At 43.3% G+C, this 144179-nt stretch overlaps 4 protein-coding genes across 8 annotated transcripts; all 4 read left to right on the top strand.

Moving 5' to 3' along the window:
• Positions 1-29156: 29156 nt before the first annotated feature.
• Positions 29157-36031, top strand: LOC306918831 (trans-1,2-dihydrobenzene-1,2-diol dehydrogenase-like; the record flags this gene model as incomplete). Its single annotated transcript, XM_079496109.1, has 7 exons — positions 29157-29246; positions 29402-29513; positions 29721-29884; positions 31304-31562; positions 34304-34428; positions 34694-34844; positions 35922-36031. 7 exons carry the CDS (start codon positions 29157-29159, stop codon positions 36029-36031), a joined length of 1011 nt encoding a protein of 336 aa, XP_079352235.1.
• A 4451-nt stretch (positions 36032-40482) lies between these two features.
• LOC306919760 (DNA-directed RNA polymerases I and III subunit RPAC2-like) lies at positions 40483-40830 on the top strand (the record flags this gene model as incomplete). Its single annotated transcript, XM_079496312.1, has 1 exon — positions 40483-40830. One exon carries the CDS (start codon positions 40483-40485, stop codon positions 40828-40830), a length of 348 nt encoding a protein of 115 aa, XP_079352438.1.
• Positions 40831-42200: 1370 nt separating this feature from the next.
• Positions 42201-49194, top strand: nod2 (nucleotide-binding oligomerization domain containing 2). The gene is made up of 10 exons (XM_079496096.1): positions 42201-42704; positions 43227-43353; positions 44105-45881; positions 46250-46333; positions 46575-46658; positions 46797-46880; positions 46990-47073; positions 47216-47299; positions 47424-47507; positions 48619-49194. The coding sequence occupies exons 1-10, from the start codon at positions 42207-42209 to the stop codon at positions 48689-48691; spliced, it is 2979 nt and encodes a 992-aa protein (XP_079352222.1). The 5' UTR covers positions 42201-42206; the 3' UTR covers positions 48692-49194.
• Positions 49195-52519: 3325 nt separating this feature from the next.
• cyld (cylindromatosis (turban tumor syndrome)) lies at positions 52520-92633 on the top strand. Of its 5 annotated transcripts, XM_079496099.1 has the most exons (19): positions 52520-52827; positions 54592-54852; positions 55842-56144; positions 60297-60617; positions 64312-64417; positions 69430-69531; positions 71793-71909; positions 73820-74220; positions 74637-74802; positions 78604-78626; positions 78673-78791; positions 81652-81774; positions 84716-84807; positions 86301-86367; positions 87037-87169; positions 87493-87601; positions 88076-88194; positions 88885-89101; positions 90868-92633. In XM_079496099.1, exons 2-19 carry the CDS (start codon positions 54661-54663, stop codon positions 91050-91052), a joined length of 2895 nt encoding a protein of 964 aa, XP_079352225.1. In that variant the 5' UTR covers positions 52520-52827; positions 54592-54660; the 3' UTR covers positions 91053-92633. The 5 variants fall into 5 exon arrangements, with proteins under 5 accessions (XP_079352225.1, XP_079352224.1, XP_079352223.1 ...); XM_079496098.1 differs by lacking the exon at positions 78604-78626 and having other exon boundaries at positions 52520-52819; positions 78650-78791; XM_079496097.1 differs by lacking the exon at positions 78604-78626 and having other exon boundaries at positions 78650-78791.
• Positions 92634-144179: the final 51546 nt, after the last annotated feature.

Genomic DNA, 144179 nt, shown 5'->3' with positions numbered 1-144179 from the left:
CCAGGGACCCCCAGGGGAGAGAGGTTTTTTATTCAAAATATAGCAGATGTAACTCATCCTTTTTGGAGCCTAACATAGCTACTTTTGCAGGGGTCCCCCTGGAACAATGACCCCTGGGGGTCCACGGACATCCACTTTGAGAACCAATGATTTAAATGGCTGTATGCATGCATGTGTGTCACAAAGTTTACTTGCCTTTTCATTTTCATTATTATTATTTTTCCTGTTAACCCTGCAACACCCGGATTATTTCTACTTGCAAAAAGGAGATTTCAACCTTACTACTACTTGCACTACTAGGACTTTGACTTTGTTTGGCTGTTACTACTGAAGCTGCCATCAAACTGAAGCCCATGATATGGCTTATGTAGGCTTATATATAGCTTGCACCTGGCATGAACAAATTAGTCTGAGGAGGAGGTTTGTGCTTGGAAACGAGAGATGTACAGTATGATTGGATATTAAATTAAATTAAGTTCTAACTTTATTTCAGACAAACCGTAGGGTCAATAGCCAACAACACAAACACTATAAAAGCCATGAAATACTAAAACAGAGACAAACAAACACAATAGATAATGGAAACTATATGGCTTTTGTGTTACTTTCACTGTTTATTGATGTCAATTAGTCTGTGTTATGAATGAGAATTACAAACCTGCAAATGGTGGTGCTGAGTGGAGAGAACCAAACACACCTGCTGGATCGATCGAGACTGGATCATGAGCTTTCTGCACCTCTGCTGGAACACTCCATCATCGCAGTTCCTGTTTATACTACATCACGCTGCCACTCAAGTGACTACTGGCCAATCACAGCGCATCTTTTCCGGGACTTATCAGACCCGAACATGCGCTCTGTAACGCACACTCATGCTTCCGCGGTGCTTGGCAAGGAATCTCAGGAATTTGTTGCCCTCCCTTGAGCACATATGCTCCCGAGCCGAAAGCGTCTATACCTTTATATGTTTATGGTGCCACGCCCCCTTGAGCTTCCTTATTTTTTTCCCTAGCCCAGTAGGATGCCGGCCGGTATACGGGTAATCAGTGTGTTGCCAGATTTTGCAACAGAAAAAATTAAGCGGGCAGGTCCATGAAGACGAGCAAAAAAATAAGCAACAGGCTGTCTTTTACCACTTCCCTTTACTTTGAAAATAGAAGATGTACAAGATCACAGCATGTCACATCGTGATATCACGTCATATTTGCATGCAGGTTAGAAATGCCTGTGTGACATTTCATTAATGTTCAAAAATGGTCGCCGTGTGAATATGGTGAATACTATGTATGCTCGTTTATACATAGGCTACTGTATATTATATAACATAGTGATACGGATTCAGACAACATATACTGTAAAACAACACATTTGAGACATATCTTCAGAGACACTCATAGAAGCTACAGCACATCCATAATAATGAGAGCTTATGCTGTAAAATCGTGCTGTCAAAGCCCTTTGACATGACAGCTTATTTGCAAATGCTGTCCAAATGTCAACTTTGCATACAGTAGCCTTATGCGCACGTGCGGTGTGTGTGTGCCCGCGCGTGTGTGTGCGTGCGTGCGTGCCCGCGCGTGTGTGTGCGTGCGTGCGTGCGTGCGTGCGTGTGTGCACACGTGCATGCGTGCACCGTACGTGCCTCTTGTGTTATTGTCATTCTTCCCCTTTACTCCCACTCCTGTACAAAATGTCTGTCCAGGTGCTGGTCAGCAAGGGGTCATTTTGTGCCCTATAAAGCAGGGAAAAGTACTGGCATGACTACTGGCCTACAGTATGTGGAGGTTAATCACAGGGACAGAGACATATTATAACTAAAATTAATCCATCTGTGTTTGTGCGGTCCCTTCCGGACTAATACTGAAGGTTAGACGTGTCATAATAATGTCTACCTCTATACTGTATATAAATGCGTGTGTGCATGCGTGTCTGTCTGAGCGTCTGCAGTTCACGCATCTCGACTGTTCTCGAGAACCGTCCGACCGACCTGGCGACTTCAAACTGATGACCTGCGAGGGACTACAGTCAGTGCCTGGCATTGAGATATTTGTATGGGTGGTTCTCCAGAACCACGGATTCCTGAGCCAACCGCTATGCCATAAATATCGTTCATCTCATACCATAATCATGTCATTTGTTAAGGTTTTCAGAAAAGAAGAAATTAATTATTACTATACGGCCTAAATCATCTTAGGCAATCATAAGGAAAAAGCACTATACAATATACACACATATATATATATATATATATATATATATATATATATATATATATATATATATATATATATACACTCCAACGGGCATGCACCACTCACACATGGACATGAAACGGGCACAGACAGATGGGTGTAACAGGTACTCTGACACGGGTACAACGGGTATTGCATAACCAGGTGGGGGGCATGGATCTCCAACTTCCATTGTTACCGACTGAATAGGAAGTGTGGAGGAAGTGAAGCACATATACAAGAAAGGCTAGATGACTCACCGCGCTGCTGGCCAATGGAGGGCGACGTCGTTACGTGGCGGCCATCTTACTGGGATGCAGCATAACATTGGGCCAGATTCACAACGGCGTTTACACTCATATCGTGAGCGTATGGACATTTACGAGCATTCCCCCGTTACGTTAAGTTATCATTTGAACTTGGCCGTGACGTTGACGGACGTTGGTCGTAAATTCCGCTCATTTCCGCGTCAGCTCAGAGGGTGGTGTACCAGTGATCAAGGCATGCATATATGTATTTAGAAGGCTTTTGTCTTCATGCTGAATCAATTAATAGTCCCAAACCTCAAATAAAATATAGGTGTCCCCAACATTGGTCAGCACATAAAAATATGATAGCCTATAGCCGAGTATCGCGCAGCTTGCGCTTGTACATACAGTATAGAACAGAACCATTCATATAGCCAACTTACCTCTGACGAAGACGATTATAGGCTACCCGCTGTATGGTTGAAATTTCAAATAGCTGTCCAGAACAAATCCATTCCCCATGGCATTCAGACAGACGGCAGTGATGATAGTTAGATAAAAGACGGACTTCTCCTCATTAATCAATGCAGCTCTGATAAAAAAAATATCGGATATATATATTTTTTTACCTCTACAAAGGTGTGAGCAATTTGTTCAATAGAAAAGGCTTTTATAAGTATAGCCTTGGTCCCGAGGTTGAACTGAAATGAATACATTAGAGTTGCATTAGCCTATAAGAGAGCTTCAAAATAAGCTCATGCATGCTTATTCACAAGTTAATGCTGTGCACCGTTGTAAGCTTGGGGATCTGTTCATTTTGCAGGCTGTAATATGACGTTTTTCACCCGAGGTAACATATTTCTTGTTGCCTTATATGGCATGAAATGGGTGTGGATGTTCAATTTCATCAGGCGACACCAGGCGAATCGCTTGGGAAAGAGGCGAAATGAGATACACCAGTGATCTGCACAAATGAAGCCATTACGCAAAATAACCTTGTGGTGAATGACACGTGAGATTGATCGTTCGGATTAATATGCTCTCATTACGCACTTCATTTACACCTGGTCGTAAATTTCCGTTGTGAATCTGGCCCATAGTGTCTATGGGGCATGTACTTTTTAAATAACCATAACTTGTTCAATTTTCAACCGATCTTCAAACGGATTGGTTTGTTATAAATGTCATGCGTATATGCTTTTATATGATGTTCATATAAAAAAAAACATTAAGCAGATAAGCATCCTGAATAGGCTGAATCATAGCCACGTTGATAACGTTTGTAATAAACCAACCCGTTTGTAAATCCATCAAGATTTGAGCGAGTATTTTTGTTTGAGCTGCCATAGAACATACTGTACTGTAGCACCTCAGCAAGATGGCCGCCGGGTGAACTACGTCAGAGACTCTGCCTTGAGCCATCTAGCCTTATATGTCCGGCAGCCGAGGTGGATGGGTGGGAAATTTGGTATATAGTCTTTTTTATTAGCCTAAAATATTGTCTATATACATACATTCATGAATCCACTTGCTGACCGGCTGAAAGTATTGGGCACATTTTTTATAGGGGTTTCTTGTGACCCTACCATTAACATCCTATGGCAGGCAAAAATGTCAAAAATGTCAAACTTTCCTTTTGCTTTAAGTAGCAAGTGGCTATTTGTTGCTTTTAGTCCAAGGAGTGTATTTTGTGCAAAACTAATGCTTGGAATGGATTCAGAATCATGAAAAACCCCTAGTTTGACATTTTTGCCTGCCATAGGATGTTAATGGTATAGGGTCACAAGAAACCCCTATAAAAGAAATTGCCCAATACTAACAGCCGGTCAGCAAGTCGATTCATGAATGTATGTACAGTATATAGACAATATTTTAGGCCAATAAAAAAGACTATACCAAATTTCCCGCTTTAAACAAAAGAAGAATGCCGGACTATATGGTGAAGCACACATTTACTTTGTGTGTTTTTCCGCTGCAGACAAACTTTAGTGCCACGAAGATGCAAAAAGCAGCTCGTGGCAGGCATCTCTTCCTGGTTTTTAGACAACTGGTGGATGGAAATGAAGCTCCACCCACACGGGGGCAAGCTTTTCCAAGAATCCGGCCGACGCGGCATTCTGCCGCATGGGTGGAGCTTCATTTCCATCCACCAGCTGTCTTAAAAACCCGGAAGAAACGCCTGCCACAATCGGCTTTTTGCCGCACCTTGACGCCCAAGTGTGCATACACCCAGAAAGCTCCTTGGGAAACAGGTGGATAGGACACGGCTGTCGCCAGGAGGCCTCTGCTGGGATTTACCTTTGATTATCACTCACATTTTTCCAGTCATTCCCAAGGCCTGTGTGTGTGTGTGTGTGTGTGTGTGTGTGTGTGTGTGTGTGTGTGTGTGTGTGTGTGTGTGTGCGTGTGCGTGTGCGTGTGGGTGTGCGTGTGCGTGCGTGCATCGCGTGCGTACTGTGTGTCGACGCTTAATTCATCAGAGCTTTCCGTAACCATAGCACTGTCTCATGGTCCATTACAGAAATGATGGGTTTCCTTGAGCTGCGCCCCCACCAAGATATGTCAACACACCAACGAGGAGCTCACATCATGTACCGTGCCATCTGCTAACAGCCATGACTACAAACTTCTCCTCAGCATGGCTGAGTCTTCCTCCAAGCTAATTCCACTGCTGGTAAGTCACTACTGTGAGTACATTATGAAGTGCTGAACTTGAGTACAATTTTCAGATTCTGTTACTTGAGTATAGGTCGATTTTTCATTACTTTATAAGTTTATATATACATCTACTCCGCTGCATCTCAGAGGCACAAATGTTTTTTTTACTTTTTTTACTCCACTGCAGTTAATTTGAAAACTTTAGTTACTTTGTAGATTTGTAACGTACATTGAAGGAGCTCTGCAATTTTATCTTCATATCTTTGCTCATTATACGATGGCATTATTTATTTTAACCCATTACAACCGGGAAATCTGTGTATACGTTTTTTGCGTTGATCTACAAACTCGTACATCTGCTATTTTGAACATTAAGCATTTGTAGAATGGTCCTCAGATCTTAGTGGGTTTGGTTCAAAAATGAAATGAGATATCAGCAATTTGTCGTTTGCTTGGATGTAGGCCCACATTAATGTTAGCTATACTTATCCGGCATGTGTAAAATAGCTATATCGTTGCTTCAATTATATTTATTTGATAATATACTGTAGTGATTTTGAATTAAATCCCTCAGTGGTTGTTCATAGCATTCATTGCTGGGCATACAGAGAGAGAGAGAGAGAGAGAGAGAGAGAGAGAGAGAGAGAGAGAGAGAGAGAGGGACTAATTCGAAGCATGGATTCTATTTTTATCATCTTCCATGACTGCCATCCTTATTCTCTACCCAGCCCACTGGGCTTCCCCACCCCACACACACGCACGCACGCACGCACGCACGCACGCACGCACTTCATAGCCTGTTCTGTGTTTATCATATTAGTCGTCGGTGCCCTTGAGCCTCTTTGCAACAAGGCTCATCCTTTGAACTGAGGACAGGAGAGGGAGGAACCTGGGCGGCCATGCCATAAATCATGTGGGTTTTAAATTTTGACAAACAGTAAATGGCCTTCCGCTTTTGCCATAGTCAGGCTTCAGGAAATGGATCGTCTTGATTGGTTGCGTTAGGACGTGTGTGTGTGTGTGTGTGTGTGTGTGTGTGTGTGTGTGTGTGTGTGTGTGTGTGTGTGTGTGTGTGTGTGTGTGTGTGTGTGTGTGTGTGTGTGTGTGTGTGTGTTTTTCTGGTACAGCTCTTCTTCCCTTGTCTTCTTGACAGAGATCAAACATTCAGGCACCCGATTCCATTTCTCAGTTTTAGTGGTCTAATGCAGGGGCTCTGAACCCGTTGGTTGTGTCCATGCATGATTTTGGAGGGGTCCCGACTCCTTAGATGACAGTGAAGTGACAATTTAAGAACCTTCAAGAAGAAAAAAACGTTGCAAGACCCTCGAATGGTGTGGTGGTGTTTACCTACAGAAACACACTGCCCTCTTGCTGTATTTTGGTGTTTTCACTGCGTTTCTTTTTAGACAGATGTTTTAGGGCTACTTAACTGTAAGACCCGGATACATTTCTACTTGCAAAAAATAGATTTCAACCTTACTACTACTTTGTACTACTAGGACTTATGTTAAAAAAATATGTTAAAAAAAAAAAAAAAAAAAGTTTAATGAACATTTTATGCAAATGTATAATAATTATTCAAATAATAATAATAAATTAATAATTTACATTCGGTGGATATCTTTCACAATAATACATGATACATGTTCTAGACATTCTAATGATCACACAAATATATGTATTACATGCATTTTAGTTACTTTTATCAGGGTTAAAGATTAAAGGTCATAGGTCAATTTTGATTAGAAATTGCACTCCAGAGATTTTGAAGTTGTGTAAATTTGTGCCTCTGTGGGGGGTATTTATATGCAAATATCATGACCAATGGCATTGCAAGACTAAACAATGAACATCAATGATGATGTTTAGGTGAAAAAAGAATAGAAAAAAAAAAAAAGAATTAAGTGATTAATTAAAATAAAAATGTTACCGAGAAGCATCGTTGGGTCTTACAGGGTGAATAGGGAGAAAGGGAAAAAGGTTAACTAACAGCTATCACAATGAAACTTCTACAGTTGATTACTTATATTAAAACTAAGATTTTTTGTATTACAAGTTTTCTGAAATTACATGTTTAAATATGCAAATTAGGCATTATATGCGCTAATTTGCATACATTTCAGGGCGATAAATCTGAAGATCGGATAAAGCCAGGTTCAAAATGATTGTTTCATTTTGTTGACATATTAGAGACAAAGAAAATTACAGAAGGGATTTTAGATATCTCTAATTATCACTCCACAAATCAGAAAATCAACAGGCATAAAAACCCCAATTTTCGGCATGTTTTTAGGTATAAAATGTGATGTAAATCAGGCTGTGAATGATATATCAACAAACCCATCTGTTAATATCTGCAGAATATAGTTATGAATAAGACTGGAAAGTTTGGTGCATGTGAGTGCAACTGAAGTGGAGATTCTTTGTCCCAGGTATGAGGAAAACTCATTTTGAGTAAACGGTCTTTAAAGAATTGTATTGTAAAATTCCAAAACGTTTTATTTGAAGCCACTATTTTGAGACAAAATATCTCATCCAAATCTTGGCAACAACATATAATGCCATATATCATTGGAAAGGTCTGGACCTCGAGCTGACTGTGGTTTGATCCAAATATGGTCACTTCCTTTGTACCAACAACCAATCATGAAAATTGAGAGGGTGGATTTTCACCCAGCAAAACGAGCTGTCATTGGCTAAAATAAACTACTAAAATAAACATCTAAATCTGTGTTTTGAATGTTTATTTGCAAAATAGCAAAACATTTTATTTTGGAAAAATCATGATTTGACTACCATGTCTCGCCTTAAATGTGTTGCCAAATGTGTTCAGAGTTAGGGTCGAACTGTCCTTGAGCAAGTCTCTGAACCCCTAATTGCTCCCGATGTGCAGGTTGGTGCCTTGCATGGTTTCCTCCGCCATCGGTGTGTGAATGTGCATGTGTGAATGGGTGAATGTAATGCTATGTAAAGCGCTTTGGATAAAAGCGCTATAAATGCACCATTTACCATTCATAGCCTATCATAGCACCACGCTGTTGATGTTTCTTTTCTCCGGAAGAAAATTTGTTTTTTTTCTTGGCAATATCGGTAGAGGGCGCAGTGAAGTACCGGTAACTAAAAGTATTTATTTTCCGGTGGAAAAGCAGTCCCTTTCTGGCCAAAAAGTGGCAGAGCCTTAATGCAACGGCAGCAAAGGGCATTAGGGCTATGGACCAGAGCTAATTTAGAGCTTGATAAAACATTAATTTGAGGTCGCACTTTGAAAAATAATAGTCTGAGCGGCAGATCATGGCCGTGAGCGAGCCTGGAGCCCAGATAGAGAGCAATCACTTCCGGATCGGCCGGATGAGGGCTCTTCTTCTTTGTTTATGTTGTGCATTTCACTGGCACTATCCTCACATTGCCGCCTATCGTAGCGGCATGGAATCGCTTAATATCAACAGCATTGTTGCTGTCGGGCTAGCCTGGAACTTTTTATGGCATAGGCAGCTCCCGGCGGATCTGCCGGGAGAAACCATGCGCAGCTGCTAGACATGAGACTAATTAATTAGAGTGACAGAGAGAGAGAGGAGTGTGTGTGTATATGTGTGCGTGTGTGTCAATTTAACAAAGGTGCAGACGATCAGAAATCAGCAGAGAGTGAGTGATGTTTGCGCTACTCTATGCCGAATTGAAGTGGACTTTTTTTTTCTTCCTGGAAATCTCTGGGTTCTCTCTGGGTTTCCGAGGCTACTGTCGGGCAGAAACCTTGTATCTCCATATTTCAACTTTTCATGCGACGCATTGTGAACTTGTAGATCAGATATTTTCACTATTTTGAAATGTTTTTAAAATAATAATTAAATTGGAATCGTTTTGGACATACGGCCGTTTCCGGGTTTCCACCCGACAGCCACTTAGATTATATCATTTCCGTTCCGTACTGTATTTCCAAAAGCTGGTTAGCAGGATTAAAATGTTAAAAAGTTAAAATATTTGGAGATAATAGGTTTCTACCCGACAGCAACAATATATATTCAATGTCTCTGTGCTGATCAGCACATATTGGAAGAGAATAAAAGGGTGCACAGTGCACACAATCATCACAATCAGCCAGGAGATGCTTTAGGCTTTATTTAGGAACGCAACACACATGTGAATGACAAGGGTCATCTCACGAGAGAGAGAGAGAGAGAGAGAGAGAGAGAGAGAGAGAGAGAGAGAGAGAGAGAGAGAGAAAGAGAAAGAGAGAGAGAGAACACATGGCATTGAAAGCTCACATTGGTATGCCACATTGTATGCTTGCACATGTCTATTATTTGCACACGTACTGTGTGTGTGTGTGTGTGTGTGTGTGTGTGTGTGTGTGTGTGTGTGTGTGTGTGTGTGTGTGTGTGTGTGTGTGTGTGTGTGTGTGTGTGTGTGTGTGTACGTATGTGCACGCGTGCGTGCCCCCGTGCGTGCGTGCGTGTACTTTAAATGCAGGAATGGATTGCACACATTGTACAGTATGTATGGTATTGTTGCCATTATGTAAGTCGGCTGTTAGAACAATTATGTAACAGATATCATGTGCAGAATGAACTAATTTAACGTTGGAATAAATCAGTTAGAATTCCTTAATAATTATAACATTGGTGACTTGAAAAAAAACTGCTTAAAATAACCTTTCCATTATTTGCATCTGCCTCCTTAAAGAGAGGCCTTTTATTTATTTTTTCTTTGTCTTTTTCAGTGAGAGCTGTTTCAGAGAGAGAGAGAGAGAGAGAGAGAGAGAGAGAGAGAGAGAGAGAGAGAAGGAGGAGGGGGGGGGGGGATTTCCCAGAATCAAATTATCACCCACCACGTGTATCTAGAAAGCCTTTAATTACACGTGTGCAGTGCAGGCCATTGTGCCGAACAATTAAGGTCATTTGAAGTGCCATCATTGACTCCCCGTAATTATAGTTCCACCGAAGGGCCGCTGTCTGCCTAGCAGCGTCTCTGCTGCCTGGAGGAGCAGGGGAAGGAGACACCCTCCTGGAGTCAGCCAACCATCCAGTGCACTGGATGATGTCTGTCTCACAGTACTAGGCTGCATGCAGTCTTCTTGACCCCCCAATGCTCAATGTCAGTCACAAACAAATATCTCACAGTCTTTCATCAGAAGAGGGAGTGCCAAAGAAAATAGGCAATTTATTCCGTAGATTCTCTCACCCTGTTGTGAATGTGATTGTGGGCTTTTTGAAAGTGCCATCCTAAAGGCGTCATTATACGCTAATTCTCCCGGGGGTCAGAGACATCCAATTAAGTCCTTAACCATTCATCTTATCAACAAAGCGCGGGTTGCATGAGTCCTCACCATCTCATTAAAGTTAAAGGTAAACTTTATTCCAGCACATCGTGTCGCCTTCACTCACCTGCCTTCAGCAAAGCTAAACCTTGCAGTTTTTTTCTTTAGAGTTTTTCAAATGTCTCCACTACATCTCAGAGGCAAATATTTGTTATACATTAACCACTTCAACCCTATATAATATACTTTGGCTATTTTAAAATAGCAGATCTACAAGCTCACAACAACACACTTCCTCTCTGACCGTCCTCAACAGGTCCGTGTTAATGATACTCTGTTCGACATCACTGTGCTTAACACTGGTGCCCCGCAGAGGACTATCTTATCCCCCTTACTTTTCTCCTTATACACAAATGAATTCCAGTGGACATACGAACATGTACGTAGGTGGAACCTGCCGTACCCTATAGAGCGTCGCAGTCCCGCCCCCTACCATGGCCCAGGAAATGAATCCCAATGCATTTTTCCCATAGACATTTCAAAAAGTATTTATTTAAAGACGGTTACGCCACGGACAAAGCCAACTCGAGTCGTGACAACTCATGACAACACAAACAATATTTTGGACCAAACAAATAATTACAAAGAAGAAAAACAACAAAAAAAGTGTTGTAACCTGCCGTTTTTTTCTTCTTTCTAATTATTTGTTCGGCCCAAAAAATTGTGTTTGTTGTCATGATTTGTCACGACTCGAGTTGGCTTTGTCCGCAGCGTAAACGTCTTTAAATAAATACTTTCTGAAATGTCTATGAGGAAAATGAACGGAGAATCATTTCTTGGGCCATAGTAGGGGGCGGGACTGCGACGCTCTATAGGGTATGATTATAATTATAGATACTGTAGCAGAGAAAGAATTAAGTAAAATGATTAGGTATTTTACTTTACTTGAGTATTTCCAATTTTCAGTAGGCTAGTTTTATCTCAGAGGCAAATATTGTACTTTTACTCCACTACATTTATTTGACAGCTTTAGTTACTAGTTACTTTGTAGATTTGGATTATTTTTTACAAAACATACATTACCCAGCCCTATACCGGACATTTAACTATTTAACTATTGAACTGTATATTTTTCATGATGATTGTGAGGCAACAATGCAATACATTGTTTGTTAACTTGCACCTTTTACGTCTCAATGCATTGTTGCTTTTTTTAACTCATCATGCAACCCGATTCTCTTTGTTGCATTCTGATGCCTGTTGCTTACCTTTTCTTTGAACTCAATTGGGGCTGCTTTCTTTTAACGTGCAATATTAATAGACCACATTGTCCTGTTTGAACTGAGGCTGCTTCACTGAGGCTATTTTCACTATTTTTGTATTAGGGCACAAGTGGTAAAACCGAAAAAGACTAAACAGAAAATCTAATCTTGAAGCGTAAAATATGAAGGCAAATGCATTGAATTTACTGCGGTCGAGGAGCTACAATCACAAATCCCAGTTATTGACATTATTATTATTTCCAATTGGCACGTTGTGCAATGTGCATGCTTCCTCTTTGGCAATATGTGCTGCTTTCCAAGCCAGTGTGACTAACTGTTAGGCCAGCGGCGAGGTAGTCAGTGAACATCTTCAATAATTCCCCCATCAAGCACAGCTTTGCACACTCGTCTCTCAATCCGACCCGGCGGGGGATCCAGCCGAGTCCTAATCCCCCCAATTGCCAAGAGCACCGTTTGGCAAAGATCTCCATTTGTTCCTGCATGGCTCCGTCTTGGTCATCAGTTCAGCAGGGCTTAAGCAGCATCATTTATACAGTTCTCGTGTAAGGAGTCCAAGGATCCCCAAATTGATTTGGCTGAAAACCCCCACCTCTTCAAAGACTTTGTGCCAAGGACCCCCGGAAGAGAAGATGTGTGCTTAAAAATGTGTTTCCAGACATTGCCTAAAAGGGAAGACATGGCATGTGGGCCATGGACCCAGCCATAACCATATAAGGAGTTCCTAATGCAGATATGCCAAAATATGGAGTGTGTTGCCTAACCTCAATGTGTCGTTATGGCATCAGTAGTTGAAGTTCGGATATCCCATTGTCCAAGACAGCCGATGGGGATGAAAGGGACGAATGCAACATGGGTCCTTGAAATGACAAGCGCTCTCTCTGTTGTCTCTCACCACCAGTAACACTTCTGTATTTAATCAGTCTCTCTGCTGACTCGTTGTACACTTAATAAAGATAACAGCTGGAGGGAAACCGTGTGCTGATCCTCACTAATATCATCATGGTGTGTGTGTGTGTGTGTGTGTGTGTGTGTGTGTGTGTGTGTGTGTGTGTGTGTGTGTGTGTGTGTGTGTGTGTGTGTGTGTGTGTGTGTGTGTGTGCGTGCGTGCGTGCGTGCGTGCGTGCGTGCGTGCGTGCGTGCGTGCGTGCGTGCGTGCGTGCGTGCGTGCGTGCGTGCGTGCGTGCGTGCGCGCGCGTGCGTGCGTGCGTGCGTGCATGCGTGCGTGCACGCTCGTCTCACATGTGAATGACAAGAGAGAGGGAGAGCACAAGGCTCTGAAAGCTCATGGTATGCCTCATTGTATGCTTGCACATGTCTATTATTTGCGCGTGTGTGTGTGTGTGTGTGTGTGTGTGTGTGTGTGTGTGTGTGTGTGTGTGTGTGTGTGTGTGTGTGTGTGTGTGTGTGTGTGTGTGTGTGTGTGTGTGATGAGTCCTGATGATGCTCTCTATTGTTGCACTGGACACTTCCAGGTTGAGTACTCTGTTGTCAATGTGAAGAAATGTGCTGGACCCTGTAACATTTTTTCCTTTTGTTTGGGTTTCAGTGTTGTTAAGGGTGGTTAAATGTCACAAAATGAGGTTCTGTCGCATAACTGATTTTGATACATGATCCTGTACTGTGGCTTGAACCTAAGAAATTGCATAAAAAAGGGGGAAAGCACTGGTCTATAGCACTATAAAAAGGAGACAAAGCCAGCCATATTCATTTGAGGTACAGTATGGATGTTCATGTACATTGCTATGGGTGAATGGTCTGTTGATATGGAGGTGCACAGAGGCCCGGGGTTTTCTCTCTCTTGTCAGGGGTGCACCAAGGCATGGCACGCACACACATAATTATGCAAATAGACAGAACCATGCCCACATACACATGCATTAGACTGGCAGGCACATTCAAAGACACAGGTGTGCACACACATAATCACATGCTAGTTCACAGTGCAGAAGAACAAAAATGTCTTAAAGATTGAGTGCCATAGTTATGTACATTTTCTGTTTTGTGTATGTGTCTATCGAGTTATTACTCTAATTGACCATGTGGTATAAGATGCAAATATGTCTTCCCTGTGTATTTTTGTTTTCTTCCTGAAAGCTGAAAGCCTTTGAGTCAAAAGGCCCAAATCGAAATACACCACTTTAGTGAAACACTAAAATCACCCTCCCCATTATCACACAAATACACCTGTGGGCGTAGCTTCAGTTCAGATGGGTGGTGCTAAGGTTAAAACAAGGTATACTTAAAGGGTAAGACCACTTTTTTAGAGGTTTGGGTTGTTTTCTTACCTTATTATGGGCAAACTAGTCCATTCCATGAGTTATTTCGCTCCGTTGTGTTGTTTATTAGAAATTTGAGAAATAAAAAAGTCGCTCATTGACTTCCATTGTAACGGGGAAACAGCTCTCAAAGTCAGTCTTTTAGCACATGAACCAACGCAACAAAAGCTGATTCTGACAGTTTATGACACCAGGAAAACTCATGCGGTTTTATTTTCGTCTTTTAAGATAGATTTATAAAGTTACTATTTTAGTTGGAGAAGTCTCCACGCTGTTTGAGATGCATCCAGCTGCAGCCTCGCATATGAGCAGTCCCAGACACAGACACTTTACACACTTCTTCTAAAGTGTCTTCTAAAGTGTCTCCCTCAAACACGTCCATTGTGTATGTTTTTAGTGACAAGCGGACGAGATCAAATCCATGTGTTTACATCCCCGTCATTTCCAATAAGGAAGTGGTGTACAGTTTTGGTCCAATCAGATCGTTTTTCACAGTGATTCGGTCGGCGTAGGCATACCTACCGGATCTTCTTTCTACACAAATTAGTCAAAACAAGACAAAGTTGAAATTTTTTATTAAAAATAAAACCGCATGAGTTTTCCTGATGTCATAAACTGTCAGAATCAGCTTTTGTTGCGTTCATTTATGTGCTAAAATAGTGACTTTGAGAGCTGTTAATCCGTTACAATGGAAGTCAATGGACCCTATTTTTTATTTCTTAAATTGCTAATAAACAACACAACGGAGCGAAATAACTCATGGAATGGAATAGTTTGCCCATAATAAGGTAAGAAGACAACCCAAACCTCTAAAAAAGTGGTCTTACCCTTTAAAGATGTAGGGCAACGGAAATGGTGGACATTTTATTTTGAAGTTTCAGCCTGAAACCTTGGCTCTGAAGTTTCTGAACCAATCAGAGCGTCTCATCCCTCCAGGCTATGGGGTCTCAAAGTCTGTGACTTCCTTGAATTTTGTTTGTAAACAAAGTGACAGGGAGACATATGGGGAAAAACCAGCGGATTATTTCTAACCTATACACAACCTATACATTATTTTAGTGTGATGATTAAGTTTAAAACAAGTAATACCCTGTCTGGATGTCATCTTGAATTGGATTAAAAACAGAGTAGTTCTTTAATCAAAACCAGCTGTGTAGAGGAGGAATCAGGAAGCATGGGAATCAAACTGGTGAGCTTCATTTTTATTGGCTTTTATCGATGTGTATCTCTACACGTCATCACGCAGCAAGTAATTAAAAAATATTTTTAAATATATTAAATATAAAAACACAGAAATGAGAATTTGCCAATTTTTTGGCATCCATTGTTAGGTATGCCCATATGATGACCACGGATATGGTCTAAAAGTGTGAAAAACATATTTTTAATTTCACTACGCCTTTAATGAACTCAATTCCCATTGACAATGAAGGAAAAATTTACGTCATATATGGACGAGCAAATCGGTATTTTTGACCTATACACAAACATTAAATTCCCATTGACAATGAATGGAGAATTGACGTTATACTGTATGTGGACGAGCAAATCGAAATGTTACGTCATGATGACATCTTACATCATGATGAGGGTGCGATTTTTCTTCCAATCCTAGTATAATCATAATACCTGATGATCATGTTTTGTTTTGTTTTGTTTTTTGCATTGACCACGCCTCCAGGTCTTAAGTTAAGTCATAAGACCTGGTACTTAAGACACACATAATACTGCCCTCTGTCTCTATAAACAATGTCAAAATCATTCTATTAAAAAAAAGCAGTATCAAAATGGATTAGGCGGTTAAACAGTTTGATGCTACATTAACTCATGTTCCATTTCCCCTTCACTGACCAGGGGTCGGTCCCCAGACACTACTTTGAGAACCAATGCGCTAATAACATAATCAGTTATATTACCGTATATAAATATATGCAGTATATATATATATATATATATGCATTGCATATGCATAATACTGTATTATAATTTCTCACACACAAAGGGGCACGTGTACACAAAAACAAGCATGCACACAGAGTAACTGTACACAGTAGCCTACACACTCATTTTCCATCTCGGCAGCCGCCTGCCACGGGACGCCAGATAAAGATATTACAGGCCCTATCAGGCACAGAAGGCAGGGGATGGCGGTGGAGTGCATGCTTTGCTTAATAGTGTTCTCCTCCGTCCTCCCCACTGAGGAGCTTGTGCGACTGGGAGATTGCGGCATGGGGGTAGGGGGGTTAGAGACTATACTAGTTTAACTGTTCATTGGTTTCAATGAACAGTGTTCCTGTCGTGTGACCTTAAAGCGTGCTCCAGACACCTTTTCCGACCCAGCAGGGAAACATTTCTTTGGGGGGGGCAACAGCAACACTGGCTCTGTGAATTGTTATAATTATGGACTCAGATTTAGCGATTACACAAAAAAAGACGAACATGGCTCTAAAAATACAGGATGATAATGTTCACAAAGCAAAGCGATTGGCTATTTTCAGCGAAGAGATTTCGTGTAGAGCCGAAAATAAACATGGCGAAGCAGCATTCGTTTTTATGCACCAGATATCTGGAACAAACTCTCAGAAAACTCATTACATTTAAAACACAACTAAAGGCTGCTTTCATCTGTTACGTTTTACTTAATTGTTTCATGCATCCTGTCATTCATTGTCTCCACCAGCTGAAGGCTGGGGAGAGTATGTTTTGCACTCCGTCCGTCCGTGTGTCTGTCGTCTGTCTGTCCGTCCGTCCGTCCGTCCGTCCGTCCGTCCGTCTGTTACCAGCTAATCTCCGGCACCGTTAACCTGGTCGATGCCAAACTTTACACACACACACACACACTCCCTGGATGGCAACGATGAACCTCTGCCCCACATTTTCCAGAACGGCCTGTTATAGCGCCACCATGAGGCAGCTTTTCACCTTTTTTACCTATAACGGCACCGATCTGCGTGAAACGCTCCATGCACACTCCCTAGAGGCCAAGGACAAACCTTTGACCTGCATTTTTCAGCGCCACCAGGAGGCCGACTTTTGTAAAACACATTTACCGGTACTCCTCCAGATTCTGTCCAAAAATCCCGCAAATCGTTACACAGTATCTTTATCGTCATGTGCTCAAGACGGATCTGTCCAATATTTCATATTACATCCTAATTGGCTAACATTGCAATGGCTTTCAAAGTTTGCAGGATTGGCCCGTTTTTCGCACTTTCTTACTAGGCTGAGGAATATATCCCACCCTTTTCACATTGGCCTGTTATAGCTCCACCAACAGGTGGATTTCTGCAAAACACATTTTTGGAACAAAATGCCTCAAATCATCCAATTGCCATCAAAGACGTAATAAAAAAAGGCACCCCTTTCACATTGGCCGATTATACACCTGGCCTGGTGGAGACCTGTGCCCCGAGGGGCACTTTTTCTAGTTGTTTATTTTGCTTGATGTTCTGTGTAAAGGGTTCTGTGTAAAGGGTTACACAAATTGCCGTGTTGTTGAAATGTGCTATATACAAAATAAAACTGCCTTGCCTAGAGGGGGAAAAAAGTATATAAGTTGTTTAAACAGGAGCAATGGTCGTTTTATGAATAAAATAGCAGCTAAGCTGAGTGTAACGTGGCTCTTACCATGCATCACTTCATTCCAGATACGCTGAGAGTGACACCTCTCCAAGTGTAGTGGAGCAGATCATTGTGTAGCCGTGTTGGACATGCTCTCCATAATGGATATTCCTCAAACGCAAATGAACATTGTGGGCTCTGGGCTGGCTGATAGAGGTTGGTATAGGTATCTGTCTTTATTATCGGCATCCGGTCTCACCTCAGCAGGGGGCTTCTGATGGAGTCGGTATCACACATAGAAAAGAATACCATGCAGCACTCATGTTTTTACGCTGAGGAAGGCCCCTGGGAAGAAACGTCCATTTGTTTGCTGCTGGGAGAAACCTTAAATAAAACAGCGGATTCGACCGTTTTCTCTGCATTGGATCGTTGAAATCATCCGTTATCAGCACCTTCGCATAGGGCCAGCCATACTGGCATACTCACATAGCCTGGTCAAGGACTCCCCCTGCTGAACGTGTCATTTCAAACTCTATTGTCGGCGCATGGAAACTAGGGGCTACTAATATATACTATTCTCTGCCTATCGGGACTAACTCGGACGGCGCTGAGTCGGGTCTGGTGGCCTTCGCAACGCTCGGCACGGCGACTCGCTCGGCTAGCGCCTCGCTCAGCGGTGCCTCACGTGGATCAAGGCCACCAGACACGGCGCGCCTCCGTTAGGACATCAGTGACATTATCACCCGTCACAATAGGTGATAATGACATACTGAAACAGTGAGTATGCCAGTATGGCCATACTGGCCCTATGCGAAGGTGCTGATAACGGATGATTTCGCCGATCCAATGCAGAGACACCGGTCGAATGGGGTGAATAAAACAAGAATCCTATTGGAATGGTCCATATTATTTTCTATGGACTGTTTGAACCGTGCACCCGATACATTATTACGTTGAATTACTCAACTGAGTGCTTGCTTGCTTCCTCTCTTCTCTTCAAGTATCACATATGCACCAGCAATGTACTGTATAAGTGGGCTGTGGGAGCCATGCTTATTTGTTGTACCAGCAGAGTGATGCCAGGAAATTGATATCACACGTGTTGGAGGTCTCCAGTTTCTTTGTAGAAAAAAAGTGTACCAAAAGTAAGAAAAAAGTATTATCTATAGGCTTGATATCAGTCACGGATAAAGAAATAGTGCAAATAAACAGGTTTAGAGTCACATTCAGGCGGAGCTGTAGCAAGGTATGTCTCACATCCTCGCTAGCCAACAGCGCCATTTCTATGCTAAATGCTAACATAATATGTATTGAGGGTGCATATACATGTATAGGCTTATGCAAAATTACATTGGGTGATTCTAGGAGTGGGGAATATTGTTATTGTTACCTGGGGAATGGTATGGGCTAACCAGGTAATGGGTACCCACCCTATAAAAGGCAGTCAGTTGTCTCTAGCCCAAGTGATGACAGGTTGCATTGAATATGACTGTCAAAGTGATTGAGGAAAAAATGGAAGAAATAAAGCCTTATTGAAGGTTGCCCTGGACTGGTCTCCACTCATTTATCGCCTTGGCCGCTCGGCACTCTTACACCCCAAACATCATTAAAATAAGATCTGGTTGCAAAAGGGGTGAAGTGTCCCTTTAATATGGTGCGAAGCGACATGTTTTGAACTTGTGGACCTGCTACCATTGATGCTTTTGTGTGACACTGTAGTCTGATCAAGTAGGGCATTACAGAACAAGTTTGGAGTTAAGAGTATTCTGCCCGGTTGCGGCAGCAACGAAATGTCACCTTCACACTTTTATTTGACACACCCAAAACTCTCTTTTTCTCTTTGCCAGAGTGTGATCCAGCTGCGGATATAACCGGAATATAAATGAAAAGAAATGTGTGTGTGTGAACACATTGGTTCTTGAACCTGACAATTCTTTAGGTCCCCACGACAGAAATTGATATTTTCATGGCTAAGAAAGATCTTTTGTTGTTGTTGTCATGCAAGTAAAAGATACAGATTTGGGTGGTCACAGTTAGGATTAAAGAAACACTTCACCACTTTTCAACTTATCTTCATGTAATTGGTCCTCACCAGTGTTGGGCATCGTTACTTCCGAAGTCGTTAGGTTACTGGATTACTGCCCATAAAAATAATCCTGTTACGTTACCAATTAACTTCTGAGTAAAGTAACTACCAGAAACCTAACCTCAGTAAAACCATAAAACTAAACTAGTGGCTGGGGGGCGTTTCCATGGACGCGGAAGGACGACGGAATCCACTGAAGATACCATGCGAGCCCTACCGTCATTGAGCCGCCTTATCACGGCCCATATTAATTAACTCTATGGTTAAAAACAAGAATGATATACTGTATACACCATACTGACAATAGAAAATATTCCCTTTACAGCTCTCTCTTTATTAACGAATATAATTCGCCACAATCGCCAGCCTCTGGACAGAAAATTTGAGTGCACAGAGTACAGACAATATACCATACTATGAGGCTGTTGCGTTCCAAACAGTCAGCGTGCATGATGCCATCTCCACAGCACGCCGCACATGAACAACTCTGTACAAATTCAATTTGCACAACTTGGCCTACAGACAGTGCACGGTGGACCACGACCACGACCCACGCACTGTATGAACTAGAAAGTTTATAAGAAATGGCACGGCGGCCATCTTTGCAGGCGAGTACACACCTATAATGACACTGCCATGGAGGATCTACCATGTTTAACGTAAATCCAAAGTGTGCACATTGTTTAAGTGGAAGATGCATGGTTCTTTGCATGGAACTTTGGCTAAAAGCATGTTGTGTTTAATCCACCACCACGGCACCACCTCCACCACCAGACCACCACTGCTTCTGTCAGTTGTTGTTGGCTACAACTGAAACAGACTTCCTCTTCAAAATAAAAGCTGCTTGTCAACACTAGTTTTATTTCTTAAGTGAACTTACAGGATGTAGTAGATGCAGGATGAATAGTATATGCGTTACGCGTTGGGACTTGGGAGGACATTCACACAGAAGGAAGGAGAAATAGACTCTGGGCAGTCGGGGCTTTATTCTTTTTTAATCTTGCCAACAAAATAAACAGGGACACATTATATTAACGGGATTACTTTTTTGGAAATGTAACTAAGTAACTAACTACATTGCAAAACTAACTCGTTAGGCTACTCCATTACCAATAAAAGTAGTCCCGTTACATAACGCCGTAATTAATAGCGCGTTTACACCCAACACTGGTCCTCACTAATGTTAAAGGTGTGGTGCAATGAAAAATACCGGCATTTTATTTTGAAGTTTCACCCTGAAAAGGCAAGCTCACTGATTTTGAACCAGTCAGAACGTCGCATCCCTCCAGGCTATGGGACGGAGCTCTGCTACGTGCATGACGCATGCACACACACATGCAGATCTGTTTGTAAACAAAGTCACAGAACGACAGGGAGCAAAGCTCATGGATTATTCACTATAATGTTTTCAGTTACATATTTTAGCGTGCTGCTAAACCGAGTAACACACTGTCTAGATGTCATCTTGAATGGGATTAAAAGGATTTCTGTAATCAGTAGCAGCTGTGTTTGGACGGACGCGCATATATGGGAATCAAACAGGTGAATTTAATCAACCTTCATGTGTACCTCTACACACGTCATCACACATTACGTTTTCGTTCACAGGAAGTAATTAAAATTAGATTATTTTATGGGCATTAAGGAATGAAGGAATGTAAACTCTTAAATTCAATTTCCCAGACATTACGTTTTTTTTTTTTTTTTTTTTTTTTATTTGGGGACCCCACAAAATAATTTGGCGACCCCCCGAGGGGTCGCGAACCACGGGTTGAGAACCCCTGGTGTAGGGTAGTGTAGTGTACTGTATTGCGGAGTGTGTGTGTGTGTGTGTGTGTGTGTGTGTGTGTGTGTGTGTGTGTGTGTGTGTGTGTGTGTGTGTGTGCGCGTGCGCGTGCGTGCGCAGTGAAAATGGGAGGGATTGGTCAATGTGGAAATTGTAATTTGCATCACAGCAAAATGTTGCGCAAATGCGCAATATAATAACAGTATGTCATACAAAAGCAATATTTGTACAGTAAATTAAAGCTGGCAGTTGCATGGATGCAATGTAGTGCAGGTGAATTCCTGTAGCACGCAGATTTTTTTGTGCATGGAGAGATGTGTGTTAACAGAGTGGTTTGGTAGGAGAAGGCGAAAGGATAAACGGGCACTTTCCATTTGGGTAGAAGGATATCTTGGTGTGGAAAAGCCATTGTATGTCTAATTTATGTGAAAATAGCTGATCCACAATCTCACAACCTGTCGCAGATGAGTCGCGTTGTGAACTTGTAAATCGGCTATTTTCTGTGAATAGCAAAGTTTAAATCTGGCTTAAGAGAGACATACATACAAACTCAGCAACAAAAGTTCGGAAACTTAACTTTGGTCCATTATATCTCCACTTTAATAATACCAATTGGTATTGTACTGTATTTGATATCATTTTAATCGGTGATTAGTCATCTTTACAACGAGGTATAGATTGTAAGGATCGGGCATTCGTGGAATGAGCAACACAGCTAAATGTGTGGGTAGCGCCTCCAAACATTTTGCCAAAATGGCAAGTGGTTGGTATTCATTCAACCCTTTGCTATGAGTTGCTTAGTGTATTGGATGATTGATATATGTATCCCTTTTCTCACTTGCACTGAAATGAGCAATATACATGTAGCTCCCCTCGGTTGCTGCATTCACCTAATGCAGACAGAGACAGTGCTTACACTGGTGCGACCAACACTGATTGTCTGACACTGTTCTGCACTCACACAGGAAGCTCACACAGGAAGCCACTACTTGGGGAAGAAAACTGCAGTTTTCTTTGAGAATTAAAATGTCACATAAATTAGGGCCCAGGTAGGGCCGGGCCTTAATTTTTCGTGCCTGTTGAGAAAATGAGGACTCTAGTTTTCGCCGGCTGCCCGGCGTGGCTGCGCTTATAACTTTGGGGCAGGCCCGTCTAGAGTTTGAATGGACAGGTATCAGTCAAAAGGGAGACATCGAAGAGAAGGATGGGTGGGGAAGGATCAACATATGGAATGTCAGAATAGGTCAGCTCCATATAATATATCAATATTATTGAGATCTGACCATGCCCCCCCAGCCCCCGCCCCGGTTTCTTGGTTTCCGAGATTACCACGCACGACACGTCGCAAGCATGCACAGATTGCACACACACACACACACACACACACACACACACGCACACACACACACACACACACTACACTTGTCACATGGGTACACCGGTACACATCTAAATGTGAACTCATAGGTTAAAATCCAGCTCACCATCTGTGTTGTATTTAAACCTCTCATCATGTAGCTCTAACATACAACTCTCTGATTAAACTTGTTAAACTGTTTGTTTTCCTTTTGAAGGTACATACAGAAGTGCTGCTTTAACACTGATGCACAGCTGTGCATGACGACTTCCTATCAATATCCCACAAACACGTTCTCTCTCTCTCTCTCTCTCTCTCTCTCTCTCTCTCTCTCTCTCTCTCTCTCTCTCTCTCTATCTTTCTCTCCCCCCCAGCAGTGAGTGTCAATAGCCCCACATCCGGTGGCTGTGGACACCGGCCACATCAGGAAGGCCAGATGCTGGCACAACTGTCCACTGACCACACAGCTAATGTGGATTTGACCGAGGGGGAAAACCATGGAAACCGGAGAAGAATGGACCCAGATGAGAGTGGTAATGGATTGTATTAGCTCTGTGTCCGGCTGTGCCGTACCCCTCTCTACTCCCCTCGCCTCTCCTCCTGTTCTCCTCACCCTCCCACTCCCACCATCACAACACACACACACGCTGGCCAGATGAAGAGCTTCTTAAGCCCACTGAACTCCGGGTCCAGCCCGCCTGCCTGCCGGCTTGTGTGCCCCGGCTCTGCCTCTCCCCCATGTGCTCGCTGTGGACAAAGATAGTGACTCTCAAAGGGCTGGCACAATGCTAGGGCTCAAAGGCTGCCATTACTGCCCGCTCCTCTCTCCATCACCACATTTCTCCAGTGGAAGAAAGCCCATGGGCCACACGTACGTTGGTAATACATCCTGTAGCATTGACAAAATGACTTATTACTCACCCAGTGCCACCCCCGCCCCTTCCTATACCTGTCAACCCCGAGTTAGTCCTCACTGACCTTGAGAGATAAGGAGGAGTGACGTTACACCCCCAGGCCAGCAATGGCGATACACTTCATTTTCGCTTTACCATCCCCCCTTATACTGTAACCCACAAATACCCCTGTTTAGTTGTAGATCTGCAAATTTAAGTTTAAACCTTAAATCCTCCTTTGGCAACCGGAGAAATCTCGTGTTTCTTTAATGTGATTTAATCCAGAATTAATAGTATTTTATTTATTGTCTGCTGTTTTTAGCATCCGTCGCTAGCCTCCGGTATAGCTCCCATGTTGTGACGTCATCAAATATCCAAAGTCTCCTTTGGATGATGAACGCACGCACGCACGCACACACGCACAGACAACAGTCTGTCTGTTGTTTATTTTAATTACTGATAATTCTGATACACTGACGCCACGCTATGCTACGCCTACTGACTGATACAGTAGGCATAGGCAGAGACAAAATGTTTTTATAATCGTCATGGGGGCCCGCCCAACCGGCATCGCTGTTGCCAGCCAGGGTGTTCTTGCTGGTGGTGGTTTCATATTGTGAACAAGTAGCCTAAGCAGAGTACAGTACTGTATGTATGCATACACATACCTGGCAGGTGAAAACAAGCACCCATATTAGCATTTCAATGCCTGATCTGCGTGTGTACAAGGGACAGGCAACGCAAATTGGTTCCAGAGTTGGGTTCTGTTACTCAAAAAATCACACCCGTGTGAAGTAGTGGTGCAACTCCAGGTGGGGGGACCCTGTGGGACCCCGGAACGTGCCCAGGGGGCAGGGCCGGTTCCGGCGAGCCGCCCCGCGTCCGAAACGGTTGAGAAATGACAGTTACCGTGTGGGGGTCCCCAGGGGGTCCCTGTACTGTACTGTACTGTACTGTACTGTACTGTACTGTACTGTACTGTACTGTACTGTACTGTACTGTACTGTACTGTACTGATACACCTGAAATCATCATATATACAGTTAATATGTATGTGTGTGTTAGGCTGCACAACAGTGACACTTGGTTTTGAAAACCAACCAAATGCTATGTTCGTGCTCAGACACAGCCAGCCAGCCAGCCAGCCAGCCAGGCACACACAAAGCTACTTAATTAAGTGGTTGCACCACTTAAAAAGTAATACACTACACATTACAAATTACTAATGCCTTACATTACTTGATTACTCCCTGGAGAAAGTAACTAGTTACACTACTCGTTCCATTACTTTTGTGTTACTCCATAAAATCGGCTGAGATGCATTGCCAATTTGCCACTTAACAAATCTTTATAATCCTAATAAGGAGGACATACACAAGATATGTCTTTAAGCTCTTTAATACAAGGTGGTTGTACAAGTGAAGGAATATAACAAAACGGTCTAGTGCAGTGGTTCTCTTGACCTTGTACCAGAGAACTGTACTGTCGTGAAACAAAACTTCTAATAAAATATTCAATCAATCAATCAATCAATCAATCAATCAATCAAACCACCAGAGGGGGCTCAAGTACCACCAGTGGTACATGTACCACAGGTTCTAGGCAAATATTAACTTTCCCATGTTACGACAGTAACGAAAAGTGTGCCTGTGGCTGTAAGGCTGTGTTGTCTTGTGTGTTGTTGCTGCTGCTGCCGACACCGGCTTGTAATGTGCGTAGTGCGTTGCCGGCGCACCTTTTCAGCTCACAGTAAGGTCACATACCTGTTCAACTCATCTCCTTAGTTGCGTGCATTATTCTTCAACGCAACACTGCTGAAAGCAGCAGCAGGACGCAAGTAACTAGTAACTTCCAAAGCGACCAGACCAGTAACTGTAATGTGATTAATCAATTTGGAGGAGTAGTGTGGTTATATTACTCATTACCGACCAAAGTAGTGTAGTTACAGTAACTACTTTGTTACTAGTTAGTAGTTACACCCAACTCTTCTAGCCTAGTGGTTCTTCAACATTTTAAGGACCCCCAAATGGTGCTCGCAGTGCAGGACAAAGTGACTGTACATATTGCTGTACATCTGCTATTTTTTAAAAATTGCTATTTGGAGGTCCTTGGCACGAAAAAGTTTGAGAACTACAGTACCACCCTAGGACACCTTGGCCAATGCTCTTGTGTCCTCAACTCTTCTCCCTCCTCACTCTCAAGCTGTGGAATGACCTCCCCCTCAGTGAGGAAGGACTGCAGACTCACTCCCCTTTTTTTCTCTGCAGTCTGAAAACTCTTCAGACTCCACCTCAGCACTCTTCATTCTTTGTATAACATTATACAATGCAGATGAATGTTGGTTACTTGTTCATGTTACGTTATGTATATTATTTTTCATAGACGTGTCAGTTTGCTTGTCCACAAAGGTTAAGGTCACATTTGTCCCAAGACGTATAGGCTGATTTACATAGAGAAGATACCAGCTTTTCATGTGACTACAGTGATGACAGTGAAGGACAGAGCTGACAGTGGGAGATGAAGTGGTGTGACAATGTGTGAAGCAAAAGTGTCTGCTGCGATCAAGCACTTTCACACGCCACAACACCCCCCCCAGCCGATCACGTGACAACGTGTCGATGTCCTGCTTGTGAGGGGACACGCACAGACCAGAGATATGATGATCCATAGAATTTTTAATCAAATAAAGAGCCGGCGAGAAGTGATGAGAACGGAAGCGGCGGCAATCGTCCTGGCGGGGCCTCGGTAGAATTAATGAGGCACCCAGCTTCCTTCCGCATGCCAAGTTCCTAAATGTCTCCACTTCATCAGCATTCACTTTCTCGAGCCCCCTCCCACCCACACAGTGGCACACACACACCTCCTCCTGGCATGGGATAGGCTCAGCGCTGCACCCAAAACTATGTTGCCCCCTCTTTGCCCTCACTCCTCGGTATATCTGAGTTTAGAAGCTTGTCCTCCACGCGACCTTGAGCTCCTGTAGAGGAGAGAGAGAGAGAGAGAGAGAGAGAGAGAGAGAGAGAGAGATTGATGTCCAAATGAGTTTCAGCAGATTGGTCTCTGTCTAAGGCTGCCATGGTGGAGGGGCAGTAAGGGGTCCCTGGCACCTTGGTTGTCTGTCAGGCGACCCCGTTCCGTTCAGAACACAATGTCCTCGCACCACCTGAGCCCCCCCACACGGGCCACACCTGATATATACTTGGTTGCACACCTCTGCTGCACACTGAAAATCTACAAGCCCACAGTACATTTGCGGGCACAGACACAGGTGCGCAAGCTAATTGTAAATCAGGCTTTGAGGGGTTCGATGCCTGTTAGTTCAGTGCGGACCGAATTGATCGTCCTGCTAGGCCTCTATCCAAAACTTAGCTGGGCTTGCCCTGTCAACTTGCCGTCACACCTGTCTTGTCTTGTCTTTTAGCAGCAGCAGTGACAGCACCATTTTCGCCTATACCACTGTATTACTTTTGCGCTCTTTGAAAAAGAAAAAAGAGAGAGAATGCCCATCTCCAAGACGGAGATGGGCATTCCCATGGTAACCAGGTCCGGTGGTATAGGCAGCGATATCAGGCCAAGCCCCGATGCCATTTGCATACAAATTGCCCAGCTGGTACCTTGTCGTTATGACAACAGCACACAGCTCCCAAGAATTCATTTGGAGGTGAAACACAAAGAGGAAGCAGCCCGGCAAAGCAGTCATTGATAAAAAATAAAAAAAGAGACAGAGAGAATTCCTTCTCTTTTTCAGCACGAGGATATTTTGCTGACAGCTCGTTCACACGCAAATCCAATTACCATGTACCTGCATGAAATAGGTTCAAAATGGAGAGACATCATTACATGCTCCAGAAATGTATGAATAACTGAATAAATGATTTTGATATTTGCCAGGTGTGAAAGTGCTGTTAAATAGGCCTATGATGATGATTCATATTATTTCATATACGGAAAAAATAAATTAATGAAAAAATTAAAAAAAAAAATCTGCAGGGGAAAGAAATATTAAAGAACTGCATATCTGAAAGTAACCATGTTCAGACAGACAGATTCCATATCATGCCAGCCCCTGTCGCTGCTTCACACTAACGTTAATTGCCACTTGTACATCAGCTATGTTCTGCACGCGACACGGCGCGCAAACCAAGCATAAATCAGGGCATGCATTGCAGTAATCCGTGGCAAATCCTCGGCATTGGAGCCCAGAGATTGATCTCTGCCTGCACACACAAAGCACAGTAGTGCCCTCTACTGTCCGCAGACGGGCATTGGTTGTGTTTACAACACAAGCATGTGCTGTCTTCTAGATAAATGGATAATATTTAGCTTCAAGGGCAACACTTTCCCATAGTCATCCTGGCTCAGCTTACTGGCCGGTTAAAATGACCTGCTGTGTGGGACCGGGCCTCCTGTATAACCATCCTGTGAACCTCTCTCCGCCTATATCTGTTTACCACAGCGAACCCACTGGGGAGTTCAGTTTAATCATTGCCCTCTGGTGTTGCTGCCAGCCAGGCCATCACACAGGGCTAATCAATGCCTCTCACAATGAGGGGGGGAGGGGGGGGGACAACAAAGCAGCCTTGACCTGCGCCTTGGCGCTGCTCTGAGGACAAGGTGAGTTCTTCCCACATCTCCCCCTCCATGTGTTAATGATGCGCCGAGGGCCCCGGGGGGCCCCCATTGACATCCATGATGTTTACAGATTGTCAGAGTCAGCTGGTTGCAAACCACTTCGGCCTGGAACTTGAAAAAAATGCTTGAATCAGCAACAGGATGCGTGTGTTAATATATTAATAAAGGGGAAAGTGTGTGTGTGTGTGTGTGTGTGTGTGTGTGTGTGTGTGTGTGCGTGTGCGTGTGTGTGCGCGCCCGCACGCACGTGTGTGTGTGTGTGTGTGCGCGCGCGTGTGTGTGTGTGTGACACTGTGACACTATACTTTGGAGGACCAAATGTCCCCCACACAGAAATAGACATTAGACGTTAAAACTGAATTTTAGAGATGCGTTTACAATTAGAAAAAGATCCAGGGGTTGGGGTTAGGTTTAGGATTATATGGTTTAGGGATTCGAGATTTAAGTTTACCCGATTTACACTTGTGTTGCAGGCTTGTGTTTTGTGCACCAAAATATAGCCGATGATCTGCTTTAGACTTATGGTTAAAATGCCCCACAATTGCAAAAATTGCATTCATGAAATCAATGTCCTAAAAGGTTGACAACCTCACAAATATAGTAATTCAAAGCTGTGCATGCGTGCGTGCGTGCGTGCGTGCGTGCGTGTGTGTGTGTCGTCCCCTTCTGCATGGGTGAGATGAGAGGAAAGGTGACATGCCTCTCCTCTCCCCAGCATATAAATGCTCTCTCTCCGCCTGGCGCTCCAGCACGTCTCCACTCAACCTCTGGTCGCTCTGACCTCTCCCCCCCCCAAGGTCACCACAACCGCTCGGGCAGCTCGGATCTCCCCTCTCTCTGCACCTGACCCGTCACCTATACTGTAACCATCCAGCTCTCAGGGCAGGCGCCATGGCAACCCGATGGGGACTGTGTGGTGCGGGGAAGATCAGTCATGATTTCAGCGTGGCCATGAAGACTCTCCCTCCAGGAGACCACCAGGTACTCAACCGCTCCAAACAAACACACTACATCTTCATTGCCACAGAGGGATGCCTGCCTCGACTGGGGATGACAAGGTTGGTCGCACCGCAGTAATGAAATTGTGCACATGTGTGTGCGCGTGTGTGTGTGTGTGTTGCTCGTGTTCTGAACAGATAGCAGCCATCGCAGCGAGGAGCCTGGAGGGGGCGCAGGAGTTTGCCAGGAAGCACGGCATTCCCAGAGCTTACGGGAGCTACGAGGAACTGGCCAGCGACCCTGATATTGGTGGGTTAACGACATTAACAACAGCCTGGTGAGAGTCCAGGCTCTGTGTGTGTGTGTGTGTGTGTGTGTGTGCGTGTGCGTGTGCGTGTGCGTGTGTGTGAGGGGCCTTTAGAAGATCGATGATGAGACGTTGGTTTTAATGACGTTAGCGTTTGAAGCTGATGTCTGGAGCGTCTCTCTCTCTGTCCTCTGTCCTGTGCACTGCAGACGTGGTGTACCTGGGCGTGTTGCACACGCAGCACTGGCGCGTGGGCCTGCTCTTCCTCAAGGCGGGCAAGAACGTGCTGTGCGAGAAACCCTTCGCCATGAACTCCGGCCAGGTGACGGACCTCATCGCCGCTTCAAGGACCAGTAGCAGCTTCCTGATGGAGGTACAGATGTGCCGTTCCAACACGTTCCAACACGTTTCCTGATCATGTCCTGAAGGTTTTCTGGAACTGATCAGCCTAATGATAATTCTACTGCTTTGCTACTGAAACGAAGTGTCCAGCAGAGGAATTTAACTGTATCTATTCGGGGAACCTGAATACAATTAACACATCCACATGATCCACTTCAGCCTTTTCAATTTGCTGTTAAAGATTCAGAGCAGATACTAATAGAATGCTGTTGCTGCAGGTTGTTTGGGTAAAAGGAAATCCTGTGTCATTCATAGTAATAAGGTACTGAATTGCCAATGGCAGGACATGTGAAGTTCTCGTACGGCACATCTGTAAGAGCTCTCTCCAAGGACATTCCCCTCCTCCATCGCAGGCAGCTACCTATGACCAATGATGAATGTACAAGTCAGTCCTGATCGTCTGTGGGCAGATGCTTTTATCTAAAGTGCCTTACAGAGCCACGAGTTGGATTTGCTGTGTGTGTGTGTGTGTGTGTGTGTGTGTGTGTGTGTGTGTGTGTGTGTGTGTGTGTGTGTGTGTGTGTGTGTGTGTGTGTGTGTGTGTGTGTGTGTGTGTGTAACAATACATAAAAATAACTAGAATAACTGTCTTACAGTGAAGTATATAGGGCTTAAGTGGTTAAGAAACTGCTACTGTTTTATTTTTGGAGCAAGCCGCTCCAACATTTGACCGTGTGTGTCTATTTTGCCTATATCAGCACGGTTTTGTTTGTCCATTTGTCCATATCAGAATGTCAACAACAGCTGCAGCCACCGAGCGGTGTTGTTGAGCAGCCTTGAATTTAATGGACAGTGATTTAACGTGGCCCCTGTAGCTTAATGAAATTAACTCATCAAAGCCACCGCTCACTTCGCACTGACAATCAAACCCTGATCATTCCTTTGTTGCGGAAATATGATGAATGATGAAGACAGACAGGCAGACCTTTATTGATCCCACAAGGGAAGTTCAGTTGTCATGGCATGTCATGCACGTCTGGGCAGATGCTTTTATCCAAAGTGCCTCACAGCGTCTTGGTGCGTATATACCTTTTCTCCTCAGAGGGAATTAAACCCCTGTTACTGCCATTCTCATGGACATGCAAAGGGCTGTGCTGCCGGCTATGACTTGATGCCCTGCTATGTGGCTGGTATCCAGTGGTGGAAAAAGTACTGAATGTTAAAAGTTCAGGTTTTTGGGGTGCAATTAAGCTCAGAAAACATAAACAAATATATAAGAAGAATTACAAAAACGAGTTTTAAAATGTCAAAATCCCTTTAAGTTTAAGGATATTCACGGAGAATTCCGGATTAACCATTGTTTTACCTTAATCTGATAGTACTGAACAGTTATAGTACATCCAATAAGGAGTGGTACAGGTGAAAAATTAACAACCGTGTCTCTTTGCAGGCCATCTGGTCCCGCTGCTTCCCCGTGCACGCCGAGGTACGCAGACTGCTCGCCGAGGAGGAGGAGGCGGTAGGGCAGGTGAAGCTGGTTGAGGCCTCCTTCGGCTCCCCGCAGCTCCACATCCCCCGCTCTGTGGAGAAGGAGCTGGGTGGAGGCGCCCTGCTGGACATCGGGGTGTACTGCTTGCAGTTTGTCCTCATGGTGTTCAACGGGGAGAGGCCGCAGTCCATCCAGGCCACAGGAGTCTTGCTCGACTCAGGTACTTATAGTAGCTATAAGCAATAACATGTCAACATTTTAATGAGCTTTTTTTTTTCATGTCAAGGACCCCAAAAACTATTATGTAATTGGCCGCCGACCCCCATCTGAAAATATGTTGTTCCAGAGACCCCCCAGAAGCAAAGATTCGAGTTACAAATGCGCTGAAAGAATATATATTCAAAGATTTGCGCCACATTTTCCAGATTTTTCAAAAAAATAACTAAAGTATACATCCTACTATAAATGCGGCACTTCTCTGCGTGCGTACGTGTATGCGTGCGTGCGCACGTGTGTGTACGGTTGTAATGCAGGTAACTCGGGAACCGTTTGACCCACCGACTTCACATTCGACACACGCGTTCCACACCCCCAAAGGGAGTGTAGTGCCAGGTATCGAGTCGGTCGGACCCACGGTTCTCCAGAACCACCACAAAAGGCTGGTCAGGCTCTGCCAGTGGGCCTAATGAGGCCAACTCCTTTCACCTGGGCCAGGCTCTGCCAGTGGTCCTAATGAGGCCAATTCCTTTCACCTGTGCAATTTCCAGCCTCTGCCTCAGCCAATTGAGGCTCAACCAATCAGGCTCTGCCAGTGGGCCGAATTGATTGCCAAGTACACTTTTCAGTTTGCAGTCTTCACACACACAGATCTCCATGTGGGACACCGGCTGACAGCTAAAACGGGTGCTATGTCGACGTATATCATTACGTTTCCAAGTTGCATCGTTCCCAAGTACAGTAGGCCGGTGGCCGACTGCGACGGGCACGTACAGGTCTAGTAATGCTTAAAACACCAAAAGGGGTCCCCGTCCTGAATGGGTTAAAGATAGGCTGGCAGAGTCCAAGCCCACCAACACGGAGGTTGTGGGTCTTTGAATCCATCGGGGTGCGCATTTTGTTGGGCATCTATGCGAACACAATTGGCCCAGACGGAAGCCATGTTTTCTCCTCCGCCCCCATACCCTAGGTTGGCGAAAGGGCCTTTCTATGTGGAGTTTGCATGTTCTTCCTGTGTCCCTCACAGTGTGTTTTAACAGCGGGCGAGCATCGGCGACACATCGCCTAATCGCCCGGTATCGGCTGAAAAGATGAATTATTTGTATCTTTTCCGGCGACGTTCCTCTGCCTTTATCGGCCGTTCGCCTGCTATTGGCAGTTTTCGCCGGGTCCCATAGACAAATTATGCACTTCCGGAAAATTTGTCTGGCTCTCGCCTGCTGTTAAAACGTACCGTTATAGGGTAGAGGTACCCTCACAAAAAAACATGCAGTAATACTGGTCTCTATACTGTCTCCCCCTGGTCAGATGGAGCCAGATGGAGGGGAAAAGAACTGTCTGGAATAACATGTTCCTTCCACGCGCTACGTCCTACCGGGGAAACTCCCTCCTGTTATAAGAAGCGGCCTACTTACTTATGCATTGAAGCAAGCATAAGCTCAATTTGGGGCTCTCCCCAGGTTGGCAGTTCCAATCTGGCTTCAGAACATCCCACTCCACTGACACAGGGTTTTGACACTGTGAACCACTCCATACTGGTTAACAGGACAAGGTGGACCCCCCCCCCCCCCCCCCGAACCCACCTCACCCCTGCCCACTTTGACAGGCTGGAATGGCTTAGGGTCGACGACAGAGTACAGCATCTTGCAATGGGTCTGGTCCACAAGATTCGATACACCACCAAGATACCCATGTACCTGTCTAGATACTTCCTTAATGTTAACGAAGTCCACACCCACAACACCAGAGGGAGTGCAATGAACCATGTACAACCCAGATTCGGCACAAACAAGGGACTAAATTCTTTTCTCTCCTATGCCACCAAAATGTGGAACGCCCTACCAACAGTCATTAAGACATGCGAATCCCTTGACTCCTTCAAAACCGCTCTCAAAGGGCACCTACGGACGGCTGCAAATCGAAACTGGCCCCCGTAAAATCTGAATCATCCCCCACCACCCACCCCTTTTTCCCCTCACTGTATATGTTTCTTTTCCCTTTTTACTTCCTGTTCTGTTCTTTGGCTATATAGAAGTGTCTACTTGTACGTCTCTAAATGTTTTGATGAATTGAACAAGGTGGATCCTCTTGTAAACAAGTGTAATGCTTAATTGGGTCGGCCACTCACAGTTAACAGTCTTTGTATTGAGTTTGTGCTTGAAATGTACTGTAATTCTGCAAACTGTTAATAAATATTTCAATCAATCAATCAATGGCAGAGGGAAAGTAGCGCCCAGGATTACAGTTTAGGCAATTGGCACCGGGTGAAAAAATGGGTTAAAGAATCGTGGGATAAAAATGATAGTAAAAAAGAAATGCGGGTGTCTGACCATGTCGGTCATGTGACCACACCTTGAACCTTGAACTGGATCCTAAAACTCACAGGGAGCCATTGCAAGCAGGCCAGGATTGGAGTGATGTGACATGTCCTCTTGGACCTATAGTTATTAGGCTGACAGCAGTGTTCTGGACAATGCTGAATGTGGTCCAGAGATCATTTACTGAGGCGGGTGAATAGTGAGTTACAATAGTCCAGGTGGGACAAAACAAACGCATGAATAATCATGTCTAACTCGGGTGTGTGAAACAAGGGAGGGGTGTCGTGTTAAACAACAGTTTAAGACCCTGCACAATGTAAAGGTTATGATCATTAACCAGACACACGGTTAATAATAACAATTTGTTAGGCAGCACATTCACAATGATTAACGCGCCTTTACGTCGTCTCTCACTGATGTTTGACAGGGGTGGATGAGTCCATGGTGGTGGTCATGAAGTTTTCAGAGAACAGGATGGCCTCCTGCACCTTCTCCATTGCCGTTCCTCTGCCGAACGATGCCACCATCAGTGGCACTAAGGGCACCATCAGGGTATGACTTTAAGCCAGCCTTCGCAATAATGGCACATGGTGTGGGTGTATGTGTTTGGTCCGACATACCATTGGTCCGATAAACGACAACCCACCTAAAACCCTAACCTAACCATAACCGCATGCACGGGAGCAGGCGCTAGTCCGAGGTGCGGACGCATGTCGAACCAATGCTCCCTCGGACCATAGTATGCCTCCCACATGGTGTCAGGCTCTCAACACTCTCTCTTAAAGCTTCAAGTTAATGTTTGTTGTCTGTCCTCCAGGTTCTTGGTCCAATGCACTGTCCTACCACACTGGTGGTCAATGGGAAGGAGACCCAGTATCCCCTGCCTGAACCCTGCTTACCAATGAACTTCACCAACAGCACAGGGCTTCGCTATGAGGCAGAGGAAGTGAGGCAATGCCTCCTCAAAGGTATAGGCAAACGGTACATCAGTGGTTCCCAAACTGGGGGTGGGGAGCGGGGACCCAGGTTATTAGCGTAAATTCAAGCCCCAACTCAAATCTGATTAATTTGGGGGGTTGCAGCTTGACAAGTTTGGGAACCCTGTCAGTAGATATAATTTACAATATTGGCTAATCTAGAATTGGCTGAGATTGCCTGTGGAGAGTCAAACCCCTATTCCTGTTACAGTTAATGGCATATCTGCCTACTGAGTTACAAAGGAGTGTGTCTCCTTTCCAAGATATTGAATACCCAATGAGCAGCCTCTTTGCCTTTTGACGTGACCAGGAGTTTCTCACAAGCCTTTTTGATGTATTGTAGCAACAGACAGCGTTAAAATTAAATACATATTCTATTGATCAGTGTTCAAACAGCCTCCCCCAAAAGAGTTTTAGTTTCTGTGAAACTGCATGGTCCAGCCTCCTTATCGTTGTTGATGCAGGGCAATGGGGAATGAATGAAACCACTGAAATATTGATCCACCGCTTATAGCAGTGGTGAAAAGTAACTAAGTACATTTAAGAACAGATTTGAGGAAAGGGAAAAAAGGGCGCTGTTTTTTGGTCTCTTTGGTCTTTTGATGGGTTCCACACGCCGCTCGACTGACAGGTGGGACCTCCACCCCAGGCAGGTAACGACTACCCGGATAGGTCTGTAACGCAGAGGAACCAGGGGTACCTATTCACACCGCTGCCACCAATGTAGCAGCTGCTGTAGCCGAGACAGCCAGGAGGCAAACCCGCCACCTATAATTCCTATGGCGCGTAGGTTACCAATCGGCTAAAGAGTCATGGCAAGTAGAAACGCAGCACCGTATAGCCTATACATTCTGCATAATGGGTACTTTTACTTTTGGTACTTTAAGTACATGTTGATGCCAATACTTTTGTACTTTTACTCAAATACATTTTGCATTCTGAACGTTTACTTGTAACAGAGTATTTCCACATTGCAGTACTTTTATTTAAGGTAAGAATGTGCGTACTTTAACAGCAAGTGAAGAATACATGTGGCTGAACAAACTGGCCCCCCCATCTTCCGTACAGGACTTAAGGAGAGTCCTCGCATGCCCCTGTCGGAGTCGGCCCTGCTCACCGAGATCATGGATGAAGCCAGGAAGCAGGTGGGCGTGGTCTTCAGCCAGGACAGCCAATGACAGTTTGTCAAAGACAGGCTGTTTGCTATCATCTAAACTGCTACTGTGTCTGCACAAAAACTTGTCACTTTGTGTTCCTCGGAAACCAAACATCTCTGAATAAACAATATATATATATATCATTCATCATCATCATCATCACCTTTATTTATACTCGGAATACAGTTGAGGGCAAGCCCTCATTTTTAATGTAGCCGAGGTTTACAATACACAAAATACAGTCAAAAAACAATACATCAAACAACATTATAAATCAGGATAAATTACAAAGGAATTTTATACAGAACAACCATCAGTAAAATAGATCAATTGAAGCAGGAGCAATCATGGCTATATATATATATATATATATATATATATATATATATATATATATGCCTTAGCTCTGGTCCATAGCTCTAATGCGTTTCATTTAGCGCATTATAGCTATGGACCAGAGCTATATATGCCTATACCGTCAATTCGCTAGTCAGTCTGGCCAGCTTCCTGTTTGACTAGATTTCATAACGTCACCTGTTACATAGGCACATTGTTGCTGATACTCATCAGCCAGCGCCACTTAATTTGCCCATGCTTTTCTCACTGTAGAAAGAAGTAGCCAGTTTGAGACTCGAGAGTTAAACTTATGGTAAAAATAAACACTAATTTGTTTCAGTAGTCCACTGTCAGATTCAGTAGTACAAAAAAAAACATGACGGTTGTGTGGGTTTAGTTTAGTTTAATGATTTGCATGTTGCACAGTTGCAGGGCAACAGTAGTAGCTGCGCGGTGCGCATTGATATGACGTCAAACTGGTATTTTTTTCCCAACCTGCATGTCCCACCTACCCTGGAGATAGGACCCTTACCTTTCCAGACTAAGTAGCGAAGTGACAAAACAAAACACGGAATGCAGCGAAGCAGGCTGGAACCCAGGCTACTACAGTATACTGTATGTGTGACGTGTAATGTAAACACAGCTTTTATTCCTGAGGTAGAAACATTTGTTTTCTGGGAGTAGGCCTATGCAGTATATTGTCTAAGAAATAGAGAGGTCAAACAAATTGCACCCACCTCATGGAATGACTTGATTCATGTGTTACTTTATAATAAAGGCCTCAACTCCATTCACTGCCTTGGAATCAATGTAATGTCTGTATCTTATCCTTAGCCATACCAAAACATTCCTAAACTTAAACATGTTGTGTTACCCCAGGACCCAGGTGCACTCCACCACCAAATGCACCCATGCCAAATCGATGAGAGTTGTAATGTGTATGACACTGCCATCTGGTGTCGAAATTATTTTACTACAATTACAATACAAGCTGTCAGCTTGTGCACACATTTCCAACACAATTAAACAGTAGCCTATACAGAAATCAGTTTTAGCCTACATGTTGTATTTTCAGATTGACACAGACGTATATCTATCTATCTATCTATCTATCTCCTAATCTACCGGTATGAGTGTTTTATTTTGAAAAAATATTATTAATAATAATAATAATAAAACCAATGGTTTCTCCCATTGTTTTCTAGGTTACAACTACAACATAAAATATAGCTGCAAGCAGCGATAATTGTGGCCAAGCATGAAGGCAATAAGAACAATATGCACAAATATAGCTGCAAGCATCAATAAGACGGGACCAAGCATTAAGGAACATCACACCTGTGTGAACTGAGTGGTGCAGGCTGCTCAACAACACCGCTGGCTGGCTATAGTTATAGTGCTCAGTGTGAATGGTTCAAATATTTAATATCAATGGTCTTGTCAGGTGTGTGCTGTGAACAAAAAGTGTATCTCAGCCTTTTTTCAGCCTTATGTCACATTACCAAATGTAACCAAGCAAGCAAGGTAAAAAACAAAAGAAATACAAGGAACACTGACAAATTATACTCTGGGAAATGCCCAGGTTAAAAAACTTGAATGTAACAATGTTCATAATACAATTCAGGTATGAAGCTGTGGGCCGTATAAAATTAGCTGCAGGGCCGCATTTGGCCCGCGGTCCACACTTTGGATACAGCTGGTAAGGTTTCAGCACTATTTGGCATGACTCTCTACCATACAGTTACAGGTAGGTACGGTATGTATGTGACTCTGCATGTATGTATTAGGAGCAGAAGAAATTTCATAAAACTTCCATTTTCATTGGCTCATAAAAGTAGTAGATTTGATTAAACTGTACTTCATATAATTCAAAATGGTGGGAGATCTAAAGGTCAGAGGTCAAAAGTCAGAACATGAACGTTATTCGTCATGAGGAGACGCATGCGTATCAATGTTTTATTGCTGGCGTTCAAACGGTTCATGAGCTATGACATAGCCCTCTACCATATTGCCGCATTTTGCGAAAACCGGCGGTTAAGCCAGAAATGATACGTAGCTTGCGGAGTTAGTTAAGTCAGATCTACTCGAGGGGTTTGATGCTGTGCTCAAGGGCGCATACATAACTCAAGGGGTTAATATGCTGCATTACGATGTGGGTGTATGCAAGACCCACATGTCATTCGCTGATGTGGCAGTCAGCTGACCAATTGGGCGGGGTATTTAAGCTCTCCTAGATTGCATGCTTCTTCCTGCCTTCCTTCTGCTCATGGTCATGGTTGTTATGTGATGTTTGCTCCCATCACCACCCCAGCACCACCGATGGGCTCTGTTATTTATGTTCCCCATGGGGGGTTTTATTGTATATCTATCTCCCTGCTCTTAATGTTTAATGATGGTGTTTTTAATTAATGCAGCAGAGCCGAACGCCAAGATAAAATATCATATGCACACTTGTATTCTCATTCTATAATAAATATTGGTTAAATCTATTTGTGAGTTATCTGACTGAACTTCTATTTTTGGCAGAAGGAAAAGAAGAAACAGAAGAAAAACCCGGGCAATTACAATAAGGTGGCAGGCAGCCTTTGGCTTGGCCACCTTGCACTGTAGAATGCTCAGTTTTAATTTAATTAAAAGAAAATCACACCTGTGTGAACTGAGCGGTGCAGGCTGCTCAACAACACCACTGGCTGGCTGTAGTTATAGTGCTCAGTGTGAATGGCAGTTTAGGCTGCTCGTTGGCGTCCAACTATCATGAATCCGGGACCTCCTTGGAACCCCCCTCGAAGGACCCCTGGGGGATCCACGGACCACACGTTGAGAACCACTGACACTAGACACAGTGATAGTAACGGCAGACGCTGACGTTTATAAAACCGGAGTATCTTAATCTAGACCTAGAGGGAGTTGACGGGGAGAGAGCACACAGAAAAATAAAACCTAAACTTCTTCAGACTGTTTTTTGGTTCAGGAAAGAACCTTTCAGACCAGTTTTTAATGGTTCTATAAAGAACCCTTAACCACTTCTTAAAGGACCACTTCACCACTTTTCCACTTATTAAAGGACCACTTCACCACTTTTCAACCTATCTTCATATAATTTCTCCTCACTAATGTTCATGGTAAAAGACCACAATATTCTTCTACTCATTCTGTGTCTCATATGAGGGCTGTGGGCAGTTCAGAAACCCGTCCACCAGTGACATCATCATTATGCAGATCTTTTTTAATTTAGATATTTGTTATCGTGAGAACGATGGCTTCCATTATCATATTGCAACTTTTCAGGAATAGTAAGCCTGCTGTTTCTATTAGCTTGGATTCCCCATCGATGATGTCACTGGTGGACAGGTTTCTGAACTGCCCTCAGCCCTCCTATGAGACACAGACTGAGTAGAAAATAAATTGTGGTATTTTATCATTAGTGAGGACCAATTATATGAAGGTAGGTTGAAAGTGGTCCTTTAAAACCTACCTTAAATACTCAGTATTTTTCCACCCCTTCACACCAAATCTCTTCGTCGTGAGAATAGCCGAGATCTACAAGCTCACGACGTGTCTCGTTACGATGCATTGAGTTTATAGATGTTTCTTTTTTTTTTGCTTAGATGATTTTGGTGCAGACATAAGAAAGAAGTCTGAGTCTAGAGCAGGGGTTCTCAGCCTTCTCTGAATTAGAACCCACTTGAAAATCTCTAAAGTGTCTGCAGCCCACCCATCTGACCCATGATCCAGCTTGGGTCAATGCAACTAACAGTAGTAACTTTAAGTTTTCAACGGGAGGGGGTTCCAGGTGGTCCCCAGCTAGATGATGGAGAGTTGGTAACCAAGTGGAAAATTATGTAGATGTTTAACTCTGTAACGTAATTTTTTTCCATTGTCTGTATTTGTTTTACATGTCATCACGATCAGGTCACATGAGTCATCCATCTCCAAATATGGAGTTCATGATGTCAGACTTGGTCTCAGAGTATTCTGACTAGTAACATCCATACCCAAATATGGAGTTCAAAGTCTGTGTTGCCCAAATACAGAGATCAATGGGTACAGGCACGGTTATTTGAACCTCAAGGAAGCTTTGTTTGTGAGTAGTAAGTACCCTTAGGTTGTTAGTTCATTTGTTGAATGTTGAAATCATGGCAGTAGATGGCGAGAAGAAACCAGTCCTGGAAATGGTGCAGGCAGATGGTGCTGACGAGGGCTGTGTGACCATCGTGCTGCATGATGAGGACCACACACTGGGGAACTCCCTCAGATACTTGGTAATGAAGAATGTAGACGTGGAGTTTTGTGGGTACAGCATCACCCATCCCTCGGAGTGTAAGATCAACTTTCGCATCCAGACACGAGGAGGAGTTCCTGCTACAGAACCACTGAGGAAAGGTCTGAGCGACCTCACCGATGTCTGCCAACATGTTTTGAACACCTTTCAGGCACGGGTTGATGCGTGTAAACAGAAGGAGGACCTGCAACCTATGGAGTGAAAAAAAAGCATCTCAACAGAGTCTACACAGCAGTCGTCCTCGTGCTCAAGAGAAGCTTGAGGAATTGAAGAGATGCTTCAGACTGCAGACTTCGCCAACAGTCGCTTCAACAGCACTCGACGACAAAGCTCACCCAGCCAGCAAGCGAAACCACTCTACTCCGCTCATAACAAACAAGCTACTCATACTCATTCTGATGACCATACAAATACATTAAAAAACACTATCTTACATTTTAGTCAGGGAATATTATCAGTATTACCAGTTAAATCTGGGAATACATTTCTTACCAAGAATTGTCTTCACCAATGTGTTTGTAAATGTGTCTACTAACATATCCCACATTGGTTTATATTCAACCACCCTAGGGGCATTTTTGACAGCTGCTGAAAGTTGGGATACCATCAACAGCCAATATATGGCAAAATGTTCTAAATTTCATTATGCTTTAAATAGCATTTGGCGTGTCAAACTAGGGGGGTGCCCCATCAAACTTTCAGATGCTGTTTTTCTCCCAGTGTGGAGGAAGAATGATTAGGATTTGTATTGTATTCTCACTCTTGAAATATATAATCCATTGGTTTATGTTGTGTGTGAACAATAATAGTAATTCAAAGCAGTTGTTCTCAAAACAACACCTCCAGTCGCTGTCATAAGAACGGGAAGTGAGTATAATTTATGCTTCGTCCCGGCTCCGTCTTTTTGGCAAATCTAGAACTTCCTGTTTGAGAGCTAGCAAACTTGATCATTCTAATTGCAGCTGATGTGTCCCTGTGGGCAGGAACAGGAAGCCCTTCAAATAAGGCATTGGAGGAGTGACTAGTCTCGCGTAGCCATACAACTATTACACAATCTCCGAATGTATGATATAAGCATTTGAAAATTGCGAGAGGCAACAGTCTAGTAAAGCAAGACTAAGGAGTGACTGACTTTGGGGCAGGAAACCATTCAAATAAAAGCCTCAAGGACAACACATTGTGACCATGCTGTGGAAACATCCCTGTGGGTCTGTTACATACTCAACCTCTAAATTGTACAGTAAGTGAATGTACTTAGAACCTTCCACCACTGCTTTCGATTTTCATGGAATGAGGAAGAGAAGTAGAGAACAATGCTACTGCGCCGCCCTACACTGTGTGCATGTACAGAGTTGAGATACGATTTTTAGTTTTTTAAAAAAGTAATTATATTTATAACATAAAACAGCGGTATTAACTTGTTATTAACTTTTTAAACCCCCGGTTTGTTAGTGAATTTTCTCAAAAGTAAAATTATAATGAAACTTGGGTGAGGCAAGGTGCTGCTGGATTAGGGCATAATAGGCTCCTTCAAAGCAAGCTGTAGTGAGGATGATGGACATGGACGAGACATGGCGCATGAGAGCACAGGAGCTGGTGTTGAGACAGAGAGCAGAGCTGCTGAGCGCGCTGTGCCGCAGCGGGTCTGCGGAGGCTCTGGAGAGGGTTCTGGACGTGCTGATCGCGCGTGGCGTGCTGGTCTGGGAGGACTATCTGAGCGTGCAGGTGCCAGGGAGGGCTCTGTGCACCAACGCCAGGCACCTGCTGGACGTCGTGCACAGCAAGGGTGTGGACGCGTGCAGGCTTTTCCTTACTGCTCTAAACCAGGTCTTACCCGAGGAGGTCCATTATACAGCCGGCCTCCCCTTGGGAGAACGTTGTGATCTAGATGTCACAGCAGGTGTAGAAGAGCACCATAGCACCGCTACTGAGACCCTTGTCATGGCCAGGCCGGCTCTGGTCCACAATCTCAGGGGCTGTGTCGATGGAGCTCTCGCTGTGCTGCTAGAAGCAGGAAGCCTCACCCTGACGGACTGCGATGAAGTGCAGCTACCAGCGTACACGCCCTCTCAGCAGGTGACATGAACTTGACACCGTGGCCCCTTTTCACCGGTTGGGAACCGGTTCAGTTCTTTTTGGTTCTTAGTCCATGAGCCAGAGCTCCAAAACGTTAATTTATGAATTGAGTGTGCAAAACCATACCTATATTCAATTATTTATAGGGTCAATATAAGTAAATTAATATACGATAACAATTCCACACAAGTAGCCTTTTCATATTCATCACACATTTTTGGTAAAAATGTAATTAATAGTTATCACCATGAAACTTCCCAAATTGATTACTTAATCTAATATAGGTTTGGTTTTGCCCACTCAAATTATAATTTTGCCGGTCTGGCTCATGGACTAGGAAAATGGGCCTGTGTGAGCGATTGTAAATGTGTTGAAAATGTATCGTGTGTGTCAATTCTAATACTAGAAACAAAAGCAAGTTCACGTTTTCATTTACAAGTTGAAAATAACAGTTGTGGAACTACGTTATTGATAATGCGTTTATGTTCAAGGATGACTTGAGAATATCTTTCAATTTAATAGGCAAGACATCTGCTGGGTCATGTCAGCTCCAAAGGGGAAAGTGCGGCCAAGGTTCTCCTGCAGTACCTTCAACAGAAAGAGAGTCATGAAGCGCCATCGAACCAAGAGAAATGGATACATTCTGAAGGTATTTCATATACTAGTAGTTACAGCATTACAATTATGTTAACATCTTATTTTACGTGAGGCGAACATGCAGTGGTGGGTGGTGGTGTGTGTGTGTGTGTGTGTGTGTGTGTGTGTGTGTGTGTGTGTGTGTGTGTGTGTGTGTGTGTGTGTGTGTGTGTGTATATATATATATATATATATATATAAAATGTTGCTCTGGAGAGGGAAGTCTGGAGCACTCTGGTGGAGCTGTTGCCCCCGCGGTTGAAGATGGATGGATGGATGGAAGTAAAGACTAGTAAATGACCCTGCAAGCGTGTGCAAAGGCAAAAATGATGAAATTTAGATATATTATGTAGACAGCATTCTGTAATGTATAGTTTCATTGTGATGTTTTAGATCATCCGGCTGAGATTGAGACTCTGCTACACTATACTAGCATATCGTCAATTTTGGGGTGGAAACCTTGTATGTTGAAAACCGTTAATAATTTTCAGGGAATAGAAAAAGGAACCTGTATTCAAATTGATTCATTTCTATTGTGTAGTTAGAAGTTCTTGATAATACTTTTCAGTAGTTAAAATATTCATAAAACCCACAGAGCCACTTTCAATCTGGCGTCCCTATTTTTGGGCAAGTCATTATAGGCGGGAAAACAAAATCTTAAAAAACAAAAACAAAAAGATGAAATATGGAGATATGATGTTTATGACAGCGACAACATCCACCATTCACTATAACCTATCTCATGTGTGTACTGTCTGTCGCAGAATGCTTGCAGTACCAGAAAAAGCTTCGCTGCACAGTGTCAGCCCAGTCTCAATTTCTTGGCACCTGTGAAGGAGCCAGCAACCTGTCTTTGGATGATATCTACGTTGACAGCCGGTTGGAACTTGCCCATAATTGTGCCGATGCTGCCCACGGTGCTTTGGGCCTGGAAGACATAGTAGTTGGCACGTCAGGCATAGCAAACCAGGCTGCTGACACGGTACTGGTGTCCGGGGAGGCCGGCAGTGGGAAAAGCACACTCCTTCAGAGACTGCACCTGTTGTGGGCTCGAAAGACAGCCCTCCGTGACTTTGTCCTGCTGTTTGCTTTCAGCTGCCGCAGGCTGAGCTCGGAGCACAAGGAACTTTCCCTCCAAGAACTGTTGTTTCAGCACTGCTGCTGGCCAGATAGAGAGCAAGATCAGCTCTTCCAGTTCATCTTGGACAACCCACACCTCGTCCTTTTCACCTTCGATGGCCTGGATGAGCTCAGACAGAGCTTTTGCGATGAGCAGAGGCATTGCTGCCCCACCCAGCGTGCCCCGGTTCCCGTACTGCTGTTTAACTTGATTCAGGGTTCCCTCATGAAGGGAGTGCGGAAAGTGGTGACAAGTCGCCCAGAGGCAGTGGGGCCTGCCCTGAAGAGGTATTTGCGCAAGGAAGTCCTCATGAAAGGGTTCTCCCTCAGTGGTATTGACTGTTTTGTGAAGAAGCATCATAGTGACCCGACTGTGGCTGCCAAAGTTCTGGCGTCTCTGCAGAACAATAAAGCATTACTGGGGCTGTGTCATACACCCGTCCTTTGCTGGATAGTCTCAAAGTGCCACAAGGAGCTGCTTGGCTGTGGAGAGGGAAGCATACAAACCATCACCGATGTTTACTTTATGATCTTCCAGCACTTCTTCCAGCATCAAAGCCCCCAGCAGAAGGGCCTGGAGCTAGGTTGCTTGCAGAGTTACCTAGACACAGCCTTACGTCTGGGACAGTTGGCCTTCGAAGGGATACGATCTTCCTGTTACGTCTTCACGGGTACAGAGCTGCAGACATGTGGGGTAACAGAAGAGTATATCGGCATGGGCTTTCTCACCTCCTCCCCTGGCTGTAAACGGTATGAATTCCTCCATGTAACCATGCAGTGCTTCTTCGCAGCTTTGTACATTGTGCTAAACGATACTCTTGACCGTTCGACCATCCCTAAGCTCTTCCAGCCTCATTACACGCAGCAGACAAGCTTGAGCAGTACATTCTTCCAGCCTTGCATGACCTCCTCCACTACTGTCCAACAGGAAGAGGTTTCAGAGAGGGAAGCCATGGCAGCAGAGACTCCCAACCTACAAACAACAGCCATCTTCGTTTCCGGGCTCTTGTCTCAGCGGCAACGCAACCTTTTGTGCCGCTGCTGCCCAGGGCCCACCCTGGACCAGAAAGTGAGACAGGTGGTGAAGTGCCTGTGCAAAGGCATGCAGAAGCACTTCAAATCCATCCCTCAGTCCGTTAAGGGGGAGAAGAAGAGCATGCATGCCATGCCCGGGTTTGTGTGGCTCATCAAGTGCATTTATGAGCTGCAGGATCGAAGGATCGCCAAAGAAGCTATGGCCAAGCTGGAAGTAGAACACCTTAAACTGACATACTGTAACATTGGTCCTGTGGAGTGTACAGCACTGGCCTATGTACTCCAACATCTGAAGAAACCTGTTGGCATCCAGCTGGATTATAACTCTGTTGGTGATGTCGGAGTGGAGCAGCTGCTTCCATGCATGCATGTTTGTCAGGCCCTTTAGTAAGTATGACATATCATCAGCTTATACTATACTATACTATACTATACTATACTATACTATACTATACTATACTATACTAATACATTCATAGCAAACCAATTAATGCAGTGCCCAGGGTTCAACATATATTCCAATAGCCTTTAAATGCATTAACATAGAGGATCTGCTTAAGGATGCGGCCACACTGAACTCAAGTAATTCTGCCTATATGAGGGCGGATTTTGCCAATTATTTTCAATGGGAAGAGAGGTTTTATGCAGAAATCCGCAAATGGCAACAACCCGCATTGGCAGAATACACCATAGGTAAAATTCCAGTTCGGTGTGACCACACCCTAAGCCTCTTTTTGTTTTATCCTTTTTGTCAGCCTCAGAAACAATAATATATCAGATGAGGGGATTCGCAAACTGATTGCTAAGGGCATCCAGTGTGAGAGCTTCCAGAAGATTGCGTGAGTATGCCCGTGCTGAAAAATGTTTTGTCACTCGTATATTTTCTTCAAAATATATTTTCAGCTCTAGCCGCTCCTATGCACAGCATATGTGTCTGTATGAGCACGGAATGTGCTCATCTGATTGGCTGAGCACGGAATGTGATGATGTATGATGATAAGAGCACCTCTCAAGTGAGCGGTGCTCTGCAAATAGCTGTTTCTATTTAATAATATATAATCCTTGATTGTCTCTCTCTAGACTATTTAACAACAGTCTAACTGATGCTTGCACGCTGCATTTTTCTCATCTCTTGAAGACCAAGCAGAATTTCCTTTCCCTAAGGTCAGTGAATGTTTTTTCTTTCCCACTATACATTTATAATGCAGAAAACGTCCAATTCAGTGTAATTTCTGTGCACCATAAAAAGGCCATTCGCCATAAAAAAAAGTGCATGGCAAATGAGTTCTTTTATTGTTTCAGACTAGGCAATAATAACCTAACAGCCGTGGGGGCCAAGCAGCTGGCTGAAGGACTGAGATTCAATCAGTCACTGAAGTACTTGGGGTATGGCGTATGCGGCCATCAATTGAACTCTGTTCTCAGCTAGAGGCCTACACATTCTGTTGGTTTTTATTTACTCTGGTCCTACTTTAAACTTGCTCTTCGTTTTCAGGCTTTGGGGGAATAAGATAGGCGATGCAGGAACAGAGGCCTTAGCCAATGCTCTTGAGGACAGCAAAACCCTGGTGTGGCTTAGGTAATATAACTTAGTTTACTTCAATGAATCACAATCAACTTCACATTCCTAATAATTCAAATAATTTATATTAGGTTGTCAATATTTCACGTCAAGTATATATGTTTCGCAAGTGAAGTGATTTTGGTATGTCTAATGGTAGCCTGGTAGACAATGGTGTCGGCAGTGCTGGAGCTTATGCCCTCGCCAAAGTTATCAAGAACAGTACCTCGCTGGCAGAGCTTTGGTAAGTTTTGGAGTACATAATCACAGTGATTTGCATACTGGGGGAGACCGTACATTTTGATTTGACATGAAGGTCATTCTAGCTCCACATCCTCTCTGCTCTGCTTTATTATTTCCTCTTAAAGGTTAACAAAGAATTGCATAACCAGGATGGGGGTTGAATGTCTCATTGAAGCCCTGGAGCATAATACCAGTGTCAAGTCAGTGTGGTAAGTTATAACCATTTAAATTCTAAAATAAAAACACTATTAAACTGACAAAATCAATAGTTATAGGCTAAAGTAATAGCAACGTAAAAAGATAATAACATTTATAACATATAATAACTTATATTTCAAAATATCAATTAACTTTTAGAATTACAACAGGCGTTGTAATTCTAAAACAAAGGTAGTAATATGAATTGTATTATTATAATTCCCTATTTCCATTACATTACATTACAAATAAAGGGATTCCTGATATTATAATCCAATGAGGATATCATTAAACTTATCTACACTTTCATTTTTCAAATCTATCAGATCATTTTCAGAACAGCTTCTCAAGAATCTCATGTGAAAAGATTACCAATATTGTTACTGGCCCCCTCAATCCCATCTTGCATAATCGTGTCTTGTATTTTGAATTCAATCTTTAATATGTATTTACAATTCAACGACTTACAATTACAACTAAAACAATAGTAGTTCTTATCTTCTAATTTACAAACTATATACACTCTGTGGGCTGAATTTGGCCCCTTCTGCCACCAGTTTGTCTATTCTAGACCACCCAACGTGCAAGGATGTCTTGCCTATGTTCTCTTTCCCAATGTAAATTGCAAGCTTCTTTGGCTGGGTAAATAGAAACAGACAGTATCAGCATCCAACTTTGAAACTCAATTTGGTTACATCATTCACATATGTCAGTTTTTACACAAACATACATAGTTACGTCATCAGCCAATCCCTGATTGGCCGAGCGGACCACCAAAAATTCACAATCACAGATTGGCAGAGGCAGTCACCGACATACGCAGCCGAAAACAGTACTTGCGCCGCTCTGCTCGTGCAAGTAACAAGGATTTCCCTCTTTATAGTGGTAGAAATATGGTCTTCCACTCAGGTTTATACCCTGAGGAAATTACGCATTGCAGCTTTTTAAGACATTAGTAAAAACCCATAATAGCCTTGTGGACCTGCAGGTTGTGTGTCGTGTTTCAGAATGTACTGAAAGTTGTTGAAATACTCCTTTCTCCTACTGTATGACATCCAAATACCTGTATAAATTATGTACTTGGGAAGTAATGGCATTTTTATTCCGTTTTATATATCTTAGGCTGAGAAGTAATGAGCTCAGCAAGGAGGAAGTGGAGGAAATGGCACAACGTGAATGCCGACTAATCTTCTGATTCAACCATTGCAAACCACAACAACCAGAAGATCCCCCCCCCCCCCCCAATGGCATTCATTGGAGCAACCCTCGACATCCATCAATCCATCCATCTTCAACCGCTTATCCGGTGTCGGGTCGCAAGGGCAACAGTTTCAGCAGAGCTCCAGACATCCCTTCCCTGAGCAACATTAGCCACTTCTTCCTGGGGAATCCTGAGGTGTTCCCAGGCCACTGTGGGGAATAGATCTAATCCCCCCATCTGGTCCTTGGTCTGCCACAGGTCTCCTCCCAGTGCAATGTGCAGTGAGGACCTATAGGGAGATGCTTGGGAGGCATCCGTACTAGATGCCTGAACCCCTAAGCTGGCTCCTTTCCAAGACAAGGAGCAGTGGATCTACTCTTATCTCTCGGGTGACTGAACTTCTCACCCTATTTCTAAGGGAGAAGCCAGCCACCCGTCTGAGAAAACTCATTTTGTCCGCTTGTATCCGCAAGCTTATTATTTTGGTCATGACCTCCCAGAACACCTATTGTTAAACCCTGAACGCCCAGGACGAAGTTCTTTGTCCATTCTATTAGTAACGCCCGACGCCCAGGACGAAGTATTGTCCAAAAGACGAAGTTTATTGAGAACAGATCGCATGGCTGTATAGCCCAGGCGCGCCTCCTGGGCTCTCCTCGGTGACGTGCAAGAGTGAGACGTCATCGAAAAAGTCCCTCCTCTGTTTAGCTGATGAAAACGAAAATCTTAAAACGTTCATAACTCGCGATCTAAATCATCCCGTCTTTTTATGAAAAAAGATCCTATGTTAGACGGCGATCCAGTCGCTAGTCTCAATAGATTTATTCTTGTCTCCCGTTGTTGTCGATCGACTCTAGAGTGGTGTGGCTATTGTTAGCTGCTACACACACATCATCAACTTCCGCCGGTCCGTCCGGAAAAGGCGCCCGTGTTTATAAATCGACTGGGCGCATGAATGTAATGGATTAAATAGTTCCGGGCAATTAAAGTGTTTTAACTGGTTGATCGAGACATTACTAGCTGTCCCACTTTTCACCCTAAGCCCTATGGTCCTCCTCAAGGTGCACACTTTCCCACCCCTGTAGTATAATAGCCTATGTCAAGAGTGTGACCTATAGGCCATCCAAGTCTGGACTGGAGTAAGCTTTACGCCAGGGCTCCACCGGACGCGTTGCGTCTCCGTCGCGTGCGTCAAAAAACGCACCGGTTCAATTTTAATGCACGCGTTAATGTCACGCAACGCGGGCAGTGGAGCCACCCTTCATTGATTAAAAAGGGAACATTCCCTGACGGTGACGGAGACGCGACGCTGACGCGCCCGGTGGAGCCCCGGCGTAAGTCACTCCAGAAATGATTTGGCCTAAGTCATTTAATCCTCTTGTGTTACATAATTGACAGATAATTGACATTATTTTTATGTCAAAATATTTATGTAATATATTGTTATAAACATTTTGAAATTATGAAGAAATATCTAACTCCATTTCCGCTCCATTACATGTGACCAATGGGGTATTTTATCTCCTTTCCTTTTTAATGTTTTTATGGATGATTTATCTGTACAGTTGAATGCCTGTAAAACATGGTCATTTATTAACCACCTCATGTTTGCAGATGACTTGGTGGTTCTATGTCCATATATAGTGCTGGTCTCCAGCAGTTACTAAAAGTGTGCTCACAGTACGGCCTCGATTTTGAACGCTAAGATTTTGAACGCTAAGAAGAGCATAACCCTGATTGTGAGAAGTAAGGAAGACAGTAAGCTGGTATTTCCTGATTTCTACCTGTCTGGAATGTCATTAAAAGAATGCAAAGAGACCAAATATCTAGGTCATTTTAATGACCTATCTGATGATAGAGATATTTTTAGACAGCGGCGTAAACTGTATGCTCAAGCCAACACACTCATACATAAGTTTAATTTCTGCTCTGTTCCAGTGAAAATCTCACTTTTAAAGCCTATTGTACACTGTACACTGCCCACTTGTGGCGACACTATAAAAAGGGCAGCCTGCAAAAAATGACAGTGGCCTATAATGACTGCATGAGACTGCTGCTCAAAGCCCCAAGATGCTGTAGTGCCAGTCAAATGTTTGTAGAAATAAATGTACCCACTTGCCCTGCTGTGCTATGAAACCTGATGTATAGATTTATGTGCAGGTTAACAGACTCTGAGAACAGCATCATTGCATCACTTTCTAACCCTGCTAAGAGCTCTGTCAGGCTGTCATCTAAGCTGTGGAGCCACTGGCGTTCTAGCCTGTATGTACAGAGATAAGTCCCCCCTGTTTGTTTGTTTATGCTTTGTTTATTTATAGTTTGTTTACTTTTGTGTTTTTATGTTTTATGTGTTCCGCCCTATGGTGAGTGTCTTGAATAAAGTTTGAATTGAATATCGTATAGTCTGTTTTGGTTCCGCTTTTTCTTTTTTCAGGTTGTTATTTTATCAAGGTCACGAAAGTTGAACTTGTGTTTCTCCGTAGTGCGTCCATTACAGGCGATGGTGGCTGTGGTACAATAACAGGAAGTAGAAGCGATGTTGGGATCACTAATGCATGTCTCATCTTTATTTTAAAATCATGCAAGGAAGTGGAGTAGCCTACATTACAGTAATGTTTCCCACACACACAACCATGCACTCTACACAAGAGGCTGTTTCGCAATGGCAATGGTGTTTGTTGGCTGACCTTTTTCCCATGGTGCTTGAAAAGCGCCTGAAAAAACGCAAAACACAGCTTGTTCTGTCCGCGCATGGAATCTAAAGTGCTCAAACCCTGTGTGTGTGTGTGTGTGTGTGTGTGTGTGGGGGGGGGCCGGGGTGGGGGGGGGGGGGGGATACACCTTAACATGAACCCCACCACTTACACTGGTCGATAATCAAGTCTATAAAATCTATGAAAAAGTTTAAACTGCAACACAATTGTATACATTATGCAATAGTGGGGGTTCCCGGCTTCATCTCTCTGTCAGCTAATTAAGGGGTCGTTGGCCTGAGAAACGGTCTTCAGTGTTTTTCAGGCCAATGCAATGACCTATGGTACAGGTTCTGCGAAAAGGGTAGTCCTAGGCAGAGCCATCTAATAGAAGAGTTACGATATTGAGGGGGCAGAAACTGAGCGCTCGAGCGCTGTTCATGCAGCCTGAACTGAGCCAAGCTGGAGTTGGAAATACATTGTTTTCAACGAGGGCGGTGCAAACAAGAGCTATTTTAAGCATGTGTGCAACATGACAACTGTTTTAAAGTATTGTACAGTAACAACTAAAGTATTGTACAGTAACAACTAATGTTTATGTTGTACTATTACTACAAAACAATTTAAAATAAAGGGATTTAAGATCATTAAAGCTGGGCTGTTGCCTGAGTCCAATGCATTTCTGCCTACTTCCGGTCCAGGACTTGGCCCAGTTGGTTGTCCCCACGCTCAATGGTAGTCTATGTAGGAGAGCCGCCATTGGACTGGCCCCATGAAGTGAACGCAGTTTGCGTAACTCTGTCTATATATAAGGCTCTGGTGTAGACTACCCTTTTGGCAGAACACAGTAGTACTACAGTAGGCTACCAACCTGAGGCAACCTCTAAGGTACCAACAGTACAGCAGCAGCATCTCTGACTCTGTAGCTACACTTCAACCTATCCGTCCGCTCTGATGACGCGGTAGTGGGGAAAGCCCCATAATAGGGCAGGACTCCATGACAAACACAAATGACACCCAATCAGCATTCAGCACCCGAAGACAGACGGCGTTGACCAATGGCTGCGCAAGCGAGCACAAATACGTCACAGTTTGAGCTCCATGATGTTGAGTTGTGTCATCTTGTGTAAATAATCTATTTCATAACTAACAGAGCTGCGGTTTCGCACCTCCTTTTCACTCTTTATTTGGGAACAGAGGCTAATAAATAAATGCGGACGGTACTTTATTTATTGCGGAGGCTGGCGGAGTCAGACCACCCTGTCCGCTGTTCGTCATCAACAGCTAGCTGGGCTAACTAGTTAGCTGGCTAGCTGCTCTGCATCAGCCAGTGGAATCTCCCCTTTCTCTCTCAACAAGCCGACGCTTAATTGGGACACCGTTGACATTATGACAGCCGTCCCGAACACCTGACTGACTTCCAGTGAAGGTAATAAGGTAAGACATGGCTGCTGCAGTTGTTGTTGACAGTCATTCATTACCACATGCCTTCACTGTCTTGACACATTTGTGTGTGGGTGTTTTACCCGACATTTGCTGCTAGCTACTTCCTCCTCTTACAGTCAGGGCCCTGAATCATTACCACCTTGACTGGGAAAGGGAAGACACGCACGCGCGCGCGACACACACACACACACACACACACACACACACACACACACACACACACACACACACACACACACACACACAGTGACACACACACACACACACACACACACACACGGGATTCTAATATTGTTTTATGCTGCGGACCGAGGGCAACACCTGTAATGATTTTGTATAGTATGAAATGTTCGCTTCATCAAGCTACAGTGTTAGCTAATGCATGAATAATCATTGTATGCCAGTCAATAAAACAATAACATGAATTGTTATGCATCAACTGGCTGATGGGTAGAAGATATCATGCAGGCACCTGTCATCTCAGGCTCTTGTACTAGTACTTAATGCGACCATATGTCTGATCATGTTATCTATCAGTCCCTAGTACTGTCATATGATTCACACCCAGAGCCAAGGGGAAATCCAGATGTCGGAAGGAAGCTGCTTTCTAGGTTCACATGATCACATGATGTGTTGAATGCCCAATAAGAATACAATGAGATAATTTGATCTGAGTGGTATCTGATTTTGAGCCTTATCTCAATGAAAGAATACGATGTCCAGTAAACTATCTAAGTACAGTAAGATCTGTAATCGGAGCACAGGGTCAGGATCAGCAAAGTCACAGGAACCTAAGTGCATCCCTATGGGGGGGATGTACACTATAGATTCTAAATGAAATCCTAGCTGCAGGCAACTTTTAGATGCTATAATTCTATCTGGCATCAACCCTTGACATCCCATTCATCCAAACAAAAAAGTCCTATCTGATTGTATTAAACCACGTTAAACTCACCAAGATTGCAGTTGTATGGAAAGCTCCTCTTTGTACCTGTCAAATGTTGGTTGTGATGAGCTACTTTCTGTGAAGTGTGAATATAATTCTAATTCCTAAGTGTTCCAAATTGCACATAACGCAGTATAGGCAGCAGGACGTTGCGTTGTTGAAAACGAGTAATGCATTGACAGAAAGTAGCTCATAACATGTATACATGACTATACTTCCAATGCTTTGGAAGTATAGTCATGTATACAGCATGTTCGCATAACGATGAAGACATTGTGGATATCCAGCATAGGGAATGCGCATGCGCCAGCGTTCTGAGACGCTCGTTACCAGCGTCCTAGTCTTTGGACTTATTTTACTTACTTGACTGCCAAATGACGATGATGAAGGTAATAATAATAATAATAATAAAACTTTATTTGTATAGCACCTTTCATGACATGAAATGCAGCTCAAAGTGCTTTACACAAAAAAGAAAAGAAAGGCAGGGCATAAACAATACAGTGAGGACATGAATGGTAGGGGTGTAACGATACATTTTAACATGTAATACGATAAGTATCATGATACATGGTTGATAATACGATACATGATGATGGATGATATTGGTTGATTATGGCGATACGATACAATGATTTAAAATCAATACAGTGACTATTTAGCAAAGAAATTAAATCTGTGTGAAACATGTGGATAGTGCAGGTTTTTAAAGGGAAAATGTATGGATATAATAAGCAAACAGTGATTCACTGGCAAATACATAGACATTATATTTGAACACATTATGGACAAACCCCTCCCTCTCTTAGACCACAGGTCAAGCTTGCCTTGACGACGTGAACCCCCCGCCCGCCCATCCCTACGTGGAGCATGCAGCCATGAGCTCGTCGTCGCTGTGGAGCCAGGAGAAGCCCAGCGGGGGCTTCCGGGAGGACTGGCGCTTCTTCATGGTGGTGAAGGAGTGCACGGTGGAGAAGCCCCCCCAGAAGACCCTGCGGGTCCCGCGCGGCAGCCTGGGCCAGGCCTGCCAGGAGCGCAACAACCTGGGACGCACACTGCCACCCAGCAAGGTTGCCCCTCATCTTCTGTTATTACTATTGTACAAAAGCATTATTCAACCTGCTCCATTCGTCCATTGTACTCTTCTGCATGTGTGTGTATATATATAATATATATATATAAAATACAAACAACTTACAAAGACATACCATACTTTACAACAGAGGTTCCCAACCACCGGACATGTGTCACTGGTACGCGAGAAGGGAATCCCAAGTTTTCACGACCGTCACCAGGATTTTCCAAACTGCGGTGAAAAGTTGACTCTGTCAAGTCGAATGAAAATACCAAGGATTCGCCATCAGACGCGTCAGTGACTGATTTTTAAAGTGCTTCGAGTCCGTGTTACTTCCGTGTTGCGTAGCATAACAGTGTCATCACTGTCCAATCCTTGGTATCTTTAGCGTTCATGTGTGATCAGCCTCAGCAAACAGCAGCAGCTGACAACAGCTGCAGCCTATTTTATAAAGATCGCAATTCGTGCTAAATGAAACAAAACACTACACGGTGACGGTACAGGATTATTATTTCATGTCAAAACATTCAAGTACTGTATCAGAAGATGATGTTACCCAGGTAAAGTAATGCGTCACTCTGCATGTTTAACTAAAGTTTTCCACATGTCCAAAGTAATTTCTGAAAAAGACATAAGCCTAATCCTTTTTTAAATACTATCATACTATCATTGTTGAAATAATGCCATTTAGGTCAATGATATAACATTATGTTGTGATATAATAATATAGCAGCGGGTAAACTGTCTTCCGTGAGAACGTTGAGAACACAGGTTTTGGTACGATGACCTCATGCCATCTCGAGTTTTGTCCCCTCAGCCATTGCGGCAATAAACAAACTGTAAGCTGATAAGATGGTTCTGTATACAGTGGGGGCCTCATGTTTTTGTATTGTCTTGGTGTTGTGTTGTTTTGATGTGGGTGTTTGAACAGACCTGTGAAGACGAATATCATTCTGGACAATAAAGATTCTTCTTATTATTAAGGGCAAGCGGAGCCTCCGCATCCTCGACCAGACCAACGTGGTGCTCAGCCTGGACGAGCGCGACGTTCTGGAGCTGGACGAGAAGCTGGCCGAGCTGCTCTTCCCCATCACCAACTGCGAGGAGCGCTATGCCCTGCTGCGCAACAAGCCGCGGCTGGAACGCGCGCGTGACATCGACTGCGGCTCCAAGGTGCGTGTGCAGCTGCGGTCCGGCGACGAGCCGCTGCCTGGGGTGGTTCGCTTCAAGGGCTCACTGCTTCCCGACAGGGCTCTCTCTGGGATCTGGTTTGGCGTGGAGCTGCTGGTGAGTGAGAACCCTCTCTTGTCACGCGTACTGTACCTGTGTTGTTTGTTTATGTCATTCACATTAGGGCTGGGTATTGCCAACAACCTCACGATTGATACGTATCACGTATCATACACAAACAGCTGTGGGTGCGGCTTCAGTTCAGGTGGATCCACCACCCACCAGGCAAACCAGGCATACTTAATGAACTGGTGGGCGTGTCCACATAAAAATGACATTTTAACAAATAATGTAAACTTTTTTGAAAAAGTGTACATGTATGATAATAATACCTGATGATCATGTTTTAGGGTGGTCCACCTCTCTGACAGTGTGATAAAACTGGTTCCAAAAACAGTTCCAAATGTGATGGAACCGATTCCTGTTCCTCAATGTCGAAGCTGCTTCTTCTGATGCCTCCGGTTCCGGATCTCATCATCCCAATCAGACTTGTTGGATGCATATATTAATTTGTATCATGCCATCCAGCTGTCTTTTGTCACAGTGCACTGCAAACTGTCATCATTCAAGTCTGTCATGCAACATACTATGCAGACGGGGACATGGGTAAAGCTCTGACATAACAAAGCGTTGCTTATTGTAGCACAATGTTGGGTTTCTCTCACAGAATGGAGGCTGTAGGCTCCATGAGTGGGCTGCTGCTTGGACACATGCAACTCAACTCTTGCTCAGTATAATCGGCACTGCACATTCTTCTTCTCCAACTGCTGATTTATGTGATGATAATTGAGCAATGCCCTGGCATTTAACTTTAGTCATTTTTCATAATCTAAATGTCTGGTGTGGGCCATATAATGTGGGTAGTTATATAATGTGCTGTTGCCCTGAGCTGACCAGCACTTACAACTCATAAGTTGTTATTCATGATTATAAACATTATAACGAGTGTTATAAATGCCTAATGGAATTATAATGCATTATAAATACTCTTATAATGCATTATAGACACAACCTTAATAATATACAGTGTTATTACATTTTGTTTTTTTAACAACCTCACAACGTGTCATATTGCATCGTGTTGTGAGATTGTAAAAGCTGTTTAATTTAGCTGTTTTTGAAAATGTTTGTAATATCAAAGTATACAATAAGGCATATGTGATTAACACCAGGAAAAGACAAACCTATGATACAGTATGCCATATAACAATATCCCAGAACACATCCAGGGGTTTGACACCTGCCCACCTGCAGGTAAATAAAATGATAGGGCAGGTGAAGTTTGCTAGCAGGTTGCCCGACCGGGCAGGTGCACATTATGAGTGGGGATGCAACCGTCTTCAGTTCACTATAAACACAACACAAGATATAACTGTATTGAACATGGTCAGAGCGCTCTGCGTCTCTCCCTATCTCTCTACCAAGTCCCTCTCCCCACCCCCCCACCACACACACTGAGCGTGAAGTGGCTACGGCACGTGCTCCGGTGAAAACCGCTACAAGCTCACAATATCACCAGGTTGCAAAAGCCATGAGTTTTCTCAAGCCAGGGCTCAAAATTGCGACCATTTTGGTCGCAAATGCACCTGAAATTTGTATCTGTGCGACTTAAAAATATATTTGGGAGCACCTGTGCAGCTGTCCAAGTGGTGCATGTCAAACTGGGGGTCCTTGAAATTATCTTATCTTTTCAAATTGGGGTCTGTAGGCTAATAATAGTAAGGGCATTTTATCAGGTATTTGACCAATCTGGGAACTAAATCGTTACCAAGAAATTTCTTCACCAATGTGTTTCTAAAGGTGTCTAATAACATGTACTAAAAGTTTGAAATTCAACTCCCGTGGGAAAGTTGAGTTATTAGCATAATATGTGACCATACCCTTAACATCCTATATAAGGCAAAAAAGTCCAAATTTCATCATTCTTTAAGTAGCATGTGACATATGCAACTAGGGTGATTTCATGATTCTGAATCCATTCCAAGCATTAGTTTTGCACAAAAAACACTCCTTGGGCTAAATTAGGCCATATCCACTTGACCAAATGTGCTGACCTCATCACGTTTGTGTGGCCGTTTTCCTCCCAAGGAGTGTTTTTTGTGCAAAACTAATGCTTGGAATGAATTCAGAATCATGCAAACACCCTAGTTTCATATGTCACATGTTACTTAAAGAATGATGAAATTTGGACTTTTTTGCCTTATATAGGATGTTATGGGTATGGTCACATATTATGCTAATAACTCAACTTTCCCACGGGAGTTGAATTTCGAACTTTTAGTACATGTTATTAGACACCTTTAGAAACACATTGGTGAAGAAATCTCTTGGTAACAATTTAGTTCCCAGATTTTCATAGATTTCTCTTACTATAAGTGTACATTTCGGGGTCCTTGCCATAAAAATGTTTCCCTACCATGCATTTGCATTTGTAAGGCTATACTTTCATGTTATAGTGCTGTTTTTAATTCAGTAAAAAAATCTTTACAAAAAAACATTAATATATACTAAAAGTGTGAAAAATGAACGGTAATTAACAATATTTTTGGGGGGCAAGTGGCCATGACCTGAGGGCAAGTACTGTAGACCATGTACTTGCCCGACGGGCAAGTGCTTCTGAGTCCTTGGTGTCAACCCCCATCTCGTCTCATATCACAATATCCATCGATATATTGCCCAGCCCTATCCTCTTTCCTCTTTGGACTGAACTGAGTCAACCACTGTTTCCAAGTGAAACACAGATTTGTGCACGCACGCACGCACGCACACACGCACGCACGCACGCACGCACGCACGCACGCACGCACGCACGCACGCACACAGTTTCCTGGCCTGGCACCTTTTCTCTTTCATGGTCATTGTAGGATCTATACAAAATGCAATATTGCAGCTATTGCAATCGCAGATTGCACTTTTAAGGTGCTGTGGATAAGAGCATAAGCTAAATGCCTAATAACTATTATATAAAGCACAGTAGTTTCGGTCCTGTCTGTGAACATCCCTTAAATGGTTATTATTACTTTGTGTCTGGCACGTATGGTCACATTGATCAGGTACAGCTACACATGCAGCAAGTTGTGCGATGCCAACTGCATGAATCAACCCTTGTACTCATAGACCAGACCTGTGGGCGGCAGTGGCTCAGGAGGTAGAGCAGCCGTCTGGGAAGTTGGAACGGGAAGGTTTCTGGTTCGATTCCTGGCTTCATGTCAAAGTGTCCTTGACTGAGACACTGAACCCTTAACTGCTCCCGGTGAGCAAGTGAGAATGGATGAATGTGACGCACTGTAAAGCTCTTTGAGATAGATAAGGTAAGATAAACAAAGATAATCATTTTATTGATCCTGACACTGACAGTACTATTGGCTCAAGTGTGCAAGTGTGTCATAGTAGCAGCAGTAAGACTGAAACACGGTAACAGATAAAACAAATAATTAATAATAATTTATCAAATAAATGGGCTTAGACAAGGCACTTGCACGGTCTATGACTATTGTATGTAGTCTCTAGTCTGTCCATAAATAGAAGTTTAAATGTACAATTGTTACCAGGCAGTGAAGAAATTGATGAATATACAATGTTCAATTTAGGCATTTAGCAGACACTCTTAATCCAGAGCAATTTATCAGTGCTCTGTTGCTGGCGGCCCTGGGCTCCTACCAGGGCCACTAGCAAGGTAAACACGAGGTAATTATACCATTTCTATACATCAAATGCATAGAAATGGTAATCTAAGATCATAGGTATATAATAACCTATCATCATCAGTCATATGAAATAAATAATCTGTACGTTGAAACTATACAGTGAATTGCATCGTATCACTCCAAAAGTCACTATTATACAGTAGCCTGTTCCTGTTATGACAGCAATCCGGCAGGTGTCACTGTTTGTTAATGACAATAACTCTTTCACAATCACACTGTTCGAATAGTTCGACCACCTAATCCCCACAGCCCATGATCACTGTTGCTGCGTTATGGGAATGCATTTTATATCGTATTAATGCATTTGTGTATTTTCTGTATGTTGTTTTTATTGTTGTAAACTGACTGCCGGTGTGCCACAAATGTCCATTTTATTTCAAATGTAATGTAAAATGCATTTAGCTTTGTCTTTGTTTTGCTTTCCCCCTTGTCTTATCACCTTGTGCCATCGTTTTTCATCTCATCTCTTCACTCTTCACATTGGTATCATGTCCATCACCAGGAGGAGGGCCGGGGCCAGGGCTTCACGGAGGGCTCCTACCAGGGCCGCCAGCTCTTCCGCTGCGAGGAGGAGTGCGGCGTGTTCGTGGCCCTGGACAAGCTGGAGCTGTGGGAGGACGAGGAGGACGAGGAGGAGGAGCTGGGCGAGCTGGAGGTGGACCATGTCAATCTGGTGGATCAGGAGGAGCAGGACTTCCCACGGCTGGAGATCAACTCGCGGGTGCTGGTGCAGACCCGTGAGGGCCCCGAGAGGGGCACCATCATCTTCTGTGACCTGCTGCCCGGCAACGAGAGCCTGGGCTACTACGTAGGCGTCGACATGGTGAGAGGAGGGATTAAGAGACGAGCAGGAGAGAAGTGGTGACACAGAAAACGTGTCGGGGAGAGCGAGAGAGAAAGGGAGGAAGAGAGAATGGGAAAGTGGTAGAGATGGTGGAGTCACCTCTAATTGTTAGTTTTGACCACATTGCTGAAGTCCAAGTCAGCACTGTAAGGTTTTTGATGAAGTTCTTTCGCTAGCACCAAGTGAACAGTTTTAAAAGCTGCTACGATTAATTGTGTCAAATAATTGCGATTAACAATTTGATTGTGTTTCTGTAGTTGAACGTTATTCTGTTTCACTTTTAAGCTTTGTAAAAAAGGTGTATACAGGGTAGAGGGCAGCACGGGTCCACCTGGAACTGAATACCAAGAACCGACCCGGTTCGGGCCCAGACTTGTCCCTCGGGCAGGGTCGGATCCATTCCAAATTGCCACGGGTCTCGTTCGGATCGTCTGAAATGCAGTTACTCGAAATTATCCGTGAGGATCCGAGCTTTATATATTAAACCCTTCAACTTTAAAAATAGGTTTAAAAAATAGACATGCGTGTGTTGTAATTATTACATTCTAAAGTCCATGTCTGTTGAACAGAGTTAAAGACGAGGGCTGGGTCTCCGTCTCTCTCTCTCTCTCTCCTCTCACCCCAATCCCGACAGTACACACACACACACACACACACACACACACACACACACACACACACACACACACCCACCACTGGCTATATTAATGTAATCATGGTGGCCCCCTTGAGCGAGCGAGGTGAAACGCAAAGCAAAAAACCTCTCCCCATGCCTTCGGCTGGTGGAGACGACTACAAATCAAAGCGAGCAATGTGGGACAGTTTTGTTGCTCTGGTAAGAATGTCGGTGCGCTAAAATGCATTAATATTATGCAACCCTCTGCTGCGCTGTCTCGTGATGCGGGGTGCACGTCGCTCGGAGAGAGCGGTCTCATGTCATGTAACTGACGAAGCATATGATATAAGCAGTGGACACACTATGGGTCCGGATCTATATCGGATCGGATCAGCGCCGTTTTGGTCGTACCGGGTCCAAACAGTCCAATCCTTCTCGGCTCCGTTTTGGACTGGATCCAATCCTTTCGGAGCCGATATCACCGGTCCCGTTTCGGACCGGGTCCAATTTGTGACAAATAACTTACATCATTTCATAACTTTGTAGTTCATATGAATTGTGTAACTAGCTGATCTACAAGCTCAAAACATGTCATGATGTGATGCGTTTTGAGGTTGCAGATCTGCTATTTCCACTATTTTTGAAAATGTTAGAAGATATATGAACGTTTTTCAACATGATGAAATGATGCGATTATCTCAAATAATTGGCGATTAGGCGATTATGTAATAATTGGGACAGGCCTAATCCCAGATGTCAATGTTCTATAGCAATCTCACTGCAGTCAATGTATACAGGATATGCGCATGCATTAAGTGAGGGACAAATCGAGTGGCAAAGTGAGTTTAACATTGTTTATTGCAATCAGATAGGACTTCTGTTTGCTTGCATGCGCTGTCAAGGCCAGAAAGTTTTTTTTTTGCCACTCAATAGGCGTTCTCGCATAACCTCCGGGTATTATGATGATGTCATGCGCATAGTATACCCTCTAGGTTGTCTCTATGTCACCTGTTCTGTAATACCTATATCACTGTCAAATTACAACACAAGGCCATAAAACCTAATGTTCTGCCATGCAGAATCCTGGCAGAAATGTCCTAAACATAATTATGTATCTTGGACCACGGTGAAGACAGTACAATTAGTACAGTATACGAATACAAAACGAGACAACAAAGGTGACAAAACTGGGAGTCTGTCTGGGGGACCAGTAACAAGGCACAATACATGGTATACAGGCTATATATTTACCAACTCAAAATGTTATAAGGTGCACTTTGGTTTTCAAAAGTGAAGGTCAAGAAGTTCAGTTATTGATCAATGCAGGATCGTACATCACTTCTAAACTATTCATCATAGAAGGATCAGACTAGCATTTGAAGGCTTGCCCTTAGCCATTACCCTTTCCTTATTCTTTCCTTGACGTACCGGTAACTCTTTTACCACCATCACCGCCATCTGGTGGCTGAATTGATACTCGTTAAACGCCACCAACCACTCCAATGTTAACCGTCTTATTTTTAAATCCGTTTCTCTCAGAAACGGGGATACGGTGTCAAAAAACGATCTCGGACGAGAAGTAGGTAAAGGCGTCAAAAGACTATCTCGGCAGCGAATGATATATTGATGTAAATTGATGTTAAAGTTACTGCTGTTGGCTCATCTTTAGTATCTTGTTAGCACAAGAATCTGAGGTTACAGAATACATTGACTGTAGCCAGAGTCTTAGCATTTGTGAAATCCCAAGCCCTGATATTATTACAAATAAAATATTTCTCATCAGACAGGTTATTGTCCAGCGTGGGTGAAGAAAGCACATATTGGTAGTCCAGGCATTTTTGTTTCTTCACAAATTCATGGAAAGCGAACTCAACATCAAAGCAGAGTGAATCTGTTTTGTTCGATTGGATTGGAGTATCGAGCTAATCCACGCACCTGCTTAGACCAAAGGGTTCCGGTGCAGAGAAGTTGGTAGCGGTACACCGGTGAAAAGGTTAGAAGTGTTTTGCGGGCATGTGCAGCTGGCATTTACGCTTGCTTAGTTTTTCCAGGCTGGAGTTTTAAGATGAGAGGAAGAGAAACTGCAGAAGCAGAAAACCTGCAACACTCCACATTAGAAGAGTATTCTTATAGGTGCAAGGCTATAAGACATTAAGACAGGTACAAATGGAAATAAAGGAATTGCCAGCAAACAATATATGTCCTTTTCACATGGTTTATTACCTCTGGCGAACAGACAACGGACACAGATGGGCCATCCTCAGCGCTCAGTGCAGCGCTGAAATGCTGGCTATTCCTTTATTTCCAGTTTTAAGATGCCTAGTCATAGCAAAAAGATTCACAATATACAGTACATATAAGTGAGACATTTGACTGCTGGCCGTTCGCAGCTGAAATCAGCAGCAGCAGCAGCAGCAGCTTCTGCCCACTCGCAGCATCTGAGCCTCCCTCCCACACGGAGGCAAGGCAAGTCACGCGGGGAGTGAGGTAAAGACTTGAGCACTGTATGACCCAACGATGTGGCAGGGGGCCAGCGGGCAGCCTAGGAGGAGAGCCCACTGCTCTGCTTCACTCCACAGCTCCCCAGCCTCGCCCTGCCTTTTCTAGATAGCTACTACTACAGCAGCAGCACCGGCCAGCCTCGTACACACACACACGGCTCAAAGCGTGGTCCCAGTGGAGAGAGGAGCCTCAAACTAGGGGAGCGGTAAACTGTGGTAGCTGCGTTTGCAGAGGGAGAGGTGCATTTTGGGTGGCATGAGGTTCCATCGCTTACGTGGAGTGGATAAGAGGAGCTGGGATGTTTTGGCAGTGCTAGGAATCTAGCCAATACACCATGTTTGAATAGATGGGTAGAGAGACAGCATTATCTTTTACTGATTTTTTTGTTTTAAGCCTGGGGGAGGAACTGAGTAATGATGGTGCCATGGCAGGCTGACACTAGTGCTGAGCGATCTTGATCAGACTTGTATACATGTTTTTTGTGGGGGGGGGGTAGCGAGATGAGGAACGCCTGCTGCGAGGGTCACACTACGTCTCTTTCTCCAACTCTTCCAGGACAATCCAATCGGGGACTGGGACGGTGTGTTCGACGGGAAACTGCTGTGTAACTTCGCCAGCTTGGAGCACACTCGCCTCGTCCCCATCTGTGACGTTATGCCAGGTGAGTTTGTGGCACTGTTTAATTCCCGCGTCGACGGCTACAACACATTGGTCGCTTGAATCTGTGCATTTCTGAGCGTTGGGAATCAACAGCGAGCCACAGTGTTTTCTGGTCGCAGCAGCGCTGAGCCGAATCTGAACGCTCCCGGGTTTGTGTTTGGCTTGCAAGCGGCGAACAGGGGGCCTTTTGTGTCCATGGCTCACTTGTTTTTGAAAGTCAAGTGAGATACTCAGGGTCTTTGTTCTCCGCGTCAGCTTGTTGATTTGTTTGTGTTCCGCCATGTCCTCTCCTGACGAAGCCCTAACTTCAAGCAAAATTAGATTGTTTATTATTTTTTACTAATATACTGCCTACTTAAAACTCTTTATACTTTGAAACCCAAATGCATTGTACAATCAATGGCAGGCCTCATGAAGTGTACTTAATCATAGTGCAAAGATAATTACTGCAAAGAGACAAATCTAACCCCAAACAGAAATAATTATTTATTTTGCAAGTTGCTATTCCTGCCTTATTGGACAGCTCAATGTTTATTTGTGAATCTTAATGTCTACAGGGATACTCTTGGCTGCCTTGCTTCTGTCTTGCTTGTTAGGGATGTGTAATGAAATTCTCATAAGTTGTCTCTGACCTTAAGACATAAGACTGAAAAGTGACTTTAATGCGACTTGCAAACAATCATGGGAAAACTTGGGAATGACTTCGTAAAACAAAGGCTTGATCTCAATTACTGGCCAGACCAGCCAAGACATTTCTACACACACACACACACACACACACACACACACACACACACACACACACACACACACACACACACACACACACACACACACACACACACACACACACACACACACACACACACACACACACACACACACACACTGTGCTGCTGAGGTCTTCTGAACTTATTGTCTCCACCAGGCCGAAGGCATGGGGAGAGAGTATGTTTTGCACTCTGTGTGTGTGTGTGTGTGTGTGTGTGTGTGCGTCCGTCCATCTGTGTACGGCTAATTTCCGGCACGTCAACCCGGTCGATGCCACATTTTGCACACACACTCCCTGGATGCCAACGATGAACCTCTGCCCCAAATTTTCCAGAACGGCCTGTTATAGCGCCACCAGGAGGCCGACTTTTGTAAAACACATTTTTGGATATTACTCCTCCAGATTCTGTCCAAAAATCCCACAAATCATTACACAGTATCTCTATAGTCATGTGTTCAAGACGGATCTGTCCAATATTTCATATTCCATCCGAATTGGCTAACATTGGCTTTCAAAGTTTGCAGGATTGGCCCGTTTTGAACAAAAAGCCTCAAATCATGAACGCAGCGTGCAATTTACTTGAAATCTTTCACGGACTTTCCTACTAGGCTGAGAAATATATCCCACCCTTTTCACATTGGCCTGTTATAGCGCCACCAACAGGTGGATTTTTGCAAAACACATTTTTGGAACAAAATGCCTCAAATCATCCAATTGCCATCTAAGGCGTAAGAAGAAATGGCACCCTTTTCACATTGGCCTATTATAGCGCCACCAGGAGGCCACAACCTGACCTGGCCTGGTGGAGACCTGTGCCCTGAGGGGCACTTTTTCTAGTTACTTATGTTATTGTGCCACCCACCGTCCACCAAGCCAACATCAGGTGAGTGGTTAGTTGGTTGGTTGAGTGTGTGAGTAAAACTGGGCCGAAACGTATTCGACCGACTCGACACCGGGCACTGCACTCCCTGTGGTGGTGTGAAACATGTGTGTCGAAAATGGAAACACTGTCACTTTAGGCACATTTGGTACAGTATGAGAATTGGTTTCCTGGTTTGCTAGCACTGTTTTTTCAATACCGTTCTAGTCTCCACATTGAATTTAGATTTCCCCCAGACCTACCATAAGTGGGCGGACATCTTTGATATTTTTTTTTAAACCCTTTTTCACTCGGTGCCAATGCCTAAGCTGTAATCCTGGGCGCTAAACTCCCTCTGCCAACCATCTCATGTCTGGTTACACACAAACAAATGTAGTCTGAGGGAGAGCTCTCTGTTTGGCTTATACAGTATCTCAGTATTTCATCTTAGTCTGTATATCCATTAATAAATGCCCCGTATTTATACTTTGTCATATTATATGACTGTGTTGCGCAAAAGTAGTGAAAATCACGGCACAAAGTGATGCACTATATGAGCTTGTATATCTGTTATTTTTTATTCCTTCCCGGTTTTAAGGGGTTAAATCCTTTTAATGTATCAATTATTTTTCTCCCACCAAAACAGACTCCAAATGAGCTTTATTACAGTCCCTCTTTATTTGCCCTCATTCAGTATATCCATATCTAATGGATGTATGACTGCGTCAAACCTGTTTTCAGGAGCCATGTGGCCCATACTGTACAGTACGGTCAGGAGCCTATCTCCTGTTTCTGTAGCATGAGGCAGCTTGATGTACAGTACAAGTACACCTCTAGGACAGGATGCTAGTTTGTAGCTGCCTGTACTCCGCAGCTTGCTGAGTGCCAAGCAGGGATGCACTTGACACCATTTGCACCCCTGACCTCCCAATCTCAGCTCTATATGAATGCTCTGGAGATAATGCAGAGTGGAACAAAATATCTGATATATTTATTAAGGTTAAGCTTCAAAAAGACATTAACCAAAAATAAAAGTGTGTGTCTTAAATCCATCACGCCCTGTAGTGTTCCAGGTGTGAATGAGTGGCTCATTAGATGGCTAGAATGAAAACCTCCACTTCTTCTTTGTTTTGAGTAAACCAGGGGTCTTCAAAGTTTTTCAGGCCAAGCAGTGAAGCACCCCTTATATCTGAGAGAGAGAAATGAAGCAGCAACCCCTACTGTTTTTGCAGATTAAACCTTTTTCATAGATTGCATAGCTTCATATTGTTTGACAGCACTATCATCAGTGTTGGATTGATGTTAATGTCTAACTATTAGGGTCCCCTCACTCGTGAAAAAGACCCTGAGATACTTAAACTCCTTCACCTGGGGTCTCATCTCATTCACTACTTGGACTGCACAATCAGTTCTCCGCAGGTTTCCTGCTGGAACCATGGCCTATCCTTTTTCTTATTATAATTTTTATCCCACGATTTTGCAACCCATTTTTTTCACCCAGTGTCAATTATCTAATGTAATCCTGGGTGCTACACTTCCTCTGCCAACCTAGGGGGGCAGCGGACTGACCTCATGCTTCCTTCTATGCATGAGGAATCCAAGCTGCTTCTTTTCACCTGACAGGGGGGAATTTCCCCAGCCGGACGTAGCGTGTGAAAGGAACACGCTATTCCGACCAGTTCCTTTCCCCTCCATCTGGCCTATCCTAAACTATCCAATATGCACATTTGCAAAATGCTCTCTCTTTATTCTTCATACTCATGTTAGGAGACAACAATTCTTATCAGCACTGTCTGTACCAGAGACAACAGTGAGGGTTTCTTATGCATTGCTAAAACTTTGAATGCTGGAGACTACTGCCGGAGACTACTAAAGAAATTTAAAGTAATTTAATTTGTGTATTTGTGTCAAACGGATACATTTTCTCAGTTCTGGCACATTACAAAGTATGTAAAGGATAATGTATGGCTGAGTGGTCAAATATCAAATAGAATCCATTTCCGGGAACTGCATCGTCTATTCCTCGCTCAAATGTTTCCAAAAACATTTTTGAGAGCAATGTTTAGCATTTAATGGTGGCCCGAGAGCATTCGGGCCGCCATTAAACACGACAAGACACGGACAAGACAGGTGTTATAGAGCAGAGCAGTCTGTTATCAAGAAATAACACACCGGCCTGGGCTGTGGCTCAGCGGTCTTGGCTGGTTATCCAGTCTGGCAGTGTGCCGCGGGTTCGACTCCCGATCCCGACGGCCTTTACTGCATGTCACCCCCCATCTCTCTCCCCATTTACTGTCAGCCTACTGTCTGTCCCTATATAATATAATGGGCCTCATTTATCAACGTTGTGTACACCAAATAATGGGCGTTCGGGGAGACCTTGTGCCAAAACTCACGTCTGACCGGGAGCTGTCTACACCCGTTTTGCTGCGTTTTGTCCAGTTCATTTCACTTTCATTTTACTACCAGGTGACGTTAAACGGCAGCTCTCTCTCTCTCTCTCTCTCTCTCTCTCTGCAGCTGCACTGAGGGCTTTGTAATGATAGTATAGGCTACCTGACTGTTTGATTTGCACACATTTGCTGCTACTAACTTGGTCTCCAGTGGTACATCTATGTGCTCAGTGCGCAAAAAATAAATAAATCTTATTGTAAAAAAAGTTCTACCGATATTAATAAAGAATTATGAATATTGGTCCCTATTGCCAATAACTTCCAGAAATAGAGATGTTAGGATTTGAGTAGTTAGTTAATCGCAGTTTTACATACACTGCGATTAACCACCATGTTAGGTAAATGTACAGGTATGCTGATCTGAAGGCAGTGGTGGAAAGTAACTTAACTACATGTACATGGGTAGTTGGGTACTGTAATTAAGTACACATTTGAGGACTTTTTTCTGTACTGGATTATTTTAAAGATTTCAGTACTTTTACTTTTACTCCACTCCATTCCGGAGCAGGACATTATTGTGCTTTTTTCTCTACTACAATTATTTAAAAACTAGTTATTACCAGTTACTCTGTAGATTTGTATTATTATCACAAAACATGCTTTCACCACTTTATCCCTATATTTTGTCTATTTAAAAATAGCCAATCTGCAAGCTCACAATGCATCGCAAAGCGACGAGTTCAAGTTGTGTGCTTGTAGATCTGGTACTTTTGGGGCTAGATTTGATCATTTTAATACATTTTGATGCCAATACTTTTGTACTCGAGTGAAGTTTGAATACCAGACCTTCCCGACAGAATACCGGAGTATTTCTGGATTGTCATATTGATGATACTCTTTCACTTAAGTAAAACATTTGAGTACTTTTTTTCCACTACTGATCTGGAGGGATGTTCCTCTAATGCTGGGTGTATTTCTGGGCTGTGCAGAATATTCCATGCAGGACCAAAGGCTGCAAAAGCACAGTTTTGCCTCCAGGGGCACCAGCAGTGACAAGTCGTCCTCTGGCCAAAGCAAGCCAAAGAACAAAGGTACAGCACTAAATCCAACAACCCCACAGCCTGCTGGGAGGGAAGCCAACACACTTGGAATAGACTTTTGTTTGTTAATCTGCAAAGTTAGAAATATAGGATTTTATTGCAAAAAAAATCTGGTATCACTATCACTTTTTTAAGTGTATATTTTATACATTTTCTAAATCAAGGAAAAGGAGTGTGTAACATGAGCATTGCAGAATAACAACGTAAGGACATCACAACCATAACAGGGTGCATGGCAACGTGGTGTGTAGCTCTGATCAGAACCTCTCCCTCCGCTGTATAACTCCGGTTCCGCTTCGTAGGCTGTGACGCGGTGAACGGTGGTCAAAAATAACGATTTGTATCTTGTTCCGCACATCGTATCCAAATAGTGACGGTAGTCCTCCCTGCTCTCAGATGTTTTTAATTGTAGCTGTCTAATAGAGATTTTAAGCGGACGGGTTGAAACGAGTGTTTAAATAGCTTTTTTTTGTCAACATGTGCCCAGGCAACTTCCGTCCACAGGTGTCAGTACTGCTCCCGTTTCGGCTGCAGTGGGAAAACATGGCGCAGGCCGACAAAAGCGATTTTAAACGCATATTTCAACCCATCGCTTACATTTTCTCGACTGCTAAAATTTCGAACATCTGACTGGACTAACTTACTTTTTGGATACAATGTGCGAAGAAAGGTACAAATGTACTGTTGGCCACCGTTCGCTCTCTGCCGGCAGTCTACGAAGCGGGACCTCAACGCAGAGCTATCATGGAGGGTGAGGTTGCAAACATATATGGCTACGTGGTGTGATAATAACACTGAAATAATGACTAATATTTAGGTTGTAGTGTTGTACAGTAATTTTACAGTAGATTTACATATGTGCATATTTTGTACTGTTTTTCTTGAAGATGCAAAACACAAACGACATGTGCATCTATCATTTAAATCAAATTACATTCCATTTTGGGGAAATTCATTCATTGCTTTTTCAAAATAATATCCTTAAAAATGTGAAATTATGATTCAAAAATATAACCGCGGCCATGGTAATGAGGATAATTTCATCCAGATTCTTCCAGAACAATGGGTTAATTCGATGTGGCTGCAATGTATAACCTTTGAATCTCTTGTGATTGGTTTCTTGCATGAAGAAAACATTTTCTTATATTCTGTTATTATACAACACGTTTACAGCAGTCTGATTGGTCAAGGCAATCTCCAACCGTGCTGTTAATTCCTACAGTGCCCAAATAACTGTACTTTACGGTTTTCTTAACAAACCCCTGCCGATTCTTTTTGTAAAGAAAAATAATGTCAGTGTTTCCTCTATGTTATGCATTGAGCACTGGTGCAGACTGCCGATATATATAGAGGTAAATTATTAGATGACTCCATCTTATGTCTTTATAAACTAAAGTTATTTTGTGCTACCAGTACGTACGGCCCCATCCACATAAATTGAAAGATCCTTACAACACTCAAAGTTTGATTTGACGCTGTCGGGTGGAAACTTCATATGTCCAACACCGTTTTCAGGATTTAAAAAAAGTAGCAGATCTACACGTTTCAAGCTTGCGGATCTGCTACTCCGTGACAGTCAAGTAGGGCATTAATATACAAAAAACCTAAGTCAGAATATGGAGATTGGAGGGTTCTGCCCGACAGCAACGTTATGCATTCTTCTTATTTCTGAGCACAATGCGCTCTAATTTTGAGTGCAAAGTTTGATGTAACCGCTGCTACAACGTCATCCTAGGGGAAACACTGAATGTATACTCCTTTGAAGGAAACGTGACTCTACATGTCATGCCTGTAAACGTTGTATAAAAGCCATTCTATTCTACAGTTTTTATGTGTACTTAATGTGGTTCTGGGATGCATGTGGTACTCTCAGCATTTATGGATCACCCTGGTACTCATAACCACTTTTCTGCCTTGTGCTTCCCTTCAAAACTATTCTGCTGTGGTCTTTTGTGTGATGGAACTCAACTTGCACAAACTTGCGGCACATTGTTCCTAGCATTGTTTGCCTCTGTACATCTGCATGGGCTTATCGAACGAATTGTGTTTGCGATTTTAGTAACAGCAAAGTATGTGGTTTAGATTTTGTTAAACTTCTCCTGTCACTCAATATATACTGTCAATGTTCTATGTGGCTAAATACTTATGCCACTCTCTCACTCCCCCTCTCTCTCTCTGTCTCTCTCTCTCTCTCTCTCTCCTACCACCACCTTCCTTGTTGTTTTTCTTTCGTGTACTTTTATTGTTTGCAGGCTTAGGTCACCAGTGTGGCAGTAGGAGCAAGTCAGAGTTTTACTATACTTTAAATGGCAGCTCTGTTGACCCACCAGCTCAACCCAAATCCAAAAGCACATGGTATATTGATGAAGGTAAAATGTGAGACGGGACAAGATGTACCCTTAAAAAATAATAATCTTGATAGCAAGCTCCTGTTGATGATTTGAAGCTCCGCTTAATTGTCAATTTCCCTGAACTGCATTTACAACATGTGTGAATGTTCTCGTGACGATGGCTAGATTTCTGTCGTCATCTTGGACAAAATAAACGCACTCAGCTACTACATAAATAAGTATTGCTCACTTTTGACTAACATCATTTTTGCAGCATTTAGATTTAAAACATGGTTAATAAATCTACAATGCAATCCAAGACAGTTTTATTTGGACAACATTTTCACACAGTAGATTGCTATCAAGAAAACCTTTAGACTTCACAGTCTTCTACATGTTCTCTCAGCGCGAGATTCAATCTGCATGGATGTATTGGTGTGGCATGGTTTTCATCTGTATACTAAGGCTTTTAATAATGCTCACTGCTGTAGAATCACTCCTAGCTATTTGCTTATGCTTAACTTACTTATAGTACTAAACACATGACAACATCAGGTGTTACTGTTCTCACATGGAATTTATTCTGGACAATTGGAAATTAAATAAATAGTAGTGCACAATCTTCGTATTTGCTACAACAACCACGGGGCAAGCATTATTTAGCATGTGTTTGTCTAGCAATGTCCACTGAGCAAAAGAAGGTCCCAGTTACATGCAAGTGTGTAACCTTTTAGGAAAATGTGAATCCCTCAAAATCTCACTCAGAAGTCGCTCAGGGGTAGACATGTTGGCTCACAAAGATGAAAGCAAGAGCATTAATAAAAACCTTGTGTCTGGAGCTCTATGTGAAGAGATTGGTACATTTGTCACATCGTCATCCTTGGACCATATCACAGATAATGGTGTTGGGAAGTTGGGAACCCTGTTTGACTTGTTCTGGGAGACTAAATGGGCATCTCACTCCTCATTACATCTGTAATGGTCATCGTCGGCAATGCAAAGCAATGTTTCTCTCCCCTCTGCACTCAATTGTTCCTCGCTCGAAGAGCAAGCATTCTCCATGGAGAATGTCCACCGCGGAGATACGCGTTATGTATGATTGTCTGTTGCAGGAACGAGGGGAACACGGTTGGTCTCATGTTGTGATGTTGGCTGTTTGTTCATTACACTTTATCAGTTATCCTTTCATTGCTAATGCCATTTTCACATTCCTCAGGGTCATACTCACATTTTGTTTTTGGTGTATTGGTATTTATTTTTCTTCTTTTATATTATTTCAGACTCTGCTACTGTACATTGGTTTCAAACTTGCGTTTATGTGTCAAGATTAAAGGACTAGTTCACCCACATGTGTCTTGTTTTTCCTAAGGCAATAATTTGATGACGGGCCGGGGTCATAGGTCAAGAGGAGACTTGGTAGGAGTTTCCGCTGGTCATCAAATTATTGGCTTAGAAATGCGACCCAAAAAAAAACACGAATTCAAGGCTTCATTGAGTGTAATTGAAAATCATGTTTTGGGTGAACTACTACTACTACTACCTTTAAACCTACACATGTGCTTTTATAATTTAACCTATAGTAAATAAATAAATGGAAATGTGAGGTTGCATAATCAGCATCTGGAGATCTGTGATTATGCCAGCAAATATCTTACCTACCGCTTGCCTTTAGAGTAGTGGTTCTCAACTCTGTCCTCAGGGTCCCAAACTACACTGCTACAGTAGTTGTCTTCTAGCAGCTAGTTGCAGCCCCTGGTTAGATGGCTAGAATGGACGCCAGCTGTACTTTGGGACCACTGCTTTTGAAATTGATCCAATATAACAAATCTGGTCTGATAATGGAAGTCTGACATGTCTACATTGATACATTTTGGACCAAGTCCAGCATACGTCAACCGTCCTTTACTGACGCATGCGGTTAACTTTTGGTTCGTCGTTCTCTCTGACAGTTGGTGAGGACCCGGCAAAGTCGCTCACAGAGACGCCGCCAGACTTCAACCAGGTCTCTCCGCCCTCCAGGGCCCCAGCCACGGCCTCTCTGTCCAGCGACAATAAGTTCCACTCTCTGCCCTTCAGTCTGAACCGGAAGGCGGGCCCCAATGGCAGCATGAGCCATGGGCCCCTCTCCCTCTCCGTCCAGTCTGTGATGGGGGAACAGCCGGAGCCCCCGCCTCCCATCTCCGCTGCCCCTCTGCCGGGGCCGCGACCCCCCAGTCCGCCCGGCCGGGGCCAACCGGGTCTGGAGGTGGGCTCCCTAGTAGAAGTGAAGGAGAACCCCCCTCTCTGTGGAGTCATCCGTTGGGTAGGACTGCCCCCAGGCCTGCTGGAACCCTTGGCTGGACTGGAACTGGTGAGGAATCGGTCAATTCAATATCATCAAGAATTAAAAAGGTTGGCAGAGGGAGTGTATAGAGCCCAGGATCACATTAGATAATTGACACTGGGTGAATTACATCTGTGAAATACTGTTACTCTCCAATTATTTTGACGCAGCAGTGTGTCAGAAACTAGTGCATTTTGATAGGGAGCGTGACTATCTTATAGTGTGTTAATTGTCTTCAGTATGATATGGAATGGATACCATATCAAAACCATCTAATATAAAAATGACATTTATGACTGATGGGGGGGGGGGGGTGTCTGGCCAAATTCATATAAATTTAGGCGGTCCTAAATGAAAAATGTTTGAGAAGCATTGGGATAAGGTACAACGTACGTACATGACAACATGGTTAATAAATAATGTCACATCTTCATTGGCTCCAGGAAGAAGAGTGCGTCGGCTGCACGGACGGCACCTTTAAGGGCACACGTTACTTCAGCTGCCCACCCAAGAAAGCACTGTTTGTCAAGCTCAAGTGCTGCCGGCCCGACTCACGCTTCCCTTCGCTCCACCACTCCTCCAATCCCATAGAACGCTGCAACTCCATTGGTGAGTCAAGGCCCTGTTTATACATTGGATAAAAATATCCGTCACTGTGGGTCTTGTGGGAATAATGGTGTTATTATGGGAGAAAGTGTTCTAAATGTGTGTAACTATTCTCATCATAACGCTGTTTACGTGGTTCGGTTGCGTTTCTCTGTAAATTGAGGGCTTTATTTATTTGTATCTGTCATCTCTGCTATCGCTCCTATTCAGTGACATTTTGACATGCATGCATATTTAAACGAGATGTACAGTAAGGCCCTACAATTTACTATTCAGGCATTTAGCAGATGCTCTTATCCAGGGCCACTTACAGTACAAGTAAGGGATCGGAATAAGCTGATTAAAAATGAACTCTAGTCACATAAACAGAGTGCAGAGAGCAGTGTAGTGACTCAAATAAACTGGAATGTCAGGTAAACAAAGAATATCTGTTTTAGCATCTGTCTACACGGCATGTTAACACCATTATGCACATTTGAAACTGTAGGATACCAGGTAAACAATGAACCTAGCGTCTGTCTAAATAACCTGCTTTCTAAATGTGTCTAAATAACCTAATGTGTGGTCAAGAGAAGCAAATCTAAGAACCAAAAACATGAGAACAAGTGGCAAAGAGATGCATAGTCTGCATAGTAGCCAGAGTATCCTGGCCATTCGCTAGCATCGATCCAAAGAAAAGGTGGCTAAAAAAGTGGATACAGAAAGAGGTACAGGGACATTGAAGTTTTGCAGGGTGTGCTCAGTAGGGGTGGAAAATAAAATCGATTCTTAGATAGCTATTGTATCCAACTGTGCCATCCACAAGATTACGAGATTTGATTAATACGCATTAATCCAGCATTAAAAATAATATTTTAGATTTTCTTTTTAGATTTTTTTTGCATCCCGATCCGACGTGGACAGGGCATACTTAATAGTTATTTTTCTCCTCAAAATGAGACAAAGTGCGATCTTTGGGACCTTATAAATCCTTAGAAAGTTAAGAAAGTTCATAAAAAATACTTTTTTATCTTCCTGTGAGTTTTCTGAAATATAACCTTCCAGTTGACTTTGTTTATTAGTCACACACTGAGGGGGAAATAAATCATGTATTGGCATCGCAAACCATCGGTAATCTAATCATAATAATTCATCGAATCGTAGCCCTCTGAATCGGAATCTAATTAAATAATTAAAGAACAAGAACTTTGGGCAGAATTTCCTCTTTTGTCAACAAAAAAGTGCTCTCAGGACTCCTGCCCAGCTTTCACCATGCTTCCACCTCTTCTCCAACATCTTAAGACTAAGTGCTATATCTTGCACCACCCTTTATCCATAAACTTATTTGCCATTTTTGAGTGGTGCAACCACTCCCTTACGGAGCTATGTGTGTGGCTGGGTAGCTGGCTGGGTGGGTGTCTGGGTATGAGCACGAAAACAACATGGTTGTTTTTCACCACCTGTGCGCAACCTAACGCACACAGCCACACACAAACATGCACATATTAACAGTATATATGATGCTTTCGGGTGTGCCAGTACAGTACAGTAACAGTAAAGTACAGTACAGTAGAGGGTACAGTAGAGGGACCCCTACACGGTAACTCTGTCATTTCTCAAACATTTCGGACGCGGGACGGCACGCCGGAACCGGCCCGGCACCCTGGGTGCGTTCCTGTGGGTCTGGAACTCCCCCCCCGAAAACCCCCACACGGAGTTGCACCACTCACTTCATTTTTACGGTGTGATACGGTAAATTAAATTAATTAGTACATAATGCTACTTCATTAGCACTAGGTTGCTAGGTGATGATGTCAACAGCAATGGAGCGCGCCATCTTGATCGGTGTGCGCACCCACACCCACTGTATCTGTTACTTTCGCCTTTATCTCCATTCCTTGTCCCAGATGGCATTTCTGGTCAATACAAGATTTACTCAACGGTCCATAGCCAACGCTGTAATGGTTGCGGTAACCCTTTGTGATCGCCGAGCGACAGATGGGTATCCGGTCCATCACAAGGTACTCCTAGGTAACCTCCGGTTGCAGGTTTTGGCTCCTTCAAAATAAGGTTAAAACTGGGAAAATCCTGCCGGTATACGGGGGAATTAATTAATTATTGTGGCGAAAGGGTTAAAATGTAAGATAGTAAAATATGGCAAAGAAGTTTAGGGATAAAGGGTAAGGTGTGCCCAAGATAGGGCCATATGTTTCAAACCTCCCAAAACAAACTAATTTGACTACTTCTCTGCCTGGGGCCCATTACCATTACCCACCTTTCTCCATCCCATTTTGATAGCCTATGTTGGCTCCAGGTAGAAGTAGATTCTCCTTCTACAGCACTACCACCACCCAAGTGTGGAATTCCCTGACCCCTTCCCTCAAAATATGCAGATCACAGGCTTCCTTTAAAACGGGACTGAAAATCCACCTTTCAGTAGGCCAAAGGGAGAGGAAATGATCACTTCTCCCTTATATAGGTGATCACCCCCCGCTCTCTACACCCCTCTTTGTTTTAGTCTGTACATATACTGTTTAAAATGTTTTTTTAATTGAATACATAGTAGTTGGGTAATATGAGGCATGCACACTTAAAATAGCGGAGGTGCATCCAGATAGATGAGTCCAAAATCTTTACATAAAATCTTTATAAAAAGCTTTATATAGTATGTTATGCTTGTCTGTTTCACTTTGGTATTATTCCATCAAGCTGGGAAGAATGTTTGAGCATGTTTTTTATGCATTTTAACCCACACGTGCATCAATATGGTTAAAAAGCTTGTATCAAACAATACTGTTTTGTGTCATGATGCACAGAGAATATTGAAGTCATCATTATCCCTATTGGTTTCTCCTTTTATAAACGTGTGATTGAACTAGATGGGACACACACACACACACATGCACACTACCAGCTACATGTACTTCTACAACTACAGTAGAATCTAACTTCCACACCCTTCATTAGTGTCACTTTGGATTTACCGGTGCAGACTTTTGTGCTTTGGTTCTGTTTCGTAATGCCATCGGCTGGGATTGGTCATAGTTTTTGTTTGTGGCTTTCGCCTTTTTTATTTTATATTTTATATGGAGGGACAGACAGTAGGCTGACAGGAAATGGGGAGAGAGATGGGGGGAGTGACATGCAGTAAAGGCCGTCGGGATCGGGAGCCGAACCCGCGGCACACTGCCAGACTGGATTACCAGCCAAGGTGCCTGGACCGCTGAGCCACGGATTGGTCATACTTTTGACACAACAGACTTGCACACATGCAGTGCATACACATACATACTGACAAACCCTGTCCTGACCTCAACATGTACCTAAATACATTGTAATGATTGAGCACTTGTCTAGCTGTGGTACCTGGGGGTTGCTCACTGTGATGAATTATTTACATCAGTGGTTCTCAACCTTTTCAGGCCGTTGAGCCCCCAAAATAATGCTTTTTAATTTCTATTTTTCAATAGCTAAACTATAACATAATGCTTAAAACATCAAAAGGGGTTCCCGTCCAGAATGGGTTAACTTAGCTGGTTTATGATCCGATTACTGCAGCGCAACAACAACAAAAAGTTGAGCAATGCATGCGTAGCGTATGGCTACCATACTACAAGGCAATTGAGGTCTTTCAAATCTCAGAAATAATCGAACCTCGGACCAAATTGTCACGGGTCCACTCAGGCTCGGTGCCGCCATTTGAAATAAATCTCGGAACCGGTCGGAATCGGACCAAATTGTCACGGGATCCATTCCGTTATTGATTTTATCATTTGAAATGTTTTTGGAATCCGATCGGATCAAAGTTGTGTGTTGTTTGTGCAGCATTCGGTGGGTATCTGATTGAGGTTGTGTTCTGTGTTGTTTGCAGCATTCGGTGGCTATCTGAGTGAGGTTGTGCATGAGAACACTCCTCCGCGCACAGAGAACGACGGGCTGGATGTCATGGTGGGAAAGAAGAAAGGTATTCAAGGCCACTACAACTCCTGCTACCTGGACTCCACCCTGTTCTGGTCAGTACCTCCAGACACAAATGCTTCACCCCCATTCAGACCGGGAAAGTATTGGTGTCATTTTAGATTTGAGAAAACAACAAAGAAAGGGGGGGGGGGGGGGGAACTAAGGAAAGGCATAAAATCAATAAAAATTAAAAATGGAATGAAGAGTGGGTGGGGGGGTGGGTGCTCGTAGTCACTGTAGCTGGGGAAAGCCATGTTGAAGAGGTGGGTTTTGAGGGTGGTTCTGAAGGTTATTTGGGAGTGCATTCCACAGGGTTGGAAAAGCAAAAGCTCAATCGCCCCATGTACGGTACTCGGTTCTGGGGACCTCAAGGAATATCTGACCAATATACGGTACTCATAATCATCGCAGTCACTTTTATAGCATTTTCATGCCAGTGCTGCCACCCTTCAAAACCATTAATGCCACCTTTCACCACTAGAGGGCATCATTTGCCTTCCTAACAATTAATTATTCAAGGGCAGGTAGAGTTGCCATCTTGGAATCTGAAGGCTACTGGTTCGATTCCCTGATCCTCCTGGCTGCTTGTCGAGGTGCAACACACACCCATTTATCAGATTCTAAACGCCGTCTAAATCCTAACCTAAGTTTTATGAAAAACTTCAAATTTGTATTAAAGATCACACCCGTGTGAAGTGAGGGGCACTCTTATCATCGTACATCATCATATACATCATCTCATTCCGGCCAATCAGAATTTGCGTCCTCACCTTCGTATTCAATGTTTGTGTTTACACAAACACTTAAAGCTGGCCATTCATTATCAATGGCATTCAATGTTTGTGTTAGGACAATCAAAAGCTCCTATGTCCTCAAAGATGGACATAGGAGGGGCTAGCACCCCTCAAAAATAATAACAATAATGTTGCTATAGCAACAACTAATTTGACACAGATGTCCTGTCCTGGACCAAAAGGTAATAACAATGGTTGCAACAAGTCTAAATGGGTTAAGACTTAACTGCTCTCAATGAGCAGGTTGCTTCCTTGCATAGTGTCCTCTGTCGTGTGTGGATGGGTGCAAGTGAAATACATTGAAAAGCACTTTGGATAGAGTTGTATATAAATTCAGTTTATACCGTTCCAGTTGCATCCTCCTTTTTGTTCTTTTTTTCCGCCTCCACCTACTGAGCCTCAACAAAATGTTTGCCTCTCCATAATCTTTAATCCTGTATTCTAAATGCTGTCTAACCTGAGAATTTGTTGCTGTCGGTAGAAACCATGTATGTCCAAAACCGTTAACTTTTGTATTATTATAATTTTTTTAAATAGTGAAAAAGCGGACACACTGTGAGTTTGTAAATTGGTTATTTTCACTACTTTTGTGCGACACCCTTGTATGACGAAGTAGGGCGTTAATTTACGAAAAAAAACATACAAAGTTGGAGATACAAGTTGCCAGACAGCAACAATTTATTTGTGTGGAACCAAGTCCTCTGCCATCATGCTAGCTACGCAGTATTTTTAAACTCCCAAACGTACCGTGTATTATTCTGTCTGCTTGCAGTCTTTTTAAACTCCCAAACTTGCCATGTATTATTCTCTCTGCTTGCAGTCTTTTTAAACTCCCAAACTTGCCGTGTATTATTCTGTCTGCTTGCAGTCTTTTTAAACTCCCAAACTTGCCATGTATTATTCTCTCAGCTTGCAGTCTTTTTAAACTCCCAAACTTGCCATGTATTATTCTCTCAGCTTGCAGTCTTTTTAAACTCCCAAACTTGCCATGTATTATTCTCTCAGCTTGCAGTCTTTTTAAACTCCCAAACTTGCCATGTATTATTCTCTCTGCTTGCAGTCTTTTTAAACTCCCAAACTCGCCGTGTATTATTCTCTCAGCTTGCAGTCTTTTTAAACTCCCAAACTTGCCATGTATTATTCTCTCTGCTTGCAGTCTTTTTAAACTCCCAAACTTGCCATGTATTATTCTCTCTGCTTGCAGTCTTTTTAAACTCGCCGTGTATTATTCTCTCAGCTTGCAGTCTTTTTAAACTCCCAAACTTGCCATGTATTATTCTCTCTGCTTGCAGTCTTTTTAAACTCCCAAACTTGCCATGTATTATTCTCTCTGCTTGCAGTCTTTTTAAACTCCCAAACTTGCCGTGTATTATTCTCTCTGCTTACAGTATTTTTAAACTCCCAAACTTGCCATGTATTATTCTCTCTGCTTGCAGTCTTTTTAAACTCCCAAACTTGCTGTGTATTATTCTCTCTGCTTGCAGTCTTTTTAAACTCCCAAACTTGCCATGTATTATTCTCTCTGCTTGCAGTCTTTTTAAACTCCCAAACTTGCCATGTATTATTCTCTCTGCTTGCAGTCTTTTTAAACTCGCCGTGTATTATTCTCTCTGCTTGCAGTCTTTTTAAACTCCCAAACTCGCCGTGTATTATTCTCTCTGCTTGCAGTCTTTTTAAACTCCCAAACTCGCCGTGTATTATTCTCTCTGCTTGCAGTCTTTTTAAACTCCCAAACTTGCTGTGTATTATTCTCTCTGCTTGCAGTCTTTTTTAGGGGCGGTAGCCCCTCCTATATACAGCTTTTGTCCCCACACATCTCATATTTGCCGTTGACACTGAAAGGACAAATTATGTCATATGTGCCTCAAATATGACGTAAATTTGTGGCAACACAAACATTAAATTCCATTGACAATAAAGGGAAAATTTACGCCATATGTAGACGAGCAAATCGGCTAACAAATCACATAAATTCAGTTGTTCATGAGATGTATGATGATGTATAATGATACATCACGGGTGTGATTTTTAAACTCCCAAACGTACCGTGTATTATTCTCTCTGCTTGCAGTCTTTTTAAACTCCCAAACTTACCGTGTATTATTCTCTCTGCTTGCAGTCTTTTTTCCTTCAGCTCTGTCCTGGACACAGTTCTGCTGAGGCCACGCTCCAAGACTGACGTGGAGTATTACAGAGAAACCCAAGACCTGCTGCGCACAGAGATAGTCAACCCCCTGCGCATGTAGGTTTCCTTTTGATTTATGTTTATACTATATTAGAAATTCAAACACACAAAGTCCTGGTGACTTGTTTCTATTGTGGTCGCATGTATTCAGTTCATCAACATACAGTAGTGTAAAAACATAACACAATAATACATGTCATCAACACATACAAACATTATACAACAGAGATGGAAACAATATATTTGCTTCCCCTTTTGGTCTCCTGAAAGATGTTATTTTTTTATGACAATTTTGAAAGACACCAGTGTTACCCGTTACCTCTCCACTTTGTGCCTTGTGGCACATAAGGCCTTAGAAACCAGTGTTGCATGATATGTTGTAATGGCTGGTTTTGGGACACATTTTGGTGGCAGAGCTGTAGAATGACAACTTTCACATGTTTTGGTTCATGGTTGATCCCTCTAGTGTTGTTTGCAGTGTTGTACCCAAACGCGTTCAAAGAACGATAGTTCACAAACGCGTTCTCATTTGGGCTGAACGTGAACTGAACGTACTGTATTTCTGCCTGATGAACGTCATTGTGAACGCGTTCAATGACACACATTTCTGGCGTGTGTGAACGTCACTTTCTCTCGTTCAACTTCGTTCAAGAGTGGGGGGGGAGTGGGGGTTACAGACGTTTGTATCCTGCCACGACGTTATGCTGCTTTCACACGGGCAGATGCAAAGCTACACTAGTACACCTAGTCACAGAACAGTGAGACGTACAAGTGTCTATTTGTACGTCTCTAAATGTTTTGATGAATTGAACATGGTGGACCCTGTTGTAAACAAGTGTAATGCTTAATTGGGTCGTCCACTCACAGTTAACAGCCTTTGTATTGAGTTTGTGCTTGAAATGTACTGTAATTCTGCAAACTGTTAATACATTTTTCAATCAATCAAAAAAAGACGTGGTTAAGCAGCAGGAGGATCCCACTGGCAGCACCTGTCTGTTTATACTCACCTAATGCTGCCTGCAGGTTCCATGTTTAATTCCAGCGGTGTGTAACCTACATTGTCTAAGTGACATATAGTTTTCATATTGTAAATATGGTCGCTAACGTGGGACTAGTACTTTGACAGCTCATCCATTGTAGCTTGTTTACAAGTGAAACAGACTTCCTGTGCAGAAACTGCCTCATCAAAATAAGAGCCACTTGTATTGATTAGTCAACACTAGTTTTATTTCCAAGTCTACTTACAGGACGTTAACATCTCATTTGAGTGCCTGTCAGCATTCTCTAAATCCCTGTCTCTCAGCTGGTGCACAAATGGCTATAGCCTAGGCTGTGGCAATAATTTTGAAGAAAAGAAAAGAAAAAAGAACGAAAAAGAACTAAAATCGTTCATTTTTTGGAACCATGAACTTTAACTGTGAACTGAACTAGTTCATAAAATAAATGAACTTTCCCAACACTGGTTGTTTGTCACTCACTTAGGAGAAGTAGTTGGACATGTTTGAGGGTATTGAGGGCAATGTACTGTATCTTTGACTATCTTAGACCACCTACTGTAAGTTTACAACAGAGAGATAGATGGCACAGGTGCTGGACTATAAAGGTAGCTCTCCACCACTCTGTGGCTCTTGCCAAAAATCTGCTGTTGAATGAAGTTGTAGTGAAGCAGCGGGCTTGTTGTTGGAAAAAGACATCAAGCCACCATTAGTGGTCTGTCTGTCGGTTTCGGCCAGTCTGTAGTAGTCAGTTTGGTGGAGAGCAGACTTTAAAAAAAGAATACTTATTTTCTATCAATTGCCTTGAATTCATGAAGATGTTTTAGTTTTTGTCGCATAGAGCACAGAGCCAATAATTGTAACCCCTTTCAAATTTTTCGTTTAACTTTTGCATAGTCTTCTCTTCTGGGGGTCCCTCGCACAAAATATTTTCAGACGGGGGTCCGTGGCCAAATACATATCAAATTGGGTGTCCTTGGCATGAACATTTTTGAGAACTACTGCCTTTTAATTGTTCTTGTGGTAACTTCACATCAAGAAAGGCACAAACTCAGTCTTTATGTCTTTGATGCCATCAGATTTGCAGATCAAACAGAAACCATTTGGGATTCAATATGGCTACATTTCTCCATCACTCCTGGCAACCTGGAAGTGAACCCTTTTAACATGACCATAGGAACATGGCAAACTGCCAACAGCACCATCTCCTGTCATGATATAGTATATAGGAAAACCATGGCATGATCATTATAGCAAGACCATACAGTATATAACAGTTCTCCTCTATGAACAAAAGTTTCACGTTCATGAAAACTTGCATTTACTTGACAACAAGCCAAGATGTCACAGCAGTGCAGTTGATAATCTATGCCTGCATGTAAAAGTAAAAATCACACTTGTGTGAAGTGAGGGGCACTCTTATTGATTAGGTGATGTAATGATGATGTAAAACAAACGGTGTCAAAATAAACCTTAAATTCTCTTTATTGTTAATGATATTTCATGTTTGTGTTAGGGACAAAACACACATTAACTTCCCTTCATTGTCAATGGCGTTTTTAAAACAAACATTGAACTAAAAACAAACTGTACACCTACCTGTATATAGGGGCTAGCGCCCCTCAAAAATCACACCCGTGTGAAGTGAGGGGCGCTCTAATCAATTATTGACCTTATTATACCAACCTTGAAACATACCTTTAGTTACATCACCAAGGGTTTCCACCCTGGCGCCCCTCAAAAAACACACCTGTGTGAAGTGAGGGGTGCTCTTGTCATGAGTGCTTTCCCCACCCAGTTATTACTTGCGCGAGCAGAACGCGCAAGTACTGTTTTCGGCTGCGTATGTCGGTGGCGTCGCTCGGCCAATCAGGGATTGTGTATTTTTGGTGGCGTCGCTCGGCCAATCAGGGATTGGCTGATGACGTAACTATGGTACCTTTGGTCATTGTCTGGTTGATCTAACGTGAGCATTGTCCTTTTATGTTCTGCTTGTCTTCCAGTCATGGGTATGTGTGTGCTACTAAAGTGATGAAGCTGAGGAGGATTCTGGAGAAAGTAGAGGCTGCATCTGGCTTCACCTCTGAAGAGAAAGGTAGGTAGGATGTGAGTCATGATGTGTCAAAGTTGCTAGTGTTGAAGCTTTTCAATACAAGGAATAACAAAGTCTTTTATATATCCTTCTACCCTAATGGAAAGGGGGTCCACAAGCACATGGCCGTGACCCTAATGGAAAGGGGGTCCAAAAGCACATGTCCGTTTATCCATTCGCCTTCTCCTACCAAACCACTCCGTTAGCACACATCTCTCCATGCACAAAAAACCCTGCACGCCAACTGCCATATTTACTGTACAAATATTACTTTTGTCTGACACACTGTTATTGCGCAACATTTCGCTGTGATGCAAATTACATCACAAATTCCCCATTCCCCGCCCCCTCCCCTTTTCACTGCCCACACACACACGTGTGTGTGTGTGTGTGTGTGTGTGTGTGTGTGTGTGTGTGTGTGTGTGTGTGTGTGTGTGTGTGTGTGTGTGTGTGTGTGTGTGTGTGTGTGTGTGTGTGTGTGTGTGTGTGTGTGTGTGTGTGTGTGTGTGTGTACGCTATGGTACAGTACAGTCCTGTACACTAGGGTACAGCACAGTACTGTACAGTATGGTAAGGCACAGTACAGTACTGTACAGTTCGCTACAGTACAGTATGGCACAGTTTGGTACGGTTCGGTACAGTATTGCACAGCACAGTACAGTACATTGGTACAGTACAGTAGGCTACAGTAGAGTACAGTACGGTACAGTATGGGACAGTATGGTACAGTATGGTACAGTACCGTACAGTATCGTACAGTATGGCACAGTTCAGTATGATACAGTACGGTACAGTATGCTACAATACGGTACAGTACGATACATTATGGTACCGTACCATACAGTATGGTACAGTAAGTGCAGTGCAGTGCAGTACAGTACAGCACAGCGGAGTACAGTACAGTGGAGAACAGTACAGCACAGTGGAGTACAGTACAGCACAGCACAGCACGGCACAGAGGACAACAGCACAGTCCAGTCCAGTGCAGTGCAGTAGTGTAGAGTATATACTGTAGAGTATTATACTCTACTGTACAGTAGAGTATACTGTACAGTAGAGTATACTGTACCGAACTGGAAATGTGTATTTTCAAAATAAGAGCTCAACTGGCAAAAATGCTGGCGTGAATTAGATCCTAATTTTTCAATAAATGCTAGCGGGCTAAGTGTTAAGTGGTCAGATGGATGGGCTGCATGCATTTGCAGAGCATTAAGGCATTAAAGGGGCCATTTGGGACCCCTTCAGGGAAACATGTGGGTCCCTGGACCCCACTTTGAGACCCACTACTGGTGTAACCGATCTTTCCAGTGAGCCAACATGCACAATATCAGCACCTTGACTGTTTGACCAGAATGGAACAGAGCCTTCATTAGTATCATTGGAGCTATACAGTACAGTAGTACCTCACTGGCATCCAGCAGTATACACCTAGAAACCAAACTGATGGTACCGTTGCTGTTGCAAAAGATCTCACCCATTCATCATTTCACTTCTAGACCCAGAGGAGTTCCTCAACATTCTCTTCCACCACATACTGAGAGTGGACCCGTTGCTCAAACTAAGGTTAGTTACCCAGTCAGTCAGTAGCTGTGTGTACACGCGCAGAAATACTTTTGTGCCTAATGCCATAATGTAAACAGTCTGTCCTTATAAATTGCTTGCTCAGGATGGGATAATGTGTGTTTTTGCCTGAAAGGTTGTTACCGAAAAGATATTACTGAACACAATGTTCTTCATCAAATTCATCTCCGATCACTGCAGTTGTGCTAGTTATATTTGCGAACGCCAGTGAGCATTTACTATGTAACCCAGCAGAACAAAAAATAATAATAATGAAAACTTAAAAAAAAACAAAAAAGAGAACTTAAAATTAATTTAAAACATTAGTTAAAATTGTATTGTATTAATACAAAAATAGAAAGTGCCTGATCGCAGCTTTACGGCAAAGTATAAAGAAATGTACTCGACCCATTAAAACCTGAGGCAGAGTCTTCTTAATCCTTCTTAATCCCTAATGTGTGTGCCCCCCATCTCAAAATATTTTGTTCCAGAGTCCCCCAGAAGCAAAGATTTTAGTTAAAAACGTTGCACACATTTTCACGATGTTTCTAGAATAGCCGATCTACAAGCTCATAGCGCGGCACAAAGTGATTGTGACAACCAGTAAATGATGCTTTCCTGGATTGCATGGGTTTAGTATAAAGACATGTCCGTGTCTTTGGTGTGCTGCAGGTCGGCGGGGCAGAAGGTCCAGGACTGTTACTTCTACCAGATCTTCATGGACAAGAAGGACAAAGTGGGAGTTCCCACCAGCCAGCAGCTTCTAGAGTGGTCCTTCATCAACAGTGACCTCAAGTTTGCAGAGGTGATGTTTATGCACCTCTGCTCTAGTGCATTAATATATAAACATACATGACGAACGCAAGATGAAGAAAGTCTCCACTCAGATCCCCACACACAGTGATAGCCCTCCATGTTTACGCACGGACAGACAGAATATTCTGTACACTGCAGTGTTTTTAGGCTATGTGTTTCAATTGATTAATGTGCTCGTCTGACCCTCCTTATTTGACCACGTCTATCCATGGTAACGGCCCTGATGTTTGTACTTTACTGATCTATCATGTTTATCAGTCACTATAAAACACCCTCCTGACTCAACGTTCTCTGCCTTTTTCTGTTGTCCAGGCTCCCTCCTGCCTTATCATCCAGATGCCCCGCTTTGGCAAGGACTTCAAAATGTTTAACAAAATCTTTCCGTCTCTGGAGTTAGACATCACAGACCTACTTGAAGACAGTGAGTTTTTTTTAAAGTTTTTTTATTATTATGTATTTATTTATTTATTCACTAATTTATTGTCTCCATTGTGGTGGTCATAGACTCATTTGTTTTGAGAGAGACATAACTGACATAACTGTAAGCTCTGAGAGGGTACAAAATAAATGGAACCCGGCCACTCAAGGACACTTAAAGTGAGCCACCCTGACTCTGTTTGACCAGAATGGAACAGAGCCTTCATTGGTATCATCAGGAAGTAGGGAAGGGGCCCAAGTTCTTTCCAAAATGGCATGTGTGCATAGAGCCCATTGTCGCAGTTGGACTAAAACTACTTGCATTAGGCTTATACACAAACTGAACTGTTGGACTGAAACTACTCGCAGTAGGCTTACTAGGCTATACACAAACTGAACTGTTGGACTGAAACTACTTGCAGTAGGCTTACTAGGCTATATAAATACACAAACTGAACTGCCGTGTTTTGTTCTGCAGCTCCAAGAGAATGTCGAATCTGTGGAGGCCTGGCTCTGTACGAGTGCCGGGAGTGTTATGAGGATGGAGACATCACCGCTGGCAAGATCAAACAGTTCTGTGACAAGTGCAATACACAGGTATGAAGAAGACACGCTTCAACCACTGGCTGCATGACGAATGAAGCAAGAGATACACTGCATGCACCATCAGTGGTCACTAGGTGGAGCCTTTTGCCAAGGAATGAATACAGTACATCTGTGTTATGGCAACTTGGCAAGAGTTATATCAAGGGGAATGGAAATAGTAAATTCATTCTTGTATAATTTATTTGTTGTGCGAGTGTTATGCAACGTGCATATACATATTGAATGTGTATATAATTTGCAATATCATTGCTTCACTATTTGGTTCATAGTTATACTACCAGATTTTCAACATGTTTACATATTTACGGTGTGAGGAGAACTGGAATGAAATGACTCAAATGACAGTGTTTATTGCGCGTGCAATGCATGCATGTGCTATACTCGTGAGGGCCAAATCTACCCACGCGTATAGTAGAGTTATAGAAGCATCCTTATGTTCCACCAGGAACGAAGAGGATTAAGTAAGTAATAGAAGTAGAAATGGAGAGGACCGTTGTCTGATTTAGACGTAGTTGCATGCCAGTGTCATCATACACAGAAAACAGCCGATGTACAAGCACGCGTCTTGTGAGCACGTGTATGTGTCATTGTGTCATTTAAATGTAATTCGTAAAATTGCTGTCCTAAAATGCTAATGTCCTCACCAGTCTAGTAACACAGCGGTGTGTGTCTCCATTCCAGGTCCACCTCCACCCTAAGAGGAAGGCCCATCGACACGGTAAGCTGTCGGTGCCCAAGGAGCTGCTGGAGGGCCTGGGCCGCACGGGCAGCTTCCCCCGCCAGAGGATGGAGCTGTTTGCCGTGCTCTGCATCCAGACCAGCCACTACGTGGCCTTCGTCAAGTACGGCCAGGCCGACTCTGCCTGGCTCTTCTTTGACAGTATGGCCGACCGCGACGGTATGTGTGTGTGTGTGTGTGTGTGTGTGTGTGTGTGTGTCTGTGTGTGTGCGTGAGGGTGCCCCTGGCCTAGATCAGTGGTTCGTGAGAGGGGAAAGGGTTTGTGCCGGGGACCCCTAGAAGAGAAGATGTAGCCTATGTAAAAAAAATAATAATAAGCTTGTAGAACTGCTATTTTTGAATACCCAACTTATAATGTATAAAGTGGTTAATATGATTACTTTAGGAAAGGGGGGGTGGGGGGAGACCACTGCAATCAATGTCATGGTCATTTAAGGTGATGAATGCCGGGCAGATTGAATCTTGGTTTCTCAACACCGACGCACTTTGTTCCAACTCAATAAGATTTTACATTTACATATATTGCACCGACACAGTGCAATATATACATCTGTATTTTTGGTGCGGAAGTGGAACGATACAGGAAAGCAGATAGAGGCGTTTTAGAAACATCACTAACGTGGGAGTGGAAAGGAGCTGTTTATATGACCACGTGATTTCCTGGTTCTTGGTTTCAACGATCAATCATGGGTTAGCGAAGAGCGCCATCTAGTGTATAAAAACGAAAAATCACACCCTTGTGAAGTGAGGGGCGCTCTTATCATCTTACAACATCGAGGACAAAACAACACCGACGAAAGGCCAACCCTGAGGTGGGGTTGGCGAAAGGGCCTTTCTGTGTGGAGTTTGCATGTTCTCCCAGTGTCCCCTCACAAAAAACATGCAGTAATCCTAGTCTCTAAACTACCTCCCCTGGCCAGCCGGGTCGCCCGATGGAGGGGAAAGGATTAACGTGTTCGGAATAACGTGTTCCTTCCACACGCTACGTCCGGCCAGGGAAACTCTCCCCTGTCAGGTGAAAAGAAGCAGCTTGGACTACCCATGCATATAAGGAAGCATGAGGTCAGTCCGCTGCCCCCCCAGGTTGGCAGAGGAAGTGTAGCGCCCAGGATTAACATTAGATAATTGACACTGGGTCAAAAAATGGGTTGCAAAATCGTGGGATAAGAATTAAAAAAAAAAAAAAAGTGATTGGCTGAGAATGAGTTCTTCCGCCAACGCTAGTGTTTTGTTGACCAAATGTTTTCACACAGACAATACATTTTGTAAACGCAATCATTGGTTCTTTAGTTATGGGCTGTTGAATATAGCTTGTTCCTGAGATAAATGTATTATTTTCTAAATCTGATTACATGGAGGCGGACAGAGACAGGGTTTTCACTTCCGCTTCACTTCCATGGCAGTCAAGTGTTGGATTTGGAACGTCCATTGCAGTCAATGAGTCAATACATATACATTTTACTGTATGTAAAGCAATTTTAGGTACTTAGACATATAAATCTGAGGTATAATTATTGTTATTACCATAGAGTACCCATTGAGACATGAGGTTGATTCTACAAATCTTCTAAAAGAAAAGAAAAAAAGGAAAAAAAAATATGTATCTATGTCAGTGGTTCACTGGTTCTCAAACTATTTCATATCAAAGACCCCAAAAAATATATACGTATTTGGCGGCCAACACCCATCTGAAAATATGTTGTTCCAGGAGGGACCCCGCAGAAGCAAAGATATGAGTGAAAAACGTACGCTGTGAAATAACACATATATTCAAAGATTTGCACACGTTTTCACGATTTTTCAATAGCAGATTTACAAGCTTGTATATCTGCTATTTTTCAACAGCTAAAGTTTAGAACAATGGTTAAAGTGATTCAAAGCTAAGGTGACAGTGTGTGTGTGGTTCCCTCCCTCCACGCACGCAGGAGGGCAGAACGGCTTCAACATCCCCCAGGTGTCGCCGTGCCCGGAAGCAGGCGCCTACCTGAAGATGAGCCCGGAGGAGCTGCACCTCCTGGACCCCAAGGGCATCCAGGGCCAGGCGCGCCGGCTGCTCTGTGACGCCTACATGTGCATGTACCAGAGTCCCACCATGAGCCTCTACAAGTAGACAACACACACATCATCCACGACGCCACCTCAGAAAGGGAGGGGCAGGAGAGAGAGAGACCCCTCCCCCCCAGTGAGACCCTCCTCACCCCAAAAAATAAAACTGACACAAGACTGGAGGAACTTAATTAGGCCCCTTTTCCACCGGGATTGAACCAGTTCAGTTCTTTTTTCCCCCGCCTAATATTGAACCAGTTCAGAGTGTTTCCACTGAAAATGAATTGGTTCAGAACCCTACAAGTTGGTTTCGGAACTGGAACCAACAAAATGGCTGTCGGTCCCGTGAAAGCACCCAAGGTTCCAAGAATCTAGAACGGAACCAGTTCTAGAACCAAAGTTATTTTGGTGGAAAAGGGGCCTTACTGACGAGACCGACAGACAGACATCAAGGATGGGTGGAAGAGTCTCCATAACTATACCGCTAACTTCCTGTCTGCCCACCTCTCCTCCTCAACGCCTCTAGCCCCGCGGCTGTGTCTGCCGTCTTTCCACGGAGGTTAACGAGGTGGGTGCGGTAAGGGTATGGGTTGTTGTTGAGGAGAGGAGGGGGGGGGGGGGGGGGGGGGGGGGGGGGTGAAGAAACCTATTTTTGCACTGTGCGTTATTTGAAGTGTTTGTGTCTTCATCATGCATCTATCTGTAGCTTCCTTGTGCCTCAGCGGAGCGCTGGTTAGCAGTGCTAATTAGCAGTGCTAATAATGAGTCAATGAGTTGAGGACATAACGGGCCTGCTGGAAGATTCCCTCCCCTTCCAAGGAGGGGGGGGGGGGGCTGGGGAGTGGTCTCCAACTCGCTTGTAACAAAACAAGTCACAGTCTAGAAGATAGCAGCTCATTTTAACCTTCTGCAAGGAAGGAACGGTGGCTGGTGAGTTCTGCTTTAATTAATCAAGTGGGAGATTAGCGTTTTTTAGCGGCGCGTGCACAAAAGCCCTCATCCACAGACCAACGTGCTGTTCTCTCTCTACAAGCTTGTGTGAAATCTCCTCAGTCGCTAGAAGCCTCCGCTGTGTCCGACAGAGCATCATCATCATGGACAGTATAGTCACACTTTAACCTGTATGACTCCCACCATCAAAGACCACAGTATTCTAGTCCTTGTGAAGCGCTTTCACGTGTACAAAACTTGTACATCCATCCAGAGCCCAACATAACGTCGCCTAGATGTCCTTACAATGTATGTTTATTGCATTTATACATTGTCTGAGTCGTTTGCGTGGTTAATGAGGTCCAGTACTGGGGACAAAACAAACAAAAAAAAGTAGTAATTTTCTGTTGTCGTTCCTGAATAATAATTCAGTTAACAGTTTGATGTGAAGACCACGATATCCTGGTCTTTTTTTCTTTTATTTTTTTACTTGGCGTGTCGAGAAGGAACTAGAACTAAAATTGTGTTTTATGTTTACTGAAGGCTTAACTCCGCCCCCCTCAGGAGTTCTGAATAACTATTGGGTGAGAGGAGAATCCTCGTCAAAGTGGTTTGTTCTTGCTGCCTTCTTTCATTCAAGTGTGTCCAGTTTCCAGCCGTGCATCGGATAACTTAAGTGAATTTATTTGATCCAGTACTATTTATTATAATCTAATCCTCATATATATTATATATATATATATATATATATATATATATATATATATTATATATATATATATATTTACAAACATGTAATTCCCTTTTTAATGAAATAAAAAGAAGGGGGTGATACAGGCGATACATTACAAGCGTCGGATACTTCTAAAACAGCTTGAGTTACATGTAATTGCACGCGAGCGTCACTCGCCGAAATGAACAGATCTACAAGCTCCAACGCGGCGTAATCGTGAAACGACGAGAGTTGTATATCTGCCATTTTTGGTGCGCGACACCCGCACGCAAACCAACCAAGTACACAAATCAGGTCTCACTGTATTAGTGAGTTGTTGTTAGTTGACGCTGTCCCATTGAAACTACTGAACATACTGTGTTGTAGTGTTAAAGACAGGAGGTGAGGAGGAAGCAGGCTGGGTACTTTGGCTCTCTCCTAGGCTCCACCATGACCATTTCAAAAAACACAGGGAAAGTTATGTATGCATACTGTATGTGTACAGTAAATATATAGTTGGTTCCTGTCGGGCAGAAACCTCTTATCTACATATTTTGACCTTTTGTGTTTTTTGTTTTTGTTTGTTTTTTATATATTAATGCCCCTCTTCATCATACTACAGCATTTCACAAAAAGCATTAAAAGTAGCAGATCTACAAGCTCAAAGTGTGGCATAAAGAGACTCGTTTCGAGCTTGTAGATCTGGTACATTTGATGCTTTTGAATTTAAATCCTGAAAAGTAACAGTTTTGGAGGTCTCCACCCGACAGTGACTATATATATATATATATATATATATATATATATATATATATACATATAAATTCGTCAATGTATGTCATAAGAATTATTTTTCAAGTGAAGTCCTGGATAAACTACAAGTCCCAGCATCCCTTGTAATCACCCCACCACCTGAAGAGGGGAGGAACGACCTGTATCTGCACTGCTGATATGTAGAAGCTTTTAACTGACGAGGACAATTGTCCACAGGAGGACACCGTGTGAGTCTTGTGGAACGCATACGGAACGTTTGACTTTTGTTGTCTGTACAGTCTAGACAATGACTTTTGTTGTCTGTACAGTGTAGACAATGCTGTATGTAAACGGAAGGAAGTCAATGTTGGTGATGTTTCTGTCAATGTTAACTAAATAAAAAAACAACTTTTTTTTCAAAGGTACTAATTGTGTTGTGGATGAAGTAGACGATGTCCCCCAGGTTCAATGTTCCCCATTTGATGCGAAGCGACAGTGAGGTCTAGCCAACACCAACTCGGGGACTCCTGGATTGCTGCCCTCCACACACTCCTATCTAACATCAGGTTCTTGAGCTCTACAGTGCTAAGCTGTCGCACCGCAGTGCATCTACGTACTGTAGGACCTACATAGATGCACCTACGTAGATGACACCACCTACGTCGTAGGTGGTGTCCTTCTTGCCCCTCCTGGGTTGGCTCCCATAGTCAATTTACTCACCTCAAGTTCTGGGTGTCTGACGCAGTGCCCTGCCAGCCTAATCTGACCTTGTCTGTGACCTGTGGTCGGTCCTCATAGAGGTCCACATTTATGTCCGTCCATGTTTGACACCTAGTGCCATTCCTAGCATTCTTGTGTAGACTCAATCCAGGGCTCTTTCCTGTTGTACTGTGAGGGTCCACGTCTCAGCCCCATACAGCAGTACTGACTCCACAGTGCAGTGTGAATTTCGTCAACTAAACTATGATGAAAGATGTCCGTCGACTACCTATATTGAGTTTCATCAACAGATACAAAACTAGAATAAATGTCAAGGAGGGACTAGTGGAGAAGAGATCCAATAGAACTAAAAGACAGTAAGTAAGTCATTTTATGTTAGGTTGCACTCGGGTGCTGCGCTCTGAAAATACCCGATCTACAAGCTCACAACGCGTCAGCACAACAAAGTGTAAAATCAGGCTTAAGACACCATCAAGGCCCGTGACTAATACTAGACTAAAGACTTTTTGTCGACTAAAACGAAGACGAAAAATGTTCGTCGACTACCTTTTTTCACTGACAAAAACGAATGGAAACTAAATTAAAACTAAGCTATGATGACTAAAACTAAGACTAGAATGTTAGGAGGGGACTTAGTGGACAAGAGATCCAGTATAAGTCATTTTACTCTTGGTTGCATGCTGAAATAGCTGATCTACAAGCTCACAATGCGTCGCAACGCGCCGCGTTGTGAGCTTGTAGATCGGCTATTTTCAGTAAGTGTAAAAACACTCATTACGACGGCATCAAGGCCCGCCAAAATACATTTTAGTCGACTAAATCAACTGTAGATTTAGTCGACTAAAATCTTATGACATTTAGTCGACTAAAACTAGACTAACACTAAGACATTCCAGGTGACTAAAATGTGACTAAAACTAAATAAAGTTTCAGTCCAAAGACTGACTAAACTAAAATCGGGAAAAAAAACTACACTGACTAAAACTAAAACAGATGACTAAGATATGACTAAAACTAAATGAAGTTTTATTCAGTTGTAACGTAACTCTTTACATTGTCCCATTCAGTAACGCCATTATAGTTACTGTGTTTTCAATGGGTGAGTTAGTAGTTACCCACGTTACGTAATGTAATCCAAAAGAACCGTCGTCTTCTCCTGCCAGTGTGGAGTCTGTCATGCGTAAACTGACATGGTGCGCTCCCAGAGTGAAACACATTCCACATGAGAAAGAGAAAGTGGCTTCCACAGGGCATAAAGTCATCATAATGATGATGATTGGTCAACATAGGGTAACAGGGTAATTACTTTAGGCCTGTCTGCATGGGCAGGGCATCAGTATTATATCCATATCATTAGACTGAATATTGTCTGTGATTTTGGATATTGTATTATACTCCTGTTTTTTAGAGTAGAGCTTAAAACAAACCATAACTGGACCAGTTGGGGGATATCTTTTCCTTTAAAACATGTCTGAATTAGAGATCTTATATATATATATATATATTTTTAAACCTTTATTTTTTTATAAAGTAACGAGTAACTAGTTACTTTCATAATTTAGTAACTAGTAAAGTAATTAGTTACTTTTTCAGACAAGTAACTATAACTAACTAATTACTTTTTAAAAGTAACTTGAACAACACTGTTTATTTGTGTATTCAACAAATCTCTTACATCTTCTTAAATGTAACTAGATTATAATTAAATTAGATATAGCCCCTCATTTAAAACCTTAAGAAAATTGGTTTTGCCATAACCAATTTCTAACTTACTATTGTGATGGTTACTGGAACAGCATCAATGTTATGTTACAGACAAAGCACCTACTGTACATGTATGGTACAGCCGTTGCATAACATAAATGTGCATGTAGTATTGTCAACGGGGACGATGTTATTCTTACTGATTGGATTGGGGTGATCATCCCCAACTCATGTACTGTATGTCTCTGAAACAACTATGATCTCCTGTTATGTGAAATGGATAACAACAACAATGTGATCACAGCTCAGCCTGTTGTTGGTTAATATTCTACAGCAGGATTACGAAGATTAAGAGGGCTGGACTGTTTTGTATGGTCTTCGGTCTCCCTCACTGCCCCACTGTACTGTATATGCTATGGATTGAGATCCATAGGCGGTGACCCAAATCCCCCAGGCAATCTTTAACAAAGACCCTGAGATAAATCGTCATGTATTTAACATGCACCCCCCCCCCCCCCCCCCCCCCGACACACACACATACAGAGGAAGCGTTTCTTCACCCTGAACCTTACCAACTGGCCCCCATTTAGTTATGTTTTGTCTGTGTCAAAAACTTGAAACCAGCTTACCACGCTTGACTTCAGAACTGCCAGATAAGTATTTGTCAACACAACAGCTGGCACACAATGCCCTCTTGTAGCTTTATGCCACAGCATATGCCAGTCGTTCGTAGCGTGTGATAATTTAGCCGGGGTTGGTGCTGCGGGAGCAGATGGGCTCAACGTATTGTTATTCTCACTCCGGCTCCGGCTCCGAGGCCCCTGGGGAGAATCGCTGAATAAAATCAAAGCAGATGGACCCCCTCTTCTTCTGGGCCTGGGCAGTGTTTATGATAAACAGCCAGTGTCCACCTAACACCTTAACCCCACCCATCAACAACAAACACGTTAGCATCAAACACCAGAGCGGAAAGTTCACCTGCCAGTGCTCCTTTCATTTTTCTTCAGCCAAAAAAGCAACGGTACACTTGAACTACAACATACGTAAGTTAACCTGTCATTCACGTTCGCTGCAAACACGTGCATGGAAAGGAGAGACACCTCATAATGACCCCCATTTATTTGCTGATTAAATTTGAATTATGCTGCACCTGCCAAAAGTTCCAGTTCCATTCATCAAAACGAAAAGCCAAATAAACCAGGACTAAAGGAAGTATACATGATGTAACTCATCCTTACCCCGGGTTTGAACTTTCCATTAACACGATTTAAACCACGTGGTCGAAACTGCTGAATTCACCAAAACACCAGCAAAAACCCAAATAAATAGACACAAGGCAACGATTCCCATAATACTGGATACGATGATATGGGAGTAATGGGACACGTTCATAATAATATTATTATTATGAGCTTGTCCCATATCATCTTATCCATTATTCAAATAATTTCCATTCACCAAAGCAATCACCCTTTTTTCTTTTTTTACTTCTCTTGGCCTTGAGCAACAAAACATTTCCCACCATAAACTCGGACTGTATTGCTCCTTTATTTTGGTGTTGATTTTGGATATTAGTCAAAAGTCTGTCTGTGCTGTTCTTTCTCATTAATGTTGCAGAGGACTGTTTTGTTCTTCCATAACCTTGTGTTGTGCTGCTCACGTCTACAATGCCACGTGTTGGGCCTTGGCAGCAAAATGCCACCAGTATCATGTATGGTAAACATCACGTTTACGTCAGTGGTGGAAAAAGTACTCAAATGTTTCACTTAAGGAAAAGTATAAATACTGCAATATAGAAATACTCCGTTACAAGTAAAAGTCTGCAATTCAAAAAGTACTTGAGTGAAAGTTAAGTAAAAGTATGCATTATGCAAATGTACAATTTCAAGTTATCAAATATTTAAAAAAAATATTTTGGAAATCACAATGTGTCGCATTGCAAGTTTGTAGATCAGCTATTTCCAAATGGCCATCATGTATATAGGGCTGAAGTGGTCAGTGTATGTTTTGTAATAATAATCCAAATCTACAGTAACGTAACGTAACTAAAGTTTTCAAATAATTGTAGTGGAGTAAAAGTACAATATTTGGATCTGAGATGTACTGTAGTGGAGTAGAAGTAAAAGTATTGGAAACTGTAAAGTAAGGTACAATACCTCAAAATTGTACAGTACTTAAGTAAACATACTTAGTTATGTACTTTGCACCACTGATAACGTTAAACAGGAGTCTGCCGCTACTATACATAGGAATGCAGAGCAGTTCCTACTTAGCATTGAACTCCAAAGCCACTTTCATTCCCATGGGAAAAAGACAGCGGAATACAAAGAAATCCTATCAGTGCCGGAGGAAGGTAAATGTTTAAGGCCATTCAGACAACAGGAAAACAGTGATTTCCGCGACTAAAGATGAAAAAGAGTCTAGCGAGAACAATTTCAAGCCAATCAGATGCTAACCCAATATACCACTTAGTCGCCGTTTTAACTCCATTGTGATAACAGGGTTTTATTTAGTGGCTTCAAAAGGTCATGCTCTGTGAAGTCAAAAGGGCCACAATCAAACCAAATGTTTATAGCTCAAAGTATTAACTCGGCAGTCATTCAATCACCTTAAGCCATCTTGAAAACTGTGTTGGCTCTTTTCTTTTCCTTTTTTTTCTCTCGATAAAACAGCCAGTTATTTTTCATTATTATCCAACGCTGGCTTCCTTCTCTTTCTTTTTTAGACATATCGCACTCAGGCACAAACCTTATGTCCATGTGTTTAAATATTTAATACTCATACACAGACTGAACCACTTTCAACCTCCCATCCTTCTGGTGGACATGTCATGTTCTAGGTTTCTGCTGGATAGGAGGAGGGAGTGGAGCGCAGCAATCGAGCAGTCCTGGGTTGGTGTTTGCAAGTCTGCAACCCTGACGTTGCAAAAGTGTTTGAGAAAATAGCATTCTCGTGTACCTACGTTTAGATACTGGCTAGTTGAGAAGCAGGAGTTGAGAAGCAGGAGTTAAACTATTATGCTGGTGTCACGCCTACAGTTACAGTATATGAGCCAGGTTGATGTCGTAATTCACAGGAGGCAGGTTGACTGTGATTTTCTGTTGCTTTACAAACTTCCCCGTTTCCTGCAGCATCTGGTCGGTTAAGCCTTACCTACACCACTCCCACCAGAACTCAGAGCTAGGGGACGAAGGGCGGCCCGCTGTTCTGTTCCTCAGCGTCGGCGAACTCTGCATGAGCAGTGCCAGTGTGCATCCAATCGTCCTGTATGTCTTGTGGCAAGTGAGCCTCGTCACTCGAGCTGTCGGACACCTCAGTGTCGTCCTCATGGTCCCCTGCACTCGTCAATCACCTGACATCGGCTATGAGGCAGTGTTGTTTTTGGCAGCAAATTTCTATTTTAGCTTTAGTCATATCTTATAGTCACCTGGAATGTTTTAGTGTTTAGTTTTAGTGTCTAGTTTTAGTCGACTAAATGGCATAAGATCGACTAAATCTGCAGTTCATTTAGTCGACTAAAATGTATTTTGGCGGGCCTTGATGCTGTCGTAATGGCTCATTTTACAGTTGTTGAGCTCACAAAGCGTCACGCTGCGACACGTTGTGAGCTTGTAGATCTGCTATTTTCAGCATTTAACCAAGTGTAAAATGACGTATACTGGATCTCTTGTCCACTAGTCACTTCCTAACATTTTAGCCTAGTTTATATCTGTTGACGAAATTGTCAATACATTTAGCGTAGTTTTAGTCATAATAGCTTAGTTTTCATTTAGTTTCCATTTAGTTTTAGTCAGTGAAAAAAGATAGTCAACGAACATTTTTCCTCTTAGTTTTAGTCGACAAACACAACACTGCTATAAGGAGGTCCGGGGCAGATCCGTTTCTCACCGCGTGTTGGAGGACATTGCACCAGGACCCATGTTTGCATAGGAGCTCCTCGCTGTGGCAGGATATGTTTACCATCATCTGCACGTGACACCATTCCTCAAACTTTTTTTTTCTCTTAATTTTTATCTCACGATTTTGTAACCCATTTTTTCACCCAGTGTCAATTTTCTAATCTTAATCCTGGGCGCTACACTTCCTCTTCCTCTGGGGGGGCAGGGGTTGCTTCTTTTCACCTGACGGGGGAGTCTCCCCAGCCGGATGTAGCGCGTAGGAACACGGTATTATCGACCAGTTCCTTTCCCCTCCATCAGGCGCCCCGGCTGGCCAGGGGAGGTAGTCTAGAGACCAGGATTACTGCATGTTTTTTGTGAGGGTACCTACCCTAGGGGACATGGGGAGAACATGCAAAGTAACTGGCTGGCGATCTGGAACGAATGCGTGACCATATATGGAGACGTGATGTCACGATGTGTGACCATATATGGTGAAGTGGATGACTAGACGTGATGTCACGATGCGTGACCATATATGGAGGTGTGCGGTGACGTATTGACTGACAGGAAATGCAAGTTTTTATAGTAATTGTGACATGCTTGTTTTTTTATTTCATCATGCAATGTAGGCTATTTTGTTACATTTGTAAATAACCGAAGGCTACGAAAGCCCGTCACAGACGAAGTTTTTTCCCCTCAGCTGCCAGGTTGCTCAATGACTCTGGCTTCCCTTCCACCCCTGCCCCCTAGTGACACCGGCACTTTAAACACCGGCAACATTTGATGCACTATGAACTACTGTATAACCCTGCACTTTATATTTATTTCCCTGCACGGTGTTGTCTTATGTCTGTTGGTATTTGTGAAAAAAGAATTGAATGCACTCATGTTATTTCAAAGCAAATTCCTATGTGTGTATACACAAATGGCAAATAAAGGAATCTGAATCTGAACTAACTAATATGATACAATAAAAATAATGATAAATAAATAAAAATCTCACACCAGACCATTATGCTGGGTACATGCTCGTAGCATGTTTGCGCTCAAAAGAAGAGCTTCACACATAAGCCTCCTCTCCACAGATATTCAGTGAGAGGACCCTGGTCGCTTGGCTGAAGAATTAATTGCCTCTAAAGCAACTGCTACCAGATGTTGTTGCTTCTAAGAGCCAGGTGCGGGTAAATTGCATATGCAGAATGTGTGTAAAATATTTAAAGTCGTATCTTTCACTTAAGGTGTGAAGTGGTTTTAGTGCCCATCACTGCTCTGAGTATGGTGAGAGGGAAAGGGCCGGTGGCCCCCTTGGGCATGCCATGCTGGTGCTCAGCACCTGTGGTGCTAAGACTACGGATGGTTGGGAGTGAGACTTAGGGGGTGACAGGGCGGTGTGTGTGTGTGTGTGGGGGGGGGGGGGGGGGGGGGGGGGTTATTCGGGGGGTCGGCACACCTGTTCACCCTCTAATCCTGGCTGCCACCTTTAACACTGCATTATTTACAGGTGGCTTGCTGGATGGAGACGCAAGCTGCTGTCTGCTTACATATATCCATATTTAAGCAGAGAGAGAGACATGGAAAACAACATACGTATGTCGTTTTTTTTTTTTTTTTAAATATATGTTTATTGGTAGCGGGTTTCAACAATTTAAGTTCAGTTTGAACATACCATTCTTTTTTCATTTTCTCCCTCACCCCATCCCTCCCCCCACAGTTATCGTCATTATTAAAACAATATATATATTAAAAAAATAATAATAATAATAATTATTGAGTACAGACATACAAAAACAACAATAGCAACAAGAAAAAAAAAAGAAAAAGATCCAGTCCAATCAAACAACCATACATTTTTGACCAAGTGTAAACAGTAGGACACAAAAAAAAAATTTAAGTACAGATGACAAAAACAATAATTCAAGCACAGATGACAAAAACAATATAAATAACAACAAACAAAAATAAATAAATACAATTATAAGTTGGGTTATTAAAGTTCAAAAAATAGTCACAAGTTGTTAGAAAAGATTGCGTTGAATCGGAACGTTGTCATACATCACCCTCTATAAATTATACTCATAGTATTGACTCACGTATGTCGTTTTTCATGGTTTTCGAGAGGAAAACATGGCATTCATGCTTTTCGACGACATGCTATATATATATAGCAGGGGTTCCCAAACTGTGGTGCGTGCACCCCTTGCAGTGGTGGACTGGCCACAGGACGTACCAGGCATATGCCCGGTGGGCCGACCCTCTGGTGGGCCGGTCTGGGTCAAATTAATTGCCTGTTGGTTGTGTATCATTTATGTTGTACTGTAAATGTGGTGGTGTTAAGGGCTTTTATTTCAACTAGTATTTGTATGGGCCTCGACCCGAAAAGTCAGTAGAGTATCTGCGTGCTGGTTGTGGTGGGCCAGTCTGGGCCAAATTCCGCGAAAATGTCTGGGCCGAATTTTTGTCTCAGTCCAGCCCTGAGCCCTGACCCCTTGTGGTGCGTGAACGGGTGAAAAGGGTAATGGCGGTTTTATGGTGTTACACAAAAGGCAAAATATGTTAAAACACTGTTGTAAGGAGATGTATAGAGCAGCTGCGGGAGTATACAGCAGCTGCATGTCTCAGTGCAGTGACATTCTGTGATTATTTGCCATAATCAGTTTAAAAATGTATTATTTTCGGCCAAATACAACGAGACTTCACGTTGGGGGGTGCGTCAGCTAGGTTAGGGTAACGGGGTGCACGGCCATATAATGATTTTCGACGATTTAATATTAGAGAATATATTTATAATTCCCCTCTCTTGCAGAGCGGGGAAAAGAAAGACAAAGCTAATAGTATCCAAGAGGCATTACATTTTATGCACAGAACTGAGGGGCCTGCTTGTGTTCAGAAGTCCCGACAGAAGACAGATGGGAGCCAGAGCTTCTCAAAGTGGGTGCTGTGATGCAAGTCCCAGAATACTTTGATAATATTTGGAATTAATCATTACTTCATTTTAACCACTTAAACCCTCTATACTTAGTAAGATGGACCACCAAACATCCTCGCCAAAAATTGCGATCCACAAGCTTACAACTCGTCACAACGTGGCACACTGTGAGGTTGTAGATCCGCTATTTTTGATGAATGTCCCGCCCAGAATCGGAATCAGGGGTGCCTTAAGACTGAAAATAACTTTTATACTTGGCGTTTAACCACTTAAACCCCAGCATTCCTATTCTGGTGGGAACATTCACCAACAATAGCAGATCTTGGGAGTTGGGGCCCCACTCACCCCTTATCCCTGAACTTCTTTGCATTGTTTTACTATTTCAAAAAATATTTTGAAATGGTTCAACTAGCCAATCTACATCAACAAGTTGTGAGCTTTGTAGATCGGCTATTTTGTAACCATTCGTGGTGCTCTTGGTGTACTGTAGGCTGAAAAAGAATGTGCCAAGTACAGTTTAACTCTGGTTAATCTTATAGAGGGTCTAAGTGCTGACATTGATACATTCCAAATATTATCAAAGAACATAAATAACATTTGGCGACCCCCTTTAGGGTTCTGACCCACAGTTTGAGAACCACTGATGTACTGTAGAAGGCACGACTAGATAGCCCCCCCCCCGCCCCCACCCTCCTCAATGCACAGATAAAGGCATAAACACCCCTTGTACCCAAACAAAAGCATCAAGCAGGCATTTCGTTAGGCCATTGTGTGATATGGCAGGCTGCTACTGTGAATGTATTTATTAGTTTGCGATACATCCCTTTTCCTGTTGTCCCCAGTGGCAGCGCATAATGCTGGTTTTGTTGGGCGCCCAGTGTGAACGGCGCCTCGGCTGCCAGCTGTCAGGGTTGATACCGTCTCATTTGGCCTCCCAGCCTGCCCTGGCTTGAATAGCTAATTACATTTGCCATTTTCAATCCGCTGATTGCCATACATAATAGGACAAAAGGGTTGCTGACAGCATGTAGTAGCATTCAGTTTGCGACTGTAACAATTAATAACGGCTGTAATTAGCATGCGCGCCGCGGCGCCCATTGATTATGACATTACCTGCATAACGGATGGCCTCGCCCCCGTCGTTTCATTAGCGTATGCAGATATAGATTGTTATTAATAAACTGCCCTCTGCCGCCGAGGACGGACGGGAGGTTATTAATTACACAAATTAGCGGGTGCAAAGGGGTAATCAAGTTAAGGCCGTTTTGTTTGCGACAATTGATCTAATTTTTACTGACCGTTCCCGGGGTTGGGTGTTGTCGAACGCCTTCGCCGCGAAGAGAAATCACCTCATTAGCAGAAAGTTTAATCGTAATCATAGTTCTTGGGACTGCCTGGCTTTAAGGTCATATCTGAATGTCAGAACCGTTTGAAATTGATTGCTGGTAAATTGAATCAATGTCATGTTTAGGGAAAACAATAACGGCTAATAGATGGGACCACGGTGCTCCAAAATCAACATGTTCATTGGAAGAGGCGGGAAGCTACGTTAAGGGGAAAGGGAGGGGTGTGTGTGTGTGTGTGGTGGGGGCATGTCTTGTTCTGCCACTTTCATAATTCATTATGTCCACAGTTAGAGACATGTCAGGATCTGGGCAATTAGCAGGAGCAGCAGCTGACCTGTTGGCTCCAGGGCCCAAAGAGGAGAGATTAAGCCTGAGTTGTGTACGTGGCGGCGTGTTGCACACTGAACATAGGAGATCTACAAAGCTCGGAAGGTGTACCCAATGCAGCACATTGTGAGCTTGTAGATCTGCTATTTTCAGTATATATATATTGTAAATGTGTGGTTAAAAGTTCAATCCAGTATTATTTATTTATTTATTTATTTTTATAATCAAGTGATTTTCTCACTTCACAAGCCTTTAACCTTTAATAGTATGAATGATTATGCACAACTCATTTGAGGAGCTATATAGGTGGTCCGACACGGGAGACCATGCAGGGATCAAATCCCAAGGGGCGGGTCGGACATGAAACTTAAGGATTGCACATATAAAACCTATAGATTGTTTACAGTGTAGTACAGGTGAGTTGAATTTTGCATCCCCTCCCTGCAGTCCCCGTTTCCAGTTTGCTTGTTTTTGTTTCAGGTGACTGGAAGGCTGCCAGCTGCAATAAATCCTCTTGATCCCTACAAAGCTGCAGAACACGGTGGAGAAAGGGCCCGACTCAACTACACACCTGGGAGGAAGGAGCCTCTAATCTCCCAAAGCGTCCACACCAGTCCATCCTGCACTCTCATGCGGCGTCCGTTCACACGGGCAGATGTGCCGATACAGTCTACCATTCATTGTCAATGGAAGGTGGAAGCCAGCGACATGAAGAAACAAAGATGCATCTGACGTTTGTATAGCTGCTGCAAAAGCTACAAAGCTACTAATTGAAGCTGAGCTGGGTTCAACTTCCAGGTGCAAAGCTACAAAGCTATACAACTGTAGCTGCAATGACACATCACTACGGACGCACAATTAATGACGTCGAAGTTAACGACCGTGTGAGCAATAGATATACATTACAAAGCAACAAATATCCTGTGATCTTTGCATCTGCCTTGTGTGAACGCAGCATCACTCACACTTACAGTATGTATCAGAATTCAGAACACTTGTGGGGACATTGACATTTTTGCACACCAATGTACATTTTTGCATTTTAATTACCTATATTTAAAAATATTCCATTTGGAGCTTGCATTCTATAGTTATCGCCGTTTGAAAACAGCCTAAACATGACATTGATTCAATATACCACCAATCAATTTGTAATGGTTCTGGACATTCAGATACAAATGTCTGCAGCACAGTGAAACGTCTTTGTGAGCTTGTACATCTGATTATTTTTAGCACGTGACTCTGGCGCAGACGTAACTAAACCAGGCCTAACCCCTAAAACTAACCTCTATTAAGAAAATTATGCAGAAGGGCACAAATGGCACTGATGAAATCATAGAAACAGAATTTGTCTAGATGAAATAAATGGAGAGACAGCTATAGATCTATGTTCATATGGGTACAGTAAGGTTTAATTGTTTAATTTCAGTTGAGTTCAGTGTTTTTTCCAAGAAGAGTTTTTTTTTCTGTTAAATAACTGAAAACTAAATAATTGAGTGTTGCTTTGAGCTAGATTTTCTACAACACCTTTCCTGTGTCATCCTAAATGCATCATCAATTGTGTCATGTCTCTGCCTTCATCTAAATTGTATTATACAGTCAAAATGCAGTACAATACGTCTTCAGCGCAGCTATTGTGGCGAGTAATTGAACATATCAGTTCACAGAAGTTAATAAGGTCTACTTTTTGTAATGTAGTGGCCGTACGTTGACAAACGGATTGCATTTGCTCCCTAGCTGCCTCGCTTATTATCAGTAAGTTGTAATATAAATATGCAAATCCTCTGCTTGAACTTTACAATCCTCCTTTGAGGCTATTCATCTCCTTTAAAGTGTTCATTTGCATCTGGAGGGCTCCCATGCATCATGCCGTGTCATTTTGAAAGCAAATATTAATCAATTTTGCGTGGCGGATTGCCCCCGGTGGCTGGCTGTAATACATGATACTGTTGTAGTGTCTCTATTTGGATGGATGTCCACACGCTCTCCTCCAGTCAAACTTCTAATGATAAGTTTGAAGTGGTTGTAACGTTGCTGAAGATCCACTGCTGCTCTGCCTTATCATAGAAGTGTGCAGATACTGTCCTGTCACTCTCTGAAGAACCCATGTTAACCTGAAAAGCTGTTATTTTCTGCAAGGGACACCATCATACTATGGGGTATAAATTAAGCTCAGTCTTTTCTCAGCTTTTTTCTTCACATTTTTTGTATTATTTTTTTAGGTCAGTAAACAGGAAAGTGAAGGGCAAAGCGGGCATATGTCGCCATGCAACTATAGGCCAGCTGTCACAATTTCATAATTGCCTAATTTCAATTATTTGAGACAATCACAATTATTTCTTCCATAATCGTCGATCATTTCCATTATATTTTTATATTGTGTTTTTTTAAGTATAAAGTTATTAATGAATGAATAGTATTGTAATTTCTATTCATAATTTTCCAATGTTCAACCACAGAAACACAATTATTAAATCGTTAATCACAATAATTTGAGTGGCACTGATGCACTGAATGGGCCACTGCAGAAGAGCACAAATGGCAGCATGCAGTGGCTCAGGGGTATAGAGTGACCGGATGGAAACCGCAAGGTTGCCAGTTCGAACCCAGGCTCCCCCAGAGTTGGTGTCGAAGTGTCCTTGAGCAAGACACTGAACCCCTAATTGCTCCTGATGTGCAGGTTGGTGCCTTGCATGGTTTGATCCGGCATCGGTGTATGAATGTGTGTGTGAATGGGTGAATGTAATGCACAATCTCTGTAAAGCACCTTGGATAAAGGCGCTATATAAATGCACCATTTACCACTGGACAGAGCAGTGCACAGCAGACATTTTCTGTTTCCACAGATAGAAACCCCATTATTTTTTCCCCATAAAGATTTCTGAAAATATTTATATAAATTATTTTAAGCCTGGAACCAAGCCATACAGGTTCCTGGTGAAGCATAAAACATTAAATGTTGTGTCAAAAGATGAAAAGCGGGGAAAAAATGATTTATTAGATATACATTACCAGTAAAACGCCCTGAAGCCCCTGAACAACAGAGCTTCCTGAAGAGGTATGCTCTGCTGTAAGGAGTTTTGAAGGTATAGAGTTGGAGATCAATCATTCTGTTGAGCTGGTCAAGTCGTCATTGTGATGTCAGAACAGGCCAGCTCCATATACAGTTGGAGGCCATCGTTATTGTTCTTTTCTTTTTGCTGAGGTTTGCGTGATCTGCGCAAAAGGACAGTTAACCCATTTTGGGCGGGAACCCCTTTTGGTGTTTTAAACATTATGTTATAATTTAGCTATTGAAAAATAGCAGATCTACAAGCTCGTAGCGCGCCACCGAGTGGCGCGCTACGAGCTTGTAGGTCTGCTATTTTTGAAAAATCGTGAAAATATTTATTTCAGAAAACTGGAGGATTTAGAAAGATTTTTTAAAATTTTGAGGTCAGGCCTAAATGGGTCAAATGATAAGGGACATTATCGGTGGCACCCAACTGTATGGAGATATTTTTTCTTCTTTTTTTTGTTTGTTTGTTTGTGGCATTGTGATGCGTTGTGAGCTTGTAGATATGCTATTTTCACTGAATGTTTGTGGCCTACTGTGTGTGCGTGTGTGTGCAGGGAAATACTTGATTTCAAAGAACAGAGTTATCTGGCTATTTGTTCCAGATACAGTACTGTATGTGTTGCATAAAAACAGTTTCTCCACGTATAGCTCTGATTCTGGGTTCTTAAGAAAGCAGACCTGTCTCAGATGACCTGTGGAGTCTGGATGATTCATGATGTGCTATGAGAAAGGAAAATGACTTTCTGACATATGACAGTATTATGCTTTGAGTTGTTCAGGCAACCTTTGTCATGGATAGAAATGATCTCCCACACCACCTGGCCTGGTGAGTTCTACTGACAAAGAACCAATCATCACAGTCTCATCATGACTCAGTCATGACTGACATCAGTTCTTAAATGCCTACCAAGCCATTTTCTGTGAACATATCGGAGCAGATTTATAGCTTTGTCTGAGCCATATAGACAGGTCTGATTCAGCCCGCCATGCTCTGTTAACCTTAATACCAGTAAGAACTCATTAGCCTGGTTCTGTTGGATCACAGCGTTGCTATTCAGTTACACAGAAAGTCACCGCACTGTTCTAAGTTGAGTTTAATGCGCAACAATAATAATATGATTCTGTCTATTAAAACTCATATGGCTGTGTAATTTGCTTCACAGCATGACAACTTGCCCTAATGAGCTCCCAAGCTTGTGTCATCATGTTTTCATACAGTGGTTAGCTTAGAAAAGACTGCCTTGCCTTTTGGCCCCTGTTACAGAGCCATGTAAATACACGTTGAGAAGGACTCAGCGCATGTGTGTCCATCATGTCCCTATCTTTGAGAGGCTGTAGCAAAAACAAAAGGACATCGTCGTTGTTTCCCCCTGTTTAGAGCCTTTAGACAGCCCTATTCTCAGAAATAGATGATCTACAAGCTCACACCACGTCACATTGCGACACGTTGTGAACTGCAATTTTCACTTTCTGAAAAAAAAGAGAAAAACTAAAGTCCCAACAATGATAACATGCCCCAAAATAAGAGATGCATGCCAAGTTGAAAGTGGTTAAACATGTTAAAGCTGTTGGAATCTGTACGTGTTGCATCACTGTGCTGTAATCCAGCCATTCTGTCATATATTGCTGTATAAGATATACATCTATATCTAACAACAAATCAGATTGAGCTGGGCTCTTTTCTCGAAGGTGTGTATAAGCGACTGACAGGCAGGAACTGGACGTCTGATGTAAAGCCTAGCAAGCAACTAAATAAAAATGGAGTACACAGCAAATACCCCCCCCCCCTTCCTCAGGCCCACCCACTGCCATTTCCCTAAGGGCTCCCGCCCACGCTATTGCGTTGGACACGGCAGACAAACGATGATAAAGTGATACTCTCATGACTTTGACAGGCATGGCAGACAGGCAGAGAAGCAGAGGGCCGGCTCACGCAATAACAGCAGTCAGCCTGCCTGCCTCTCACACTGGAACTACAGCACGTTGCAGTACATGACAGCAGAATCAAACCAGACCAGACCCTATGCCGCATGTCACAGCTCTCATTACCACATATATAAATATGAATGTACACTACAGTACAGTATGCTGTCATATCAGTAGGCCCGGATTTACCATTGGACTAGGTTGGGCTGCAGCCCGGGGGCCCTGACTGGGGGGGGGGGGGATTGCAATCCAATTCAAGTGAGATGTGTTTAGTGATTGTATATTTAGCTGTACCGGTATTATGGTTAAAACATTGAGAGCTTCTTCTCTGCTGTGTGCACTGCAGTGCCTGCTGTGCTGCAGGGTAGCTGTGGGTCTAAAGCCTGCCATGCACAGCGACCTGTCTGTCTGTCTGTCTGTCTGTCTGTCTGTCTGACTATCTCTCTTTTGGGGGGCTGGTTATTCAACCAAAATACCCCTATTGTATTTTTTTTAAATAAATCGTGCACCGCGCGTCCGAGGGGGGGCCCTTAAATTGTGTCTAGCCCGGGGGCCCCTAATACTGTAAATCCGGCACTGCATATCAGATACATCTTTCTTTTTTTAAAGGCCTTGTTCAGTTGGCGGATGGCATGTCTGATGTCATGTCACAAGCTTTACATGTGAAAAAAGCTTGGAACATCAGGGTCACCAAACTTCATCTTTCAGATGAAACCTAAAGTCAACAAAAGTGTGCAAATGTAACATTGATATATCTCTGTATACAATGTATACAATAATACGGAGGATGCATTAACACTGAAGATTATTACTGTGTATTGTATTGTGATGGCAGATGGCCCCAATAGAAAAAACACTTATTTAAAGTTTTAATGCTTTTTTTACAATAATTCCCTACTTCATCATACAAGTGTCGCACAAAGGTTAGTGCGACGCAACATTTGTGAGCTTGTAGATCTGCTATATACACACTACAATATAATAATAATAATAATAATAATAATAATAAAGGAACAGTTCTGGATATTCTACTTGAAACACGATGCTGTTTCTCAATAGCAGTGATTCACTATAATTTTGTCCCCCCAGGGCCAGACCAATTTAAAATCCTGCAATGTACCAGGAGGCAGGAGCAATTATGGTTTCATGCAATTTAATGCTTGTAATTCCTGCTTTAATTAGTTTATTCATATAACAGCTACTACAATTGATTTGTAGATTGAAGGTCCATAAGTCTAGTAATTGGATATCCTATCCTATGAGCTTACTCAAAGGGGACAGGGGTTGCGATTAAAAGATGCATTTCTAAAATAAATAAAATATCTAGGGTGTTTATTTTAGTTATAGAGCTGGGTAATTATGATGTATTAAGGCATATAATGCTTATTAGCCATGCCAATTTGTTCAGGGATGCAAACTAAGTCTTGATACAGAATGACCAAACTCTGACCATGGATAAAATAAAAGGATCTCTCGATTCCGATGTGTCTGCTTTTGTGGACCTTGCATAGTTTCTGTCTGTCATGGGCCTCCTGGTCCTGAGGACAACTCGCAAAGACAAGCACAATGACTTCAAGGTGATCACAACTAGGGTTGGGACCCGGAACTGGTTCTTTTTCAGACCCGAGATTGAAGAACTGGAATCGGTTCCATCATATTTGGAACTGTTTCTGGAAACGTTTTTATCACACTGTCAGAGCTGGTTATGTGGACTTGACGTCTGCAATTACAATACCGGTGGTTCTCAAACGTTTTAATTTCACTCTCTCAGAGTTACACTCTCTCATAGTTACAGTCCTGTAAGGGTCCATTTGGAACCCCGTTTAAGAATCGTTAAAGGGAACCCGTTCGTTAAGGAACCGGAATTGCTAAAGGTTACCAACCGTAATCACAACATCAGGTATGAGCTGTATACTGTAGTTGTGCATTCTGGAGTAACGAAAAGCTTTCTCTGTTTTGTGAAATTTAAGTTGAGGATTTTTCACATACAACTGTACAGTAGCTTATGATTCTGGCCTACAATTCCTAAATACTTACTTTTTATCACGTACTCATACTATATACTTTTTCTCTATAATCAAATTGATATACTATATGTATACTGTATATTTCTTATTGTACCGTTTTTGTATAGAGCAATGCACAGATTCCTTTTGTGTGACTGTGAACATACTTGGCCAGTTAATTAATTCTGAAAGTTTCCCCTTTCCCTATGCATCGATCATAGTGCCAATTGTACTGTAGTCAAGGAAACCAGCTAAAATCTCGACTTGCTTACTGTAATTATACAATTGTATTTTAAGCAGCGTTTTTGGTCTGTCTCTGCAGGGTGCAGCCACCCAATCACAGTCTCACTTTTGATCAGAGGGTGATCTTTAAACATGGGGTGGGGCGGGGGTTGGGCGACGACACAATATTTGATTTGAAGATGTTCTAAAAATGTGACGAGGCGGCCAGGAGAGTGCACGGAGCAGAAAGGTCAAGCACGTAATATCAAAGAGACATGGCACTTGGCTCCGGCAAACAATAGCCTCCGGCTGCAGACGGCAGCTGCTCCTTTCAACACCGGCCAGCCATTTGGTTGTGTTAATTACAGTCATATCGCTGTATTGAAGGCTGTTCCTTAACATATTCCTCTTTGTTTTGACGCCCCCCTCTTTTCTCTCAGGTAATGGAATGTCAGCTCTGTTGCGATTCCCGCGTGTCGCAGAGGGTGTGTTGATCAAAGTGACCTTTGAACCCCCCCTCCCCGCCAAACAACATGCCAACCCACTCGCTTTGGCAAATCAATACGCACAAGCCAGACAACAGCATCTGACAGAGGCAAAGGCAACAACAACATGTAATAAATGACAATTCAGCGTCGTCGCCACGGCAGGAGCATATCTGACAACGACAGCTCATGACTGTCATTTTCCACACAATGCCACAAGGCTTTTTTATTGTTCAAAGTGGGGATTCATTTGCCGGAGAACTGGCGATATTACAAGGCAGAGGTGTAAGCAACTCACCCGCCGAGCCGGATGTTTTCTCACCGAGGCTGTCCCACAGACGAGAGCTGACAGACGAGAGAGAGGAACCATATTACAGTTGTATCTTTTATTTATTTATTTATTTGTATGTTTTATTGTTGTTGTCTTTCAGACGGAGCTGTGTATACTGAAAGCAATTTTCCTCTTAGGGGGAGCAAATTGTTCACAGAAAATTGTAACTGCCATCGCTGGGAGATGATTGGCAGCATGTTTTGGTGGCAGCAGCAGCCAGGACTTCATACATGGAGGAAACTAGCGGGGAGGGCAGGGGGGCCGAGGGGGCGAGGGGCTGGGAGACACGGTGCATATTAAAAGATGTTTTGTGTGTGACAGTTTACATGCTCCGGATGATGAAATACTGTAGGCAGGTGTGCGTGCGTGCGTGCGTGCGTGCGTGCGTGCGTGCATGCGTGCGTGCGTGCGTGCATGCGTGTGTACTTGGATTACTATACTGAAGGAGAAATGGCCCCACAACAATAGTAGAATTTGAGAAAATAATTTTGAGAGCTGTCCTGAACCGTTATCCATAATGTATGTACATTATAGATAATTATATGGACTTAAGACTGTTATTTGTCACTTTGCCACTCACTTTATGCATGCGATGATGCACATACCCTCTAAACAAGTTTGGTTTGATCACACTGTCATTTCTTATGACCCTTTTTTAACCTATTAAGACTAAACCTATTTTTACATTCTAAAAATCCGAATGTAAAAAAAAAGTTTTCTGAAAAACTCATGTTGCTAGTGCTGCTCAAACGTTTTCATGTCATGGACCCCCAAAATGATTGGAGGATTTGGCCCCCACCGATCCCCCAAGTTCAAACACTCAAACATTTTTAGTATACAATAATGCTTTTTTAGCTCAAATCTAAAATGACACGGATGCTTTACCGGGTTTCGATGTGTGAAATGAGTAACTCTAGACAACTGGTTCAGGGATGCAACGTCCCGATACAGACTGATATACAAACTCTGACCATGCAGGATAAAAAAAAGGATGCACAGCGTTTTTGTGGACCTCCATAGTTTCTGTCTATCATGGGCGTCCTGGTCCCGAGGAGAACTCACAAAGAATGTCCTCTGCTGGGGTAGGAAGCGCTGTCACGCTTAGTGAAGAGCAAACACCCACTGGTGGGCTATACTTGACATCACTCCTACTCCCTCTGTGCTTTTATAGCACTCTGCTGCTGCTGTCTCCTCAGTCCTTAATAACAGTCATGGTGGAAGAACTTCACCGGCCGCTACATAAGTGGTGATTGTTTGTTAGGTTGGGGAAGTGTATGGTAACTAAGTTTGACACGCATACACATACACGCATGCACGCACGCACGCACGCACGCACGCACGCACGCACACACACACACACACACACACACACACACACACACATACACACACACATGTGTGAACCCATGTCATAGTGGGCGAACATTCAGCGGAAATTTTGCTTGTTGATGGGCTGTTACCATTAACCAGTGTACATTTTTGAGTGGTGCTAGCCACTCCATTACACAGCAAAGTGTGTCTGTATGTATGTACTGTATGTATGTCTGTGTGTGGGCCTAGCCCGCAGGGTGTTGTGATGCGTCTATGCAGTAGTTAGAGGGAAGGTTGCATGCGTACTTCCCACCTGCTTGCTAACCTCTCGCTTTCAGACACTGCCGCTGCCCGCTGGCTAGCCCTCGTGGTGAACGGAGAAGCAGCCCCTGGTGTAAGTCTTCTCCTGTCAGTACACAGCCTCTCCTTCACCAAGACTCCTGCCAGGCCTCCTCGTGGCCATGCACGGTGACTGGTGCTCTGCGGCTCCAGGCTAACGTGGCAGGGGATCTCGGAGCTGCAGTGGTCCCCATAGGTATGGTGTGCAGGCCCACAGTGTGGACACGCCCTGGCATCGGCCAACCACTGCCCCGCTGCCTTGTGGGTTAGTCTTGGAGGACAAAAGGCTAGGGGAGCACACCCTGAGAGAAAAACACTGTGACCGGGGGCACACATAGGCAGGCTCTGAAATGCGAAGACACTGGCAGCCCCCTGCAACCCCACTCACCCGAAGGTCGTCTTGAGTCCATACTCATGCCACTGGAATACAGTGGGTGTAGCCAAGTTTGTGGGGAAAGGAATTGCGCGCCCCACCCCTCACACTAAATCCACTCGTAGCGCAGGTTCCAGCTTCCACCATAGAAGACCTCTGGCGATAGGATAAAGTGACGGGGGCAGGTCAAGGATGTGACTGGAAGCTTCTAGCTTGACTCCTGTACAGAGGCGGCATGGGTATGATGGTCGTCGCGAAGATGGGATGGAACAACATCTTCCTTCGGCAGCAGCCCATGCGACTGAGCAGCCCTATTTAGGGACCACACTGATCACCCCTTATAGGGGAAGGGTCTAGAAAAGGTGACCTAAACATTGTTTGTTCGTCTACACCTGGGTGGCCCACGGCAGCCACCAAGGCATCCCTATTCTGCGGTCGAAAACACAAAAATAAAACAAAACCCATGACTATGAATCTGGCTATGGAATGTCCGCTGGTGAAGGGTCGCTTTGCTACTTTCATCAGTGCCTATGCCCCCACCTTGGATGCTGACGACAACATCAAAGATGCCTTCTACGAGTTCCTTGATGCCGCTTTATCCAAAATCCCTGACTCTGATAAGCTTGTTCTGATGGGTGACTTCAATGCCCGAGTAGGCACTGACGACAGGCTCTGGAAACAAGTAATCGGCAGTCATGGGACGGGGAAAATAAACAACAACGGCCTCCGACTCCTCACCCTGTGCTCTGAACATCAGCTGATCTTAACCAACACCCTTTTTCAGTTTAAAAAGAAGTACATCAACTCATGGATGCACCCCAGGTCCAAACATTGGCACTTACTGGACTATATCATTACTCTGCAACGGGACCAAAGCGATGTCTGTATGACTCGGGCAATGCGTGAGGCTGAATGTTGGACAGATCGGTTGATCAGATCCAGACTGAAGCTGAAAGTTCGACCACCACACAGGAAACAGCAACCACGAAAGCAACTCAACTGCAGGGCTCTGGACTCTCCAGACTGTGTAGCCCGCTACCGCAGCAAACTGGCAGAGGGGCTTGCCACTCTGGAGGAGGACAACATGGTCCTTGACACGGAAAGTGAGTGGGCAAATCTGAGGTCAACTATACATCAAGCTGCCTCTGAGACCATAGGCTTTACCCAGAAACGACACCAAGACTGGTTCGATAACAGCTCTACTGCAATACAGGAGCTTTTAGAAACCAAGCGTAAAGCGGAAGCCCATGCCACACTACTCTCCAACCCTCACTCTCCACTTCTCCTCACTCATTATAAAGCCACTTGTAGTGAGACCCAGAAACAACTTAGGATCATGGAGAATGAATGGTGGCTCAGAAAAGCCCAATAAATCCAAAAGCATGCAGATAACAACAACACCTATGCTTTCTATGATGCTGTAAAGGCCCTGTATGGTCCACAAAGGCAAAACATTGTTCCAGTAAGATCTGCAGACGGTTCTGTGCTACTCAAGGATAAACAGCAGATACTTGAGCGGTTCCCAGTTCCCTCCCTCGATGAACCTCCTAAATTCAATGAGGGCCGCTCCGCAGTCAGGAGTCTGGAAGGACCGAAGCACTCTGGATATGATCTTTGCTGCGCGGCAAGTCCAGGAGAAATGTAGGGAGCAAAACAAAGACCTCTTCATCACCTTCATCGACCTCACTAAGGCCTTTGATACAGTCGACCGGGAAATCCTCTGGATTGTGCTACAGAAGTTTGGCGTCCCCCCCAAATTTATCAACATCCTCAAGCAGTTCCACAGTGGCATGAATGCATCTATACTTGCTGGTGGCCAGCAATCTCCCCCTTTCCCTGTGAAAGTTGGAGTGAAGCAGGGTTGTGTACTGGCTCCAGTGATATTCAATCTTTTCCTGACGGCAGCCACACTCCTCTTCCACAAATCCATCAGGAAGACGGCGGTGTGAAAATACAGTTCCGCCTTGATGGGAGCTTGTTCAACATCAGACGCCTACAGGCCAAGACTAAAACCCTGGTCAACAACATCCACAAGCTGCAATATGCAGATGATTGTGCTATCCTGGCCCACAGCCCAGCTGCTATGCAACATGCCCTGGACATCATGTCCTCTGTGTACCACTCATTAGGTCTTGTGATCAACATCCACAAAACAGAGGTCATGACGCAAGAGAGATCTCCACCCCCGTGTTCTACATCAGCGGCACTCCCCTCAAGGTCGTCCAGCAGTTCAGCTACCTCGGCAGCATACTGACACCCTCCTGCCAAATTGATGATGACATCCAGGCCCGTATCAACAAAGCCTCCTATGCATTTGGTAGACTGCGCTCCCGTGTGTTTGAAAACCACCATCCAAAAACACTAACGAAAGTCGCAGTCTACAGGGCAGTGTGCACGTCTACACTGCTATACGGGTCAGAAGCGTGGACCGTCTATCGACGTCACATCAGACGCCTTGATGCATTTAACATCAGATGCCTCCAAAGCATTCTTGGCATCACCTGGCAGGACCGTGTCCCACACACTGACATTCTCCAACGCACTGATTCCATCAGCATCGAGGCAACGTTAGCGCAGAGGCAACTCTGGTGGGTCGGTCACGTCATCCGGATGCCAAGCTGCCTCGTCAGGTGTTTTATGGACAGATATTGTCAGCCAACAGGAAGCCTGGTGGTCCAAAGCTGCGGTACAAAGACCAGCTGAAACTGACCCTAAAGAGGTGTAACATCAAGCCCAAGGATCTGGAGTCAGCCGCAGCTAATCATCCACTCTGGTGCTCCTTATATGCTATGACGGGGTCACACACCTTGAGGAGAACCGCACACAGCAAAGGATGGCACGGCGCCAGCAAAGACACCTCTGTGCTGTTCCAGTACCACCTCCTGATCCAAGCCTCACATGTCCACACTGTGGCATGGTATGTGGCGCCAGAATCGGGCTTCATAGTCATCTACAGCGGCATCGTTGCCAGCAACGATGACCACTGCCAAACCCACAGCACAAGGAAGCTACGTCATCTTCGACAACGATGGACTACCAAGGAGGAAGGAGGATGTCTGTCTCTATGTCTGTCTCTGTGTATGTCTAAGCACTGTGTTGTCTAAGGAAATACTGTTTTTTTGTCACTGTTGCGCAGCCTAACGCACGCACGCACGCACGCACGCACGCACGCACGCACGCACGCACGCACGCACGCACGCACGCACGCACGCACGCACGCACGCACACACACACACACACACACACACACACACACACACACACACACACACACACACACACACACACACACACACACACACACACACACACACACACACACACACACACACACGTACAGTACAAGTACAGTACACCACTCAGTTCAGACGGGTCTAATTTTTGTCAATGTATTACAATGAGTCATATGTTCTCATACATGTACAGTATTATATACAGTACAATGCAGTGTACACAGACGCATTAATAACATGATGATGTAACATTACTGTACACTAAAGCTGTGCAAAGATGTCCCTGGTTACCAAAGCTATAACAGAATGAACACAGTTGCTCTAAGCTTTAGAAAGGTAAAGCACTGCATGGTGGCTCCATAGAGGCTAATTTTAGAACATCATAAATAGCATCAGATGATATAATGGTGATAACAAGACAACATTAACAAAAGAACACTATGTGCCTGAATGTCCTCACAGTAATTCAGCAACTCTTAATTATAGTATCATTTTGAAGCCCAAACCAAGGTTTTACACAGACCTCTGACACCTTGCTGTGCTCCCGGTTCCTCCTACTTGTGCTGTTACTTTTCAGAAAATGAAACAAGAATCTCTTTCCAGTGGATCCAGTGTAGTTATTAGAACAGTGGTTCTCAAAAATAAGCTCACAGCGCCTCACTTTGTGCAGAGCTGCAAACGTGTACATCTGCTACTTTTGAAAAAATCAAAATAACAAATCTTCAATAGTTTTTTTTTCCTTTTCTTTTTCCCATATCATTTTGGTGGTCCTTTGCACGGAAAGGTTTGAGAACTATAGTGATTTATTCATTTGTAGAAGGGGCCTCAGGATCTTAACCAGTTACATTTGGATTGTGTTGGTGTGAGTCGTGGTCGTGGTCTAGGCCGTGTTGTCCACACGGCCTGCAGCACTGCATCCATTGACATTCTGACTGAGCAGCTGTTCCTCTTCATGTTTTTCAATTAGACGTCACTTCAAGCCAACCCTATTTGGAATTTAAAGGGCACATTTTCCTTGTTTGCACACACTGTGTGTGTGTGTGTGAACGCCGAGAATAAGAATAGGGCATTGGAGGGAGATAATTTGTTCTGAGGACTGTGACGGCTTTCAGTCCACAATGCTCTATACAACCATTGTGGAAACAACCAAAATATAAATTGGGGTCCACTTAGGAATAATGTTAAAAAAAAATAAAAAACAACACACCGACAGACAGACAGACACGCACGCACGCACGCACGCACGCACGCACGCACGCACGCACGCACGCACGCACGCACGCACGCACACACGCACGCACGCACGCACACACACACACACACACGGTATATCAGATAGCAGGTGCATGGGGAGATACTATCGTGGTGTGTGTGTAAGGAACACACGTTATTACCCTGTCAAACATAACCAGATAATATCCCCTCCTCAAAACCTCAACAGGTGTCCCATATGCAGAAGGCCCCGTCCTTGCAGGGTATATGGCTGAGCGCCCCGGGGGTCAGATGGCTCGTCTGACCCAAAAGCCTTGTGAGGTTTCCCAATCACAACAGAGGTGTCATTTACACTCCCCAGTCAGTCACCGCAGCGGGCGCGACCAGTGGTGGTGGTAGTAGTGTGGGGGTGCTCCCCGCTCGCCACGCTCGGGGTCCAGACTGAGCCCCGAGGAGACGCGCTATTGATCCACACCCGCCAAGAAAGCCAGCTGCCATTAAAGCCATGACAGTGGAACTGTACAGCATCGATCGGCAGCGCGCCGGGCCCCCCTCGGTATTATTTATAGAGGAGAGCTCCATCCACCACTCTCTTATGTCTGATAATTGATGGCAAGTGGGGCCTCGCTTCCTTCCCTGACCCCGACACAGTGGAAGTCAGATGGATTACATCTAACACAATTATGATTGATATTATCAGATTACGCCACGCACGGCAGGCAGGCCGTGCTGGGGGCGAGCCGAGGTATTCTCTCTCTCTCTCTCTCATTCTTCCTCTTGTGGTCATCAGATTCATGTCTGATTTGTCTTGTGGGAAGAGGGTGTGTTGGGGTTGCTTCCCTTAACACTTGACATATTAATGGTGTTTCACCTATTGTATCTTTGAGTGTGTGTGTGTGTGTGTGTGTGTGTGTGTGTGTGTGTGTGTGTGTGTGTGTGTGTGTGTGTGTGTGTGTGTGTGTGTGTGTGTGTGTGTGTGTGTGTGTATTTTTGTGAGTACACTGTATAAGGTTGTGTGTGATACAGTACGTTATGCGTGTGTATCTACTGTACGTGTTTGACTGCTTATCTGCTCATCTGAGAGAGAGAGAGAGAGAGAGAGACACCACGCAGATAGCATCAGAAAATTAACCTCTCTAGCTTCCGAGGTCAAGGTTTACCATGCGCTACCAGAACATCCACAAACTCTTATCTCTGATCCAACACACTAATGCAATAGCGTTCCCAAACCCCTGTACTGCATATGTTATAATATACTATATCGTTCCCAAACCCCTGTACTGCATATGTTATAATATACTATATCGTTCCCAAACCCCTGTACTGCATATGTTATAATATACTATATCGTTCCCAAACCCCTGTACTGCATATGTTATAATATACTTTCACCCTACGCATCGCATGCAGAGTTATAATATACTTACACCCTACGCATCGCATGCAGAGTTACCATCGTCACTTTGCTCTGTAGGCATCTGTACTCATTTATACTTTAGTTGTGCATCGTGTCTCGCAACGAAAATAGCAGATCTACAAGCTCACCGTGCATCACAGCGGGGTGCTGTGAGGTTGTATTTTCAGTCTGAGACATTTGCGTCTGCGTGCAAGTGCAACTACACATCAGGCCTAAGGGGGACACCAAGATCAGTACACTGCCAATTTAATGGCAATCTGCTCATAACATTTTCAGGTGTGTGTGTGTGTGTGTGTGTGTGTGTGTGTGTGTGTGTGTGTGTGTGTGTGTGTGTGTGTGAGACTGGAAAGGATGAAAGACCATTGTGTCACCAAAGTCAGTAGTGGTCATCCTCTGTGGTTCACAAAGCGCCACGTAGCTTTCGAGATATGTTGTTTGGCACCAACGTGCTAGACGTACTGACACAGACGTACTACATGTCCTACACATCCTAATAGTCGCAGTCCGGAAGAGAATTCCCCATTCATTTTTCCCATAGATGTTTCAGAAAGTATTTATTTAAAGACATTTAAAAAAATGCATGGGAAATTCTCTTCCGGGCCGCTCATCGTCATGAAAGGGGGTGGGAGCTGCGACACTATACATCCCCACCACTAGCAGGACTAAAGAAACAGCACTTTAGTTCAATGTTTTAGTTCAATAGTATCAATGTCTATTGGGACGTTGATATTGATATATTATAAGTGTAGCCTGAAAGTACCCAAGCTTTTAAAGGACTAGAGACACCGTCTTCCTATTGGTTCATTAACCTTGTGTTCACAAGTATCTGACAATGTCACCATACCAACTTTGATGCTGTTTTATAAACATTTTTCTTTTTTACATTTCCTGAAAAGTTCATATTTTGGACATGGTTTCTCCCCGACAGCAGAGATTAAGTATAACTTCCGTCTGCATCTACATTGTTCTTTCGTGTTTTATTTTCCACACAGGTACTGAATGAATATGTACTGTAGGCTAAATGAACATGCATGGCCAACTCAATACAGAAGTCCCATCTTTTCTGGTTTAGTGCTTCCGTCTCATTGTTTCCTTCCTCTGGGGAAACACGATGGCCTTCTCTCATCTGCTAAATCTCCAGTGTCCGTTTATCCATTTGTAAATGAACAGCCAGAATTTTACAATAACATAACAACATTACAATAACAACAATCGTAATAGGCTATTGTCCTTTGCCATGAAGGTATACAGTACACTTATTTTCCATCCACAAGCCCAAATTTGTACAGTCGCCAGTCTGTGACATTAATTTGTGTAATGTCGTGCCCGCGTGTGAGTGTGACTTTCGGGTTTCAGATACATTTGTCTACATGCACATTGCACGCACTACTAGTTGCGTCCGTGAGTTTGTGTGCGCACACACAGCTATGCGTGTCTGAATGCGTGCATCTGTCTGTCTATGAGACCTCTATTGTATACTGGCCATCCTAAAAGTGGCCCAGCCAGAGAGATGCCTCACTGTGCAGCACAGTCCCTTCCTGTCCCGTCAATGACCAGCGTATGGCTCTCAATCTCTCTCTCTTTGCGTTATTATTATGCGATTTGCGTGCGTCCCGCCCCCTAACCCAATTATTCCGGCGGTAACTATAATGCGATTTGGACATTGTTTATTATAGACATACAGAACATATCTGTCCTTGTCGAACATGCAAGGTTGAAAATGCTCGGCCCTTAAAACTCCTCATGCCTCAGAAGGTTCACTGCGTTCCGCGGGAAATCATCTTGATCGGGAATTGAATTAACGTGACGGCTCCTTATGAGTCCTAAATTGTAACGACAAGCCCTTCGAAAATCCATTTTCCGGCCTCATTAGATTAAGAGCCGTCATACAGATATGTCTGTTCTTCATTCATATCGCTCAGAAAAACATAAATCTTGCAAATTGCTCCCTGTCTCTTCTTGTTAAAATGACGGAGATTTATAGCGGTGCCAAAACCACAAGGCCGCAGCCAGCCGTCGCCCTGTCCTCGCCTCACTCACCAGCTACTTAAATAAACCAACACAAATGTTCTCTCTCTGATAATCGGCGCAATTATATCATATTGAATTAAATCCCATTTCTTCTGTTGCACTTCCAAGTCCAATTCATTAGCAAAGCAAACCATCTTATTAGATACTGCATGGTGAATGTGTGTGTGGGGCACGGTAGCACGGCTAGGCTAAATGACTGTCTGCCCCCTGGATAAACCGCTGTAATAAGCCTCCTCAAGTCCCTGGCCTTCCCCAAATGTGGGCAGTCGGGTATGAGTAAATTTGCGAACTGGCTGCTAGTGTGTGTGTGTGTGTGGGGTCGACCTGGCAGACTGTCGGGCAGCCCGGGGCTCTCCCCTCACACACACACACACACACACACACACACACACACACACACACACACACACACACACACACACACACACACACACACACACACACACACACACACACACAGCGCTAAGGAATGGAGGAACCACACATACAGTAGAGGAGGAGAGGAAGGAGGTCTGGCCTGGTGGTCTGGTCTTCTGGTTCTGGCCGAGTGTGTTTTAACACCTGGAGACCTGGCTGGGCTCTCTCTGAAGAGCACAGCCGTAGGTATAAATGACTTGTTAAGGAGCTCAATGTCGGGCAATCTACCTGTAGAGAGAGAGAGAGAGAGAGAGAGAGGGAGGGAGATAAATAAAGAAAAGGAGTTGAGGGGGTTTAGAAAACCTAAAAAGAAATGGAGAGGGGGGGAGGGACCCAACATCATGAGATATTGAATGTCGAACAAACACAAGAAAATGGCCCATTCAGAAGCTGGCGAGTTTGGGTTACATGCAGCGCGGTTGGTCTATATAGCATATTAATTTAATGGCTTCTCTCCGTTCGACATACTTGATTTCATTTTTCACTTCGCTGATGAGAAGAGAGGACTTATGTTATGCTCGACATATGGCCCATATTAGATTACTCATATGCTGTGTATTGTTTTTGAGTGTATCGCCTTTCTCCATGCATGCGGCCCGGCCACATGCAACATATGTTCTCCCTCATTTCTCACATCACATATGCTATTGAAGTCATGTGAGGTACCTGATACCAACTATTATAGTGCAGTATGTCTGCAGAGAAGAACACTAAGCTTTATTGAAGGTGGCTTTAAAAAAAACTTCTGCAAACATGTAGTTAGTCGATTGAGATCACAATCTTTTTTACGACAATGAATTGTACCACAGCAGTAGTAGTAGGTTATACTGTGTAGAAGTACTAGTATACAGTAGTATACACACTATAGTAGTAGTAATAATGTAATGTAGCAGTAGAAACGACAGTAGTGAAATCAGTAAGATCCAGAGACCCTCACAGATCCATGTTCACACTCTCCTATTTTACTGGGAAGTATAGTGATATAGTGATAAGGACCTTTGGAAAACAGGCGCCAAAAGGCGATTTTGGTGCTGAATGAGTTAAGATCCTGAGGCCCATGCATACTACAAATGAATACATTTCCCAGTTTGAATGAGTTAAAGTTTTATTTTTATTTCAGGCATGTAATTTATCCAGAGATTACACTGTAAATTCCTGTGTAAGTCTTGGAGAGGGTACAAATGGTCTTGGAAGCAAATGGATTTGGTTCCATTTGTATGCTCTCAGTACTACTGTGTACTCAGTAGTACACAGTACTACTGAGCCTACAAAAAAAAAACTTTGAGACACACCTCACAGTTTAGGTAAATAAATTATAATTTAGGACTTTTTTTAAGCGTCTTTTTTGGGGGCCCCAAGTTGCCAGAGAATCACACTCCTGCGCTTGTGAAATACCAGCTCATCTCAAAACATAACAGTAAACAAGTTATTGATTTTAAAAACACTGTGCAATAGACTGTCAACCTTAGCTACATGTACAGTAACTGACACGGTATGCTAACACTCCCTGAGTGAACACGTTAATTAGTGTCGGGATATATAGTTCATTCATTCTGCAGGAAGGCCCTACATCTGACAAGAATCTGGAACCATGAGGGTAGGAAGTGGTCTGGCTGCTGGGTCTGAAGCTGGGGGCGTATGAGAGATAAACCACATTTGGAATTAATAGAGATATGGGTCAATGGACAACAGAGGCCACGGTACACCCAACACTTGTGTTGTCCTTTTTTCCCCCCTCCTGTGTTATTTTAGAAGAAGAGAACAGGGGCCCGGAAAAGAGGAGGGTTATATTATAGCCCGATGTATACTTTTGTCGCGCGGCGGTGTCGTGTGCTGAAAATAGCCAATCTACAAGCTACAAGTCGGATGTGATGTATCGTGAGCTTGTGGACCAGCTGTTTTTGATGCGCGACACCGTCACACGATGTAGCATAAATTAGGCATTTCTCTTGAGAAGTACATAATAGGCTTCTGATTAATTTGCGCTAAAGTAACACCTTTATTCTGTTAATCAAGCCGATGTGAATAATTCGAGGGTGGCGTAGCAACTCATCTGACTTTGATGTGAACATGATCCTCCTGTGAAACCCTTTCAAACTCTCTGCAGTTCAAACTCTCTGCAGTTCAAACTCTCTGCAGTTCAAACTCTCTGCAGTTCTCTCTGCAGTTCAAACTCTCTGCAGTTCAAACTCTCTGCAGTTCTCTCTGCAGTTCAAACTCTCTGCAGCTCTGCCGATACAGCTCCCATGCAGTGCATTCTCAGAATAACTGGGCAATAATTGGTTAGCACAGTAATTGAGTTGGTGTGCTACATTCTAATATTACCTTCTGGAGAGAGCAGGTCTGCTATCTGTTTCCATGTCATTAAGTAGCAGTTTACCGGTATGGGAAATCATAAAGTCATTGCATACCAGGATATATATATTGTGATTTGTTCGACTTGAACAAATATATATATACTGTATGCTTGATCATGAACAGTGATTTGGGGGGAAACAATTAGCACTGACTGGCCACGTCTTATAAACCATGACACGTTAATTGCATTACATGTAATATCTGCAGCTGTATTGATCACAGTGGGAAATTCCTTTGTCATTGAAACAACACATAATATACGTAGAACAAAGCGCAATCAGAACAGACCATGAAGACTGCATCAGATGGTTATCAGGTGTTCGCAACGATCCAAACATTGACTACATCTCCCTTTCTTTCTGAAGCCTCATTACACTCCCAACAACCAGGAACCTGTGCAAATAAACAGACCAACTCCCTCCACAGCCTCACTCGGCCCAAACCAGTAGGGGTGGGCAAAAAAATTGATTCACTCAAATATCGCAGTTTTTAATGCCAGTTTTAAAATCGAATCGTGAAGTTCGAATCGTGATTTTTTTATTTTGTTTTGTTTTGTAACTTGGGGGCAAAATCGCAATATATCGCAATATTGAATAGAATCGCAATATAATTAAGAATTGCAATATAAATCGAATCGGCACCCTATATCGTATCAAATCGGAGGTAAGTGAATCATCCCACCCCTACAAAGCAGAGGCTTTGTTCATTGTCCCCTGGACCCATTTCCTCAGGTTCTAATCGGATGTGTGGCGGATCTGAGAGTGAGCTAGCTCTGGGTGTTTCCTATAGTGCCGTCATGGCTGGGCCACACAGCGGCTGGTCGTCATGGGCCACACAGCGGCTGGCTAATAGAGCTTCCTCTGGGTCACTTTTCCCCTCAGACGGGCACAGCTTGTGGGAGATCCGCCACCCGCCGCCAACCTCCCCAAACTCCTGGACTGAGATATAGATGTGGCCAGTGGCCATTGGTGGAAAGTAACTAAGTAGTTTACTTAAGTACTGTACTTAAATACATTTTTTTAGTTATTTGTACTTTACGGGAGTATTTTGAAAATAGCCAATCTACAAGCTCACAATGCGTCGCATTAGATCTATTTTCAAAATATATGTTTTTATACATTTACATTCTGCACAATGAGTACTTCCTTTACTTTTCAGAGTATTTCTACATTACAGTATTGATCATTTTACTTAAGTAAAAAAAACATGAGTAGCCTACTTTGTCCATATACCAATACTGGCCTTGTGCACCTCCCACCTCGAGCCCCTCTTCAGCACACTCCTCCAAGCGTAGCAGTGCAGAGAGAACGGTGGGTGGGGTGGTGGGGGGAGTGCGGTGTGGTGAACGCTCCTATCAGCGCTCACATCATCCCCTCCAAGGTGTGCTGGACGAGGTATAAGGGCTCCGACGGAACCTGGGGGCCGGTTCTTGTTCTGGCCCTCCCACCTCCCGCCTCAAGAGACATACAGAGACAGGGCTGCTTAAATAACACGGCTGTCTAACAAGGTCAATGAGTGTGTGTGTGTGTGTGTGTGCGTGTGTGCGTGTGTGTGCGTGTGTGTGTGCGTGTGTGCGTGTGTGCGTGCGTGTGTGTGTGTGTGTGTGTGTGTGCGTGCGTGTGTGTGTGTGTGTGTGTGCGTGCGTGCGTGTGTGCGTGAGAGAGAGAACCTGGGGGTGGTCTTTGGTGGCTCTTTGATATGGCCGTGTGGAGTTGCAGCCCTGTGCACTCGTACCAGCCCTCCACCCTCGGGGTATTTTACACGGGCTGAGAGACTGGGCCGGAGGCGTAAAAAAAAGGAACTCGGGTCAAGTAATAAAAAATAAGACACACGGAAGCGTTTGATGTTTGATGTTTCCACCGCGTAACCCCCCCCCACCCACCCCACCATCCAGACCAGGATGACGACTCCCAGCCTGGAAGCTTACTGACCACTGTAGGCTATTGACTGACCTTTGACCTGTACAGGCAGCTCAGGTCTGATCCATGTTTCCGTTGAGGAACATCTGGTGTCGTCGTGTTGCGCCAATAACGTCTTGCGTACATTTTATATCCATTACAGGAACAGGAAGAAACCGCATGGAATCCCAAAAATACCCCCCCCCCCCCCCCCTCAATCTAGGAAGCCACAAGATGATCAGCCCTTATAACATCTGATTTTTATGGAAGGCTAGATCTTTTTTGATAGTCCCTGTTATATGAAACAATTAAAAAGGTAGGCCTACATTTACAGCAACCATGTAGGATTTCCATGAGGCCCACAATCCTGCACTTTCACTAACCGGGAGAAGTGAGGGTCCCATACTGTAGCTGCCTCCTTTCCCCTCCCTGTGTGTGTGTGTGTGTGTGTGTGTGTGTGTGTGTGTGTGTGTGTGTGTGTGTGTGTGTGTGTGTGTGTGTGTGTGTGTGTGTGTGTGTGTGTGTGTGTGTGTGTGTGTGTGTGTGTGTGTGTGTGTGTGTGTGTGTGTGTGTGGGAAAAAAAGTGTACTTCCACACTGTGGAACTTGTAAAACATAGCGAGGGGCTACACCCTCTACAGCCACGCAGCAGGATCCAATTAGGACTCTTATCTACTAATTATGTTCCTTACACATCTGCATTCCAGAATAAAAAAAGAGGGCTCTGTCTCTGTCTCGTCTCTATCTCTCTCTCTCTCTCTCTCTCTCTCTCTCTCTCTCTCTGTCTCTGTAACAAGCTCTGGAATTAATGAGATTGCTCTGTAATTGAAGCTCTTCATGGGTCTCTTGGCAGGGGATATACGCTGGGTTGAATTTGTATTAACAGAGCATCCATCATAGCTGATCAAACGATAAACACTGTCAATGAGCGCCAGGCACAAAGCGTTTGCACCTTTATGCAAATGGCCGTTCACCTCGACGAGGAGGCTGCGCGGAGCGGAGGCCTTGCACGTGGAGCCGCCCGGAGGCGAGAGGCCAAAGGAGCTGCTCTGTTCAAGCCACAGTCACTCTCCGCCGTCGCCTACAACCGCCATGCGTCACATTTCTTGAAAATCCATTCATTTATTTCTGTCAGTGGCGGTAAGCTACTCAAATGTTTTACATAAGTTATAAGTATCAATACTGCAAAGTAGAAATACTAATCCGGAATTAATAATGTAAGTAAAAGTACAATTTACGTATTGGCATCAAAATGTACTTGAAGTACCAAAAGTAGAAGTAGGCCTACTCATTGTGCAGAATGTCCCGTTTCAAGTTTTCAAATGTATAAAAATCATTTGAAAATAGCAGATCTACAAGCTCACAATGTGTCTCATCGTGACACATTGTGAGCTTGTAGATCGCCTATATTCAAATGGCCGAAATGTATATAGGGCTGAAGTGGTTAATGTATGTGTTGTAATAATTCAAAAAATAGTAGCCTAACTAAAGTAACTAAATCCGTCATTTCTGTATAGCGACGTCCAAACCCTAATTTATGCTTTGTTGCATGCCAAAAATAGCCAATCAATGGTAGATTGGCTATTTGTTGCGTGCGACACTGTCATAATATGACAGAGCATCAAGCATAAATATGTTCCCTTTAGTTGTGTCTGATATGGTGGAGTGAGCTGGGAAACGACTCCATGGCTTACCACTGTGAGGCGCTGTGCTCCAGACCACTAGCACTGATGCCCATGGTGGACTTGAATACAGTAGATACAAGTCTGTGAACACACACACACACACACACACACACACACACACACACACACACACACACACACACACACACACACACACACACACACACACACACACACACAGAGAGAGAGAGAGAAGAAACACAGAAGAAACAAAGTTGAGACATTTTTGAAGGAGGATGTAAGTCATCAAGTGACCTTTTGATCAATGCGGCCCTCACCCCAAGTTGAGTTCGACAGGCCTGGTGTATAGCCTACCCTACATATATATGTCAATCTTAAAGGTACATTTTATATCACAGTCTTATATAGAGTTGGAATGTCTCTAATTATATCGTATCAAATATGTATCAAATTATGTTTCAACACAAACAAATATTCTTAAACAACAGACCCTGCAGCAGGTCACTGGATTTCGTAAGACAAAAATATCACAACAAAACGTTCTGAATTAATCTAATGCAGTTTCTAGACCATTCTGACTGACTGGTGTGATTTAACCATATTTTCATCAAACAGGTTTGTCATGTTTGAGTTCAAATAAAATATAATTCCACCTATGCCACCACAACAAGACGACGACACACTGATGCAGCTTCAGGCCCTAGAACCCGTCTCAGTATGACCAAAGAAAGGAGTTTATTTCTGGAATTTAGATTAAATCTGAAACCACCTTGTGGGTTTCGGATTCAGTTTTGACCATGCAGTCACACAGGGTCAACCACAAAGTATACACTCATGTTTATCATGAGTATTTTTTATGAGGTCTAAACTGTCGCCATGACATTATATGGTTCAAAAACTGAAACAGAAATTGAATTGTGTCATGCTTATTCTTTATAGGCTTTCATTGCAGATTCTTTGTCCCACACACTCAGTTTAATTTGTTTCCCTACGGTATTTCGATCTCTCCGTTGGTACACAACAAAATGTGGAGTGTCCATTTCAAGGAGACTGTTGAGAAGACAGTGATGCAGTGAAGTGTACTGTATCAGGCCCTGGCCTCGCTTTAACAGGTGCTTGAGATTGAAGAGGGGGTGACATGCTTGAGATGGAAGCTACCACAGGTATGTAGAGCGGAAAGCCTGGAGCCTGGCAGACCCATGACAATGCAAAAAAAAATGAACTACATAAACCAGTGGTTCTCAATGTGGGGTCCGGCCGTCCGGGGACACCCTACTGAACCCAGTGGTCCTTCAGGCGGTTCTCAGTGGGGGGGCTATTAGAAGTTAGAGAATGTATAAGAATGACCATTCAAATCATAGATTAAACCACTTAAGTCCTAGGGGGGCACTGTGAAACAGTCGGTAGTGCTGTCGCCTCACAGCTAGAAGGTCCTGGGTTCGATTCCCGCTGGGGACGCTGTGGGCATGTTCTCTCCTCCACGTCATCAGTGCCCATACCTACTGAGGCAGAGTTTGCATGTTCTCCCCGTGTCCCCTAGGGGTAGGTACCATCACAAAAAACATGCAGTGGTTTCTAAACTCCCTGGTGGAGGGGAAAGGAACTGGTCGGACGTGCTACGGACGCGAACTGGTTCCACACGCTACGTCCGGCCGGGGAAACTACCCCCTGTCAGGTGAAAAGAAGCAGCTTGGACTCATCATGCATAGAAAGAAGCATGAGGTCAGTCCAGGCACATTGGTGTCCCAGGCACAACATCTTTGCAAATCAAGTTGAAGGTCCTTGACGATGTTTGAGAACCACATAACTAAACATTGTGCCTGCAGCTAGTCTGTCACATGCTCTCTGATATGACAGCATTCTTTACTCAAAATTCAAAGCACAAGCAATAAATGTATACTGTGGTTTTCAAGCGGTATGCAACTGGTATGTACTATGTATGTACTATGTATGTACTATGTATTTATGTACTATGTATGTACTATGTATGTACTATGTATATGTACTATGTATGCCAGATGATTTTCTGCATAGAATTATTTTTAACATTCACTTCACTCTATTACAATGTTACAGCATCATTTGAACAAATAAAACAAAACAAAAATCAAAATGGATCAAATTAAATAGCACATTATGTTTGACCAAATTCCTCAATATCAATATTGTGATGTAATATCGTATTGACAATAATATTAAAGTAGGTAAATACGGCATGCCAAAAATGGCAGATCTACAAGCTCACAACACGTCACAATGGTATGTGATGTGTGCACCTTGATCTGCAATCTTTACCATTTTTAAACTATGTTTAAACAGAGCTTAAAGGACAACTTTGTTTTCTTTTGTTTTTTCAACCAAGGATCATATTTTAGGTTGTTATTACAGAAAGTAAAAGGAGTGTTATTTTTATTTTATTTTGTTTCATTTGCTGCTTTCTTTAATTTTAGCAATTTTTGAGCGGGGGTATTCGAACAAGTGGCTAAATATGTCTTTATTGTTAATTACTATAGTCCTACTACTACTAGACCCCAGGAAATTACATCTGGCCACAAAAGATCACGTGATCTACTGAATGTGAAGGGGGATACTAGAGGACTGCCATACTGTGTGTCGTAGGCTCAACATGTCAGTTGGTCACCTCCGACTTCCCCCTTCACATTCAGTAGATCCTGTGATCTTTTGTGGCCAGATATAATTTCCTGGGGTCTAGTAGGAGTCAGACTACAGTAAATAGTAAAGAAATCGCCATAACATTTTGTTAAAAATAAAATATAATAACATTTAGCCCCTGCCCCGTGTCAAAAATAGCTCTATCACAATATCACAATATCCAAAATCTCAGACAAAATCTAGCCTCATGTCACGATATTGATATGGAAGATATAATAGCCATCCCCTGAAACAAACCAGATCATAATGTCTGTGTATTGTGCAGTGAGACAGAGTGTGGCTGTTAATATGAATGAATATTAGATGCATGCAGTCTATAACTGACACTGTCAGTGACGGCTGTGTTCTGTGTATGATGTTTAAAAGCAGGAAAACATCCACTCTGGGGGTGGATGTTGGGAGCGCAGCCTTTCTCGCCGGGCTGAGCTCACTTTATTAGCATTGATTCCCTTTTTATGTATTTTGTCACAGCTAAATGCTATCGATCACAGCCGCCACAAACCGTGCCCTTATTAAAACTTTAACAAATTATGTTTTTTTCCCCCTCTCCCTCTCTAATGCTCTTTTCCGTCTCAAAAGTGTCTGACAAGCTTTTAAAGGCATTAGTCATCCTTGTATCAAAGTCACACAGGAGACAAAGTGATAGCAGAATGCATGCAGGGAGAGAAACAGCATCATTCGTATCAATAGAGACAAAAAGTAGGACTCAATACATCAGTGGCGGAGTGGTTAAAATGTCTGCTTGGACCATACAGTAGGCTATACTGTCTGACAGAACGCGTTTCTGCTGTTCCACCATCTTATCGTGTTCTTTTCACCGTCCAAATTTTGACTTAAGTTAAATAAAGAAAAGAAACATACAATTTAAAACGATTTTGCCATGCAACAGTTTTACACGACATTTACTTGACAAAGTTCTCCATAGCATTAATATTGAATGAGTCTCAACAAAGGATGTACCGCAGCAAATATTCCATTCATCTCTCAAGACAGATTCAGTGCGTGCGAGCGTGCGTGCGTGCGTGCGTGCGTGCGTGCGTGTGCGCACTGTGCGTGTACATTCAGGTGATTCCCATTGCTTCAGTTTTGGTCTGCTTTTGCTTCTCTGGTTTAACCACAGCATAGACCAGTGTGGAGACAAGATGAGAAACGGAGAAGGGAGGGCAGAGGAGGACAGGACTGGAGAGGAGAGGAGGAGAGTAAAACATTACGGAGAACAGAAGATTACGAAAGAGGAGAGGAGAGGGGAGGCAGGGTTTAACGATTCCCGGTGTCAGCTCCTCTCTCCTCCCTCCCCGCGGACGGTCCTGCATGGTGACAGGCACAGCCAGGAACAGCATGTCTGCTGTGATAGGGATTGAGCGGAGCCTGCGTGTCCTCTCCATCTCAAACAGGCTCCCCGCAGAGGGGAAGAATACCAATTAGCATGCTAAAGGTAGCGCTAATGCAAGACCCCCCCCACCTCCACTGAACCAATCTGGCCATTATCGAGCCTGGCTAGTGAGCAGTGGTGCCAGAGTTTGCGAGAGGAATAAATGCCGGTTTAGACCTAGATACAAAATATTGCTTGATGTTGCGTCTTTAGTGACTTAAAGGGACATTTCACCGGTGGAAGAAACTGCAGTCACTCAATGTTAATACCATTTGTATTAGATGACAGTAGCACAATTTGAAATTTGCACACTATGGCCAGAAAGATAATGAAGTATGTGTGTTTGACTAGGGTCTGACTGGATAGCTGATTTCCTACAAGGACCATAATGCTTTGGTGCACTTGCCCCTCCTTGTGGAGAGGGAGGAGGCTGCGTGGAGGTGTGACTTGTAGTCCAGGAAGGAAGTGAGACCACGTTTTCATGACTACTTTTGGTCTTGACTAAAATATCTAAAAACACATATTACACACATGTCCTATTAACATCATTACAATTAGAGCTGGTTGCAAAAGGGGTGAAGTGGGCCAGTGGCCCTTTAAAGGAGAATTCCATACTAAAAGGCTTTCTTAACTTTCTTTTTATTGGCTATTTCCCCTACCATAAGCCCTCAATGAATTGCATTGAATTGAATGGGAATTGAATGGGGCTATGGGGTGTTGTGCTAATTTGCTTATTTTCATCGAAATTTGCTGCTTGGGATATTATTTACATTATGAAGAGAGGATATATACAAAAAAATAATAATTTTGAGCGATGGAAATAAGAGAATTAGCACAACACCCCATAGCCCCCTTCAATTCCCAGTCAATTCAAAGCAATTCATTTAGGGCTTATGGTATAGGGGCAATAGCCAATAAGGAGCTTTTGCACAAAATAACACCTGGACCTCTTTGGTGGGGACGTAACAACTACAAAGAAAGTAAGAAAGCCTTTTAGTATGGAATTCTCCTTTAACTTTACGTTGACGCATCACCCTTTAAGAACTGAGACCGATTCTGAAAATGATGATCATGGTTCTCAACAGTGCACACACACTGATGCCAGCGCAGAACCTCTGCCAATATTTCACATGATGTTGCATTAGATGTGTGGTCACAGTGGTGCATCACCTGGTGAAACAAATTTGCAACGGGGCGTGGCGTTGCACCGGTTGGTTGAACTGGCTTTATGCCATTTAAACAGGGAGTTTCATTTAAGAGTTTAGCGTTGGCTATTCAAAAATAGCAGATACACAAGCTCTATGTACATCATGCTATATTAGCAGTGATTGTCGAATCGGCCTCGATTAGAGTTAGGAGGCTGTGGGACCGGCGGGCTCTAAAACATGACTATAGGATGAGAAAAAAGGCGCATTTATAAGCGGAGAAAGCTCCCAGATTCCCTCTTGTCCTCTCGCAGATCAAAGTGTGCACAGAGGGTGCAGCGGAGAGAGGGAGACGAGTCACGGTGTTCCTCATCAGCTTATGGTAATGCTGCGAACAGTGTGACTGTTCCAATAGAGAGCCAGCTGACAAGCCAGTGACACCGCCTGCCCGTCACCTGACACCTGCCAATAGAGAGGGGGAGGGGTTGTGAACGCGTCCACACACGCACGCACGCACGCACGCACGCACGCACGCACGCACGCATGCACACGCACACACACACGCACACACACACACATGCACACACACACGCACGCACACACACACACGCACACCTGATAATTATTGAATTATACACAGCGCGCCTCTTTCACTAACCTCTCCTCTCCCGGGACCCAGCTGTTCATGAAATACCTCCCAGTAAGACAGTCCAGGGGGGGGGGGGGCACATGGATGGGAGGGGAAGTCAGGGTGGGGTGTTAGGGGTCTGGAGGTGGAGGTGAGGGGGGAGGAAGGAGAGAGAGAGAGAGAGAGAGAGAGAGAGAGAGAGAGAGAGAGAGAGAGAGAGAGAGAGAGAGAGGGGACACGGCTCACCGGCTCCCAATACCATGCACATTTTTTGAGAGAGCCAAAGTGAAAAGATACAATTTCACCCAATGAGGCGGGCTGCAAAGGCTGGGACAAAGGAGACAAGATAGTGCAATCCGGAGGTCACCGACACGGCCCCCTGCTATAATTACTACACTTCCTTTAATTCTTCTCAAATGCACCCATGCTACCCTGCGGCCTCCCTCCTCCCCCCCTGCCCCCCACCTCTCCCAGCTGAACATCTATGTGTGGCCAAGAGAACAAGTGCACTGCTACAGCTGTATTGTGCAGGGTGCTTCGAGGATGACTTCACTTTGTGGCAATCAGGGTTTTTAATGCGCCTCTCGTTGTGACCAGGTGACGGGGCCGCGGGTTGGCGTGACCCCTCGAGTCTGCCCCAATGAATCCTGTAGGAAAACTTATTCCATTGCTCTTACTTCTTACTCCACTGATTGTCAATGGGTGACTGAGATAGGTGATGATATCAAATTAAACGTCAGTTTGGGACGCCGGTGTTACAGCCACGGTGACATTAAGCTATAAGGTCACAGTGTTGCTGAAAGGCACCACAGCCTCAAGACACACACAGAAATGGACAAACAAAGCATTTGTAGAAGATTCACGATGCCCTCGCCTCCACTGAAACCTTAAAAGTCGCTGGATTAAGGTCTGTTTATTTGGCCTTTACCCTGTTTTTGTTCAAAGTATTGGCTTGGTGCAACATTCATTTAAAGTACAGGGTTATAGTTTAATCTGAAGCTGTGTCCAATTGTCATTCACGTTCAAATTTGTAATTTACAAAGCAATAGATCAGCGTTCTAACGTAAAGTGGAATCAAAGAAAGAACACCACATGTGTGACAGATTTCGATACTTCATCATTTTCCAAATCGAGATTCAGTGGCAGAGAAAAATTCGAGGCAAACACGATGGAATGAATCACTTCAAAAAGCTTTGGCTAAGTTTTGATGTGTGTTTGTGTTGATGCTGTTCTTTTAAAGGATCGCGGGTCAGGGTAAGAAAAAGGCTGCAGTCAACAGAAAGGCATTATACAGCGAGCCCGGCCAACCACTTAAGATATCTTTGAAGATGAATCAATCACTATATTATAGTGAAAGTCCACAAGGTGCCTGGCTCATGATCGAACACCGTGCCTGTACTTCATAGCGGTCTGCACGAGCATTGATGCGCTGATTGATCGCGCGATGGAAGTGACTGGGTAGAAGAAAAGGATTACGCCTGTCAAACGCAGTCAATACAGCCAGGCCGGCTTGCTCAAATGTTTGCAGTAAATCTCGAATAGTGTCGGCAAAGCTAAAAAAAAAAAGAGAAAAAAAAGAAGGGAAAACAGACAAAAAAAAGAAAACAATTCCTGCTTTGGTTCCACAGAGAACCATCGCTACTCGCATCCCTCCTCAAACTGACAGCCCTGCAAATATGCAGTGGGTTGAGTGGGTTGGGGCTTTGGAAGATTAGCAACGCTTTAAACATCAAAACAGCACCAAGCCCCTCTCTATTATCTCTAGAGAAACCTGCCATCTAAAACTGAACAGAGTTAACGGCAAACAAAAGAATTCACAAGCTTCATAAACCAACGTGCAATTATTGTTTGACTTCTGGCAGATTTCAACCATCCCCCCACCACCCCCTCTCCCTTTTTAATGAATAAGACTCACCTTTCGACGTGGTCTTACACTGTAAGTTCAGTCTCTTGCGAATATAATTTGCTCAAAAGGAGCGGCCTTAATGCCGACGCCGCTCCTTTTGAACAAATTATATTCGCAAGTCTAAGCATCAAAATCCCTGTGTTGGCGGAGGGATACTGGAGATGGGGGCAACAATGATATGTGCACATCAAGCAGTGCTCAGCAGGAGTGCCGAGGCCTGCTATTGTGGCTTAGTGTATTCAGCGCGCCAATAAGATGCCCAAGTGTTATTTACAGCGGGGCCTTTCTTTTATGGAAAAATCAAGACGTGATTGATTCGGGTTAATGTGACTGTGAGCCAGCGCCGAGCCGCATGTGAGTGCTCAGGTTAAACAGAAAACACTAACTTCCATAAACCGCTATGGAGATAAATCACAGTTACCCTGGCAAGTGCTGACAGCAGTTTAAGCAGCGGCAATCATCGAAAGCACCTCGGGAGCCCCCTGCGCTTTGCAAAATGTCATGAGGGGAGTAGGGGGGTGATGGGAGAGGGAGGAGAAGGATGGCAAAGAGATGGGGGGGTTGGGGAGTGGGGGGACACCGAGGTAGATGATCATATCAACCACCCATCATCAGTGTGCAGGTGCTTTTTACATGAACATCCCAGAGCAGTAGGCAAATTCTGTTGACAAATAAAACCAATAAAAACCAGAACGGTTGGGGGGTTGAGGATGGAGGGGGGTGACCGGTTCCCCAGTGGACCCCCCCCCCCCCCCCCACATTTTCGCACCGCTCGTTCGCACACTCACTCACCAGCGCCGCCCGAGAGAGAGCGAGATTATGGTGTTTGCTTTTATCTGTCAAAGATCAATATTTCAAACGTCCGATAAAAGAGGAAATTGAACTGGGAATAGACTGAAGTGCTGTAAAAGTACAAAGCACAATTATCAAAAAGCACTTAAAGAACCTAATAGGATACACATATTAAAAATGCTCAAATGGATGTCTCAGGGCCATAATGAGCGCTGTGCCTCTCGCCTTGTCCCCGCCCTCTCCCTGACAGCCTTATTGCTGTCTTTTGATCACAGCACAGGACCCCTCTCTGTATGTAGCCACAGTGGTCAATGCATTCTGGGTAGAAGTCTATATGGACCCCTGGAGGCCGTACTCACTGTGTTTTAACACGATGCCATTAGGTGTGATTGGGCACTTTGGGCCTTTATGGGAAATGCATTACGCCCGTTTAAACTTTGCGTCAGAGCCCCAACTGTGGGGCCACAAGGACATGCGAGCGGCACCGCGGAACAAACACAAACAAGCAAGGAGGAAAGTCCATAACCTTCCCTTGTTAGGGGGGACTTTAGTTAGTTTACTCTGCGTAATGGCCACTTCGCTGCCAAGAACGTCACTTTACCACGTATTCACAGAATGACACAAGCTTTTTGCTGTCCCTCGTACACAGTAAAAGTCCTCAGTGACGGTTTAACTCAGAAAGTGTACAAATGTGTCACATTTGAACACTTTCAGAGTTGCAAACGGATGAATGAACACTGGATATATTTACCTTGTACTATGCGCTGTTGGTGCTCTGATTGCATCATTTGATGCAGGTGCTGAGAATCAAATTAGAATAATCCAAAATGACAAGGTGAAAGACTTAGTCCTGGGACAAAATTCTAAATGTAATTTAAATTAGCTACTGTACATAGTTGAAAATTTAAAGTAACTTAGGCTCTGATTTGCCATTAGAATGTACAGTCAGCACTCATACAGTACAGGTGAGGTGCTTTGGATTAAGTGTCTCCCCGTAACCCTCTCCTGCTTACACCTGATCTGGTTTCCTGACGGGCTCTTATTTCGTCACCTGCCACTTCTCCATTAGACATTAATTATTCCAGGGACACACAGGTATATGTTACCGCTATTGTCTGGGGACGTGTAATGGCTACTTGTAATGTTGGTGATGTAGGGATTTAGGCTCATTCTCCTGCCGAAGTCTTTGTAAGCGTGTGGAAACCCTCCAATCAAGACCCGACGATTCTGTCCCACAAAAGCAAAAAAGGGGTATAAAGAGGAATGGTCACTTTTAAAGGAATTAAGTTGTGTAATAACTATCTATCTATCTATCTATCTATCTATCTATCTATCTATCTATCTATCTATCTGCGATTGTAGCATTGCGCGGAAGTGGGGATTGAACCCGGTGCTCCCACTCGCCAGACCAACGCGCAACCTACCGTGCCAATAGGGCTGAGCCCGATTGGCAGGGCTGTTGCGGGCTCGGTCTTGGCTGGGGGCTACACAAGGCAACCACACTGAACATCAGTATTAGTCCTGCTGGAAAAGAAAATCAGCATCTCCATGAAGCTTGTCAACACCTGGCACCTGTTCAACGATATTCAAATTATTTGAGGAGGATTCTGTATACCCAATATTAAAGGCCAACAGTGCAAGTCCTATAAGTGCACTAATCTTACCCCAGCTCGTCTGATTACCAGAGCTGTCCAAACCGCTGACCTTCTCACCCCCATCATTCCCATATTGAGCTGGTCATATATCACTCCACTTGTTAAATATTATTCCAACGATAGCATGCTTAATGTTTGGCAATAATGAGTAAAAACAATTGATTCTGATTAAAATGAGAGTCAGTCTGTGGGTTAATGGTTTGAAATACACTTTCCGGTGTATAGACCAATTATTTGTTTACAAACATTGGGACTGGTAATCAATTCCCAACAGATCTCCAAACCTGTTGTTTTGGGGAGCGCTGGTTTCAATTCATTCAACCTCCTCTTGTGAGTTGGCTAGTGAGATGCACCCTAGGAGACATATATACTTCAAAGCGCAACAGTGTTGCGCACAGAGAACAGCTGATATACAAGCTCACATCGCATCACAGATCGACTGTTGTGAGCATAGAGGTCTGCGTGCGCGACACCATCGCGGGACGAAGCATACATTATACTTGATGGGCTGCAGGTGCGCGTGCAGCCGTGGAGAGGCGTGGACAAACAGGCTCTGCTGCCGTGATCATGAGCGCACCTCCCGTTCTTATGACAGCGACTGGAGGTGTGGTTTTGAGGACAACTGTTTTGAATTGCTATTATTGTTCAAACACAACAGAAACCAAGGACTATATATTTCAAGGGCGAGAGATCACAATAAAAATCCTAATCATTCTTCCTCCACACTGGGAGAAAAACAGCATCTGAAAGTTTGATGGGGCATTTTTTACACGTGAGTGCAGTTAGAACTTTTCCATTGCATCTTATGAGAGGTGGTGTTCTTCTGCAGCCCTTATGCGCGCATGCTGTTTCTTATCAGTGTGACGTCGTCTGTTAAGGCGTCTATAGAATGGTGGCTTATTTTCAGTTTAGGTGTGACAATTGTGATGTATGGTTTAGAGATACTGCTCCTCTTTAAGTTGAAGATGTCCAAGTATGGTACAGCCCTATGGAATGTGTGCACCCATGCATTCCATTCACCCTGAACTGAGCAGTGCAGGGCAGGCTGCTCAACACCACAGCTGGCGGCAGTTATAGATATACTGCTCGGTAATGGCCCTTTAGGCTGCTCAACAGTGTGACCCAAATGCGACCCCAATCAGCTGCAGGGGTCAATGGGTCATACAACAGACAGACAGACAGACATACACACTTAATTGGTCACTCATTGGAGCGGTTTGGCACCTCTAAAAAAAACATCTTAAATACTTCCTAAGCCTAATATGAGCATCAACGCAATATTTTAAGTAATTTGTATTAGCACATGTATTCCATACATTCCATAGGGCTGGACCACACATGGACAACATTTTCTCATTAACTTGCAACGTTAGCGGCCCCTATTTAGTTAAATATTAAGTATTTGTAAAATAAATTTAATATTTAAGGTGGTAGTTATGGAGGGCAATTATAAATGATCATCCTTTTTTATTATCTAAAAAACATGTAAAAAATCACACCCGTGTGAACTGAGTGGTGTAAGGTATTATATAGCCTGATCAGCTGTGGTCTGACGTAATGTCTGACGTAATGAAATCACACCCGTGTGAACTGAGTCCCAAAAGTCCCTTTGGGGGGAAAGTCCCTTTGGGGAAAAGTCCCTTTGGGGAAAAGTCCCTTTGGGGAAAAAGTCCCAAAAGTCCCTTTGGGGGAAAAGTCCCTTTGGGGGAAAAGTCCCAAAAGTCCCTTTGGGGGAAAAGTCCCTTTGGGGGAAAAGTCCCTTTGTTGAAAAAATGTTGATAAATGTTGATAAATGTTGATAAATGTCACCCAGCAGCTCAGATTCTGCAACGTCTATTGTGTCTGCAATGTCAGGACTGTCTCTAATGCATTCCTCTGACTGAAAAATGATGAAAATGTTGAAAAAATGATGAAAAAAGTTGATAAAAAGTTGATAAAAAGTTGATAAAAAGTTGATAAAAAGTTGATAAAAAGTTGATAAAAGTTGAAAAATGTTGAAAATGTCACCCAGCAGCTCAGATTCTGCAACGTCGTGTCTGCAATGTCAGGACTGTCTCTAATGCATTCCTCTGACTGAAAAATGATGAAAAATGATGAAAAATGATGAAAAATGATGAAAAATGATGAAAAAATGTTGAAAATGTCACCCAGCAGCTCAGATTTTGCAACGTCTATTGTGTCTGCAATGTCAGGACTGTCTCTAATGCATTCCTCTGACTGAAAAATGATGAAAAATGATGAAAAATGATGAAAAATGATGAAAAATGATGAAAAAATGTTGAAAAATGTTGAAAATGTCACCCAGCAGCTCAGATTCTGCAACGTCTATTGTGTCTGCAATGTCAGGACTGTCTCTAATGCATTCCTCTGACTGAAAAATGATGAAACTGATGAAAAATGTTGAAAAATGTTGAAAAATGTTGAAAAATGTTGAAAAAATGTTGGGAAATGTCACCCAGCAGCTCAGATTCAGCAACGTCTATTGTGTCTGCAATGTCAGGACTTTCTCTAATGCATTCCTCTGACTGAAAAATGATGAAAAATGATGAAAAATGATGAAAAATGATGAAAATGTTGAAAAAATGTTGAACTTTTTTGAAAATGTCACCCAGCAGCTCAGATTCTGCAACGTCTATTGTGTCTGCAATGGCAGGACTGTCTCTAATGCATTCCTCTGACTGAAAAATTATGAAAATGATGAAAAATGATGAAAAATGATGAAAAATGTTGAAAAAATGTTGGAAAATGTTGAAAATGTCACCCAGCAGCTCAGATTCTGCAACGTCTATTGTGTCTGCAATGTCAGGACTGTCTCTAATGCATTCCTCTGACTGAAAAATGATGAAAATTATGAAAAATGTTGATTTTTTTTTTGAAAATGTCACCCAGCAGCTCAGATTCTGCAACGTCTATTGTGTCTGCAATGTCAGGACTTTCTCTAATGCATTCCTCTGACTGAAAAATGATGAAAAATGATGAAAAATGATGAAAAATGATGAAAAATGATGAAAAATGATGAAAATGTTGAAAAAATGTAGATTTTTTTTTTTTAAATGTCACCCAGCAGCTCAGATTCTGCAACGTCTATTGTGTCTGCAATGTCAGGACTGTCTCTAATGCATTCCTCTGACTGAAAAATGATAGAAATGTTGAAAAAATGATGAAAAATGATGATTTATTTTGGGAAAATGTTAGAAAATGTTGAAAATGTCACCCAGCAGCTCAGATTCTGCAACGTCTATTGTGTCTGCAATGTCAGGACTGTCTCTAATGCATTCCTCTGACTGAAAAATGATGAAAATGATGAAAAATGATGAAAAATGTTGAAAAATGTTGAAAAAATGTTGGGAAATGTCACCCAGCAGCTCAGATTCAGCAACGTCTATTGTGTCTGCAATGTCAGGACTTTCTCTAATGCATTCCTCTGACTGAAAAATGATGAAAAATGATGAAAAATGATGAAAAATGATGAAAAATGATGAAAATGTTGAAAAAATGTTGAACTTTTTTGAAAATGTCACCCAGCAGCTCAGATTCTGCAACGTCTATTGTGTCTGCAATGGCAGGACTGTCTCTAATGCATTCCTCTGACTGAAAAATTATGAAAATGATGAAAAATGATGAAAAATGATGAAAAATGATGAAAAATGTTGAAAAAATGTTGAAAAATGTTGAAAATGTCACCCAGCAGCTCAGATTCTGCAACGTCTATTGTGTCTGCAATGTCAGGACTGTCTCTAATGCATTCCTCTGACTGAAAAATGATGAAAATTATGAAAAATGTTGATTTTTTTTTTGAAAATGTCACCCAGCAGCTCAGATTCTGCAACGTCTATTGTGTCTGCAATGTCAGGACTTTCTCTAATGCATTCCTCTGACTGAAAAATTATGAAAAATTATGAAAAATTATGAAAAATTATGAAAATGTTGAAAAAATGTTGATTTTTTTTTTTTTTTACGTCACCCAGCAGCTCAGATTCTGCAACGTCTATTGTGTCTGCAATGTCAGGACTGTCTCTAATGCATTCCTCTGACTGAAAAATGATGAAAATGTTGAAAAATGATGAAAAATGATGAAAAATGATGAAAAATGTTGAAAAAATGTTGAAAAATGTTGAAAATGTCACCCAGCAGCTCAGATTCTGCAACGTCTATTGTGTCTGCAATGGCAGGACTGTCTCTAATGCATTCCTCTGACTGAAAAATTATGAAAATGATGAAAAATGATGAAAAATGATGAAAAATGATGAAAAATGTTGAAAAAATGTTGAAAAATGTTGAAAATGTCACCCAGCAGCTCAGATTCTGCAACGTCTATTGTGTCTGCAATGTCAGGACTGTCTCTAATGCATTCCTCTGACTGAAAAATGATGAAAATTATGAAAAATGTTGATTTTTTTTTTGAAAATGTCACCCAGCAGCTCAGATTCTGCAACGTCTATTGTGTCTGCAATGTCAGGACTTTCTCTAATGCATTCCTCTGACTGAAAAATTATGAAAAATTATGAAAAATTATGAAAAATTATGAAAATGTTGAAAAAATGTTGATTTTTTTTTTTTTTTATGTCACCCAGCAGCTCAGATTCTGCAACGTCTATTGTGTCTGCAATGTCAGGACTGTCTCTAATGCATTCCTCTGACTGAAAAATGATGAAAATGTTGAAAAAACTGTGAAAAAAGGTTGAAAGATGTTGACAAAATGTTGAAAAATGTTGAAAATGTCACCCAGCAGCTCAGATTCTGCAACGTCTATTGTGTCTGCAATGTCAGGACTGTCTCTAATGCATTCCTCTGACTGAAAAATGATAGAAATGTTGAAAAAATGATGAAAAATGATGAAAAATGATGATTTATTTTGGGAAAATGTTAGAAAATGTTGAAAATGTCACCCAGCAGCTCAGATTCTGCAACGTCTATTGTGTCTGCAATGTCAGGACTGTCTCTAATGCATTCCTCTGACTGAAAAATGATGAAGAATGATGAAAAATGATGAAAAATGTTGAAGAAATGTTGAAAAATGTTGAAAATGTCACCCAGCAGCTCAGATTCTGCAACGTCTATTGTGTCTGCAATGTCAGGACTGTCTCTAATGCATTCCTCTGACTGAAGAATTATGAAAATGTTGAAAAAATTATGAAAAATGTTGAAAAATGTTGAAAAATGTTGACATTTTTTGAAAAATGTTGGAAATGTCACCCAGCAGCTCAGATTCTGCAACGTCTATTGTGTCTGCAATGTCAGGACTGTCTCTAATGCATTGCTCTGACTGAAAAATGTTGAAAAATGTTGAAAGTGTCACCCAGCAGCTGAATTATAAAAAGTGTGAATGGAGTTTCTAGGTGAAAGTGTTTTTTTGACATGCCATAGGTCTGCCATTGACCCCCATTATACATTTCTCAAATTTAAAACCACTATATTTCTAAAACTATGAAACATTTCAAAGATTCCTTTTCAGGCAA

The sequence above is a fragment of the Electrona antarctica genome (genome assembly GCF_951216825.1).
Source record: "Electrona antarctica genome assembly, chromosome: 3".
NCBI lineage: Eukaryota > Metazoa > Chordata > Actinopteri > Myctophiformes > Myctophidae > Electrona > Electrona antarctica.
The sequence above is the reverse complement of the archived record's forward strand: the minus strand, read 5'-3'. Positions and strand labels throughout refer to the sequence as shown.

Bases quoted from the DNA above. Each gene is read 5' to 3' on its own strand.
- nod2 (XM_079496096.1), top strand. From the start codon at position 42,207: ATGAGAGCACAGGAGCTGGTGTTGAGACAGAGAGCAGAGCTGCTGAGC. The intron at 43,354-44,104 runs GTATTTCATATA...TGTCTGTCGCAG, and splicing joins GAAATGGATACATTCTGAAG to AATGCTTGCAGTACCAGAAA. The intron at 47,508-48,618 runs GTAAGTTATAAC...TATATATCTTAG, and splicing joins ACCAGTGTCAAGTCAGTGTG to GCTGAGAAGTAATGAGCTCA.
- cyld (XM_079496098.1), top strand. From the start codon at position 54,661: ATGAGCTCGTCGTCGCTGTGGAGCCAGGAGAAGCCCAGCGGGGGCTTC. The intron at 64,418-69,429 runs GTGAGTTTGTGG...TGGGCTGTGCAG, and splicing joins CATCTGTGACGTTATGCCAG to AATATTCCATGCAGGACCAA. The intron at 74,221-74,636 runs GTGAGGAATCGG...CATTGGCTCCAG, and splicing joins CCTTGGCTGGACTGGAACTG to GAAGAAGAGTGCGTCGGCTG.